Genomic DNA, 144,179 nt, shown 5'->3' on the forward strand with positions numbered 1-144,179 from the left:
ATTAAAGGAAGTGTGATTAGTTAAGGGGCTGGAATGGAACGTTTGTGTAAGAAAAGTAGATTAGCTCAAAAGATATATTAAAGGTAAATTGCATGAGCCGTCTAATGCAGTATAGAGGGATTTAATCCCCAAAGCAAGGAGTTTAACCTTAAACAAGATTGATAGATGCAGGTGAACTGAAAGGGGGGAGGCTGAAAGCCCAGTGAGTACAAACCAATCTTTGTGTGTTTCTTTCAGATTCAGTGCAAGTGAGAGACCCCACAGTGGGTGGGAGCCAACGTGGTATCTGTGGGATTGAATGAGAAGGGACACATTCAGGAGATGTGACAAATGAATGTCTGGTTAAAGGATAGGATATCAGACTTTGTGTGTCTGGGTGGCTCGACTGTGGTGATATAGTAGTAAAAAAAATATGAACATCCAAAGGAGGATTTATAGAAGGGGAAGAGTGTAATTCAGCTTTCCCAAAATAATTTTAACCCTGATGTCCAGTAAGAAGCCAAATGGCAGGACTAGAGAGATACTCTTGGTGTCTGCCTTCATAGTTAATAGGTAAACCACAAGGTGGAGACCCTTCAGATAGTGGATACAGGGGAAATGTGAATATCAGGGATACCCCACATCTTGGGATAACAAGCCAGAGAAAGAGGAGGAAGCATTGAACTTGAAGCTAGATGGATAGAGGAGCAGAAGCCGAAGCTGAAGGCTTAGGAGTGTTTTCAGAAGGGCAGAGCTCTCCCTAGAGCTACCACCATGTCCTTGGACAAAGAGGCTTTTCTGCCCTTCACTGCAAATTCAGTAGGAAAGGTCTGATCAGTCTGTCCTGCAGATTCATCCATGCCAGTGTCTTAATTGGTAAATTTGTTCTGGGGAGGATGTTAGACCCCTTTGCTCAAAGAAAGCCAAGGTCTTTCACTGTCCCTATCTTTATCAGTGCCATTACTTTGATCTCCATAAGAGGAAAGATGAGTGAGGAAAAGAAAGTATTAAATAATATAAAATGCTACAGAAAGAATAAGTAGCATGAAGATTGTTGTAAAAGAAAGAACTAAGTCTTCTGAGGAGGCTAAAAGGTCACCTGATAAGGAGTGGAAACACTGTATATTTTAGAAAAGTTGGTAATAGAAAACTGGCCATCCCCACTGTAATATCTCAGAAGCATCTGAGAATTTCTTACAGATCAACACCCGGAATTCAACCTTGGAGAGTTTAGTAACCAGTCTTTAATTTGTGTCACAAAATATGCATCCAAAATTGACCAGCCAAATGTGGTGCATCAATTTTGTTTAAGTGGAAACTAAGGAAACATTAATCAGTACTTAAGATAAAGTTTCTCTCTTTATTAATTTAGAAGTACTGTAATAATTTGAGAGGCCAAATTTTTGTCCAAAGAAAACAAACAGCTTCCTAATTGAGGAGGCACGCTGTTGTATTTTAAAAGATTGACTAAAAAGTTCTTGGGCTTGAAATTGAACTGTTTGGTGTCTCTTTCCCCCATATGTCCTATAATAATTAAAACTTCAATTCCTCTTTGAGGAACATTTAACACCATCTTTCTCACTTTCTTCAAATAATAAATGTGGCTGCCAAATCAACCATAGTCTCATAAAGCTAAAAGAAATCTCAGGATCATCAAGTCTTAAAATCAGAATAAAGGATATTACCTAAGCCAGTTTAATCAGATACACACATTTCAATCCTTTAAAAAATAACTTCAGGCTTTCAATATCTATTGGCTTTGCAATGAGCTACCAAGTCATTTATCACCATGTATGCTCATTCTTACTGTTTCTCTAACAAACTATTTCTATGCTTACAAGAAATGCACTACGCCAGGGGCAATGTCCCAGCAATTTGGGAGGCTGAGGCAGGAGAATCACAAGTTTGAAGCCAGTCTGGGCAACTTAGCAAATCTCTAAGCAAGACCCTGTCTCAAAATAAACAAATAAATGAATAAATAAATAAATAAATAAAAATAAGATAAGAAGGGTTGAGAATATAACTCAATAGTAAAGTGCCCCTGGGTTGAATCCGCAGTACCAAAAAAAAAAAAAAAAAAAAAAAAAAAGTATAATAAAAGAAACTAAATAATTTCCTAAAACACATTTTTAATATCAAATAATTGCATTCATACATACATAACTAACCACTATAACTATGCCAGTTAAAATAAGGTGTGGCTATGAGAACAGATTTCCAAAATATTAGTGCCTTTCAAACATTTTATTTTTCTCATCCAAAACTCTAAAGGTATGGGAGCGATGAATAGGGCAGCTCTGATCCCATACTTTCTTCATCTTTTGTTTCTCTTTATGAGATCTCCACTTCCAAAGCCTCCTGCTGTTCCAAGATAACTGCCTCAGATTGCAATTGCCCAAATGAATGAGGTCTCTGATATTCCACATTATAAATAACTCTGTAATGAATTCATTTACATGTATACCTTAGTTTATATCTCCCATTTTTCCTCAGAATAAATTCCTAGTGCCAAAATGTCATTCCGAAAGGATGCAACAAATCACACCTTTACAAGCAGCACACACACTACCCATTTGCCCAACAAATGCCCTTGACAAAACCGACTACATTGTTTTCTCAATTATTTGATAGGTGAAAATGTTTCTTGGTAATTCTTTAATTAAAAATGACCTTGAATAACTTTTGTGAATAGGATACGTATGTATTCTCCTATAAATTGTCCTGATATGCTGATAATTTGTTTGAAGGTAGAATGAGAAAATTATGTGAAAGCATTTTACATATTATAAGATCATCTGTAAATATTGGATGTGGTCAATGTCCAAAGAACTGTAAAAGGTTTTCTCTTTCAACTCTTTGGATGCATGTTCAGATCAATTTACATGTAACAATGCTTTGAAACTTAATATAATTTATATACTTGTATTTACATACATTTATAGGTAGAGCGTATTATTAGTCTTAGAGATATTTTTTTTAATTATTTTATTGTTGGTTGTTCAAAACGTTACATAGTTCTTATTATACCATATTTCACAGATTGATTCAAGTGGGTTATGAACTCCCATTTTTACCCCGTATACAGATTGCTGTGTCACATCAGTTACATTTCCATTGATTTACAAATTGCCTTTCTAGTGACTGATGTATTCTGCTGTCTATCCCATTCTCCACTGTCCCCTCACCCCTCCCCTCCCCTCCCCTCCCCTACTCTCTCTCCATCCCCTCTACTATAAATCGTTTCTTCCACTTATATAATTTTTCTCCTACTCCTCCTTTCCTCTTATATGTAATTGTGTATAACCCTGAGGCTCACCTTCCAGTTCCATGCAATTTCCCTTAACTCTCACTTTCCCTCCCGCCTATCATCCCTGTTTAATGTTATTCTTCTTCTCCAGCTCTTCGTCTCTACCCTGTCCTTGGTTACTCCCCTTATATCAAAGAAGACATTTGACATTTGTTTTTTAAGGATTGGCTAGCTTCACTTAGCATAATCTGCTCTAATGCCATCCATTTTCCTCCAAATTGTATGATTTTGTCATTTCTTATTGCAGAGTAATACTCCATTGTGTATAAATGCCACATTTTTTAATCCATTCATCTATTGAAGGGCTTCTAGGTTGGTTCCACAATCTTGCTATCGTGAATTGTGCTGCTATGAATTGCCTAATTTCATTTGCTTAATTGACACAGATGGAAGACAGGGGCAGGTTGGGAAGGTATGAAAGCAGTTTTTCCTGTGGTCATCACTTCACTCATGTCACTCTCCACATTGACATGGGTCTGTGCACATGGAAAATGTTTCTACTAAGGTTCAAAAAAAAAAAAAAGTCAACAACAACAAAAAAATACCACCATTAGCAGGAAGTAAAACAAGTTTGTTTTATTCTTTTTTTTATTGGTTGTTCAAAACATTACAAAGCTCTTGACATATCATATTTCATACATTAGAATCAAGTAGGTTATGAACTCCCATTTTTACCCCAAATACAGATTGCAGAATCGCATCGGTTACACATCCACATTTTTACATAATGCCCTATTAGTGACTGTTGTATTCTGCTACCTTTCCTATCCTCTACTATCCCCCCTCCCCTCCCCTCCCATCTTCTCTCTCTACCCCATCTACTGTAATTCATTTCCTTCCTTGTTTATTTTCCCATTCCCCTCACAACCTCTTATATGTAATTTTGTATAACAATGAGGGTCTCCCTCCATTTCCATGCAATTTCCCTTTTCTCTCCCTTTCCCTCCCACCTCATGTCTCTGTTTAATGTTTTTTTCAGTTATAGAAGGGCATAGTAACCTTATTCATTTCTTTATTTATTTATTTTCCCTTTTAATTTATTTTACTTTTTACACAAATGGAGCACAACTTTTCATTTCTCTGGTTGTACATGATATAGAGTCACACTGTTCATGCAATCATGCCTGTACATAGGGTAATAATTTCTGCCTCATTTCACCATCTTTCCCCTGCCACCTTGTCCCCTCCTTTTTCTCCCCTCTGCCCAATCCAAATTTTTCCATTCTTTCCTTGCCACACACTCCACCTTCATTATGGAACAGCATCCACTTAACAGAGAAAATATTTGGCTTTTTTTTTTTTTTTTTTTTGAGATTGACTTACTTCACTTAGCATGATATTCTCCAACTCCATGTATTTACCTGGAAATGCCATTTCATTCTTCTTTAAGGATGAGTAATATTCCAATGTACATCTACACCACAATTTCTTTATTCATTCATCAACTGAAGGGCATCTAGGTTGGTTCCACAGTTTAGCTGTTGTGAATTAAGCTGCTATAAACATTAAGGTGACTGACTGTATCACTGTAGTATGCTGATTTTAAGTCCTTTGGGTATAGACTGAGAAGTGGGACAGCTGGGTCAAATAATGTTTCCATTTCAGGTTTTCTTTTTTTTTTTTTTTAAAGAGAGAGTGAGAGAGGAGAGAGAGAGAGAATTTTTAATATTTATTTTTTAGTTTTCGGTGGACACAACATCTTTGTTTGTATGTGGTGCTGAGGATCCAATCCGGGCCGCACGCATGCCAGGCGAGCGCGCTACCGCTTGAGCCACATCCCCAGCCCCCCATTTCAGGTTTTCTAAGGAATCTCTATACTGCTTTCCAAAGTGGTTGCACCATTTTGCCATCCTACCAGCAATGAATCAGTGTACCTTTTGCCCCCACATCCTCACCAGCACTTATTATTGCTTGAATTCTTAATAATTGCCATTCTGATTGGAATGAGATAAACTCTTTAAGTAGTTTTGATTTGCATTTTTCTAATTGCTGGAGATACTGAAAATTTTTTTCACATACTTGTTGATCTATTGTATATCTTATTCTGTGTGATTTATTTTTTTTTAATGTGGTGCTGAGGATCAAATTCAATGCCTCACACGTGCTAGGAAGGCATTTTACCAGTAAGTCACAACCCCAGCCCTTAAAACAGGTTTTTAAAAAAGCAATGGGGGGCTGGGATGTGGCTCAAGTGGTAGCATGCTTGAGTGGCATGCGTGCGGCCAGGTTTGATCCTCAGCACCACACAAAACAAAGATGTTGTGTCTGCCGAAAACTGAAAAATAAATATTAAAAAAAATTCTCTCTCTCTCAAAAAAACAAAAAATAAAAAAAAAAAATAAAAAAGCAATGGGATTGCATTCCAAACTTTTAAAACATTTCTATTTGCTCCCTTCTTTGTAGAACCAGGGATGTTTTTCTACACATTCTCCATGCAAATTCCTTTTTTTTTTTTTTTTTGCCAAGGCTACAAACAATTCATATGATTTTATCTCTTCAATGGTTACTTCCAGCTGATTGTCTCTATGGATCAGGTAACCTACATTTACTTCAACAAAAACTAAATTCAGGGACTAGGATTGTGGCTCAGTGGTAGTGCCCTTGCCTAGCACATGTGAGGTACTGGGTTCAATCCTTAGTACCACATAAAAATCAATCAATCAATCAATAAAAGTATTTTAAAAAACTAAATTCATCAAGATTTTTATATAATTCATTGTCCTTTAAGCAAACCTATCAAATTCTAAGAGTTTGTCAAAAACAGATCCCCCCCCTTTTTTGTTTTTGTTTTTGTTTTGTTTTGTTTGTATTTGTCAATCAACATTTCAAAAGCACAGATTCATGTTAACAGGATATGTAGATTTGGGACACAAAAAAGAAGGGGCAATGGCAATATTATCATCTTACTGTGCCTTATTTACAAATTGTAATGTATTCTGGGTATGCTGGTTATTTCATAGCAGTATGCTTGTTTAAATTATATGTGATCTTAGAAGAATTGGAATTAATCTATCAGACTGATGTAATTATTATTTTTATGCCTGGTTTATTTTTTGTATTACTTGATTTGTCATGGTTGCTGGTTATCTTGTGGGCTTGGTGAGATATTAAAGAAAAAGAAATTAGTTGGGAAAAAGACATTTACTGAACAATCCTAAAACTTTATATGCTTTACAGGAAATGAAATGGACAAATGTTTCAAACAATGACTATTCTTAAATAATTCATAATTGTTTTTGTTGTTGTTGTTCCTGGAGAAGAGTCCAAGTTAATTTAGCCCATGGTGCTGAAAGTTATATACTCCTGTCTAGGGGCTATGAAGTGTTTTCTAAATGGCTTTGTAACTATGCAAGTCATAATACAATATTTGTAGTGAAGGGCTGCTCTTTATGAAGCAGAGAAAAATAAGCATAATGATTCAAGTGCCATCTATAGGAAATGTTGAAGTATGGTAAGGAAATTTGTAGTGTTGATTGATATATAATCTTTAGGTTATATTTTTTTTCTGCAAAATAATTTAAGTCTTTGGGCTTTAATTCTGAAATGACTAAAAGCTTCTTATGCAAGGTAAACCATGGATTTCAATGCTGACCTCTCATGCTATTAGTCCTAGCTTTCTCTGTAGGCAATCTAGTTTCTCTAAGTCCAACACAGAAATTGAGAGAAGCTGAATATCTGATGCATTAGTTACAATCTTTTCATGCTTCGGATGTGTTATGAGTGCTGCCATTAACAGCTGTGATTGTTGTTTGTAATTATCTCTATCTTCCTCATAGGTGGTATCTTTGCTGCTAGAGTTTCTAAGCAATCATCTGTAATGCTGACTTCTCTTAAAGCTGTGATGCTCGGGACTGAGCATCCTCCCACTTGATCCACTTACGTTAGGAAAATTCCCCACAAATGCTTAATGACTCTAAATGTCAAATGTGTATTCCCTCAAGCTGATGTCATACAATACATGAAATGGAGAAAGTTGATTATTTCCTAGATGCTTAAATAAAATAAATGTTTGATATTTAACTGAGGAAAATCTAAGTTTAGGATGACAAGTTACATCTTGACTGCATATTCTGATTGGTAGTGGCTGCCTTTGTGCTAAGGACTGTTAATCTATATTTAATCCTAACAGATGTAGGGGTTCCAGACATACACTCCCAAAATACGGCACCTTGACATAGTGCATAGTTTAAACTGAAGGAATCTGAGAAGCAACAGGTGCAGGAATGACTTTCCCTGAAGCAGGTCACAAAATCATCATGTCAGAGGTGTCCTCCTCTTACCTGGAGGAAACAGATTATCCTTATCTCTAAAGATGGAAAAATGCTGAAAGGTACCTGAGTGGACAGGCCTTGCTGATCTTCCCCAGTGTTGATACTTAGTTCAAATCCCCTTGTCCCGTCATATTTCTCCATGACTTTCCACTTTTTTATTAAACAGCATAAAAACACTTAGGTTCAGCCACTTGACACTTCATTTCCTTATGAAAGTAACTCTGTCACATAAAAGTAATGTTAAATAAATTTTATGTTTCTATCTTGTTAATCTGTCTTTTTTTTTTCCAAAATCCTAGTTGAGAACTTAGAAGAGTAGAAAAAACTGTATTCTGCCTCCCCTAGACAGAGGAGCAGTTAATTATTCATTCAGAGTCTACCAGTGTTTGAGTGGTGATTCAAACCTATTCATTTGGGGTAAGAGATTATAGACAAATCTGATTGTGATTGGGAGTATTATATTAATTGTATAATAAACTGCTTTTAAAATCCAATAGTAAGCAATGTAGTACAAACAAATGTAGTTTGACTTTAATCCTCATGGCAGGGACATTTAGCAGTAATTGAAATAGATTAAAAAGGAATCCATGCATAACTACAAAGAACCAAACCAAACAAAAACAAACAAAGCAAAACAAAACAACAAAAAAATGGAATACACACTAAAGAAGTATTTTTATTTAAGCACCTATATTTTGTCAAAATCTTTTTACAAGAAACTTTTAAAATTAATCACATAAGAAATCTTAGCAATAAGTTTTTATTCCTAAAATTAATGGTTTCTGAGACACATAGTTGGCTAGAAATGTGATGTGAACCTAAGTGAAGAAGGCATAAAAATTCAATAAACCAAGTTAGGATTCACTCGCAAATCAAGGTTCCAAGGGCTTTGGGCTACACTTCACAGACAGCTCTGTCATTTGACTCAACATAGTATCGGCTGTTCCTGCTAACAAAACACTGTTGCATCCACCTCCGGGGAATTTTCCTTGTGATAGCGTCTGTCAGAGTGACAGTGAACAAAGACAGACATTCCAGAAGTAAGATTATGTGACTGTATTTGTCCCTGTGTACTATTAAATGTACATTCAGAAAAATCTGAGTTTGGGCAAAGACTTTCTTTCATCATAAAATAACAACTAATAACATGAAAGTGCCAAGGCAACATACATCCGTCTCCTATCTCTATTCACTGGAGCTGAGTAATATTGTCAGTTGGCCTTATTGGCTTGGATTAGTTCACAAATGGGGTAACCATCCCATCTTGCTACTTTTATTGTTAAATACATTTTATGAATAATGTTTTCTTGAAAAGAGTCTTCTCCTTTACCTCCCTTCTCCTTACTTGTTTTTTCCTATTTTTTCCTCTATAATATTTGATGTGGATTCTTTTTTAATTTTAATTTTTAGTTGTAGTTGGACACAATACCTTTATTTCACTTATTTATTTTATATGTGGTGCTGAGGATTGAACCCAGGGCCTCGCACGTGCTAAGCGAGCACTCTACCGCTGAGCCACAACCCCAGCCCCTTGATGGGAATTCTTAATGGAATATATATATTTGAAATGGAGTAATGGCGAATTTTTCTATAGCTTTATCCTCATAACATTTTCAGCTGTTGAAATCCTCACAAGTGTCCCAATATGCTGAAGGAATACCCATTATTTTTTGTGGACAAAAAAATATATAATACTCTGTTGAGCATCTGGGTCATTTGGGAAAGAACAAGACACATCTGTTTTAGGGCACAGGTTTGAAAAACCAGCTTTGTACCTTTGCCAACTCCAGAATTCTGATGTTCACACAATTGAAAAGGCAGACTGTCTTTTAGTGCCAACATAGTCTTATTGGTACACCAAGAGCTCTGCTGATAGAAAAATATAATTTGGACCCTTTTACTTTATTGGGATAATACATAACAACTACGAATTCTTTGTTTAAATTGTCCAGTTCTGCCTGTAAAAGAAGATACCATTTGTTGTTGGGTATTTATCTGTGGTGTCTTGATGTTTTCAGCCTTCACCTTTTAATCATAGGACAGGCTAACAAATCAGGAGCCTCTGGTTGAAGAATTTCATGAGAGGACAAAGCAGCTGGTGTGAGACTAACCTTCTCACGGAAAACAATGAAAAACTTTAGACAAATTAGAAAAAAACAACTATTTGAAATCAATGGGAGGGAACCCAAAGCAGTCAGAAAGAGGACTGCTCTGGGTGAGACCCATATTTATATGGATTTTCCCTTTAAGGAAAAGCTCAGCAATAGAATGACAGCTAGCTAAAGCCCAAGCAGAAAGCTGCAATCTGTTGGAATAAGTGTTAGAGGAGAGAATTTAAATAAATTTGCACTATCATGTGCAAATAGGAAGTATTCATGTACTGGTCACACTAATTGGAATTCATTTCTTTAAAGATGGCTTTCCTTTTCAACAATGGCAGCATTTAAAATTATTGACAACATTCAGTTGATGAATTTGGCTAAATATGTATGAAGGTATAATTATTAGTAAATACTAAATAATTATTAGTAAATTTGTAATGTTAATAAATATTCTTCTAAAATTACTGAGAAATTATTGTCAAGAGTTGGTGGAACAAAAATTAAAACAGTAGGATTTTTAAGCTTAAAACAAGAAATTACTTTTAAGTTTTTGAAATTGTAACTTTAATAAATTGAATTATAATTATTGAAATGAAAAATAAACTTCTGGATAGTTTTTCTTTTGAGAGAGAGAGACAGAAAAGAAAGGAAAAGAAGAATCCTAATCATCAAGATTTTATACTGTCAGGGACAAGAATATGGCTATAAAAGCAAAGGGACAAGACAGGAAGTTTATAGTTGAAGCAAATGGGCAAGTCAGAGGTCAGAAGGAGCTGAAGAGCTAGAAGGAAGAAAGTAGGAAGAAGCCAAATATAGCAAACACCGGAAGGACCTTGGAGACCACTGAAGTCGCTTTTGTTTTACTCAGGAAACTTAGAAAAGACCTACAAAATGAGAGAAAATATCTACAAGCTCTGCATCTAACTAGGGCTAATGTCCAGGGGGAAAAATATGATTTAAAATTGGGTAATCAACATAAATGAAGATTTTTTCAAAAGAAGACACAGGAATGGCCAATCGATATATGAGGAAGTACAACATCAGAGATCAGCAGGGAAATGCAAATCAAAACCACAATGAAATCCCCTCACTCCAGTTAAAAGGATTATTACCAAAAAGACAAAAGAGAGCAAATGTTGGCCAGGATGTAGAGAAAAGGGAACATTTAGACAGTTACTGGGAATGTAAATTAGAAGAGATTCTATATAAAGCTATGAACAATACAGAGTTCCTCAAAATATTAAAAATAGAACCACCATATAATCCAGCAATCCCAATACTGTGTATAAATCCAAAGTAAATGAAATCCTTATGTTAAAGAGACTTCCACACTCCCGGGTTCACTGTAGCACTATTCACAAAAGTTAAGACATGGAAAAACCTAAATGTCCATCAACTGAGGAATGAATAAAGAAAATGTGGTACATACATGCAATGGAATGCATATTCAGTCATAAAAAGAACAAACTACTGTCCATTTGTAACAACATGGATGGACCTAGAGATCATTATGTTAAGTGAAAAAAACAGACACATGAAGACAAGTCCTGCATATTCTCCCTCAGATGTGGAATCTATAAAAGTTGTTCTCATAAATGTGGTTGCCAGAAGCTGCAGAGAATGGGGGCAAGAAGGGATGGGAGAGGTCTGTCAATAAGTACTAAGTTACAGTTGGGTAAGAGAAATAAGTTCTGGTGCTCTATTGTACCAAATGGTTACTACAGAAAACAGGGATGTATTGTGTATTTTAAAGGCTAGAAGAAAGGATTTTGAATGTTTACATAGAATGGAGTGATAAACATTTGGGGAGATAGACATGCTTACCTTGAGTTGAACATTATAAATGTATATTTATATAGAAACATCACATGTCCCATAAATATGTATAAATTTTATGTGCCAATTAATAAATTTAAAAATTTCATATACACATAAAAATTTTATGGGAGCGGGAGAGAGCTTGTGAATGCAGGAGGAAGGGAAAAGACATCATTGGTGTCTTCCTTTTCTCATAAGGTCACTGCTCCTATTAGATTAGGGTCCAGCTCTTATGACCACATCAACTCTAGTTACCTCCTTTATAGCTCCACCTCCAAACACAGTCACATGTTTTAACATATAAATTTTGCTGAACACAATATCTACTGAGTTCTAATATATAATCTAGATGTTTATCATTTTTAATTAATGTCACCACAATATCATTCTCTATCAATTAACCCACACAAATTTAGCTAAAGTACTCACTAGCAGAATAATTTAAAGGCTTTTTGGAAAACTACATTCCTAATTCCTAACTTCCTCTAAAAATAGTTTTTTTTTTTAAAGTAGAAGCAAAGTAATCATAACTCTAATTCATTATTTTGCTTGTATCCTAACAAAGTGCTTCTGAAGGAAAGGAGAGAGAGGCAGAGACTGGGGCAAAAGCAGAAGGAGCAGGTCAGGGATGGTTCACAGTAATTAAAGCAGAATTCTCATGGGCAGTTTTCTCAAAATAGTCATGTCTTCCTCACACTATGCATTCTAACTCTAGAGATGTGCTTTTGGGTATCTTTTGGTATTATTTAAAAACCTCCAAGATTTCTTCCATGTCTTTCCTCTATTTTCAGAAATTATACAAGTCTTTTTCTGCCAGACCCATTGATTGCCAGAGCACATCAGCTTCTACTTCTCAGTGAACATCAAGCACAGTTATTTAGAGATTTCTAGCAATTGAGGCCAAAATTTCCTTATCCTTTGAGTCTATAAACCAAATTATTTTGCAAAAAAAGAACTACTTTAAAATGTGAATCTGGTTGTATCTGACATATTGATGCCACTTAGTTTTAAAGATACTTTAAAAAGACAACTTCAATTTATTCACTGTGTGGTCATTATTAGTTTTCCATTTCTAACAAAGTCTGTTGGTTCCTTTTTAAAACAAATAAAGGATATGTAATTCTAGGAAAACAATTTAAATCAAAAGTGTACTGGCCACGTTAACATATCAAAATTATAGGTATTTGCAAAGGGGGAAAATACATAGACATATGGTGTTGACTGGAGCCTAGAGGGGAGACTATGTTCTGTTCAATATAGAAAACAGATTACAAAAATCAACACTGAGAAAATGTGCATGAATATTACAGTACACACACACACACACACACACACACACACACTCACAATTTGCAGAGCTGTTAAAATTACAGATGGCTAGCTAGTTGTTAAACTATTGATAGCTTGAAATTAACAAATATGGAGGTATTTTATTTTACAGAAATCAACAAATTCTACAAATCAGGACATGTTTTTTTAAATAATTTGTATATTTCTTTAAAAAAATTTTTTTTGATTGTTGATGGACACTTATTTTATTAATTTTTTATATGGTGCTGAGAATCAAACCCAGTACCTCATGCATATTAGGCAAGTGTTTTACCACTGAGTCACAACCCCAGCCCCCAGGACATGTTTTTCAAAGAGTTAATTGTTGAATATTTAACAGCACACCACCATATTCAATGCAACTTATCCCCATCTATGGTTTTAGATATAAATAGGCAACTATGTGAACACTAGGAATTTTTACCTTTTTCTCCACTCCCAGTTCATTCCAGTCCATCTGTATAGAACTACTGAATAATTTTGAAAAAGAAGAAAAAAAACAAATAAGCATATTAACTTGATAGGTGTCCTCATATTTTGAAGTAGCAATAAACCCCTTAGTCCTTCCACAAAGTAATGTATGCATACCATGGTATTCTATTTTCTGAAGTTTACGATTCAAGCTTCTTTGCATTGGCAGACTCCTATACATTTGTATATCAGTATTACACATAGTGCTGAGTGGTTTTTTTGACTTGGATAATTACAAAAACAGTCAGATTCTTGAGTCTTGCTCTCAGTGACAGGGGTGCCATGCATTCAAGGAAGAATTCAGGAATTTGACATTTTAGAGTATGCCAGAGGATCCTAATGCCAGTAGTTCTCAGCCTACAACTCTGAAGCATCACCATAAGGTGCTGTGCAGGTGGTGGAGTTTCTGCAGGCTTTCAGATCACCTTGCCAAAATTATTATGAACCTGCTTACTCTAAAGGGCAGCACTTGTTCAATTTCTTTATGTCCTATTTGTATCTCAATGTCCACTTCTTCTAGGAAGGCTGATCAAATAAACTGATCTTTGAATTAGTTCAGTGATTCTATACCAGCACCTTTTCTCTTTGAAATATGTATTTTACTTGCCATTTAATAGCTTCTAAGCAACAATTGCTGGTTTTCTTGGCTAGCAACCAAAGTTTTGAGTCTTATGTCTAAGCAAAAGTGGCTCTCATTGGTTTGGAACTTCCACAAATACTACTCCTGTTCAAATTCATGATTCCCAGTTTGCAAACCTTTCCTTGGAACTCTTCAGAAATATCCAAGCAGGAATCTGAATGGTCAGATAGTTGTCTGATTATTTTGGTTTGTGTTGACTATGATCTACAGTATAAATTTCTCTGTACCCTGACCAACAGTACAACAGAAGGCTTTGGATCTACTTAGAGGATTCCTTATATCTTGCCTATGGAGTAGGACAAGAATTTAAATGGCTTGCCTTTAATCTTTATTTTCTGTAGGACTAATGTATGCCCAAAACTCCTAAGATAGTGGGCAATCAAGCTAATCTCTTCTTATTTGAGTTCTGAGTCGCAATGGGGTACTGTCCTTTACCAGTATTAGACAAATACTTTTCAGAGGTAAGTTTAATTTGAATCCTTAATTCATTTACACTGAGGGATTATATGTACTAGACACCATCCTAGGCATTTCTAAAATATTTTTTTGCAAGCTATTTCCAGAATTTGTTCTTGTGGTAATATAATATTATTTCTTAATCATCATCTCTTTGTTTTCCTATACATACAGCTTTTCTGACCTTAGCAAACCCTTCCATTTCTGTCTTTAGAACCTCTTCCCTTTCCCATGCTGGCAGAGAGATAGATATTTATATGAATTACCTATAATAGAAAGGAAAAAAAAAGCCTGAGAACTGAGAAATAGAGAGAGATGGACAGACTTATGGAGAGAAAGATTTCTACTGGCAGAATTTGTAGAAGCAACCAGTTAGGAAAAGGGAGCAAAAAAAGATAGTGGGATACCATGTGGAAATGGGGAACATGTAAGACCCTGGAAATTAACTTTCTTGAAAGCTAACTCAGTGTATAATGTTTCCCTTTTAAGGAGTTACCCCTTGAATGGTCAGATAGTTGTCTGATTATTTTGGTTTGTGTTGACTATGATCTAGAATGTAAAGAGACAGCCGAGAGTGAAATCTAGCTCTGTCTATTCACGTCTCAATCTCCTACCCAGAGCAAGAATGATCAGGATCCTTAAAAGCTTCAAGAAGAGGGAATAAAGGGCTGTGAGATGCTCAGATAACATGTGAGTTTAAAATGATGTGAAGAGAAGTCCTCACCCTCTGTACCCTGACCAACAGTACAAGGCTGGAAGTGCAGCACCTTTTATAAATTGCAGAAAATCTCTCCTTGGAGTAAATAAATACACAGGGCACCAATTCTCAGAAATGAAATTGCAAAAAGTGCCTCGTCTAGACAGATAAATTACAGAAAAGGTACAAAAGTACAAATCAGAGCTGTATGGGTTGGTCTTCAGAGCATGGCCTGCATGACCATGCTCAGTAGACCAGTTATGGTGGGAATGGAACCAGGTTGAAAGTATTTATGCCTTTGTAATTGCCTAGACTGCCTTCTGTGTAACTTTTTTTCCAAGAAGACTCATTCCAAACATTACTTTAACTTACCAGACTAGGTCAGCACTACATTTCAAAAAACAAACAAACAAACAACAACAACAACAACAACAACAACAAAAACCTCTCCAATGCTTCTGCTATAATACTAATGTAAATCTATTTATTTAAAATGACCTTTTGTCTGTTTTTACATCTAAACTAAGTTCATCAAAGACAGAAATCACATCACATTGATCTCAGGGTCCTAGCACCTGGCATGCATGGTGCTTGCTATACAGTAAGACCTTAATAAATGTTTGTTTAGCTGTATATCCCTTGCAAAGCAATGGCATATTTACAAAAGCATTTGATTCTCTCTTAAACATTTCTAAAGAGAAGAGAAAACTAATGGTGCAGAGACTTAGTAGCACACAGACACTCCACTCCACCTGACAGATTCAGTGAAGAGCCTTTTTTTAATTAGGCAAGTATAAATGCAGCATTTTGAATTATTAATGCATACTGTCTCTTCTTTAACCTAAGCACATACTCAGGTAGATTCTTAAAAATAAACTCCTCCAACCTTAATCTATTTTATGAAGTCATATATTTCAGTATATAATTTGGAAATATTATGAAAGGTACTAGATAACTAGCTAACACAGTGAGTATTTTTAACACCTATATTTACAATGTACATGCCAAGTCTCTGACAATTGTTTTCTTAAATACACAAAATGCTATCATTACAACTGGTGCAATGGTATTGCAATTATGGTAACAATAGTCTTTGGATTAAATTTTTAGATTTTTAGTTTAGGAGACAATGGTCAATAAATGAAATATTTGAATAAGTTATTATCATTCATTGTTATATGGAATCTGTGTTAAGAATTCTTAATGTTAGCTTACTCTGAAACCTTAGGATCTGCTAGAGTCTATAAAGCCAGGGATGTGTAGAACCTAGGACTGTTCTGACATTTTCATAGTGTTTTCAGTTTTTGTAAGTAGTCATTTGCGTCAAAAGGTAATAAAGCATAAAAGCCGTGCTAGGGTTGCAGTGGTTTCATAAAACTGCCTCAACAATGAAATTAGTAATATACTGCAATGTTTGATAGCATGTCTTTTTCAGATGTTATCTAAATGCAACTTTCAAAACCCTGGGGAAAAAGATATTGCATTTTAATTTTACGGGTGAACTATAGTAGGTTCAGTGTATTTAATTGAAATTCCTGTGTGCTTGGTCAACATGATAGGCAACGATTACCTAAACTTAATTTTTTTAAAAACTTTGTTCTTTTTCTTCTTTATAAATTGAGGGAAGAAACAATAAAAAATTATGTGAACAAAAATTTAGCTAAAAGGATGACCATGAGAGAATAATTCATATAGGAAAAATGGAAAATATCATATGTAGGTTATGCAAATTTCGGTACAGCTATAGAATGGAATAAACTACGTATTCATAGAACAAATGTTCCAAAATATATTTATCATCTAAAAGGGATGTAGAGATTTTACTGCTGTTTAAAAGGCCAGTTTAAACATGAATATATTATAATTCTCAAAAACTGTAGTAATAAGTCTAACAGAAACAGAACAAATTTAGCTGATAGGAAGTGGGAAAATATAGATACACTTACTTTCTAATCTTTTACATTTTACAAACTGTCAGAATAGTCCTAGGTTCTACACATCCCTGGCTTTATAGACTCTATCAGATCCTAAGGTTTCAGAGTAAGCTATCATTAGCACAGAATCCAATTAATACATAATTGCCTTAAGTTTAAGTTTTCTAAATGGTATTGTTTAAAAATATTTCACTTTTATTTTAGAAGCTGTGGGTAAAATTATGCAGGAACAAATTGCATAAAAACTCCTTTTATTTAATCCCTCTCTGCAATACTACTTACTTGTGAACTCAAATCTTTTAAAATTGTGTTTGCTTCTGATGTTAGTAATTCTGCCCAAGGTAACATTGTACTGATGTGCTCATATACAAGCCTTGCTAAAGCACTGGTCATAAAGTAATAAAGAGACCAAAAGATAAAATAATAAATTGTCTGCAATCACATGTAGAAGTAGAGCTTAAAACTAGGCATGAATAAAGAATTTAGTAAAGAAGTGGGACTTGAAGTCCTGAAAGGTGTACAGTCTGAAGACAGAGGGATTTGAAGCCTGTTTAATTAAGAGGTGGGGAACCCATAAATAGCTCTGCTATTTCAGGGGCCAAACATTTCTGCCTTTCACTAAAGTAAGAAATGCCGTGATTCATTGATTCTTCTCTGGTTTGGACTAAAGGAAAAAAAAATTAGTCTTCAGAATACCAGTGACAGAGAGAAAAAAAGGGCAGAAAACATAGGAAAGGCAAATCCAGGATATAAACACATAAATACATGGAAACAAAACCCTACATCATTTGCAATTCAAGAACAAATGAATAAAACAGCTTGGCTGAAACTAAGCATTACTGTCAATCCATAGGGACCACTATAAATGGAAAGGTAAATTGGGGTTAGATTATAGAAGGCACTCACTATAAGCTAAGAGAGTAGCAGACTTTAACAAGTATGAATAATCACTGCTGAGTTTTAAGCTAGACGTTGTAGAAGTTTAAGTGGAGTAAAAAAACTAGAAACACAAAAGAAGGAGTAGAAAACAATCTCTTTTAACAGCCTTCCACATTCCAGACACGCTGCTCCTTAATTTCCCACTTGATATTTCAGCAATCCAATAAGGTCTGTATTATAATTTTCTTTATAGAGATGAGGAAATTCGTACTTAGATATTTTAAGTAATGTGGTTTTTCAAGGTAGGGAAGAACAGAGACCATCAAGAGAGCGTTCAGGAGACAGGCTTCTGCAATGGTGCAGTAAGGACTTCCCAAAGTCCATTCTTCCATTAGAGTAATGGAAACACAGTCAAAATTGTCAAAATCAACTTTTCCAGAATGCAGAAATTAATTTAAATCTTCAAAGAATTTAAGGAATGTTTTTAAAGAAAAATTCCTGAATTTTGGTAAGAATAGCTAGCTTTTGTGGTATTCTACCTTGCTCTATTCCCATTCCTCCTTCCCCAACTCTACAGTAGCCAGGAAAATTAGCAGCCTTGTAACCATGGTGACTCTGAAAACCAGTCTTCTTTCAGAAGTAACTGAAAGAAGACTGGATTGGGAATTTCTTTAAAAAACTCCATCCCTGGAGAACTGTCATTATTTTTTATGTCTTCTAGTTCCCTGGAAAATCTCCACTCACATAGTGTCTCATGACTTGACTCAAAACTCCCTGGGTAGGAAAATCTCTATCCATAGAATTTTGAACAAAAATAATTGGCCACAATTCCTCATAGGACAACTGTCTGAACTGGCAGGACCCATTGGAAAAAAGAGGAGACTGGTCAAAAAACTTAAAAGAAACTACATACCCATTAGGAGTTTTGAAGACCCCCAACATATTCCTGGGGGTCTAGAAGTCTATGTGTATGGGCAGAGAATCGCATACACCCAAAAGCACTCTTGAAAATTTTAATGCCACAACTAGCATGGCCAAATTAGCAGGTTCCAGCAAGACACTAAGGGAGATTGGAAGAAGTAAGACTCACATACGCAGATCTTGAAGATATCCAGCTGGGATGGGGCAGAGTGGTGCTCTCTGATGGAGAAGCAGGCCTAAAGAATGACACCAGCAATCTTTATTATATATGTTTCATAAATCGAATTAAAGACTATGCAAGCATTATTCTGTGTATTTATGAATGTTACAGAGTTAGCAACAGTATGCAGCATTTCCTCAGTTACATTCTATGATTGCAATGTGCAATGTTAGGAGCATTGTGCAGCTCTCAAGAAAGTCCATTGTTAAAGTTACTAATCGGTGGGCAGATTCAGGAGCAGTGGAACTGGTGAAATATTGTAGTTGTCTTAGCAAGGAAGTTCCTTCATTCCCAGGAGCTGTGTGCCTGAGAGTAAGGTCAAAGCTGATAAGACTCTAGCAACAGAGTCTCCCTATAGAGAGTATTGCCATAGCAACCAGGCATCCCACACCTTTGCACAGAAACTTTCCCAGGCACCAAGCATGCCACAGCCATGAAGTCATCAGGGACCCCAATCTCAGACATTGGTCTCCCAATCACTGTCACCACTCTCCACACTTGAACAAGTAGGAAGACTACGACAGAACTGTAAACTCTCTTAAGTGCTGAAGGAATACCCCAACACACATAAAGCTCTTTCAGAAAGAATAGAAACTTACTGATAAAAAGTAACTAAAAAGTTGGGTGTGGTGGGACATGCCTCTAATTTTAGTGGCTTGGGAGGCTGAGGCAAAAAGATCACAAGTTCAAAGCCTGCCTCGGCAACTTAATGAGGGCCTAAGCAACTTAGCAAGACCCTGTCTCAAAAATTAAAAAAATAAAATGAAAGGGCTGGGGGTTTGGTTCGGTAGTAAAGCACCCCTAGGTTCAATCCCTGATATCAAAAATAAATAAATGAATAAATATAAAAAATTAAGAAAATGTTTGTATAATCAAGCTGATTGTTAAGCCTTCTTGACAGTCACATCAATTGTTGTACATTACAGAGAATACAGGATAAGTCCAAAAGAGTCATTAAAAAATTTAAAACAATAACAAAGAGCAGTAACCACAATCCTTAGATAATGCATATGGATTTCATTTTTAATGATGCTAAATTATATTATTAAAAATGTTTACTTTTCAAAAAAAAGAATATTCAAAGAAATAGAAAAAAAAGTATGCCCAATATAGAAGAAAGAAACTAGTCAATAGAAACTGTCCATTAAAAAAATAGATGCTACGCTTACAAGAAAAAGTGTCTTGTCAGCTATTTCAAATATAATATACAAAGGAAACTGTATATAAAGAGATGCACAAAGGATTGAGAACATTGTGTCACCAAATAGGGAATATCAATAATGAGGGAGTAACTAAAGGGAACCAAACATAAATACTGAAGTTGAAAATACAATCACAGAAATGAAAATTGACTAACAGGGCTCAACATAAGATTTGAGTTGGAAAAAGGAAAAAAGAAAATAAAATCAGTCAACTTGAAGAAAAGCCAATTGATATTACTGAATCTGAGAAGAAGAAAGTAAAAATAATTGAAGAAGAACAAATAGCACCATATAGATCTGTGAGACATCATCTAACATAATGACAGACTCATAAAGGGAGTGCAAGAAGAAAAGGAGAAGAAGGCAGAAATAATATCAGAAGAAATAATGAACTATATGATAGATTGTAAAACATGTTACATTGTAAAGCAAATCTGATGAAAAGCATTAATAAAACATCCAAGAAGCTCAACAAACTCTTTTAGAATAAATTTTAAAAATCCATGCACAATAGTCCACTACCAAAAACCGAAGATAAGAGAATATTGAAAGAAGCAAGAGAGAAATTATTCTTCATCTACTAAAGATGTAAAATGAGTTAAACAACTAATTTATCAGAAACAGAGTGGGATGACATATTAAAAGTGCTAAAAGAAATATAAAATGTCAGCCAAGAATTAAGTGACAGAGAAATTAAGTATTCCTAGACAACTAGAAACTATGAAAACTGGTACTAATACACCAGCCCTATCAGAAATAATAAAGGGAATCCATAAGGTTTCAAGGTAGGTAGATGTAAATGAAGAATAAATGTATTTTTGTTTTTAACTTCCTCCTCCTACCAGACTTAGATGATAATGTCATAAAATAATAATTATAAAACTATATCAATGGATTTTCATATATAAATCAACAATACATATAACAAGAATAGCAAAACAGATTGGAGAAAGAATATATCATATTAGAGCAAAGTTTTGTATACTTGAATTAAGTTTATGTCGATCTCAACTATATTGTTTTAAGATGTTAGTTTATAAATATTCTGCTAATCACTAAGAAAATAATCAAATAACATAGTTAAAAAGTCAACAAGGAAATGACAATTTTCAACAGGAAAATACCTGTTTAACACACCCAAAAAATATTAATGGACTCAAAGAGAATCACAGGACACATAGAAAGCAAATAACAAAATAAACAATTTAAACTGTACTTTATTAGTAATTACTTTCCACATAAGAAACTAAAAAACTAGATTAACCCCAATCAAAAGGCAGAGGTTGCAAAGAATGGATAAATGCCCCACCTATATGAAATATCTATATAAAAACATTTCTTATTTTAGGCACAAATAGATTGAAATGAAATGATAAGGAAATGTATACCAGGCAAACAGTAACACAAAGAGAGGTGGTATGGATATACCACAAATAACAAAAAAACAAAATGGATTGTAGGACAAAAGAAATTGTTAGAAGCAAAGGACATTTTACAACATTAAAGGGTTAATCCATTAGGAACATACAACAATTACAAGTATACATTCATTTGAAAACACTGACCCTGGCTTGGGTTTTGGCTCAGAGGTAGAGTGCTTGCCTAGCATGAGTGAGGCACCTGCTTCAATTCTGAGCACTGCATATAAATAAATGAAAAAAATAAATGTCCATCAACAACTAAAAAAAGAAAAACAAAAACAAAACAAAAAACACTAACCCAAATTAGATGAAGCAAAACTGACAGAATTAAAGGAAGAAATACACAAATCAATAATAAAAGTGGAGATTTCAATACATGGCTTTCAAAGCATAGAATAGCTAGCAGAAGATCAGCAAGGAGATACAAAACTTTAACAACCACAAGCTCACTAGACACCTACATAACACTCCCTCAAACAGCACATTCTTCTCAAGAGCACATGGAGCGTTCTCCAGGAGGAGAGACCACATACTGACCCCTGAGCAAACCTCCATCAGTTTGGTAGGACTGAAATTTCAAAAACTATATTCTTTAGACACAGTAGAATTAAATTATAAATTAACAATGATGGCATTCAGGAAATGCTCAAATGTGTGTAAATTAAATCACAAGCACTAAATGGCTGATGGGTCAAAATGAAATCAAACAAAAATTTTATTAGAAATGAAACAAAACAAAAATATAATGCACCATGTAATGCGTCCAAAGCAATGCTTTAGGGAAAATACAAGGCTATAAACAAGAACATGTATTTATTTTTTCTCAAAGATATAGCTTAACCTTTAACCTAAAGAAATTACAAAAAGCAGTGTAACTAAACCCAAACCACACAAATGGAAAAGTATAATAAAGAGAATAGAAATAAATGAAGCAGAGAATAGAAAACATTAAAGAAAGCAGATTCAAAAGCAAGAGAAGTCAGCAGAACTGGTTAACTTTTTGTTAGTATGATCAATAAAAAAGAAAGAAAATTCTAATTACTAAAGTCTGGATGACAAAACATCACTATCAATCTTATAGAAATGAAAAGAATTATAAAGGAACACTGAGTTATATGCCAACAAATTAGATAGCTTAGCTTAAATAGATAAAGTCCTGTTAAGACAAAAATTACTAGAACTGACTCAAAAGATTATCTGCACCAACCTATAGTAAGTAAAGAATTAAATTACTAATTAAAAACTTTCCATAAAGGAAATACTATACCTGAAGGTCTCAATGGTAAATTCTACTAAATATTCAAAAAGAGAATAAATAAAACTCTTTCAAAAACTTTTCCAAGAATATGAGAAGGAAACAGTTCTCCGTTCCTTCTATGAGGCCAGTAGTATCATTATACCAAAACCAAAGACATCACACACACAAAAAAAGACACTATAAATCACTATCATTTGTGAGCATAGGCATTAAAGTCCTCAACCAAATCCAAGAACACATAAAATAGTTTTATACAGCATGATCAAGCAGGATTTACCTTAGGAATATAAGGATGGAAATCTTAACATCCTACACAAAATCAATTACTATAATACAACATAGCCATAGACTAAAAAACCACAGGATTATTTCAATCAATTCAGAATACTGCTTGACCAAGTCCATCATCCTTTCATGATAAAAGCACAGAACAAACTAAGAGTAGAAGGGGACTTACTCAACCTGATAAAGGGCATCTGTGGAAGAACCCAACACTAACTTAATGGCTAAAAGAGTAAAGAATTTCCTTTTAAGCTAGAAATAAGACAAGTACATCCATTCTAGTCATTTGAACTGGACATTGTGTTGGAGGTTGTCTCTAGGGAAATTTGGCAAGAAAATTAAATGAAATTCATTCAAATTGGAAAGGAAAAAAATCAGTCTCTACTTGCAGATGACGTGACTCCATGTTTAAAACAGTTTCTTCTTTGCAGCATAATGAAAGGTGCTGCAGGTATAGGAAATCTCTCCCGATTCTTTGCTGAATTTCACAGAGGAGTTTGTTTCCCCACCTAGAGGTCCTCTCCTTCCTTGCCATGAAGTACCTTATGGCCTCCCGCTAGCCACAGTAGATCAGAACCTTCTCATGCTTGGAATCTCAAGACTTTCTCTTCTGGAATGAGCTGGGAAAACAACAACAACAACAACAACAATCAATCAATCAATAAACAAACAAACAACAGAAACAAAAACCACTCTGCTTTTAAAAGGGCTCATGTTGGCGAGGACATGGGGAGAAATGTACACTCATACATTGCTGGTGGGGACTGCAAATGATGCAATTATTATGGAAAGCAGTGTGGAGATTCCTCAGAAAACTTGGAATGGAACCACCATTTGACTTCAGTTACCCCCTCCTTGGCTTATACTCAAAGAACTTAAAGTCAGCATACTACAGTGACACAGCCACAATTCACAATAGCTATAGTATGGAGCCAACCTAAGTGCCATTCAATAGATGAATGGATAAAGAAAATGAGATATACACAAAATGGAATATTACTAAGCTATAAAAAGAATGGATGTATGACTTGCCAGTAAATGGGTGAATCTGGAGACTATCATGCTAAGTGAAATGAGCCAATTCCCCAATGTTTTCTCTGATATGTGGATACTAATTCACAACAATGGTGGGCAGGCTAGGGAAAACAGAGGTACTTTGGATTAGGTAGAGGGGAGTGAAAGTAGAGAAGAAGGGATGAGGGGAGGAAGACTGTAGAATGAATCAGACATTATTACCCTATATGATTACATAAACAGTGAGTTTCTACATCATGTACAACCAGAAGAATGAGAAGTTATACTGCAATTATTTATGATGCATTAAAATATATTTTAACTGTCATGTGTAACTAATTAGAACAAATTTTAAAAAATAAAATAAATTCTAAAAAAGAGCTCATGTAATTAGATCAGCCCAATAAGACAATTTCCCTGTTTATGGGTCAACTTATTTGAAACTAAATTTGAAAAATCCCTTCATAGCAGTACTTAAATTAGTGTTTCTCTGAAAAACTGGGAAAAGGGATATATGCAGCCAGGGCCAGGAAATTGGGAAAAGGGACATCTTGGAATTCTTCCTGGCATATTAGCTTTCAACATGGGGAGAAATGTACACTCATACATTGCTGGTGGGGACTGCAAATGGTGCAATTATTATGGAAAGCAGTGTGGAGATTCCTCAGAAAACTTGGAATGGAACCACCATTTGACTTCAGTTACCCCCTCCTTGGCTTATACTCAAAGAACTTAAAGTCAGCATACTACAGTGACACAGCCACAATTCACAATAGCTATAGTATGGAGCCAACCTAAGTGCCATTCAATAGATGAATGGATAAAGAAAATGAGATATACACAAAATGGAATATTACTAAGCTATAAAAAGAATGGATGTATGACTTGCCAGTAAATGGGTGAATCTGGAGACTATCATGCTAAGTGAAATGAGCCAATTCCCCAATGTTTTCTCTGATATGTGGATACTAATTCACAACAATGGTGGGCAGGCTAGGGAAAACAGAGGTACTTTGGATTAGGTAGAGGGGAGTGAAAGTAGAGAAGAAGGGATGAGGGGAGGAAGACTGTAGAATGAATCAGACATTATTACCCTATATGATTACATAAACAGTGAGTTTCTACATCATGTACAACCAGAAGAATGAGAAGTTATACTGCAATTATTTATGATGCATTAAAATATATTTTAACTGTCATGTGTAACTAATTAGAACAAATTTTAAAAAATAAAATAAATTCTAAAAAAGAGCTCATGTAATTAGATCAGCCCAATAAGACAATTTCCCTGTTTATGGGTCAACTTATTTGAAACTAAATTTGAAAAATCCCTTCATAGCAGTACTTAAATTAGTGTTTCTCTGAAAAACTGGGAAAAGGGATATATGCAGCCAGGGCCAGGAAATTGGGAAAAGGGACATCTTGGAATTCTTCCTGGCATATTAGCTTTCAACAGTCAGAGACACATGTATAAGAAAATTTTTTGCATGACAGCAGAGACAATGAATGCCAAAATACAGGGTATTGTAGTTTTTCTTTGCATTGTACATTCAAAGACTGATCATTGGTACAGTGGAGTGTGCGTGTTACTAGGGTATAATATGAGTAGACAGTGGCTAGACCACACCATGAAAAGGAAGATAGTAAGTGAGGCTGCACAGACAGGTAGAGTCCAATGCTTTTTGCTTCATTAAAGAAATTAAGCTTTATTCCACAGACTTCAGGAAGCAAGAACATTTCCTTGTACACAGATTACTCTAATAAGCATAAGAAAAATGGGCTCTGGAGCCCAACTGCTTGGGTTTACATCTTGCTCTGTTCACTGTTAGCTCTGTAATCTGGGACAAGTTATTTAATCTCCCTCTGCTTCAATTATCCCATCTGTAAAATTCAAATAATACAGCTACTTACTTTATGGGATCGTCTTGGGGAATAAAAGAGTTAACACCTGTAAAGCACTAGAAGAGAGGCAACAGGTAATAAGTACTACTTAAGGATTTGCCAATATGGTCATTGTTGAAATTGAGGACATCTTTAAAAAGCTATTTAAATAATGAAAGAGGATGAAAGCAATGGCAGTAACAACTTGGACACTTAGAACAAATTGAGAAATATTAGGTAGTAAATTGGACTTAACTTTGATATGGGGATGATGCAAAAGCAATTTGAGAATGACTCCTAGGATTTCTGGTTTAAATGAATGGGTAGATGATGTTTCTATAAGCCAAGGCAAAAAAGAAAAGAACCATTTCTGTGGTGAGGCTGGTTGGGTATGGATGGTCCCTTTGGGCAGTCAGATACATGTTTGAAAATAAGAGTCCAAAATCCAGAAATGCAGATTCAGGAGTGATTTCCATTTAAATGATAGATAAATGAAATGATCTAGGAAGAACTGATAAAGAGAAAAGAACAACAGATCAGTTACTGAAACCTGTCAAGAATTAAAGTTATGGCAGAAGATGAAAAACATTCAAATTATACAAAGAACCAGTAGTCAGCGATTTAAAGGAACATTAGGAGAATATCACAATATCTAAGAGAATAAGTAATTTTAAAAGCATGTAGACAATATAATCAAAAGCTGAAAATATGGACCGAATAGTGTCCATTGGTTTTAAAGTTAATGCTATGATAACATTAGGGTTCCCAGTGATAATAGGAACATGGATGAGGCAGTAGCCAGGCTACTGTGGTTGGCAGAGTCCAGGGGGGAAAAAAAAAGTCCTCATATGCTAGAAGGAAGTTCAAAAGGTGAGTAATTTGTCTGCCCAGTGTAGCTTGTCTAGTAAGTAAATTATCTAGCATGTAGCACTTAAAATTCTCCACAATTATAGTTCAAAGCATTTCTCTAACAACATAGTTAGCATTAACTTCATGTGAAACATAAACTACCTATGATTCAAAGCTCCAAATGCATCTCAAGAATTTCTGGATTGTCTTTAACTCCAAGAAGATTCCAAGTTTGGAGGGCTATTCCCCTGAGCCAAAACAGCTGACATTTGTTGAGCAGTTTATCAACTTGGTATGGGTTATGTTGTTCTCATGCATTAGTTCAGTTAACCCTCACATAGCTCAGCAATCAAGAAACATTATTGTCTTTATTTTACAGTAGATGAACTTTCAGTTTAGAAAGGTTAATGAAATTGCCTGGGGATACAACTAGGGATACAACTAAGGAGTGGGGGTGCCCAGATTGAAATATAGTCACAGTCTGTATACTATGGTATGTTCACTCCAGATTTTCTTCCACATGCACACAACCTGAATGAAAAGTTTGGTTAAGGAAACAGATGGTGATAATCAAAGGGGATGAGGTTTCAGTTATACAAGATAAGTAATTTCTGGAGATCTTCTATACAGCATAATGACTGTAGCCAACAATATGCTATCATATACTTAAAATTTGCTGGAGGGTATATCCTAATAAACACATTAGAAATTAACTCAAATGCTTAAGGACCCAGGAGTTTGACTACTTATCAAGGGAATAACTCAACTCTATGACTTTCTCTTTTTCCTTCTTGATTTTGCCTTCAAGCCATGGCAGAACATATCATCACCACTTAAACTAAAGATAAATCAGAAAACAGGAAATGTGAACTTAAAATAAGAAAGTCAGCCTTAAGTAAACGAAAGAATCAGTGAACTCTGGGATCTGCCCCTCTGCTCCATTCTCCTTCACTTCCGTGCTTACATGAATGGGCAGATGGCATCCCTCATTCCCCACTGTTCCACTCACCACAGCTCATCAAACCCTGGCCCTGACATCCTATTCATTCCACAATCAAAATACATAGAAAATTACATCAGATGTTTCCATAGGTTCTTACACATTTCAAGAATATTTCATTCTGCTTTCTTTTTTCTTAAACTTTGCCCATGTATTGAATAACTGATGCTATTTAATATCTTGCCCTCTTGCCCTACTGAGGAGTATCTTCTGATCCTTACCTGAAGTCTAAGAGATCTTCGCAGATGTTTACAATTTTTTTCTTTTTCATATTTTCTGGTTAAATATCTATGCCTCTTCAATAAAATGATAGCACAGTTTATGTTATTTACTGATCAAAAGGTCATCTTTCATATAATAACCTCTAATTACAAATACTGCCACATAAAGGAGGGAGTGTGTTTCTTTGTTTATACCACTGCCAGAATAAGCAAGTTTAAAAATGAGTCTTCCAGAGATACTTTAAAGAAAAACAACACAAAAACCCCAATCGTGGGGACTCCAAATACTGTGGCAGCCTGGTTGGAGCTATTTTTGACTAGACAGACCTCTTGACATCCCTCAAATTATACCACTGATGTTGCCTCCCACTCTGTTTATAAGTAGGACCATCCTAGTTCAAACTAATTCAATACCATTTCTTATTAATGGGTCTGGAAGATTCCTAAGGAGGAATGTGTAGACTAGGGTAAGGAAACACTTTTCTCTCAATCCTCAATACTATTCATAGAATCAATTAAGGACACCCTGGACATGAAACCCAATCTTAGTTATAGAGTTTTTCTCTTTAATATCTTTAACTTTTACTTTTAAAATAATTTTTTAAAACTGGAAATATATTTTGCCAAGTGTGTGTCACATGCCAGGCACTAAAGACAAAGCAGTGAACAAAAGGTATTTAGTTCCTACCCTAGGGTAGCTTAATTTCTATCAAAAGAGATGGATGTCAAATAAATTTTTAAAAAATTGCTCTAAAGACATTCTGGATGCTTAGGGAGCATATGAAGTAAAACTGAAGCTATATTTTTTAAGGGGCAAAATTAGATGTTATGTACTTCCAAATCTGCAATAGTTTCCATAGTTTATCATTCCTCATTGAAAAATACCAAAAGAAAATAAATGGAAGTGAAAATTAACTTAATTGAATGCCTTTGCTGGTTTATGTTTATCTGTAACTACTCTTATAATTACTAAAAATGGTCGGAACTTGGTAGGTAGCAATCTTATATATCTCAAGTATAATAGTTTAATTCAGTTTAGAATATAATTTTATAGAGATTGAAATTCACAAATGGCAAGTTTTTAGTGTTTTGATATATCAAGTGGGTAGATTATTCCCAAAAGGTATTTCTTGAGTACTGGTAAAAACAAAAGTGATTCTACCTCTTTTGGTCTATGTACTGGTAAACACTTCTTACTAGGAGAGAATCAAAGGATGTCTCTGAGAAAAACCAACACAAATTTATCTGGCAAGGTAATTAGGATTCTAAACTGACTGCCTCATTTTAAGTTTTCCAAGCATCAAAGAATCACAGGTACAAACCTTTCCTTGAAAAGACATGTGTTTTATTGAACAGTAGGATGCAATGACCTCTGTAGACACTGACTTACCAATAAACAACACACACATACAAACATTTATTTCAGTCATCCATAATATCTGCAACACATAACAAACTGAATAAAGCAAAAAACTCCATAATTGCTCATGCATATTCTGATACAGAAACATAATAACTTACAGCATTTTAAGATGAGACTATTTTATTGATCAATTGTTGCTGCCCAATCCCTAGTTTAGGATAAAATCTGCTTCTATTTTGAAATTAAAAGCAACAAATACCTTAACCAAACAATCATCCCATCAAAGTAACAAATATGGATTTTATCAAATTACTCTCTTTCTAGAGGTCAAATAAAATAAAGCAAAGAAAGAAAAATACAGCCATGCATCAATTATAATTCTTATTCTTTGATAATATCACTATACATGAAGATTATAGGTCTTAAAATTAAGTGTTTTATTATTTAAGAGCATTCTTCTTTTTTTCTATAAACCCTAAGAAAAAAAGATCTTTTGACAGCCAGAACTTTGAAGAATCAGTGTGACAAAATATGCTTCAAGCTCAATTACTAAAAAAGAAAAGAAAAAGAAATAGAAAAAAAAATTGGTGGTGGAAAGAAGTCATTTTCATAGTTAAGTTTTAAAAGGGTGATCATAATATGACATACATATTTTACATAGAAATGAAAATAACACTGTGAGCCTTAAAATCACTTTAAATAATTCATGATTTTAATAGCAAAATTCCAAAATAGAGAATACCACCACCATGAATAAAGATTAAAAGAAGATTAATTATTGAATATCAGTAGCAATGAAGTTGCCTTCCTGACAGACTACTGAGCACAAGGTTTTACCCTACCAAAGAGTCGACATATAACTCCTAATCCACTGAAATACTTTACCTCAAACTTTATATACCATCTTTCTTTCTCTCGAACTATATAGAAATTAAGAACTACATTAGAACACATTTTGAACCAAATCATCATATATTAAACACTCCCAAATTTGTGCTTCTTTAGGTTTCCTAAGTGGTTCCTAAGACTGCAAATGTTCATTTCGCATGGATCTCATGGGAACTCACTGCTACCTTTTTAAATTACCTGGCAGCATTAAAAATGAAAACTCAATAAAGTAGTGAACACATTTTCGGTTTTTAAAAATATACTCCAGTTGAGGGAGGTATTGTCTGAAGTCTGTGTTCACTACTACTCTAATAACAGCACTTGAGTAATAAGAAATACTCAAATAACTCTAAGTCTAGTATTCACAAGAAAGTCCACAAAGTGATCAAACCATAATACAAAAGTTTCAAGTATATTTTTTGCTCTACAAATATTTGCCTATTACTTTATGAGTCTAGATTTACAAGAATGGAGCACAGTAACTATGAAATGGGAGTACAAAATTCCATTTAGCAGAGACCTGTTTATTTAAGAAAGTTTCATGCATAGTAATTGAGGTAGTCAAAAAAAAAAAAATGTCTCAAGAGTCTAGTGAACAACTATATTCAATCAGCTTGATCCTAAAGTGTCTACTCCTTCCAAACAACTTTATTAATTCAAAGAGTGAAGAATGTCACTCTGGGAACAAGTATAGTAAAGCTGTTGAGATTTTAACCTATAGATCACAAAATCAAATGCACAGCTCAGGTTTTTTTGAGCTCAACTGTCTAGGAAGCCTTGTCAAAAAAGTTTTTGATGAAGACAGTGTTACATTCAGAATTATGGCAGAATGGAATAACATTACAAGTGTGTGGATGTAGACCCCTGACAAGAGGAAGAAGTTCTGGAAGGCAACCAGGACACTATTTTAAAAGAGAAGGGTTCAAATAAGAATAAAATATGAAAAATAAAATATAAAAAGTATTCCTAATATAAAAGGAGACAGGTATGAAAAACAATAAATGAATTCAGTTGAGTCAAAGTATATTCTTCTTTTTTTATTGAACATAAACCCCAAAACTCAAAATCACTTTCCATTTTTTTCTACTAACATACCCACTCTGGATTTCACATGATTCAATTCAATAAACTTTGCCCCTACATGTTTAAAACACTGTGCTTGAGGTTGGGTGGGAGGCAGCACTAAAAGGTGTTAGAATGAATTAGCACTGTATTTGTAAGATAATAAAGCATTTAGTTAGATCATTTTAGCTTATTTTTAATTCTAAAAATTTTATACATGTATTTAAATGTTGTTAGAAGGGAGATGAGGCGAGCTTAGACTGGAGGGCATTAAGAAGGAAAAACTTCTGGGAGATCCCCAGACTCTGAAGTTACTAACAACTGCTTCAAAGCATGAGCTGAGAGTTAAGTTATTTCAACTTTGCATAACTTCAGTATTTTCATGTTCCTAAATTACTTGCCTTTCAGCTTAAAAGAAGACACAACAGTAGGCATTTGCATTAGCAAGCACTATCTAGCTCACTTAAGTCAGAATTATGAAGAAGTATTGTGTCTTCTACAGTGGGGCTAACAGTAATTGGGCACAAATGGAAAAACACTTTCTCTTTTTTTTTTCTTCTTTGGTTGATAGTCTTTCTTCCAGTTTATGCTTTGGTACCTTAATTTAACCATATGTTGAAACAACTAGATTGTGGTCAGGGATTTCCTATTTCCTGTAGAATCAATTGGTTAGGCTAGTCTGTGAAAGCAAGTATTAAAGGTAAATGCATGTAAGGCTATTTCCACATGCACTGTTCAAAGTACTCCTTTCAAAATCCTTTGACTTTATCAGTACATAAAATAAGTGAGCTTTTGATGACCTTAATGGAAAGGAAAAAAAGGGAATATAAACTATATATCTATATTTATCTATGGATATTTATATATACATATATAGAGATATCTATATTTACTTACATATAGATATCTATATCTACATCTACATTTATATATGGATAAAGATAACCTTAACTTTTCTTTAAAACATAACAATTCCCTTCCTAAAATTCAGACATAAGAAGATGATTAATTGTATATTTATGAAAATATTAGGAATCATTAGATTGTAACTACCAAGTTTTCATACACATGTGTAACATTTCAAAAATATTCAGATGTTTATTCGAAAATACTTACATGAAATTTTAGCAAGAGGTATGTTGTCTAAGTATTTATATTAATATTCTCTTCTGGTAGACTATTCCTAAACTTGGTACTCTATTAATCTCTCTTTTGAAATTTGCCTTCTCAGACTTCTGATACAGTATATTCCTGTCTTTCACTCTATCTCCATGAGAATTCTAGACTATTTTCTTTCACTTACAAATAATCAAAGCCAGATACTTCAAGCTTTCCTGAGTAGTGTTGCCCTGTGCCAACCTTGATGCATTAGCTAATTCACCCATTTCACCCTAAGAAAGACTAGATATAAATCACTCCAGCCCAATTAGACTTAACAACCTTTTCTCTGAAAGTTATAAGAAAAAAGAGCAGAAAGCAAATATAGAGGGGAATACATTTACTAATAGAAATGACTGGTTTAAATTTAAAAGAACTATATAAATGCAAGTGAAAAAAATCAATATTCAGGTGACTGATATTGTAATTCTGAGATAATAACACTATTTTGTCACTAACCACAATCTAGTTTCTTATAAGAGGCAAATATTTTATCTTAGTTGATTATGATTTATGTAATCACTCATCAGCCAAGCTTAGAAGAAAAATATGTATTATGTTTCTTTTAATTATATGAGATCAATAACAATGATAAAATGATTAATCAACCTTTGATGATTTATTATTTATGCCATTGGCTATTAGATGCAAAACTCTCTCTGAAGTAGCTTATTCAATAACTACCTTTTCTCATTTATTTTTGTTTTCTCTTCCAGCTACAAAGAATCTTATCATTTCAACAATAGCAGTAAACATTTTGGGGGGGGGGGTAATATCAGGGATTTAATTCAGGGCCACTCACCATAAGCTACATCTGCAGCCCTATTTTGTATTTTATTTAGAGACAGGATCTCACTGAGTTGCTTAGTGCCTCACTTTTAAGGTGGCTGGCTTTCAACTCATAAGCCTCTTGCCTCAGCCTCTGGAGCCACTGAGATTATAGGAGTGCACCACTGTACCTAGCCAATAAACATTTTTTTTTTTTTGATCAGCTATGTGCTAGACATTGAAGGTGCAAAAATATAATATCTGCCTTCAGAGAGCTTATGGTGCGCCTGCTGAAAAAACTAAATACATGAAAACAGAAATGTAAGTCCTAGGCAGTATAAAAGGAGCAAATTGGTGCTTTCAATCATAATACTGACTATTAAGATGATCAAAGCATGGCAAAGGAAATAGCATTGAACCCGGGCCTTATTACATACAAAATGAACAGAATCCCGTTAATAGTGAAATAAACAATTCATTGAAAAATAATAAAGGAAGAGTTTGGGCATTCTGGGCAGAAGAAATGTATTGAGAGAACAATAAATAAAGGTAATGAAACCAAAACCAATCTAACATGAGAACATACAGGCACTTCCTTCTTAGGAGTCAAGGATATTCATCACTCCGTATGATATTCTTTTGGCCTTACCAGCTTCTGGAACAGCTCTGCTTTTAACATTTGAACAATTTATAGCCTAATTATTTAGTTTGCCCTTTGAAGAGTCAGTCTGCAGGACACTTTCTGAGAATGAGCACAAAAAGTAAGCCCTTGAAAAGTTATCTCCCCCATTGCATTAAAAGCAAAATAACCTTTTATCAAATGCTTTGTAACCATTTAGAATATTGGATTTGTATTTTAATCATTGAGTTCAACCAGGATATAGCCAGTGGGAAGGACTTAATTACAAACGGTGTCTTTCACATGGCTATGTCGCAATCCCAAGAGGTGCTTTAATGAAGTTCTGAGCCCTCAGACAGGAAAGGTCAAATGGCTTTCCTCCCCCTGGTACTCAAAGTGCACATAGCTGCACCTTTATCTTAGCAGATGGTCAACCAGGTATAATATTAGCCTGAGGCAAAAATTCCAGGAAACTAGAGTTCACAGGGAAGCAATTCTTTGGAATTCAGTGGATAATAGAGCAGCCTGTTTCAAAGATTGAAGAGGGGATAAATTTAGATAATCCCCATTTGAGTATAAATATATATTTTATCAGAAATATAATATACCAGGAGGAATACCTTGCTTGGGAATTTATTACATATGGAAGATTGATGATATTTTAGTTTGATATTTTTTAAATGTTGAAAAAGTTCTTTCTATGCTCATATTGTGCACGTATTTAAATTTGTAAAAGGTGCCTTTTGGGCACTTAAAAAGTTTAATATTTTTTTGATTCATTCTAATTGTACAAATTGTCTTAATTATAGCAAAAGAATAAGAAGTTACATTTTATAACACTCATTTGACTTTTCTTATTATTAAAATATTTTTGTGTTACACTAAACAAGATCTTCCCTAAGTGTATTTATTGTTCTCTTTTTGAACTGTGTGTGTAGATTAACTTTTACAGAATTGGCTTTGATTTTCAACTTTGATTTTTAGGGTTTTGTATTTCTAGCACTAGACCATTAGTCAGGTAATTAAAGTAGAATCTGACAAGAATCCTAAGCATAAATATTGTAAAAAGTAATATAGAAATTTTTATTTTTTCTTGAAATTAAAAAAAAGGTGGCCTCCTGACCTTCACAAAATTGAAAACAAAACCATCAAGCAAAACAAAACAAAATTAAAAATACAATGAAAGATATGAGTTTCCACACAAATTATTAATGTCCGTAATTAGCAGGAATCTTTAAATACAAAATATTTTTTTCAATATGTTTTATTTTTTGAGAAGACATTTAGATCTTTAATTTTTTATAATTTACACCATTGTAAAATATTAAAAATCATGAAAATAGATATGCATTTTTTTTGCTTATTTGTTTTTAATTGTTTTACTATAGCTTCTTATAGTACCTGTGCCCTGATGCAAAATTCTAATGCCTAATCAAAGTAAAGTACACCTCTAAGAAGTTACTTGGCTGAACGTTAAGTGAACACAAAAATCTTTTTTAAAAGATATTTAATTCTAAGGTAAATTTTAAATAATTAGCAAATCTTCTGAACCCAGAAGTAAATGGAAAGTACATAATGTCAATTAAACTAAGCTTCAATAACACTTAAAAGCACACACTATAGACAAGAAAACTATTTGTGATTAAAGCACTTGGAATCTTTCAGCAGAAACTAGTTAATTACACAACTGAGAAGAGGAAGTTGGAAGTAGAGGTGGGGAGGGATTGACAGGATGACTTGTCAAAAGTAGCAGAGGTAAGAAGCTGTCATTATTTCTGGAAGCCTAACTGAATTGTTGGGGTTACACCTGAAATTGAAAAAAAAAATTCTAGTAACATACTATGGTGTGACTAATTTGGCAAACATTGTCTTATATGGCTAATCAAGAATTTCAAGGAGAATGCAATGGATTCTCTTCAGGCTGTAAGAGAACACAGCAAGCACAAGATAAGGGAATGCATGTCCTCCATGAAACAGCTGATCTCATTTACTTCCCATGCAACTGCCAGAAGTTAGGTTTTTAGCTAGAGAAAGAAGATCAGTGTTTAAACTGTCTTTATGTAATTTCTGAGCCATACACCACCAGCCTCACCACTTTAGTGGTGCTTTAATATAAAAATTGTAGTATATTTAAAACTAATTCCTTTATATTCTTTAAAACGTTCACCATCCTAGACATTTTCAAGAAAAAATATAAAAACACTTCACAGTTGAAAAGTACAGATGTATCTGATTTTGATTGTCAGTTACTGTGGAGGCCTCAATAGTCACTATGTTAACAGAATTGCAAAACCCTTAACCTGTTTCCTCTATGATGAAAAAGGAAGGGGGGAAAAAGAAAATAAATGAAAAAGGAAACGGAAAGGAGTTAGGCCCAGTTTTTGAAATTTTCAGAAAAGTGTTGAATTTCCTGATTGAAGGACTAGAGTTATGCTCCAGTGTAACTATTTTCATCTAATGGGGGATGTGTTTGGCTAGTCTTTGATCCAAAATAAGAAAAGGAAAAGAAAGGTAAAAAAAAAAAAAAATTCCAATAATCACGTGTTAATTTCTCAAGGATCCAATGACCTGGTTTCTCTTCAGATCGTATAAATCTTTCGCCTTTTACCAATGACCTGGAGCCAAGAACCGCTCGGATACTTCTGAGAAAGGCGGGAAGAAGCTTTTTCTTTTTTACCTCTTCTTTTCCCGCCTCTCCCCAGAGGCCATGAGGAAGCAGTGACCGCTGCAGTTTAGGCTTTATCTATCTCTAAGACAATAGCGCCGCTCTCCGCCACCGGGACGGCTCAGATCTGGATCGCCTGCCCACCACGAGCTCATTTACCCACCAGTGTCCACTGACCACGGTCCCTCCAACCCCGCCTTCCTAGCTTTTCTGCCCACTAGTCCCCGGTCCCATAAGACCCTTTGTGCCATGGGTCCTCTTCCCCACTCTGGCCCCAGTCTGAGTCGCCGCAGTGCGAAGGAGCCCGCAGTCTATCCGCGCCTCCCCTCCGCCTGCGGGGCAGACCCCCGGGCGAGGCGGAGCAGCCCTGGATGCTTCCCAGCGCACTGCGCCCGCAGCGCGCTGCACCCCAGACTCTCAGGCTGGCCGCCTGTGTCTCGCCTTCTCCCTGGCTCGGGCCTCTCGGGCTTGTTTGCTTGTCCTCAAACCCCGGGCCAGACCCGCTCCCTCCTCCCGGCTGCTTCAACAGCCGTTTGCTTCCTGCGGTGTGTTTCTTTTTTTCCCTTTCCTAGGCTCCATCAAAGGTTGCTCTGTTATTGAAATATGAAGCCATTTCCTCTCCAAAACCCTTGGTTACTCAAGGCGGGAATCAATGGACCTGTATACTCTCCCTCAAGTTATAAATAAATGTCTATTTGTCCAGGAGGCGTTTCTTTCGTGTCCCGGCATCTTCCCTAGTGGTTATTTAGGGGTGTGTGTGTGTGTGTGTGTGTGTGTGTGTGTGTGTGTAAGCGCGCGCGCTTGCGCGCCCTGTCCCCATCTGGTTCTAATCCTGAGTATGGATCCATAACCCAACTCCACCCATCCCGTCTCCTCTTGCATTCCTCACTCTATAAATAAATCCAGGTTCTTTGGGCACTGTCATTTAGGGATACAATAGCAGTTGTTTGTTAACAGAAATTTAAAACCAATATTGATACTGAGTCCATCAAACAAAAAAAAAAAAATATGCTACAGGCGATTTGGCAAAAGTTTAGAAAGTTAAGGAAGTTTTATGTGCTGTTATCACAGTTGTCTATTTGTTAAGGAAGAACCTCTTCTACCATTGGATCTTCTGTTTAAGCAGGGACTATAAAAACAAGGCGATAAGTGTGTGGGGGGTCTGTCTCACCCAGCTGCCTCACAGACCATTCCACAGACCCTTCCTCCATCCCCTCTGGACAGATCAAGGAATGAAGTGTTCGTGTGGGTGGGGTCTTGTGGTTGAGATCGCCGCTTTTCCTTAACCCCAGAGAGGGATGGTCTGGGATCTGAGCAGAGGGGAAAGTCATCTAAGAGGCTGCTGTTTTACAAGGTCTGGGCACAGAATTGCCCCTCCCTTCCTCCCTGAAGTTTGCATGAAGTGCACGTTAGGCTGTAATTAGGGGATCTGGGAGGAGAACTTTCCTGGTGACGCTTTGCTTTTCTTCTGCTCTTGGTGAGAAAAAGTGCCTCCTTCTTCCCAGGATCAGGACCTCTGCCATCCAGCGCCACAAAGAGACATTCTGCACACACACGCGGGCGCGCGCGCACACCCACCCACACACACACTCGCCCAGAGACAAACTTAAGGTGAGGAGAAAGAGCGCTAGCTTCACTTGATCTCCAGCTTCCAACTTAAGTGGGACTTGAGGGCATCTGAACCTCTGGATTTCAGGACAAGGTAAAACTTCCAAAATATATGTATATTTTTTTTTTCCTTTTTCGGGCATACCTTGGTGCCTTTAAGATTTCAGAGAGCAATGCATATGTAATGTATACATATATCCAATGAATTTTATTATTTTCTTCAGTTTTCATTTTAGTGTAATGACACCCCAACTTTTTTAAGCTTCATATTATCAGATAAGATCCTGTTGTAACAAACAGGAATCAATCTGGAAGTGGGGAAAATTAACTCTAGTTTTTCTAGCTTTTGATAGTGCTACTATAAAGCTGGTAGGCTCATGGTTTCCAAGTAGTGACTTTTCCATCTGTATTTCAGTAAGCATTTTTATAGCACCTGAGATGAGAAAAGGATGGTATAGGCTGAAGGAAGAGTGGAGGCATGGAAATGCCCATACCAGATTTATGAGTTTTGTTGTAGGGACTATATAGATTGATGAAAATTGGAAAGATATTTTAATCATAATAATACCTGTTAGATTAATAATTTTTTAAAATTTTATCATCTTTGGTCTAGTCTTCTCCAGCTAATTATAAAATGAAGACCAGAGAGTCATGATGTATTTTATACATACAGCAATGTTGCTAGGTAATTTCTATATGCCAAAATTTTTAAAATCATAGTTATTAAGATTATTTTAAAATTTACTTAGAGGAATTATTTATGTTGAGGTTATTCACCATTGAAGATAAACCTGAAGGTTTTGGGGATTAGTTGTATTTGTTTTCTTCCATTGAATATGACTTGTGTTAAAAATAAGATTATTTGTTATTTTGAAAATAAGTTATTTTATTTTCATTTATCACTGGAAAAATACACACAGTGGCCAGTACATTTGGGAATTTTTAGGGTGGAAAGTGTTCCTGTACATGTTCCAGTGTGATGTCATGAAATCAAATATACTGGCTGGGCTTTTGGATGCTAGAGGTTCTTAAAAAATAAAGTCTGTATATTAATTTCTAAGGAAATGTAATGGCTATTCATTGCAAATGTAGTTTCTGGTAAGCATTTCAATTTGGTTATTTCAGTGTCCTAAATTAGCAGTAATTTTACACACAGTGACTTCAATATTTTAATGGAATCTCAAAATGGGTATATTGTCTACCAAAAATATATCATTGTAGTTCTCTCTGGATAACTTCTAAGGAGATAGTTCTTAATCCTTACATCCGTTTTTAAACTTCAGTTTCATTTATGTGTATGAGTGAAAGAAAATTTCCCTTTCATTCAATGATATGGAATGTCTGTCAAAGGAATACTGGACATTTAAGCTTTATTATTTAGTCACTTTTTGATATCTATTATTAAAATTGTGTTTCAGCTGGGTAAACCAGTTATCTTTTTGATGACCTCTCGGTTAAATTAGAAATAGCTTAGAAAAACTAGATAAGAAGTAATTTCACTTAGAGCTAATTAAATGATTAGCAAAAAACCAACAACCTCAAGAGACCCCTGGTCCACAGAAGGAATGTACCCAAGAGACCAGTATTAAAAACAGAAGTTCCCAGTAGGCCCTGGCTTTCAAAAAGATACAAGACAGGGGGAAACATCATGTTCTTATAAAGGGAGCCATTTATTTTCTACAAGGCCCTGTCTCTCAGAGGAATGACTGACATTATAATTTAGAAGTACTGAAGTAACTTTCACAGAGAAGAATCAACGTGTTATATCCCTAGTGGTTTCACTTCATTTTCCTTCTTTGGGAACAAGTAACACATCCAGGATAAACACATTCAGAGCTAAGTAGAAAGATACTTTATTAGTAGGCAGTCTACTGAACAGTCATGCCTTTCACCATTGGAGGTGTGAAAGAGTAGCCATTTCTGAGCTCATGAAGGTAGCACTGCACTTCATCTTTGTAAAGATGAACAAGAATCATATTCAGAAAATTACTCCCTTCTTCAGAAAATACTAGTTTTCATTTCCTTTTGCCCCATGTACATTTTATTTTCTAGACTATCTTTTTAAGAGAAATGGTATCCCACCAATTAAAATTCCAACAAAATGTATGGCAAATTTGAGAATAACTTTCATATTAGAGTCTTTTGTTGCTTCTAATTAATTTTCCAACATTCTGTAGTCATTATTAGTAACCATAGTACTTAGTCTATGTCATTTAAATGTACTTAGCCTGTCATTTAAAGCTAACAAAATGTTATTGGGCCAAGTAGGGAGCAGTGGAGACCTGAATATATTTGGGATTTTAATCAATAGTGTTTAAGGAAGATTAAAGGAAACAGCTGGTTAAACAAATATTAGGTGTAGAGAGGATGGGATGGTATAAATTAATAATGCAGCTCTTTATTTACACTGTGAATAGGAGGGTTTGTCATGGTGGAACATGTGAAGCACAGTCCCTGTTCGCCACCTAGTGGATGAGTCAAAGAAGTCTCTTTCACCAGCAAAAACTTCTGAAACTCCTTTGGTTGACATTATTGAACATTAACTAAATGTCAGATATTGGGGTATGTGCTCAGAGTACTAGCTAAGGTTAGCATACAGATATTAGTAAATTTTGTTACATATTATTTATATTTTTCACCAAATGGAAAACTACAATAGTGAAAATTGCTTTTAGATAATGAAGGATATTTTATAAAATATTGTTCTAAACACTAATAATTGACATGCAGGACAACTTCATCTATATTTATTCATAAGCATTTATATTTATTTATTTATTTTGGTGGGGGGTACTGGGGATTGAACTCAGGAGCACTCGGTCACTAAGCCACATCCCCAGCCCTATTTTGTATTTTATTTAGAGACAGGGTCTCAAATAATTGCTTCGTCGTGCCTCGCTTTTGCTGAGACTGACATTGAATTCATGATCCTCCTACCTCAGCCTCCCAAGCCACTGAGATTATAGGCTTGTGCCACTGCACCCAGCTACTCATAAGCATTTTTAAAGCAAGAAACTTGTTTTCATTAGATTAACATAACAGAAAAAAAAAATCCTAGACAAGAACATCCATATGGAAAACCAGCATTTGAAACATTAGGATATCACACAAGATTAATTTATCTAAGTTTTGCACTGTTTTCAAAAACTTTTCTCTAGGAGATATATGAATTATTACTTCAATTGGCTTCTTGCAAGATATATGACTTAATGGCAACAGTGTTCAGCATATCAGCATTAATCAAGACAAGTTGTGAAATTCAGATCAGAAGGTAAAATGCTTCAGAAGGGAAAAAATACGAATTTGTTACTTGCTAATCTTTTGAGATGCAATACATAAATAGAGTTAGGCCAGCTGTTGTGGAATAGAAAATTCCTGTTTAGGGAAATTGTCGTTTTCTGCATGGCAGTGAGACCTCCACAGTGTACAAAGGAGAGCTGCTCATTAAGTCCTTTTGCATGAATGCCACAAAATATGACTCATTCTGATCCGAGGTGATGACTGGAATCAACAGCATTCCTTCTGCAAAACAAAGCACAACATCTTAACCCAACAGGTCATTATCCACCAAGAAAAAAAAAATCTGTAATTTATCTTATTTAGAATGAATCAGATACTCATTCTAGGAGAAAGCTAGTGAGAGATTGCCTAAAAGACAGAGGTCTTGTAATTTGAAGTTTAGTCATGGATTGGAAAATTGTGTTACAAGAAGTTTTAATGGTTTCTAATGCCTTAATGGTACTAGACAAAGACAAACTCTACAAGAGACAACAGCCACACCCACTGAACTGGTCTGAAGCAATCAGAGTCTGTTATACTATAATTCTGTGTCATTAGCTTTACCCACTTATGATGACACAGGAGGAGATGGATGGATTCTTAGCTAAGTTTCTCAAAGAAATTCAGGATGTGTTTTAAATACCAGATATTGCTGGATTATTTTGAGTATCTAGTCATTCTTTTATAGTTTAAGAGGGGTGGTATTTGAATGTAGATAATCCTAGAAGACCAGATAATTATTTACAAAACAAAACCAGAAACTATCAGAGTAAAAATAATTTGGAATAAAGGGTGATTATCAGTCTTGTCAGGATAACAGAAATTTCCCTTGTGTCAAACCCAAACATCAAAAGAGAACAAAATTTACTTGATTAGTTTCAATAAATTTCAATTACTTTAAGATAAAATTGAAATTAAATAATATTTTAATTTTCACTAAGTTTTATGGACTATTGGTTCAGTCCATACAATGTGACTTTTTCTCATTTTGACTCTGAATTTTGGGAGATCTTCTCAGTCTTTCATTCATTTGTTCACTTTTTTTTCATTCAACAAAATTGTATTGAACACCAGCTATTTCCCAGGTACTGTGCTACCACTATGTGGTGGACCCTGCTTTTCACTTTGTAAAAGGAAAAATCTGGTATAAAATAATCAGAAAGTCAAAATTAATGATAATGAACCTAAAACACTGCAAGATCTGAAAGTATAATTTGAGTAGGAGAAAAAAACAAAAGTTCTAGCCTCATAGTTTTAGGATTAAGATATTTTTGAGCTGGTATCTTTAAGAATTCATTTTCCTTGTTTGCCATCTCCTGGAAGAATGAGTAAGAACTTTTGATTTTGGTTGTGTGGGCACAAACAAGCCTAGGTGGGCACTCTGATGCTCCAGAGCCCCAAGAAGGCTAGAGTTCCAATAATGTCTGCTTAAAGAGGAAAAGCAAAAATGCATTTTGTGTACAATAGTTCTTCACCCATTTGCAACTAAAAGATAATCTGAGCAAGAATGATTTACTGCTTAGCATTTGCACCAGGGAGGCACCATGCTAGGTGTTTTATAGTAATTTGTTCAAAGAGTTCACAAACTAGAGGAGGAGACAGATGAGCACACATAATGAATTACTAGTAAAATTTGCCAAATAGGTGAAACTTGACTTTCTAGTCTTCTGGGTCTCCTTCCTTAGCACTTATCCAAACTTTCCAAATGCTTCTACCTCATAAACTGAGACTCTTGTCCTGCTCTCCTGCTCTTCAAGCCCAAGGATCTGATACTTCTCCTGTTTATTGATTTCTTGATTACATTTAAATGTGAATGAGTTTTACTCATACATTTACATTACAAGCCTTTTATCTCTTAAAGTAAATATTCTGTTTTCTGTAAAAAAGAATTTAAAACATCTAGAGGCCTTCCCACTCTTACACTGAAAAGTATAATTAAGTGTAGTTTTGTCCTCCATGGTCTTCAGTCTCTCAGATATCCACACTCCCTATGTGAAGACACAGGATTCCCTCAAGGCTTATTTACAGGATAGACAAAAACCATGTCTCCTGTTAGCCACTGGCTCCTTTGATCAGAACCTGATCAACCTGCCCTTTTAAACACCCCTCTGTGACTTAATCAGACAAATCTCCCTGCTTTCACCCTTAGAATCATTCAAACCATTTCCTGTTTGAACATTCCTGTTTATTTCAACATAACAAATGCTAGGGATCTTCTCAGCCCTTCATTAAGAGCTTCAGTTGTGGCCCCTGGATAGGTAGAGAATCCATGGCTTCTTGCATCCCCGTTTGGGGTTCTCATGCATCCAAAATATCCAGCCTTCGTGGGAGGCAGAAGGGAGAATGCACACATTTGGTGGAAAAACTCTTCAAAGTCAAGGAGCTGGAGGAATACAGCGATATGTATAGGAAAAGCACAGGAATTATTCTTGCTGTTGAAAATTTGAGTCAAAGCCAACATCTTTTAAAATATACATGCTCAGTTATCTAAGTGCAATTGGTTTCAGAGAGCTTTCAGCATTGATGCTGATTATAGACCTTGGAAAACTAAATTTGCAGGGGAAAAAAAATCCTAAAATCTACTTTGGCTTTATAAAGTAACACTAATCAAAATCATTCCTTCTCATTTTTTGTTTAATTAACGTGGCATAATGATCATCATGTTTTATTAGGTATTTTAAATTAATATATGTAAGTTTTTAAAATTATATACCATTGGATTATGTCACCTTAATCTGGTGATCCTGTAAGATGCTTTTCTGGTCCTATAATTTAAGTATGTGCTTACCACTTCTCAGATTGCTAGAACTAGTGACCTTGATTTGGAGACACATTTTTTTTTCTCTGTCTTTTCTTCACCTAGAGGAGAGGGATCATTAGCTTGCCTAATTCACCTCTCTGGCACTTGCAAATTACATTCAGTAGGTGTTCTATAAATGCTTACTGCTGTTTCTGTCAATGCCCAGTAATTTGCAGAACATGGGGCTTCAGGGGCTCTTAGACTCCTATCCCCAGTGCCATTGCCTGGCTCCTGTTCTGTTTCCTTATGAATCTTCTTTCTGACCATCAAGAATGCTATTCATAAGGTGCTCCCAGATTTAAGAAATGATTGTAGTATTAAATTAAAAATGTAACTAAGATTAACTGAGAATGTCAATAAATTTCTAAATGTAAGAAAAGCAAGCCTGGAGCGAAGAAATCTGTTCAGAGACATTTGCAACCACGTGGGTAGGATCTACCAAGGTTGCAGTAATTGGATGTGGAGGAGAAGTCTAGGATGATGTAAAAGTTTTAAGGATGGATAATCACATGAATAGGAATGCAAATAACTAAGAGTGGGAATGTAAGAAGAACAAAAGTCTCAGGGAGGAAATGATGAGTAAAGTTAATGAAATACCTCTGAGACAGCTAAGAACCCACATGAGTTCCGTGTATATGTCTCAAATACATTGGGGAAGTAAAGGCTAAAAATAAAGATCTGGAATCGGTGGCATTAAAATGGTAGTTAGAAATCATCTAGAAGAGAGAAGAGGTCATACCAGAACAAGAAAAGTAGAAACAGTTGACCAAAACCTGAAACCCAGGGCAAAATTAGTAAGAATGAGTTTGGCCATTATTTTTAATATCATCATTAACTCTATTTTTGTCAATTACAAATGTTCACTGAGTTGCATAACAGAAATCTTTTGCTCATCCTTGTATTTCACAGTTCTTGTGAGTCTTCTGCATATAGAAAACGCCAGGCATGTTTGTTGAATTAAATGAAATTAAAATGGCATTTCTGAGCCTTGGTACTCTAATGACAGATTTTCATAATGATAGCCCAGAGTAAGAACCTGGGTAGTTATTTATTCAATTTTGTCCAATACTGAGCTAGCTTTAAATATATGTTACTGCATGTTTTGTTTAAAAATCAGTAATCAATGTGTGGCATAGATGGTAATTCACCAGAGTATTTGATTAACCATAACCCATGTTGTTTCGCTTAACATGTAAAGGAGCTGGCCACAGAATGAATCCTAGTTCAAATCCATTTATAATTCTTTTCCTAGTTCCTTGATCTTCAAGACTTCTAAATCTTAGGTTAGATTTAAAGTATGTAATCTTGGATTCTCTGGTCTTCTCAGCAGGTTGCATTTTTTCTTTCTAGCTCTCTTACTCCCCAATAGTGTGATAAAACAAAATGGATGCTAGAATAATTTTCAATGTAAATGTGTCCCCATATTGCATGGGACATACTTTTACTAAATAAAAATTTCTTGCTTTTCTAATGCTCAAAATTAACTAGGTGGCTAAATCTGGCAAACCTACCTCCCGTTGAAGTTATTATAACTGGAATATGAAGACTAAGAATTTCTCCATGAGACTTCTGAACACTCCCCTTATAAAAGTCAATGAATGAAGTTATAAAATTTATTAATTTTTAAATTTTTTAGTGCTGCTGGGGGTCAAATCCAGGGCCTTGTGCATGCTAAGCAGGTGCTGATCACAGTGCTACAAACCTTATGCTACTAAATTCATATTTACTAGTAAGATAAATATATTAAAATTATCTTAATAAAATTATTTAACTAAAATATTGTAATCAAGATGAAAAATTAATAGAACATTTATAACTATGGCATTATATACTCCACATATAGCTTTTCTGAAAATTCCATAAATGTACATTAGTGAAGATGTTTTCCATTTTTCAAGTTGACAATAATGATAGGACAGAATGATTATTTTTAATTGAAAAATCATAATTCATAAAAATATATAGTGGACAACAGGTATAAACTGTCAAATATTCTAACTGCAGAACATCAGAAAGGACTTTTTTGTTAATTATATTATATTGTAACTTTGCTGCCACCTTGTGATACTTTGAAGTATTACTCAATATAATAAATCCATTTTGAACTTCCGGATTGATCACTTGATATATATTAAAATTATCTCATGTGATAAATGTTTTTTTTTAAATTTTACCCCCAAATGCCATATACTTTAATATCAAGAAAGTATCATCAAGTATGTAGTGCAAATATTGTCTGAGTGAATTTTTCTACAAATTAGTAGACAGTTTTTCAGATAATCACTAAATTACGTTATTCAGTACCATTTGAATTTGTCTTTAAAGGATGAATTTTGTTGTATCTGCAAATTTACTTGAACTCTCAATCTGAAATTGCCATAAGCTTTATGAATGCAATGTTTCTGAAATTGAATTCATTATCTTCTATGGACCACGCCTATGCCTGTTTATGCCATCTCTCTTTTATCAAGACAAGGGCAACATTGAAGGTAAAAAAGGATACCTTATTAATTGTACCAACAAAACAAGTATAAGCAAATCTGTCCCAAGAAAACTGCTCACTTATAGATAAGTTAAGAATCATCATAATCTCAGTCACTAAAACTAGAAAATTTGAACTTCTCAACTAGTTGGTCAACAAACTGACTTGAAATCTGTCTCAGACTTACTACATTCTTCCTACCTATTCATTCCTGGTCATCTTCACTTCTTTCTCCATTGTTCATCATGGTCACAAACATTCTCAATGTCCTTGTTCTTGTCTTCTGTGATGGAATCTGCCAGACAAACTTCTTTTTCATGATGAATCTGTCCATTTTCTCCACCTTACTTCAGTCTACCATGAACTTCTAGGAAAACCTCACAACTTCACAACACTCTGAAGAGAGGGACATATTCACGGTATCTGATGGTACTTAGCTAACTTATGACATCAGCTGGATATTTAATGCTATATGACAGTTCTACTGTATTTCTGAAATATTTTAGCACTAGAGACTCCCGGTAGCAAATGTTCAAGTCTTCCTAATATTGAAAAGATAAGTCGTCTATAAGGAACTGTCTCACTTCTGTGACACCAAACTGAGAACTGGACTGTACTCCCACATACTCATTTTACTTTTGTCATAATAATATTTAAAAATCTCTTTAGAGTCTCAAGCAGATTTTGATTTCTGAGTTCTGGATCCCATTTCTTCTAGTCTTCTCAGAGAATTTTCTTTTTCTTTTTTTTTTTGTATCTTCATCTTCTTTACTTTGTTTATTTCTACCTATTAGCATTTTATCATGGTTAAATATTTTCTTTGTTTATTTTAAAAATATGAAACTTCCTCTAATCTCATTGTATTCTTTCTACCAATCTTTCTTCCTTCCCATCGGATGCAAATGTATTAATCCATTTTAATCCACCTGAGGGTGGGTACCTTATAGGCAAAGAGGTTTATTTGGCTCACAGTTCTGGAGGTTCTGGTGTTGGCTTCTGTTCAGCTCTGGTAAAGGCCTCATGGTGGATGGCATGGTGTGGTGTAGTGTACTCAGAAGAGATCATATGGTAAGACAGAAAGCCAGAGAAGAATTCAGGGTCAAGGCTTGCTCTTTTATAACAACTTGGTCTCACAGGAGAACTAGTTCTATAAGACCAGCATTAATCTCTCTCAAGGGTGATGCCTCTATGAGTTAACCATTTCCCCAATAGGTCCACTCTTTTTTTTTTTTTTTTTTTGGTACCCGGGATTGAACTTAGGGGCACTTGACCACTGAGCTACATCCTCAGCCCTAATTTGTATTTTATTTAGAGACAGGGTCTCACTGAGTTGTTTAGCACCTTGCTTTTGCTGAGGCTGGCTTTGAACTAGTGATCCTCCTGCCGCAGCCTTCTGAGTCACTAGGATTGAAAGTGTATGCTACTGCACCCAGCCTAGGTCCACTCTTAAAGGTTCTACCACGTCTCAACATCCCCACACTGTGGAGCAAACTTCTAGCATATTAACACTTGAGGACATACTGGAACCATAGCACCACACTTCATGAATTGCCTGTGTGTTTACTCCCATGCTCTCCTCAACTCACTTAATGTAGTTTCATCTTTGGTTAAAACGTTTCTCACTGCTGTCACCAATGACTGTTTTTCATGGTGGCATTTAGTACTGATGACCGAGTACCCTTCCCAGTAATCTCTACCTTGGACTTTCTGACACCACATGCCTAGATTTCCAGACTCTTTTGGTTACTCCATTTCAGACTCCTTTCCTGGCTTTTAAAGACAAATCTGCCTGTTTCTTAGCTATCTTCATTCCAACAGTCTCTGCCCAAGACACTTCACTCTCTACACTTTCTCCCTGTGCACTGTCATTGGCTCCTGTGAATTAGATCACTTTCACTTATATGTTGATGACATCCAGATCTTTGTACCTATGTAGACTTATCTCCTGAGCATCCTAAATACCTTCACTATTAGATCTCGTAAATATCTTCAACTCTATAATTTGCTCATGACCTTTTTCCTTTCTCATGAGTTAGAACCTCCCTCAATTTTATCTTCTTTAGTAAATGGCACCATTTTGTCTGCAGTTTCCAAGAGCAGAAACATGAAGGTCATCCTGTGGATTCTACCTCATAAATAGCTTCTCAATATAACCAACCTTTTTCGTCTCTATGAGCATAAATCCTGCCCCTCAACAACATCCTCTTTGGGCTGAAATTCTGTAAGCCTTACCCATTGGGCTGTCTCTAGTCTTGTTCTTTTCTAATGTATTTCATCACACCCAAACTGGAACAGTCTTTCTAAAGGGGGAAAATGGAAATATATCCCCACTCACAGCTCTTGATGCCTTTCCATTGCTATGGAAATTAGATCCAATTTATTTAATACAGTTTGCAAGGTTCTTATTGACCTGGCTTGAGGTTGCCTTTCTAGCCTTATCTAAAATCACATACCAGCTAACAGGGTTAAATGACTACAAAAGACAAGATAATAAAACTAAAAAGAGAAATAGATTCAAAGGAGCTCTACCTATCACAAGTCTCAGGTAAAAAGCCTTAAGTGATTAATGTGCTTTTAAAATTAGATGCTAAGTGTTTTAGTCAGCTTTTTCACTTCTGTGACTGAAAGACCTGAACAATACAGTTGTAGAGGAGGAAAACCATAATAGTAGGATGCAGAATTTTAACAAAGAACTAAAAACAGCAGCAACAACAAAATGCTTCTACAGAAAATTCCAGAACTGAAAAAAAATATAACAAGCAAAACAAAGAACTCAAAGCTAAAGAATTTGAGTAAGGGTTAGACACATTCAAGAGATGATTAGTAACCTGGAATATAGACCAGAAAAAATAGCTAGATTCAAAACTAAGAATGAATGATGAAGGATACCAAGCAGGGGCTATAAAGTACAGGTGAGCTGGGTGCCCTGGCACACACTTGTAATCCCAGTAGTTTGAGAGGCTGAGGCAGGAGGAAGGATCGCCATTTCAAAGCCATCCTCAGAAAAAGCGAGGCACTAAGCAACTCAGTTAGATCCTTTTTCTAAATAAAATACAAAACAGGGCTGAAGATGTGGCTCAGTGGTCGAGTGCCCCTAAGTTCAATGATGGGTTGACACCCCCCCACCCCAAAACCAATAAAGCACATGTGGGATGTAGAAATAGAACATAAGCATCTCAAAAGGAAAAACAGCATTATTTCTTTTAGAAATAATGATGCATTAATACCCAGTAAGTCAGAGATTGAAGAACACTAGAATGTTAAAACAGAATAAATACCAAACAATAAAATACCCACACCCTGGCATGCTAACAACAGAAAAGAGACAAGGTTAAAGTTTTCCAGAAACAAAAGAATCTAGACACACCAACGGGTAGCAAAACTAGCTAGTTGAAAATTTTGCCTTACTTCCTACTTTAGAAAATGCCAAAACTCAGTGGGTTGGATCTGGATGTGGATGTATGTCTGTAATGTGAGCAATTCAGGAGGCTGAGGCAGGAGCAGTACAAGTTAGAGGCCAGTCTTGGAAACTTAAACCTTGCCTCAAAATAAAAATTTAAAAAGAAAAGACTGGACACATAGTATGTGGCTCAGTGGTACAGTGTCCCTGGGTTAAATGCTCAGTACCATTAAAAAAAAAAAGTATGTGTTCGCTTGATTACAATCTAGGTAGCTCTTAGCTGCTTGGTCTGCTTTCATAGAAAAGGAAAATCCTCATGGCAAAGTCTTTAAGCCTAGAGAGACATCACTGTGCCTGTAGGCATATCCCTGAGATGAGTTTTAGTGGTGATTCAGTGATTCCATTTTTGCAATCTGTTTGCAGAGGCGTGAAGTTCTATGGCTACTTAAACAAAATTCCAGAAACAGCTTGGGATGTTTATATCCATCTTTATCAATATCTTTTATTTTAAATCACAAAAGAGGAAAAAATATAATGATCAAGAAGTGTGTGATTTCTGCAGGATATTTGATGATGTTATGCCCGTTTAAATCACTGCCTTTCATTGACTGAAAGGGAGTGGCTTAAACCACTTATATTGTAAGACTAAATTTTCTTGGAATACTTTATCTTCTCCTCCAAAATATTCATGCAGCCCTACTCTTCTAATTCTGTTCTCACTCACTTCTCTCCTTTGCCAATTTGTTTCTCCTGCCTGAAACAGGGCTCAGGCCAGGTTCATTAATACAATGCTTCCTCCACACAACCTTACATTGTTCTGCTTGCTGGAATTAATCATGTCTTCCTTCATTCTTTCAATATTTTTTTGTACTACCATCACTTCTTGCACTTTTCTACACATTGTTATGTAATTAATTGTTGAAACATCTCTCTTTATTAATTTATATTATCCTTATTAGTAAGTTGTTTTATACATCTTTATGTCCTTTGGAGTTCTAAGGTGAACGGTTAGATTTGGAATCAGAGTTCAAAGGGCCTAATCTGTTCCAACATCCCACCCACTATAAGAATCCTCTGCAATTGAAAGATGTTTGTTGATCTTCTTCAACACCTGTGGTAGCAGAAAACACTTAAGTATTTTACAAGACAATTCATTTCACTTTTAAATGACTTATCAAGAAGTTCTTCCTGACTTTGTGCAAAATTGTCTTCCTTAATTTCATCCAGTTGTTTTAGTTTTGCCATGTGAAGCTATATGTAATGAGTCTAGCATCCTCTCCATGTTTGGGCAATTTATTTCTAAATGCAAAATGTTATTTTTTTTCTGCAAAAATTTGTTATTTCGGACACATAGTTCCATGCTCTGAAGATCATTTTATGATTCATGAGCAGGATTTGAGCACTGAAACTCTAAAACTGAAAGGAAAATCCTCATTTATCTTAACATGACTTGAAAGCAAACTTCTTGACTGATGGTGCTAACAGAATTATAGAAATGAATAAGGTAATATCCTTGTTACTGGAAAGGTCTCCTTTTATTCAACACATAGCTATTTACCAAAGAAATAGAAGATAAATGTCAATTATGAGTTGAGAACCTTTACTTTGGAAACAGAAGGTATTGATCATTTATACTTATTTATTATAGCTTTATTTCATTACATAATGTTAGTATTTCAAATTAATCATCAAACTAAAATGTAAAAAGCATTGCACTATCATTCAATATCTATATCCTTAAACTGATAGGTCATGTAAAAATTGAAACATAGTTTAATCTAATAGTCATTACTTTGGTAATGCATTAATTGCTCAAAAGTAAGATAAAAATAATTTGAAGAGTTTCAGAACTACACATTAAAGGAAAATATCAATTTACTATAATTATTAGAAATCAAAATGTGATCTTTTTTTCAATTGATTTTCAAATAATGTTATTGTATTTTTATACCTTTCTTTTATTTATTTATTTTTATGTGGTGCTGAGGATCCAATGCAGTGCCTCACACATGCTAGGCAAGAGCTCTACCACTGAGCCACAACTGCAGCACCCATAGTATGATCTTAATTTACATTACTATACATTATTTTCACAAATATGCATTTCCTCTCTATCCATTCTCTCTTGCAGCCACTAGGATGACAATATTCTTGCTAAGAATGAGAGGTGAACAGAAGGTTACCCTTGTATAATAATCAGATTCTGAATAGCAATGAATGCTGCCTAGATTAGTAGCTACCACCACAAACTGATGAATAAGACAAGAGTCCTTCAGGGATGAGGCATCATAATACTTGGTTTACAGTGCTTTCCACTTTAAAGATCTTGATATCAGTGCAGTGTAGTAGTATATAAATGTAGTTTTAAATAAAACAATTTCTATCTACCAAAAGGAGGCATTATCTTAAAGTAGAAACACAATTTGACTCAGGTTCTTACTATTGTCAACATTTTAAATTGTTAATTAAGCCTGTTATGAAAAACTATGCAGCAGGATTGATTTAATATGAAGTATATAAAAGATCAATTCTTTCCTTGTTTATTCACTTCATTTATGTTAACAAAATGTTTCCATGAATCACCTTTCAGAGTATAAATGAACAGGACCAGAAATTTTGAGTGGACAGTAAAAACATGTTTCATTATCTGTGTCCTGAAATAGAGTTGAAAAGTGCCTGAGTGTTTGTAAAAAGCGCCTCACAGCATGTTGACTGTGAAGCTTAGATATTAAGATAATTTGCATTATGTGTTATGCTTATGAACCTTTGATTAAAGAAGATTGTTCAGAAACAGACCAACCTTCTACCCAGCCCACAGGGATTCTGTTAGAAGTAAAACTTGGGCATCCTGGACCTAGATCATTTACAATCTGAGCTCTAGATTTGCTCAAGGACACCAGAGAAGTATTGAGCTTGCCATTAGTCTCATTTGGTAAATTTTTCATCTCATGCATTACAATATTCGCCTCTAAATATTTTATGTAGGTCTTTTGTTACTGTCTTTTCCGTGCTTCTATTTAACATATTCAGTAAATCTTCTAGGTTCTTGAACATTAGTAATATAGAAATAATAGCATTTTAATGTTCTTATCTACTATTTCTATCATCTGTACAACTTCTGGATCAGTCCATTCATTAATTTTTCTCTTCATATTTAAAAAATTTTTTTCTTGATGTTTTGCATGCCTAGTAGCTTTCTGCCAGTTGCCATAAATTTGTGATTTTTACCTTATTTAATGTTAAATCCTTTTTATTTCTACAGATATCACTGTGCATAGGTCAGAAGAATAATTAAGATACTTAGAAATAGTTTGCTTCTTTCAGGTCATTCTCTTAAAGCTATATGAGGTGATAAAAGAGCTGGATTTAGTTTAGTATTACTTTTTATACTACTCCTAAAAAGATTCTTCTTAAGACCTACTAATCCAATGCTCCAAGAATTATAAGTTTTCCCCACTGCATATTGGAAACAGTTCTAATCCTTTAGGATGACTCTTTTCTGGGGTTGGATAGATTCTTCACAAAAGTGTTGATCAGTCCCTAGTTGAGTATTGCAGGACAACCTGTGCATATATCCAGAGTTCTGCCTTTGTGCCATTCTTTTCTCCTCTAATCCCCATTCTTCTACCCTGTGATGTCTAGCAGGCTTTGACTTCCAGAACTCCTGTCCTCATCTACTCAACTCAGGTTGTCGGCCAGGAAGGTTGATTCACCTTCCTGCATTTCCTGCATTTCATAGAAACTTTGTTTAGACAATGATCTTGGGGCTTATCTCATTCGACTCGTGTTAATTAGAAGTTACTATCTTCTTTGCCTGATGTTCAGTATCTTCCGTGATTTTTTTTTCTGTATTTTGTGGCTTTTCTGTTTGGTTATTTTAAATAGTATAGTGAATCCTGCCACTCTTACTCCATCTTGATCAGAAGTCCTGGATGGTTTTGCTTCTGTGGTTTTACTTTTCTTTATTTTTCTAGTTTCTCCAAAGTAGTACACACATACATATAAAACTTGTGATAATAAAATTATGTGACATCTTAATAAAATGGGATGGGTAGTACTTAGGGACTATATCAGTAATTAATCATATTAACATGCCTGAAGATCAATACAGTTCTATGAATATTTTTCAACTATATTATCAACCTCCGTCTTGTGCATCTGAAAACAAATCAGAGGCACACAATGTCACAATTTAGGAAATAAAAATAGACATTTTTTGAAAGCAAGGAAATGCAACTTTTTAAATATATAAAACCCACATTAACATACTTAAAATGTTACAATGAAACCCACGAAAATATCATTTACATGGTTCTAAATATAAATCAACTCAAATGTTGCAAACTCTAGATTTTAATGTGTTCCTCAAAGCTCTTTTCCTAAAATCTTTCAGTCCCTAATTACAAATAGTTTTCCCATGACCCAATAGCTGATGAGAATTCCATGACTTAAATGGTCCACTTTGAATAACATCTTCCACTTTCCCCCAAATAAATTCATTACACTACTAAAAGCCTGTTTCTACATCTGTAATTTTGACTTTTATGATCTCCTTGGGTGGCTCATTTTTTCCTGGAGTTTCCAAAGCTTCAATTAAAAAAAAAAAAGTCTATGTGAGAGATGTATCAGATTCTCAACATTTTTTTCCTACTTTGGTTGTTAAAGGCACAAAAAGAGAAGACCATTTTCAGAATGTAAGATTGTCTTTTCCATTATATCCAGCACAAACAGATAGGACAGAGTATAGTGCCAGGAATGTGTCCCATGCAGTCCTTCTACTTAAGTAAGCTGAAGATTGCTGACTCAATTAATTAAAACTTCTGGGTGGTTTAAAAAAGAGAGAGAGAGAGAGAGAGAGAGAGAGAGAGAGAGAGAGAGAGAGAGAGAGAGAAAGAGGGAGGGGGAGGGAGGGGGAAGGAAGGAAGGAAGGGAGGGAGGAGAAAGATAAAATAGCTCTTTGAAGAAAGCAGTGGATCAATACTACTGTAAGTATAAAATTAGTTCTTTAGCCTTAAAGCTAAGAAATAATAACAACTCTGTGATTTTTGATCATATAATGCTCATCTTTGACTTTTAAGAGGGAAACTATCAATTTAATGAAAAAAAAATTATTGGTGCATCCTAACTATACAAAATAGTGGATTGCATTGTGGTATATTCATACATTCATATGACATAATCTGATCAATTCCACTCCCTAATAGGTCTCCTTCCCCTCCCTTCTTCCCTTCCCCTTTACCATAGTGGTCTCCCCTCTGCTTTCATGGCATTCTCTTTATTTCTTTTTATTCCCACTAGCTTTCCCATTTGAGAAAACATATAATACTTGTCTTTCTGAATGAAGATACTTTTGCTTAACATGATACTCTCTAGTTTCATCCATTTTCCTGCATATAACATAATTTTGTTCCTCCTTACGACCAAATTAAACACCATTGTGCAATATGCCATATTTTTTTATCCATTCATCTTTTGACATACAAGTAGGCTGATTCCATAATGTGGCTATTGTGATAACAAGGATACTTACTAGTGTATCTATAATGCATGCTGAATTTAATTCTTTGGATGAATGCCAAGGAATAGATAACTGGATCATATGGTAGTTGAATTTGTCATTTCTTGAGGAACCTTCATACTGTGATGCATGTGGCTGTACCTATTTACAATTCCACTAACATTTCATAAGAGTTCCTTTTCACTTGTATCCTGACCAGCATTTACTACTATTTGTATTCTTTTTTTTTTTTAAAGAGAGAGTGATAGAGGAGAGAGAGAGAGAGAATTTTTAATATTTATTTTTTAGTTCTCGGCGGACACAACATCTTTGTTGGTATGTGGTGCTGAGGATCGAACCCGGGCCGCACACATGCCAGGCAAGCACGCTACCGCTTGAGCCACATCCCCAGCCCCCACTATTTGTATTCTTGATGATTGCCATTCTGACTGGGGTGAAATGGAATCTCAGTGTAATTTTAATTTCCATTTCCCTGACGGCTAAATGTTTTCACATGATTGTTGACCATTTGTAATTCTTTTTTTTAAGTTTAAGTTCATTTTATCTGCCCATTTATTGAATGGGTTATTTGTTTTGAGAGTTTTTTAGTTCTTTCTATATTATGGATATTAACCCTCTCTCAGAAAAGTAGATGGCACAGATTTTCTCCCATTATTTTCTATTGTTTCCTTTGGTACATAGAAGATTTTTAACTCAATGCCATTCATTTTTTTTTTTTATCTTGATGGCATTCAGTTTTCTAGTCTGGCTGTTATTTCCTGAGATGTAAAAGTCCTATTCAGGAAGTCATTGTGTTCGTATGTTGCAATGTTTCCTGTAGGTTTTCTTCTTGCAGTTGCAAAGAATCTGCCCTTATATCTAGATCTTTGGTCCATTTTGAATTGACTTTTGCACAAGGTAAGAGACAATAATCTAGTTTTATTTTTTTACACATAGATATCCTGTTTCTCCAGCACCATTTGTTTAAAAGACTTTTTTTGCTTCAATGTATATTTTCGGCACCTTTGACAAAAATCAGATGACTCTTGTGTAAATTAATCTCTGTCCTTTATTCTATTCCATCAGTCAACTCTGTTTTACGCCAGTTCCATGGTATGTTGGTTCCTATAGCTCTAGAGTATAATTTGAAATTAGGTATTGTGCTTGCCCCTAGCATTGTTCTTTTAACTAAGAATTGCTTAGGTTATTCTGGGTCTCTTGTTTTGCCATAGGAATTGTGGGATTGTTACTTCAAATTTAGTGAGGAATATCATTGGTAATTTAATGAGGATTGCATTGAATCTGTATATTGCTTTTAGTAGTATGGCCATTTTAACAGTATTGATTCTCCCCATCTGTGATGAGATGGCCATTTAATCTTCTGAAGTCTTTCTTCTTCTATTTCTCCCCTTTTCCTCCCATTTTTTTTTCCAGTTTTCTAGTCTGGCTGTTATTTCCTGAGATGTAAAAGTCCTATTCAGGAAGTCATTGTGTTCATATGTTGCAATGTTTTTGCATTGGGGATTAAACCCAGAAGTGATTTGCCACAGAGCCACATGCCAGTCCTTTTTATTTTTTATTTCGAGGTAGGGTTTTGCTAAGTCACTAAGGGCCTTATTTAGTTGCTCAGACTGACCTTGAACTTGCAATCTCCCTGTGTTCAATTCCCAGCAACACTATGTTACAGTGACAGCCTGAAAGCAAACCATTTACTGACATGAAAACTCTTTGAAAAAGTTCTCTACACACTTCACTGACCAGAGAAGAAAACAGGAGAGCCTGAAAAAGCAGACAAGAAAAAAACGTAAAATTAATATATAGAACATACAGAGAAAAAAGACAAGAAAAAAGCAAAAGAAGAAGAAAAGTGGGGGGTAGAAAGAAGATAGGAGTACAAATGAGAAGAGAAAGACAAAACAGAAAGGGAGAATATACTAATAAGGAAGGAGAAAAAAAGATAGAACAGATCCAGTTAATGAATTTTTAAAAGGGAGAAGGAAGAGAGACAGAAACTGAGAAAAATAAGAAAGGTAAAATCAACTGGGGAAGTATATAAATGAGAAATAATGAATACATCACTTTAGAAAAGAAAAATATATAAAGCTGTAAAAATATGCAAAAACAAACAAATGATGAGGAAAACTGAAATAACCCAACTCAATAGACAATATAAGCAAAATCGAAGGCAAGCATTAAGAAGAATAAAACTCCTCCTTGTGATTTTTAAGGTGGAGGGACTTCTTTGCAGAGCTTCAAGTTTTGGAATATGTCAGGTTTTGGTGATATGGATGATGTTCAAGCCTCAATGCTGTGTGTCTCTGTGTATGTCTGCGTGTAGAGTCCTTGACTGATTCAATGTACACTTCTCTTGGGTGGAGCAGTACCATAGCCAGCCTCCTGCTTGTGCAGAGGTGATACTGCCAACAGTTCTTGGCCTGGTGGGCAGAATTCTCCCTGGCGGGTGAGGATGTCATACATGTGTGAGAGAGAGTGTGTGTGGTGTGTATGCATGTGGGTGTGTGTGCACACACATCTGAGAAGATTTCAGTGAACAGGGAAATTTGTGCTCCCATATACCAGTATGCACCCTGCCCAATTGCACGCCTGCTTCTAGTTGCAATTAGACCTCTTGCAGCCATCTCACTGTGTATATTATTAAATGGCTGGCCATTTCCCCCAAGACTGTATCTACTACTATTTCCAGAGAAGAGGAAAATAAAGATGCAAGAATTTGTCTTTCTCAAATCTGTAAGCTTAAGTCAACCTTCACAAAATGGTTTTCTGCTACAGCTCATTGAAGGGAAATACTTCTTGCTCCTGAGCCTACTATGCAGTTTCTGTCAGCAGTCTTATTTTCTCTTCTACTGCTGCCTACAAGGCAATTTTTCCACCCTTTCCTTTCTCTCCTCCTGTCATCCCTTCCCCCCTGTTCTGCACCAGAAGTACCTGGGCAGGTTTAGAACCAATTAACTTCTTCTCACTCTGTTCCAGTAATCAGAATCTCTGCTCTGAGTCTCTCCAAGTTTCTGTTAAACATTGAAACTCATGGTAGCCCTTAGTCAGCCATCTCATCATGTAGATGTTCTGGTCTTTCCAATTCCAAACTGAGAAGAAGTTGAAACTCAGAGCCTGATTTTACCCTGCCATCTTTAGCTCCTTGTTGGAGGGAAAAAAAAAATTCTAAAGGTGTACATATTTGGACTTAGTGTTAATCAGATTTAGTTAGAAGTGTGTGTGTGTGTGTATGTTTATTCAGCTTCACATTATTACAACAAATACCTGAAGAAATGAACTTATAAAGACAAAAGTATGATTCAGCTCATGGATCTAGAAGTTCAAGTCCAAGATTGGATAGTCTAAATACTTTAGGCCTCTAAAGAGGGCATTAGATGGCAATGGTAGTGAATGCCTGTCAGATCAAACTATTCACATCATGATCCAAGAAGCTGAGGGAGACAGAATGGACTAGTATCCTACAATCATCTTCTAGGACAAGTGCCCATTGACCTAAGGATATCTCACTAGTCCTCACCTTCTAAAGGTCCATAGTACCTTTCAATACTACCTCACTGGGGACCAAACCTTTAACACATGGACCTTTGGGTGACAATATACAAACCATAACAGTAAACAACTTGGTTTGTTTTCTTTTATATTTAAATACCTGCACACACATGCTGCCTTCTATATTAAAATCGCTGTAGAATTGTGGGTGTGTCTTGGTGGTCAAGTGCATGTTTAACATTAATAAGGCCATGTGTTCAAAAGCCAGCACCATAATAATAATAATAATAATAATAATAATAAAAGAAAGTCAGAATATAATAAATTAAAAATATCTGGAAATAGGTAGTAAATTTAAAGCACTCTCCATTTCTGAGAAAACTGGCCATTACTTAGTCTAGTCTGCATGTTTGATTTCACTTTCAAGTCTGAAATCACTCTTAGGTGTTCCTTTGATATTATCTTCCCATTTGTAGCTTGCTAAAGTTATCAAAGTTAATTTCATGTGTGCTTCATTTCCTTCAAGAGACACCCTTTTTCCTTTTACTCTTCTCTTTGGGTGATAGAAAAAAAATATATATTACAGTTGTGAAATCATTTATTGCTCTAAAAAAATCCTTTCAGCAGCTATTCATTCAAGGGAAATGTAGGAGAAAGTGTCAATATTAGTAATCTTTACTACTTACATGTCATAACTGTAATTTCATGACTACATGGGCTATATATATGTAACTGTTTGATAAGGAAAACAGTCACAATTTATGTGTTCAGAAAGTTCAATTTTGTTGTTGGTTCATCTATTGGCCCTAATGTTCCACATCTACCCTCCCAAATAAGAAGGATAGTAAAATTAATTTTTTCATGTAAAAAAGAATCTCCTACAAACAACGGTCTAATCACTGGAATCAGCTGAACAAATTTAAATAAGGTAGACTACACACCTACTGTAGAATTTGAAAATCCTTCAGGCAAGCTTGTTTTAAATGGAACTTTTGTCTGTGTAAACACAATGTCTGTTCAAAAAATTGTACTTAAGCTTCAACATAGAATACTGAATTTACGTTCTCCATGGTGCTGCTCAGCTTCAGATATGGGCCAAATGGGCATAAGTTGGCAAATGAATATTGCATGAACTTCAGCTTAGTTTTCTTTCTTTATTGTTTTGTTAGAGGGACTATTTGTAGTTATCTCTCACTGTACATAAGCAGAAGGTGATAGAAAAAGTCTAATTACTCTGTGCACCATTTCCCTGAATGCCTTATTTTTTAGAGTTATAGTTTCCTCAGTCTATATTAATGTCTTTCATTTAAACAGGCTTTCCTAAAATACCCACTCTCAAAATAAAGGGGGAAAAAGACTTAAAACTGCATTTGGCAAATACTAACCCAGGAAATTATCCAAAATCATGGGTGCCCACAAAAGAGGTCAACATCCATTTGCTATTCATGTGCAGTTAATTATTGGAGAGAATTTAATTTGGCAATTATGCTAGAATTTTGAAGCCCCTCCAATTTACAGTTGAGAATGAGCTCTTCTTGAAGTGGGGACCATGCCAGAGAGCTCGTGCCAGATCCATTGTGGGTATTGAATAGGTTAGCTTGTGAGGGGAACTAAGTAGAAGCTGGTGGGGGCTGTGGTACTGAGGAGGAAGGGTGAAGCCTGACAACTAGAAGTTGGCTCTCAGGATGGAGGTGTGATGCTGTGATCAGGGATGACTCCTTGGACAGCGTAGTTCTCCTGCTGCTTATGAAACATAAACCTTTTAGTCAAATGCATTATTAGATCAGTAAGAGATTATTAGATAACTAGACTCAAAGGAAGTGTTAGTTTTGATGGGAGAGTGTCAGAAAGGAGCTAACACTTGGGTTAAGACAGCAGGACTGAGAAAACAGGCTGCAAATGTGCCTAGAATGAGAACGTAGAATGAGTACCCAGAATGTCCCAGACACGAGAGTGTTCTAAAGAGAGAAAGTCAAAGAAGCTTGGAGAGAAGGAAAGGATGGGTAGAACAAATGTATTTCACCTGACATGGACCATTTTATAACACAGAAAGTCTTATCAACCCTATGTTTATTTTTTAAGAGAAAGAGAGACAGAGAATTTTTAATATTTATTTTTTAGTTTTTGGTGGACACAACATCTTTATTTTATTTTTATGTGGTGCTGAGGATCGAACCCAGTGCCCGCACATGCCAGGCAAACGTGCTACCACTTGAGCCACATCCCCAGCCCTCAACCCTATGTTTATATCTTGAGAAAATCATGGTAGTAAAAACATCCTTTTGATGTTTCCATAGAAGAACAATTACTGGGAATTTTCCATACATGTATTTGCAAATTTTAAATATTTTATCTCTAAAGAGCCAAAAACAAGAGTTAACCAATTCTCTTCATGCTTTCTCTCTCTCTCATTTTTCTTTCTATTATATAAAGGAATAAGACATGCCAAAACATTAAAATTGGTGGATATAACTTGCAAAATAATTATGATTATATTTTCCAGCTAATAAAACAATGTGGGCATTGCTCTGATCCTTATCAAACAGTTGCATGACAATTGGCAAAGCTGAGTATGTAATCATGTTAGCAGGACTCCAAGTGCCAACTTGGAATTTAAAGAAGTCATTCCTGGTTTGGATTTCATAATTGTAAAAGATATTTGGGGGTATGGACTGCATTTTATGTGTTTGTTTTAAAAATATTGTCGAATGAATACCTTGTGTGGACGCCAACAAGTAGCTATTTATTCTGTTTGTGCATACAGCCAAACAAAAATAAATGTTCTTGCTAAGAGGGGTTATTTTGAAAATACCTTCTTACACTGTCACCAGAAAATGCAAACCATGGTCAAGAGATTCCTAAATAGTAGGACATGCCTGTAATCCCAGTGATTTAGGAGACTCAGGAAGATCACAAGTTCAAGGCCATTCTCAGCAACTTAGCAAGACTCTGTCTCAAAATAAAAAAAAAATAAATGCAAAAAGGACTGGAGAGGTAGTTCAGTGGCAAAGTGCCCCTGGGTTCAAACCTTACTCTCTATGAGGAATGGCAGATGCAATCCTTAGGCCATTAACTACTGATAAAGAGAATATTTGCCATTTTGTGCAGATTTTGAAAATTGATTTTTATTAGACCTGCATTGATGATAATGATGCAGATGAAGTAATATTCTTTTTTTGTTTTCCTATGGTTTTTTTTTCCTTATAACCACCAGATGCCCTGTTGTTGTTGTACACAATTCAGAATTTTAAGTTAATTTCCTATTGCTTTACATTCCAGAATGCCTATCACCTTAATATTCAGTTAACTTCACCTGTTCACTCTTCTTGTGTTTCTTTTTAACAATAGCATTTTTACAGAAGGAAATTTTTCCCTTGAAATTCAGGAATGAAAAAAGAAAAAAAAAAAAAAAAGAAAAGAAACAACACACCCTTCCAGATGCAGAGGAAATGAACCTTATCTTGCTTTTGAACTCCCTGAAATTGAAATGACCTTCTTTTGTTTACTGTCACTGCATCCCACCTGCTGTGCTCTCTACTCCCACCTCATGCCCTGGCAGGGTAGACTTAGAGAACTTTCCTACATTCACTTGCTGACTACCTCCAAAATGGTGATCAGGGGGCTGAGTGGAAGGCATCTGCTGTATGTGCTTATATTGAATTGGATTTGCTACAATTTTCATCAGCAGTAGCATAAATGAAGAGGTGGTGTGATTTCTTCAGCATTCGCTCACTGCTAGAATTTACCATTTGAAGTCCAGTGACATTAAGCCTTTCTTACTCAGTTGGTGCTATTACTAATATGAATCAGTAATAATTCATATTACTAATATGAATTATAATATAATAAAAGTATGTGGGTTTCACCATCTTTGTCTCTGGTGAGCCAAGGGAGGTCTCCATGTGCCTAGCAGGAAAGGATAAGCAGAGTTCAGAAAGCTCCATGGGAAATGATCAATCATATTTGATGAGCTGGTCTTATTCCCTCTTCTACCTTTTCACCAGTAGCAACAGCTGCTTCTTTTTGTCCCCTGTCATAACTTTTGCTTTCTGTAACAGAGGTCAAATAATATGCAGGGAGTAAATTGTAAGGCACAATCCTTAAGTAAATTTTAAATTAGCACATAGAAGGAATTGAGATAGGTAATTTAGTCTCAAGTTTTGTCCTTTCCTTTCCTTTTTTTTTTTCTTCTTTGTGACATTTTTCTATCCCTAATTTTTGTTTCAAGTCAGTCATTGGTGGTAGTTCAATTTAAAACAATCTATCAGCGTAGAGAAATGAGATAAGGGATGCTAGTAGAAAATCAATCCACTCACACTAAGACTTTGATGGTCTGTACAGTATTTCTTTTCTATCAGGGTAAGAATATTCTGTCAACCTGGGCTGAGGATTGTCAGAGAAGGTGAAAAAGTGGACAATCAGCGTGAGAGACCATGTTAATGTCTTACAAACTCATATGCTTTGTTCTTCTCCTACAAATGGACTTTAAGAACTTTTGTGGAAATATTTGCAGGAAAGTGTAGTCATATGCTCTTGGCCTAAAAAGGCCTTTTGCTATCAAAATAGGTCATGCTTTTCACAAAAGCAGCAAACCTTGGAAGATTTGCTTATGACAGGTTAAGACATTAACTGTCCCAAAGGGGTCATGCCAATGAACACACACACATACACACACACAAAAGGAATAACTAAGTTACACCAGTAACTATTTATAATTAATGCAATTAACTCCAGTTAACCCTCACATCTAGCTGTGTTTACAACTATATAAATGCCAATCTCCTTTGTTCATTGACATTGAAAACTCAGTAGATGCTAGGCATACTAAGGCTAATAAAATAGAGTCCCTGTCTTGGTAGTTTATACTTTTTAAACATCAGCATTGAATTAGTTTTTGTTGCTTTGTTAATAGTTTGAAAATGATGAGATTATTTTTTTGTATTTCTTTGTATTGTGATCATTTGTTTAAAAAGTAATTTGGGATGTGTGTGTGTGTGTGTGTGTGTGTGTGTGTGTGTGTTTGCATGGTAAGTCTGATATCTACACATCTACACTATGTGGATATGCAGGTCAGGTGTTGTGCAACATTGGGGTGCACTTTTTTTTCATGTGGTATATAGTACAAACCCAGCAGAGCCATCCATGGCACCCTGAGCTTCTACTGCATGCCAGAAGATGCTGAACACAGTTTCTATCTTCTGGAAGCTTGCATTGTGGCAGTTATGTATGCAGACAATGGACTGTATCTATCAAACCCCATTAAATATTCCTGGAACTTTAAAGTGTGTGGCTTGACAGTCTTTTGATATAATCCAATATGAAAGTGTATTAAATTTTTGATGTGTTTCATGATGTACTGATCATTACATTAAATATAACAATACTTGTTAATCTGGCCTACTGATGAGTGAATGAGAACCCAGTAACTGAATGTTAACATATTACATTTGGAAGTGTGGTATACATGTCTCTTTCTTTGTAAACAGAGCATATATGACACGATTAAGAAACTTCCTCTGTGTATTATGTTCAAACCCAGTTAGGTGTTCATAACCAGCAGTGGTGCTGGAACTTTGTTTAGAACATCTGCTTGCATTGGGAAAAACTGATATTAGCATGGTGTGGAAGGCTTTCTCCATGCCCTACCTGCCAGTCCAGACAGAGGACTAGTCAGTCATGATCATCCCACTGTCCAGTCATACTGAGCTACAGGCAGTCACACCAGCATCCAGGCTCTCTCACAGCTCATTTTCCTTGTAAGTGACATTTTCAGAAGCAGTGGTATCCATTCCCACCTCTCCATCTGCTTGTCCTCCAGATCCATCTTCTTCATGAAACCATTCCTATCCCTGTCAGGCTGAGTTAGGTGCCCACGGAGGCTACTGCTTTGCACAGTTCCAGGGGAGCATCATTCCCGTTGTATGCAGGTGTCTTCGTTTTCCAGTAGTATCCTGCATCTACCTCTATGCACCCTGTTCTGTTAGCATTCTGTGGTTTTATTGCTTCACAATTGCTCTAGAGAGTTGAGAGCTGATGCTGAGTTTTATTTCTACTTGTCTGGTATAAAAATGTTGGTCAATTGATAATTATTTGAATTTGGCTTCACATGGCACAGAGCATAATTTAGAAGCTTGAGATATGTGACTGCAATTCATCTGCCTGGATCTACACAAATTATTCAAATAGCCTATGTAGCAAGTTTTCTCTATTGTGATGTATATTGCTCCAGTCATTTCTCTCATTTCCTGTGGCCATGCTGCTGATCTTCTTGCTCGGGTATCTATTAACACCAAAACCACTGCTCTTTCTCCTCTTTCTAGTTATTGCCTTTGCCCCCAACTTCTTTTCCTCCTCATCCTTACCTTTTTCCTTCTCTTTTTGGTCCCCCTCCTCTTCTCTTCCTTGTTCTTTTGTTCTTCTTTGCTTGTATCTGAGCAGTAGAGGCTTTGCTTTTTAATAAATACCTACTAAGAGTATGCTTTTTTAGAAGTCAACCTCTGAAATAACTTCTTACCTTATATTTTCCATGATATTTTTATCACTAGTATCGCTCATTCATCTCAGTATGGTGTGAACCAAAAAGTATTTTCAAGTATGCAGTTTTATCAGCCTCTGAGGTTAATGACTGACAGCTGTGCATGTGAGGTTTCTCTGCAATTTGGGGCAGCAGTTCATTGTTGACAAGCAGTCTTACCATTTTTCTTGGCTTCCATGTACTGTGTTCTCAGGATTACATTTCATTATCTAGATATAAATGTATCTCTGTACTTTCTAAAACTAACAAAGTATAAGAGATTATCCAAAGGTCATTACTATGCTATGCAAATAATCCTCAATAGTCATTTGTTCAGCATTGATGAGAATTTGGGTCTTTTATATAATAATCATGGAATGATCTTTGTTTTCTGTGAAAATTATGGAAGTGAAAAGCTTAGGTTTTTGTGACTTCTCTTTCTTTTTACTTCATTAGCACCTTCCCATGGACTCAGTCACATCTACACAGCTCTCACTAGTATGGAAGTGAGACTTTCCATAATATTTCACATATCATGTTCCAATTTGAAATGGAAAAAAATATTGGGGAACTATGTAATGATAACTCTAATGGTGGGAATTTGGAGCCAAGTTGAGAGGGAGGATCTATGAGAGGGCTGGGGCTGATAATTTTGTAACATTGAGAATACTGAAAAACCTTCCTGGTATACCTAATTTCCACACTTCTTGAGATAATGCTATCCTTCTTTTTATGTATCATACTCATAGTGATTATTTGGCTGAGTTGATGACAAGCCTAAACACACACACACACACACACACACACACACACACACACACACATTTTAAATGCCATTTTTGTTTGTAAAAGCTACAGATTGTGCAGATTTTTTCAGTCTAGTTAGTTCTGATGAAGCTTCACTGACTTTAAAGTTGGTTAAGTGATTTTGTTTTCACATGAACAAGTTTCTTAAATAAGATAGTTGTAAATGAGTATAATTTAATTTTAAAAACACTTTTTAAGATCACTGTAATTTAAAAACCTATGAATTTTTAAATTGATGAATTCATATCTTACATCATAAAAATACCTAGCCATCATTATTTACAAAGCTGGAGAATGATGTATTTTCTGGGTTTTATGTTGTGCAGACACAGATTTTTGGGCTGCAACAGACTTTGTTTCTTATAAACTAATGAATTGAATTCTGATGAGAACTATGCTTTGTCATAGGATGTCAAAGTAAATCTGCTTCATGTCTTCCGAAGATATCTTAAAAGTGACAGCCCAAATTGGGGGAGATTCCTCAACAGGACAGAAGAGATTTGTTTCTGATACTGAAAATCATTACTTTAATACATTTTTGTTTTTATGATGATTTAGTGTAATCAAAGAATCAAAGATCATAAAGTCCTTAGCTATATTTACAAAAAATCAGAACTGACATATTTTAAATCTTACTACAACCTCTCAGAATTTAGTCACTGTTCAAAATATGAGTTGCCTAATTTGTTGTGTCAACTAGTTCTAAGTTAGGTGTGGTATGCAGTGGTGAGCTTAGTGTTGGATTTTACACCATGTGGAAAGCTGTGGCATCTGGGATGGCACCAAAGCTGTCTCGAAGATGATTCACAGTTGCATTTTTAGATCCAGTGTTAATGTAATGTTTAATTGACAGCTGTTGAAATTTTGAGGTTTTAAAGAGATGCTAAAATTTTAAATGAGATGGAGTCTTAAAATATTGTTTCCCTAGCCCAGTTAGAAACACTTTCAAAAGTAATTTGGTTGAAAGTGAGGTTATGATAAATATTCTATTCATATGAACCTTGCTTCTAAATATTTTACTTTACAAAATTTATTTCAAATCATAAAATTCATAACTAAGAGATTTATTTTCATTTGGCTGTGTCCATATGTGCTAGAGTCTAAACTCATTTTCACATAACCTACATTTGAATAAACCTAAAACTTCTCATATTTGTACATTACAGTGTGAAGGGCAGTTAGGTTCCATGTTTTGAAAGTGATGTAGAAAATAACTAAAAATGGATGCTGCTTAATTTCATTTGCTTTCTTTATTTTGGATTTTCATTTGATGGGTAACAATGAGAAGGCATTGTTATAATTCAAGTTCTTTATAATTCCTAGAATATTCCTTTAAAGTATTTCAGAAAATAAGTGTTTGTTATACATATTGTTGATTAAAAGTGTCCTTCCAACTTCTTTAAAATCCTTCTAAGTTCTACTTAAATTATAGTTCATTGGAGAGAAGACATATCTACTTGTGTATGGTTTTTACTTTAGTGACAAGATCCTTGTCAGTATTCAAAAATCATGTACTGTTACTAAACATAAATTATTTGATTTTATATGTTAAGAAAAAATATTGTACAGAATAATTTTCTCTCATTCAATATAATGCATTTTTACTGATACTACTGAGACTTTTGATGATGGAATCAAGAACGAAGGAATCTATACAGCAATGACTTTCCTGTGTAGTCATGCCTAACAAGCATATCTTTTAAAGATTATGCTTATTCACTCTTGAGAGATTTTTTTTCCAAGAAATGCTATATTGGAAGTGGCAGCTGATTTAGCAGTCTCTCAAGAATTGTTCAGAAGGCAATTTGATTTTGATGGTTTTCTTGCTATTTAAAGGTAGAATACAAAGTTTTCCTCTGCATCCTATAAAGGATTCATTTGTCATGACATCACTGTGTCATATTCATACTGATTGTTGTCCAATTTTTAATGTTCTATGGTAAAATTTGAGTTCTTAGGGCAATAATTATTGAATAAGTTCCCCAAAAATGAACAAAGGGAGAGATAAGAAGTTTATTTACTCTATCACCAGCATTATCAAAACATATTTTAACATGTTTTTATTGACTCTACCAACAACCATCTGGTAGAGAAACAGAGTACTAATTATGGAAGAAGGCATGCCCTCTGAACACTTAGAAATCTCACATAATTGAAAAATTTCAGGTAGAGTGTAAGAACATCTGCAGATAATATTTAAGCTGATGTCACAGAAAAATGCTGCAGCCATTATAGCAATTTCTTTTTATATGCTAAGACTTTGAGACCCTAAGTTTCCTTGTTCATCTATCATACCAATTTTTTTCTCCAACAGACTGTGAACTATTCACCAGACCTTGACAATATTGAGAACAAATCTAGAATTTCCTCTGCCTGACCTGGGAGGCAAGTCTTGCTAACTACTCATGTAAATGTATAGGAAAAAGACATTTTAAATGGAAATATCAGGGTGAATTGATTATTTCCCTGTTCACATGCCATCTCACCCTTGTGGTGTAATAAATAATGACATGCAAAAGTCACTTAGAACATGCAGTGACAATTAAGTCCATTTCTTTCCTTCTTGTCACTATCCAGCTACCTCTATTGACAGCTACCCATCCACTGGTATTATCCCATTTGAAAAGATTCCTGGTTAAAGAAGACACACTACATCACTGAGTAAACATATATTACTCTCTGTCCTCCTTTTGTAGTAAAGAAATGAGTCAAATAAGAGATAAGATAAACATGTAATTTTATGTTTTTATGTCTGTAAATTACATCTCCAACCTCAAGGTAAACTGAGGTTTAGAGAAAAAAATCTGTCTTAAGCTGTTGCATACAAATAGAATTTGAATGATATGTTCAGGACTTTTAGGAATCACTTTAGGGAAAAAATGAGGGTTTAATATAGTTTATAACATAGGTATCAAAATCATGTATTTTGATATGTATTTCTTTATTTATGTATTTCTTTATTTATTCAGCAAAATTCAGAGTTTCAGTTATTCAGAAATAAGAAAAATTGTCCTTGTGCTTATTAATATGTGTATATAGTGCTTTCTTCATATTCCTTAGATATTCAATAAAAAGCTGTAGATTTGAGCACTATAAACACCAAATATAATTTGTGCTTTTATTAGGGCATGTTTTCTATATTTATTTTAGAAAATCAATAAAAATCAAATAAACACTTGCCAAATACATTAAAAAAATGATTACAGAAAAATCTAACTCGTAGCTCCTGAACTGTTTAAAGTAGGTTCTGATTTGCCAAAGAGCAGCTGGAGCAAATGCACTTTAAGTGAAGGGTTGCTGAGTTTGCCCAAACTCTCAATATTTTCTAAGAGAGAACTAGCATAAAAGCCAGCCAAAAACAATAAGTAAATTGAGCTGCTTCTTAAACGAAGATTATTGATATCATTACTTTAAAATCCTATAAATTTATTGTTGAAAAGGACAGTCCTAGCATTCCTTGTAAGAAGAACGGATAGCCTGATATCTCCAATAAGAAAAATAAATTAAGCAATGATAACAACAACTAATGTAAGGCTTTGACACCAACTCTACCAATTGACCAACAAAAACTTGGCCCTGAAGCAGTTGAATGACTTCTTCCAAGCCATACAACAAGAAAGTTGCAGACCAAGTAATGAAACTAAATTTTGCCTTTTCTTCTTTACACCTACGATATCTCCCCATATCCCTGAGATAGCCCACACATGTTACTGTTTTCCCCAAGTGGTTTTAAAAAGTTTTCCTGTTTACTCTGTGCCATGACTTGGATGATAAATAATACTAAGGCCTTCTTAACCATCAGACAATTTAGCGAACATTCAAAATGTAGGGGAAAGAGAAGAGATGAAATGAAGAATAGATGGGTAAGAGACAGAAGAAATAAATGGAGAAATGGAAACATAAAAGAAAAATAAGATGGATAGAAGTTGGAAAATTTAGGGGGTATTTTAGGCTGATTTCAAAATATGATTCAGATTCAGTATACCGGGAATGATGCCCAAGAATGTACATGTCTGACAAGTTCGTAGGTGGTGGTGGTGGTGCTGCTGCTGCTCCAGGTACCACACTAATTTTATTCCTCAGCTCAATTAGAATAATGGACTTACAGGGGCACTCACCTGCCTCTGAGATGGAGACAGCTGCTGTTTTCTTTTTTGCAAACATTTATCCATGTAATTTGATCACATTTGAGGTAGGCCATGCTAGCTTGATAAAAACAGTGGTGTAATTTTTTACTTTTTCAAGAACACTTCTCAACCTAAGGGGAATTTGTCATTACTCCTATTTTGTAGGTAGAGAAATTGAGACCTGAAGTACACTTCACATTTTCTCCCCTCAGAGCTCTGACTTTTTCCAGTCCTCCACACTGACAAAGAGCATATTAAGCATATCAAGGGCAAGGAAGCAAGAGAGTGACCATGGCCAGACTGGAGGGGCTCTTTGTCAAGGTCTGAGGCTGGACAGCCAGCTCAGGACCCCAGGAAAGCTGATTTCACTTCTGGGGGTTTCATGCAGCTGTGCAACGTGGCAGGGAAATTGTTGTGTTCACCTTGAAGCTTACACACACTCTCCTGGAGGACATCTGTCATTGCATAATTGAGCAAAGCTTTTTGTTTGTTTGTTCATCTGTTTGGCTTCTCTCTTGAGTTTTGGGTGTACTCCAAGCAGTTCCTCATTCTCTGCCACTGTATGTAGTACATCCTGAGGCTTAGGAAAATCTATTATTAACCTATCAACACTAGCAATTGTCTCTCTTTACATTGAAGAATCCAAATGCATCACTAATCTGAGTCCATTAGCCTGTGTTCTGACTTCTAGATTTCTCCCTACAAATCCAAAAGAAAACAAAATCAACAGCCCCCAACAGAGCAATTGAGAAGCCAGTATATTGTTACCTCTTTGGGAAGAAGGGGAAGACAGTGAAGATTAAAAAAAAAAAAAACCCTACAATCTCAAAGTCTAATATATAGAATTCCATGGAACAAAGGTTATTTTAACAGCTAAAAGGAAAAAGAGTTACTTCAGGAAAAAAAAAAAGAACAATGTTTTTGAATTGAGTTTAATTTAACCTAATGAAAATGCTCTCACGATCCCTATTTTATTTTTTTATTTTGTTTCACTGCAATATTCACCAGCATTTGAAAAGCACTGATCTTCCTTCTTCTCCCTCTAATTAGGTAAGACTTAAGTGATATTATAGAGAAAAAAAAGTCAATCTATTTTAAAATAATTCTGTAGAACAAAATGGTTTCTTTTTTCTTTCAATTTTCAACAACTTTTGTATTGATCCTCATAATTTTTTAACCAAATCTCACAACATAAATTGATGGTGTATTATTTTATTATGTCCCTGGTGAAGGCAAATGTAAATTTTCAATCTCCTTCGTAGAGATTAATGTTTAAACAGTATGAATACACCTCGATACAGGCTCCTGTATTACTTTTAACCGTTTCTCCCAGGTACAATTTCTACTCAGCCCTCCTCTGTGCACACAGGCACAGTTCTGGTTGGGTAGCACATAGTGAGAAAAGCATTCAGATTTCATCTCAAACCTCCCATGGATAATAGGACTATGACCCGAACCCAACAAGAGAGGGCCCCCGGGAGCCACTCCAGCTTGCATGAAGAGCCTCAGAAGAGTTTTGATGTGACACTCATGAGGAGAAAGTTAATAGTATTCCATGGGGCACACAGGGCACCAATATGGTGGTGAGTGTGCAATCCTTAGGATCAGAAGACATGGACTCCCACCTCCTCCCTGCTCATGCTGGGTATTTCTCCACTCTGAGATTCCATTTCCAGAACTATAAAATGTTTATTACAATATGCTTACCTCAATTGAGTTATTCTGAAAAATAACAATTAAGTAGATGAGGCTTCAAGGACAGTGCCCAGCATGTGATTGCACCTCAGAAAACATATAGTGTTGCTCTTGGCCAGAGAAAATAGAATGCATTCCTTCCACTTGGTTTTATTTCCCTGTAACCTAATGTAAGAATTTTTAAATAGGTCCCTAAGCAATGTCAGTTAAGCACTTTAGAATTAGACTTTTGGTATTGGTATATCTGTATATCAAACTGTTAGACTTTTGGTAGGATATCTTGCTTCTAAAATAGTGGTTTGATTATCACCAAAGTCCAAGGGCAAAATTACATTCTTATCATCTGTCTTTGAGCATAGACATTTCAATTTGGGCTCATTTTTAAGATGGGTGTATCTCCATGGCAGCAAGACTTTATAGACTATAAAAAGAGACCATCAAATATGTGAGTTTCAGGTAAACGAACAGTGCTAATTCAAGGACTGGTAATAAGCTGATTGTTTTAAAGTACCCCTAATTTTCTAAATTTTACTTATATCAAGAACTGAAATTTTTTTATTCAACATATCTAGATAGCCAGAGGAGACATGATCACAAAATGCAAATAAGCAGGACTCAGATGGATTCACTCACATGATCACCTATGTTTGAGCTGTCCTTCTCTGTAGGAGACCATCAAAAGGCCCCTGGCATATTCCATGTCCTCAAGGGCCTCCGTCTGATGTACAGCATCTTCTGTTATACATGCAGTTTGCTCAAATACCCAGAGATTTTGTTCCTGAAGTTTGCTTTGTTAGTTTCCTCTCTGTTGATGGGGCAGTTGCTGTGCTGCCAGGGCAAAAAAAAAGACAATGTCCACTTTCGCCTCCTTGGGTTGCATTAATGTTAGTGAAGGATGCCTAAAAATGTTCATTACATATGCCTCCATATTAATCACCAATCACTACAGATGTGCAATATCCTTGGATTTTTCAGATGGTGTTGGTGGTAGTATATGTGTGTCTGTGTGTATATCATACACATGAGCCATCAGGGCAGTGTTCATGGCACCAGGCACCAGGGAAGTAACAAACGAGTCAGGGAACAATAATGACAAGAAAAGTGCCACATGGCTGACTTTTTATATGTAAGTAAGTCTTTTTTTAAAAGAAAGTTTATATTCACATATAACAGAAATCAAAGTTTTAAAGACATAATAGTTTTAAGATTAAAATCCTGAATAAAAAAGGCACCAACAACAAAATAACAAATTAAGCGTCCTTCAGAAAAAATAAGCACACTTCAAAGTAGGTGTTGCTTTTACATAAAAGCAAATCTAAACCTTGCCCTTAATAGATATATGACCTTCAGTAAGATAACTATCAAGAAATGGAAATGATTGTCTCATAATATTCTTATAATGGCATGAGCCATTATATGCAAAATGCTTAAGACTTGACAAATAATAGACATCCAATAAAAGGAAACAGTCTGTGATTATTATCTTCTAGCCCCTTCGACCAAACACACACTATTCTCATGATGTTTGTATTTCAGATTTGGGTACACAGCCCAAATACCTCAACTCAGGGGAATAAACTTTTATTGGTTTATGTTTGGGTACTGTGGTATGGAATTAAAGGAAACATAGATTTGAATGTAATTTCTTTTAGGCAAAAATGAATGAGGGTCTTAGGATGTAATTCACTGTGGAGTGATTTCCTAGGATACTTGAGGCCCTGGGTTTAATCTCCATCATTGAGAAAAAAGCAAAAAGAATGTAAGTGAAGGTAGTTGCAGTTGTCAGATGCACAATTCTACCATATGTGTACAACTTCTCACAAAGGAAGCTACAGTTGACCAGAGTGATATAAAAATTAATCTAGAACATTCCCTGCCTTTATTCACTTGGACCCCTCACCTGGAATGTCTCCTGTTTTCACCTGTTAAAACTGTATGCTCCTTTTGTACACCCTCTCACAACACAGTCTCTCTCTCTCCTTTTCTGATTCCTGGGACAATGGAAGAGCACATCTCACTTCTGGGGCTGTTTGCCCACTGTTTCAAGTTTGTGAATATGATGAACCAAATTATATTACAATTCCAAAAGTCACTTTTGTTGTATTTGTACACCCAAAGCACATTTCTGGACTGAAAATAGGTAATATTTGTTAATTGCAATCCTAAGGACAAAAAGTCAATGGCTACAAAAAAATCATCATTTTACAAAAATACTCAGAGGAACAAGCAAGTGAACATCTGAAAATAAGATGAGTAGATAAGATAGAGTTTTGAAGGCAACACACTTGCCTTCCTGGACAGATAAGGTACATAATCTGCTCATCCGCCATCTTCTTGGGGTGACATAATGAAGAAAAAGAATTACAGCAACATGAAAGACTGAGTCCATGAGCATCAGAGCCATGCTGCTTTGCTGGCAATGTGGGGGTGGAGGTTGCAGAAAAGCACATTTTCAGTCCCAAGAGGGACTCAGGGAGTGCTGTAAGGGCATTAGGCTCTGAGGACAGCTTGCTTGCAAGGACCTCCAGGAACAGACTCAGAGCTCTTTAATAAGTATTCCAGGGAGTCCAGGCTTTCCTGGAAAAAAAAAAAACCAAATTATTGTGAGAAGCCAGTCCTGTGCAATTTCAGTTTTAAAAATAGCCAGTATTGTTAAGGCTGCTGTGTGCATGAGAGGAAAAGAAAGACCTTGTTAATATTTGCCTCAGCTTTCTACATTATAACAGAAAAGCTACACTGAAATTCTTACTTGGCAAATATCTCGAAGGTCGTGAGGTTTCTATTGCTTGGAATTATTTCTGATCCTTCCAATGACAAAGTTGTAGGGGAATAAGGGATTTGTCTTTTTTTTAATCAAGTCAGTCTTTGGATAAAGGACAGGCAAGTGATGGCTCTGCCTCTTTCACTTAGGACCAGAGTTGTCCCTCCCTGTCTGTTTCAGCTCTTTATTTGCCTAATTGCTCTCTGAGCCTGGGAGAGATGTTCCCTGCAGCTGAGGCTCTGCTGACTGCAGAGACCCTACCTGGCACTCTAAGTTGGTGCGTCAGCATTTTAGGTTGGAATGAATGAAAAATCAATCAGGATGACTGCAGTGGTAGCATACACAACTCTAACCTAATTTGTCCATAATTTTCAACTATTCACCATAGACCCAAGCAGTGTTTAAGATGGTAAGTGAATCTGAAACAAATGAGCTGCTTCTGCTTAATCAGTTTTTTTTTTTTTGTCCTCTTTTCTATTTAGAACAAGTAAATATAACCTGCTTAGGAAGCCACATGTAAAATGAATGTCGATGTCAATTTTCATGGAAATATTCTTTATTGGCTCTTTTTAAGATTTGGTTCCTAATTAGATTGGGTGATAAATATTCATATATAGATGTATCTGATTACTGTTTTATTAACTTATACTCTAAATTCAGAGGGTTAAATGACTTAAGTCTATACATGTCCTTGGCACATCTTTTTGTAACTTGCTCTAACTATGTCAAAACTATAGTTTTAAATTTCTAGATTTACAATTCTGCAAAGATAGAGTTAAACACTATTTGGACTCTGGCTGCCTAGGGGGAACTGGAATTTTTCAAAGCTGCCTTCTTCAGCTCTCAAAGACAGCTACAGTAACTTTCTGAACAGATTGGGTTAAATATTTTTACAGACCCATTCTATGATGATAAGGCGGTAATAAGTTGTGCAGTGCAACACTCCAAAGGGTTCCAAATCTCACCAGCCTCTTTTTATGTGATGCTCTCACAGTGAGGAAGATCCTTTGGGCTACAAAGATGAAGAGTCTACTTCTTCTGGTGCTGATTTCAATCTGCTGGGCTGATCACCATTCGGACAACTATACTCTGGATCATAACAGAGTTATCCACATCCAAGGTAAGATAACACAGGTTCTCCTATGAAAGTTAAGTTAATTTCATGTTATTTACAGTTAAAAGCTAGGGTAGTGCTTCTTAATCTTAGTTCTGCTGCACTGACTTTTCCTTTCCCTTTCTGTTAATTGGTGAACAACATTGAGCTGGGCTTTTGAATGCTATTGCATTACAGAAGAGTTAAGACTTGGGGACAATTAAAGTTGAACTGCTTAAGAATGTCAAACTGCAGTGGGTTGATATAATCAACTTCACAGCTTTTAGTGCAATTGCTATCTTCAAGTGGAATGGGAGGCATGAAGTTCATTTAAATGCAAGGTGGAGGGAAGACATAGGAAGTGAAGCTTGGGATGTAAGGTCATTCTGATACAGTAACTATTTAATCTTTAAGAGAAACAATGTAAATAATGTGAAAATCAAAGAAGCTCTGGTTCAGTAAAAAGTAGCTTACCCTATTACAGTCTCTTTCACTGAAGCTTTAGTTTGCATAGACCCATATATTGGTCCTGCATGTTTCTGTTGAGCTCAGCTAAATCCTCAGCCTCAGAGCTGTAGTAAGATTGGTGGCTGCAGTACAATGCAGCTCTTTCCTCATTCCCAGCTTCAGATGAGGGACATCCTGCATTAAGAAAGCTCAGAGACTTATGCAATAAGAAGACAGTTCTAGGAGCGGTAGCTTCTTTCCTGTCCTTGTATGCTGAATAATTAAAATAAGAATTACAGAATTTAATTGTTTAAACATAGGATGACATTAATTTTAGATAAACTCAGTTTGGGGACCAGAAGCATTATAAGTTTGCTAAGAGACATAAATACCAAGTTACATCTTCAAGGTCAAAAGTATAGTCTCAGAAAATTGTACTCGCTATTGAAAAGTATGACTTCATGAAGGTCAAATGACAGTGTAAATCTAACTAGAAGTATTTTCCTGTGCTTATTATGAGTACCAAAATAGAATTTCAAATTTGTATATGTATAGTTGTTTTAGACCCATATCTTTCAGTTTTGTTTTCTTTCTATAATTTTGTTTTTCAGAATTGAACCATGAAAAAAATTATATAATTATAAATTTTACTCTGCAAGCTGCTGACTCAGCTAATTCATACACACACACACACACACACACACACACACACACACACACACACCCCAAAGCAATTTCTCAAAGACTATAAGATTCCTGTACATTGTTGATGAGATTACCGATGAAAAATAATATTCTTTTAGCTTCTAGTCACAGAATTCAATCAGCTAAAATGATAATGCATAATCATTAATATTGGCAGCTTTAAATCCAATGTAAAATAAACTTTATATTTGCATAACTGTGAATTCAAATTATTAGTAGATACCTAAGTTATATTATAAACTCCATACAAACCATTTAATCTACATTGTATCCAGTGTGTGAAAATATTCTATTTAAAAATATACTAATATTTTTAAAATGGCATCTATGAGACAAATTAAAATTCCATCAGCAGGGAAAACTTCTGCTGGTCTTCTCATTCCCATCTACTCCTTGAAATTTACTGCAAAGGGGTTTCTGACCCAAAGCATCAGAATTATCCAGATGATTTGCATACACTGTTCAGGTTTTCTCCAAAAGCCTTGATAGTCCACTTCATTTTAATTGTAAATTCATATTCTTAGAAAGTGTAGGCTTGCCTTGGAGGTTTGCTCAGAGCTTTCAAGTGATAGAACTGCAAAGCCTATATTTGCTTGTGGAAATTAGTTCTGAAATGTTGCTTGGGTCAGGATTATAAGGTTATATCCATATGTCAGGATTCATTTTGAATTTGCTTCAAATACCTGTTTTTATTACTTTTTCCCAATAATTTTTCCCTTTACTACAGTATTCAAATTGAAGTTTCAAATTCTCTAGTTCTTCAGAGAAGCGATATGCCATAATTTCATTTGTCTTTATACCACAAAAGTAAACAAAAGAGTAAAGCACAGTAGGAAAATCAATAAGCAAATAACCTTCATTACTTTCTTGAAGTACTAGATTATTTTCTCATATTTAATTAATCAAACATGGAATTAAGAAAACTGAAGAATTTTCAATCCAATAATTTAATTATTCATCGGAATCTCAAATTCCTGAATTGTGCTGATAAGCAGTATGATCTTCTCTGAGGGGAAGAAAAATGTTCAAAATTCACATTACTGTAAAAACACCTTTTCTTTTTTTCATTTTTTTCATTAAATTTCATTTTTTTTACTCTAACTTCCTTGGGCCTTCCTAAATAATAATGTAGGAATAATGCACATCCGTGACTAACTTGGTACAAATTCGCAGTGTTTTAATAATACATTCTTGAATCTCATGCATAAGAGTTACCTAATTACTTCTCTCAAGCCTGTCTCACAGTAGGATATTCTATAGAGATGGAGGCACACAAATGTTTAATCTGGTTTTAGAAAGAAAAATAGAAAAAAAGATATCAGATAGTCAGAAAAGAAAATGACAAGAACAGAACACTGGGCAGTGTTTCTAATGAAAAACACTTTTCTGAAATGAAAAAACAAAATCTTCTAGTTTCAATGGAGGAAGGTTTACTTTAGATAAAATTTTATGTGTTAATTCTCTTTGGTTTTTTATTGAATTCATTTGGTTACACAAGAAAACAAACCTCACTTATCCACAGAGTCTACTAATAAAAATGTGCTAATATCTTATTAGCTTGAGGAGTGGGGGTACATCTCAGTGGTAGAGCATTTACCTACCATGCAGAAGGTCCTGGGTATCATCCCCAGCACCAAAAAAAAAAAAAAAAACAAACTATTAGTTTGTGTATCATATATGTCCTCCATGTCAAAGGTCCAATGGTCATGATGTTCTCAAATTCTTCTACACGAAGAGGGATTCCTGGTAATACTGTCTCTATAACATTCTCAAATGGATTATATTCCTCATATCATGATAGGTCCAGTCAATCTTTAATTCATTTGAAACTTAAGATCATTAGGAAGAATTTTACATAAAGTACAATATCAGAAGAACAGTATTTTAAGTGTTTGGATCAGGTCCAACAATTCTTTGGATAGAATTTTGATTGCTAGTAGAATTTCAGAGATGATGAATATATTTTCTAAAATACAACTTTTAAGAAAATATTTACAGACAGCAAAGATATTTTATGACCTTTGCCACAGGCTAAATAATTATAATTATACTGAGCACATACATCTGCTTGACGTTACCAAGGTCATAATGTCCATGTTTCCCACATCTAGTGTTCAAGCACAGGTCTTTGATGATAAGTTCAAGAGTCTTTGTCTACTGCTACTTTCTAGCTTAAACTCCAGAAAATTTACTTAACCTCTAAAGTCTAAGTTACCTCACCAATACAATGACCTAATCACTGTTTATTCCATACAGTTTTGTGAGAATTAAATGAGATAATATATGCAAAATTGCTTGGCACAGGTCTAGCACAGAGCAAGCTCCCAGCAGAGGATAGCTATTATCATTATGTTTATTTCTTTCACATTGTCATGGAAAACAGACTTCCAAAATAGAAAAAGGATTATGAATATTCATGAAAAACATTTTTATGTCTTTCAAAATACATTTGTTGGCAGAACCATATCATCACTTTGGTTCTGATAAACACTACATGAGTTGCCTTCTTTCTCTAATTTCACAATTTAAATTTCCCCAACTTGATGCAATCACTTTCCTTGTAGAAACTGAAGCTTTCCAAATGTGTGTAATATTTTTCCTTAATGTAATTAATATGTGAACACAGAGAAACTAGATTTTTATAGAAGGAAATCTCAGAACTAAAAACTGTTTCCATATATTATTATCACTTTTCTCAAAACAATTATTTTTTTTAAAAAGTATTGTCAGAAGTTCACCTGTATGGGTAGAAAAAACCAATGTGTATCAAGAAGCAGGTAGAAGTGGACATACTTCCTCTGTGTGTCCCAGACCCACCCCTGCTCGCTTCGCTTCACACCTGTTACTCTTTGCTAACAGGCCTCCCTCCTTCACCATTCTGCTGGTCATCTTTGTCACACTCTGGCTGTATAGCAGCGCTTGGCATGCAGTGGGTGCTTAATATATGCTCATTGACTGAACATATGAATGAGAGAATGTTATGAGACACTCCCAAATCACAGCTGTCATAATAAGGATTTCTTAAATGCGTTGACATACCTTAGCAGCACCTCATACATCCTGTAGGCTTAATGAATATCAACTACATAATTGCAATTATTCTCTATTGTTGTCATAAACTAAATGTAGTTCATAGGATTTAAGTACTTTACAGGACTTCAGAACATCTATGTCAGTCTCCCATTGAATAAATGAAGAAATCAAGACCCAGGAATTTGATACTGCTTGTCGTAGGTTACAAGGCAGAGGAAGTGCAGTATCTCTTAGGTAATTCCCTCAGTTTCTTCAAATTTGGGCTGATTTCTCACTTTTTTAATGAAGCTGCCCTGACGAGTACAATGTTTCCTCTTGGATTCCCCAGTCTCTTTCATTCTGTTTTCCCTTTTTCTCTGTAGCATTGGCTAAATACTTATTTTTATCTAAGTGATATCTGTCAAAGATATGTGGTAGTTCCACTGGGCAGGGATCCTTTTCTGAAATATCCAGTCCCTGAAACCAGTACCTGCCACATACTATATGATCCATATTTTTGTTGAATATATCCCATTATTTTACCATAATCAAGTTCTAGTTCAGTTGTTCAAAATCTGAGGGTAACCCTTCCAATTTGTGAAATGAGAGCAGTTAATGAGAAGAGGATTATGAGTTTGAGTACCAATTTTGTTTGATCGTATATGTAACTCCCACACTGATGGTAGTCCTCTGCAGTCCATGACAGTCCACCAAGGCAGAATGCCTTCCTAGTGTGTGTATGTAGGTTTGAAGAGTATTGGATTTATATTTGGTTACTGCAATGCTATCTTGTTCCTTATGTAATATCTGAAGAAATGGAATCTGGTGGTGCAGAATGGCTCAACAATATGAAATGAGTTTAATAATGTATGTTCATGAACTACCTTCTGCCAAAGTTTAATGGGAGAGCTGGAAAAGTGTTATACGTTTAATTTTCTCTCTGCCTCCTAAAACTCACTTGAAATCTCTGAGTCAGTTACTTAATTTTAAATGAATTCACTTTTGCCTTTTTAAGGTATCATATGTTATTTTCGGCCATAAAGGCAAAATCCACAAATATCAAGAAAAATATGGACACAAATATTTTCTAAATCACATTTAGATAAATATGTACACTGTTAATAATTTTATCTAAAAACTAGCAGCCATCAAATATCACAGAATTTCATTATGGGATTATAAAAATTAGCAACATCGTCCATATTAGATGACTAATTCTGAAAATTTTAAAAGTTTACATTAGGTGAGAAATGATAAGAACCTAACATTAAGCACTGGCTTGCCATTTGATCAAACTAAGAACATCACTATATTAATATAGTAAATGAGCCCAAAAGAAAAAAAAGAAAAATGTTTCCATAAATATACACATGCATATAGAAAAATGTCCATGTAATATGCACATATCTATGTACTCATAACAACTCATTTATTTAAAAAAATAGAGTAAGCATCTACTATGAACAGATTTTAGAATTTAATGATGGGCCAAATTCATGGTCTCTGGCTTCATCAAGCTTATAGTCTAGTGAGAGAGATAGACATTACTATGATTATAGAACTATTGGCTATGAAATACAGACAATGGTCCAACATTGCTGTGAATACAGACCTACTGACTATAACAAATATGAGTTTTCATACCAACTGTGCTACTGTCAATGTATATTTGCTAGCTCATATCTAGTTGCCTTTGCATTTGTGAATACTTTTGGAAAGATCTACTTACAGAGGCATCTGTTCAACATTGGCTTCTTTTGTGCAAAAACACTGGGCTGTGCTTTGTAGAAGGACAAACCTCTTCATCAAGGCTTACTGACAACACTGTCTGGACAACAGATGTGAGGAGAAATAATAAAGTAAGGGTTAAATAAAGGTGGAAATAAAGAGAAAAGAGTGCTTACAAACAAAAAGATCTTACTGTTTAGAACCCTGTACCTATGCTCATGAAATTTTTTATATTTAGAATATCTCACAATATTTTTAATATAGAATGTTGAATTCTAGGTTATTCTGCAAACTATACAATTTTATATTTCCAGGCATAAAAACCTACATTTAATTGTCTTTTCAAGTAGCATCAAACTCATGCTCCATAGCTATTGCTTTCTCTGTTCTATCATGGATGAGGAAATTGTCAAACTATGCAAGAATCCAATTACCATTTGGAAACACCTCAAAAAAAAACAGAAAAAAAATCAAAACAACAAAACACTCAACAGTGAAGCCTTTCCCTTTGGTTGCAGCTCTACAGATCTAATGCTTGCTTAGCTAAAGCACCCACCAATAGCTTTGTGACTTTATGTTAAAATAGTTTCAACATGCTATTGTTTTATTTTACCTGACATCAGAAAAAAAAAAATGATTTCTATATTGGTTCAGCTTTTTATTTTATAAGTAAATTAGGAAATTACCATCTTATTAGAGTCATTCAAAATACAAGAATCTATCAAAATCCTTGGAAAGTAAAATATTTAATCAAGACATTATCAAAATAATAGTATCTAAGGAAAAATGAAATCTTTGTTATAGGAACATTTTTATTTCAGAATGACAACTCAGAAACATAAGAAATCTAATAGTTCTACAAAATTACATTGAAATTACATTGCACATTTTTGTATTGCCACTATACAATAGCACACACTTATGTGACCTCCAGAATGGTTGTCATGTAGTCACTACAATGGTGGCCATTTGGCCCCTGGCTTAATTAAACATGTATATTGCTTGTCTTTGTTTAGTCAGTGACTAATCACTTTATGTATAAACTCTGAGTAGTGTGCCATTATGCCCTTGAGTATTGTGTTGTGAAGTGTGTTGAACAGAGTTAAAAAGAATTCACCCTACCTTTCCCAAATATGGTCCACTCAAAAGGGACACAGATGTTATAGATAAAAAGAACACACATTCAGAAAGGCCATGATCCATTGTGTAAAAAACGGAAATCTTAGGACAGGAAGCATTCTACTGCTGTCCAGCATGCAGATTAGGTGAAGAGGATGGCAAAGACACAGAGTCTTTTTCTGAACAGCAATTGAAAGATTAAATTAAACACACTGTTGAAAACATGTCCTTGAAGTGAGGCAATTTTTGCTTCTAGAGATTCTGTTTGTAATGGCACTTGCTTTGTCTCCTTGATTGTTTTTTCCTGGAAAGCAGTGGAAACTATATTTCTCTATTCACCTTTGAGTTACTGAATGGCAGAGAATTAACAAGTGAAAGATGTGTGAAGATATATATGTCCTTGTAGATTACAATATATTACATAAACCTCTTTTTTCTTGTTATGTGACTATATTTGTCAGGATGGTTTTATGATTATGACTAGTAATGTCGATAACAAAAATAATGAATGCTTTCACAAATCTGTTTTCCTTTTTGTTTTTGCTTGTTTTCAGCATAGATAAATTTTAAAGTTTTCTTCCCTGGTATTAAATGCATTATAAGCAATGACTTTTTACTCTCTTTTTAACAGTGTTATAAATTACGCTGACGGGTTTTTAATCTCCAAGAATCTGCATATTATTGTTTTTCTGTCCTCTGCTTGTTTTGTCTCTCTCCATGCAGTCCTTAACAAATGGTCTTAATTAGTTTAAAATACTGCAAAGCTAATTAAAGGGTTGATGTTTCATATATATATTTCCATGCAAACAGAATACTTTGTTTTAAAAAACACATAGTCAGTTTTTCGATTTTGGGGTTTTTGTGGGGGGAGGAGTACTGGGATTGAACTCAGGGGCACTCAACCACTGAGCCACATTGCCAACCTATTTCGTAGTGTTTTTTAGTCTCCCTGAGTTGCTTAGCGCCTCATCATTTCTGAGGCTGGCCTTGATCCTCTTATCTCAGCCCCTCACACCACCAGGTTTGCAGGCGTACACCACCTTGCCCAGCAAAGGAAGTTTTTTAACAGAGTGCCCACAACATGGTCAAATCAAAATGTGCTCAAAAACCAAGCTCTTTAAACTCTAGCTCCCTCTTTTATAACAGATTATTTGCCCCAACTATTAAAACTGAATAAATAAATAAAAACATCAATAGTAGATACAAAAGCGGTTTAAAGGAAAAAGTGGTTTTGAGAGAGAGCACCCAAGAACACTGGGGTGAACTCCATTAGGGAAGAGTCAGGGAAGGATTCACTAGGAAGGGAAGATCAGCTGAGACCTGAATATTAAACCAGAAATGCTCACATCAAAAATCGAAGGCAGAGCATTTCAGGTAGAAAGAGTAAAAACTATGAATTCTCTGTAATGGTGTTTAAAGCTGGAATGAAGCCTGGCAGTGAGAGGTGTGGTTTAAGATGAGATTGGAAGAGTAGGCAGAAGCAGACCGTTTCATTTTATATGTGGTACAGAGTGCAAAGTTCAGATAAATGCATTTGTAAATAGTGGGAATGTTTGAGGAAAGGAGTGACATAATATGATTTTAAATTATAAAAGACCATGAAAATAGTGGATTACAGTGTACAAAGATGAGTATTGATGTAGTTCAGATGAGAAATCATGGTGGCATGAACCAGGATGGTAGCAATGGAAATGATGCAATTGTTTTATAAAATGGAGGTGATGATGTGGTACTTACTAACAGATTGGATGTAGAAGGAACCAGTCATTTCTTAAATACAGCATCTAGATTTTTGGATTGAGCAAATGGCTGGACAATGGAAGCATAAACTAAATTAAATGAAGACTGGAAGAAGTATAGGTTTGGGCAAGGAAGGAATGGACTTAAAGATTTGACCTCCAATAACCAACCACCAAAAGCTAGAAGGTTACTTTTTTTTTCTTCTTTTCTTTTTTTTTTTTTTTTTACTAAGGAAAAAGTACAATTCTAGAACATTTTGAAATTATCAACACATAAGAGACATTTATAGGCTAGCTGATACAGTTTTCCACTGATGCTGTATCACTTATAAAAACTTACAATTTTATAAATTATAAGAAAATACAAAGACCCGCTATTCCTTAACCCCTGTTCTGTTTAGTACAGAATCAGTGGGGACTGTGTCTGCTGGCCCTGTGAGATGGTGCATGTGCTCAGCAATGGATGCAGTCCTCTTCACCCTACTGTTCTGGTGCCCGTAGGGCCCCTTCATTTCCCCAACACTTGCCTAGACTGAGCGGTTGTGTTTGAGTTGTCTCTTGTTTTGTTAGCACTCTACTTAATTAACAGCTGACCCCTTATGGCTTATAGATTCATGATGGCTTACTAAATAAAAAATCAAAAGTTTCCTCTTTATTCTCTTTTGACTCAAAGATTGACTCAGTGCTGGTATTGCCTTGATGTCTTTCACATTAAGCCTTATCAGTACAATAAATAGCTGTGCCCTCTTTGAATTCCTATTTGACCTCACACTTCACCACAGAGTAAGTGGAAGCAAGTGGGGTTGAGCTCCATCCTTTACCACACATTTTCAATAATTAGTGAGTATGTGAATAACTACAGCCGAATGAAAAAGAATGACTCATGCTTAGATTTGAGTTTCTTTATAATTTTTGATAGAGACTCTATTAGAGTCAGAATCCAGGAAAGTATGTTTATCTGAAGGATGTTATTTAACATGTTAGTGAAATATTCAAATTTTAGTTTCTTTTGTGTCTCTTAATATTCCCACAATAACCTGATTTAGTATTTTCCCTTCAATCTAAAGTAATAAGAATTAAATACTAATTCTTATGAATCTTTGAGAACATGAATGCATTTAAATTCTAAAAATTATTAGCCAGAGAACACAATTCTAAGTTGACAAATATACTAAAAGCATCTCATGAAAAAATAGTAATACAATTATATTGACATTTAGAGTCACTTACCCTGGGTGATGCACCATGGAAAGTATGTTGCCTGGGATATCTCATCTAGCCCTCACCACAGGTTAAGATGACTGGCCCCAGGCACATGGTGATTGGGAAGTAAAGCTGATATTCACGTGTGGGCACTTTAGCTCTTGAGCTCCAAACCCACACAGAAAACAGATTGTCCCCATCTAAACTGCCCTCCCACACACACTTTGGGTACATTTTGAGTGAATCAATGGGTAAAAATGACCTACATTTGCTCCCATTAAATTTATGTAAGTACATTTCAGAAGAAACAAATCACTGTGAAAAGAAAGTTTGCTCTTGGTTCTTACTAGAAACTTGTTCCACACACTACCATGGTGATTTTCAATAGGAGGAAGAACAGCAAGGTAGGGTGGTGGCTGTAAATACACACATTCTACCCAAAGAAAGATTGTCTGGAAGCACCTTCCCCCAGGAAATTGAGGGGGACAGGAATAGGAATTGGATTACAGAAACAGAGACAGACATAACCATAGAGAAGAGAAAGAGAAATAGAGATTTTTTTTTTTTTAAAAAGGCTTCTAATGTGTTTGTTCTAAAATGCATTGTGCCAGTCCTATTAAAAACCACTGCAGTAGGAGTGTCTTCAAGAGCTGATACGATATGAATTTCTAGGAACAAATACTTTCTAGGAACTGTCCTCGGGAGGGCACAGTAAAGAAGAAAATGTAAAAGATAGAAACTGCTTTGTTTACTGGACCCACTTTGGATATTCAGTAGGTATTTGTTAGTAAGGATGAACATTGTTGGGTACCCATTGCTGGCCAGATATTCTGATATGTTCTTAGTGTGAATTACCTCATTAGACCCACAGGAGAATCCTGGAAAGAAGATGTCTTAATTAAATTTTTCTGATGAGGAAGTTGAGGCACAGAAAGGATTAAGTCCATATGTTTAACTAATTCTCTCTAACTGTTACGAAGTGGAAAAACAATTCAAAGCCCACAAAAACACTCTGGCAGCAAAACACAGCTAAACTGCTCCTGCACACTTTACTTCTTCCTGGTATAAAAAGATGTAGTAAAGGGAATTAAGAAGAGACAGGACATTTTTCAGGATATTAACAGAATTTTAGGCAGTCGTGTCAGAACTACAATTTTTATACTGTGCTCAGTTGAACCCTTAGAGCTCACTGGGGCCTCCTGATTCCCATTTCAAGTAAAGAGGCTCACCTTTATCTGCTTTATATGGCAAAGCTTTGCCTAAGATGCCCTTTGAAGAAAAAAAAGATTCCACTGTCCCTCAAAGTTTTTTCTTTAAATATTGCCATAAATAAACCTTGGGGCTCCAAATAGTGAAGGTCTGTGTCTTTACTTTGTATGGTTGGCTATGACATTAACATAATAAATGTTTCTGATCTGCATCACACAAAACAATTCTATATTTTGGTGGTGGGCAGTTTCCCATGGCAGAATCAATTTAGCCAGAAGGCAACGGAGGAAGATGAACTTAAGCCATACCTAAGAGAATGCTCCGTAGCACATCACATCAGATAGCGCGGGTCTCAACAGGAAGAATACATGCCATTTGAGGAGATTGTAAAAATACAATTCCAGGCAATTTGTTTTAACTGAAGATTGGCAAGAAAGAGTAGGGTACAAAGAGGTGACGGTGGTAAGAGAGATTAGAGGGGGTATACAGAGGTGTTTCTCAAGGAAGAGGGGTAAAATGGCTGGTAGGAGTATCATCACGGAGCCCGGAGCCTGTGAGATCAAACAGTAGTGTCACAGATGGTGAAAAACAGCAGCAATAACTTTCCATCTTAGAGCAATCTTAATTTATTCTGTTTCAGCATTGGTTTTTTTCTTTATGACTCAAAGCTTCACCATAGTCTATATCCTGTGCAACATCATTTAAAGGAATAGGGAAAGTGAGATAAAACTTTGGTGCTTTAAAGGCATGTTTAAAGATACCATTTTGATTAACTGAACAATAAGCCTTCTGCAAAAATACAATCCTTTAATTACAACAATATACTACAGTCATGGCTTCTAGCTTCCTGTGTGTCTCCCTGGAGATAATCTAAAAAGGGCTTTTTGTTTATTGATTCAAATTTCTTCAATTTTTAAAATTCATTTTCACACCATTTTATTTAGTCTGTGCATACATAATACACTCACGAGGTACAAAATTATCAAAACATGAAAGTATGCACAGTAAAAAATCTCCCATACATTCCTCTATCCAGACTTCCACTTCACCTTCCCATAGGTTACCAACACTGATAGTTACTGGTAAATCCTTTCATGTATAATTTATGGGGGAACCACATATAATCTTTTGGATTTACAAAAGGGTAAGAAGCAGACATGTACTTGTGTGTCTGCAAGCCAAAATTTGAATTCCAGATGAAAGCAAAGGTGGGACAGGGATAAATTCAAGATTTCAATCTCTTATCAAGTAGATGAGGGCATAGGACAAGAATGAGGTCAGATCATTTCTCTACTGCCCTCTTCTAGAGAAGAGGCTCAAAATTCTTTGCATTCAAGAATTAGCTGGGAAGGAAGCTAATGCTTTGTCTCTCACATGTGAAAAGTAACCAGTGCTCTGAAAGGACAGCAAAGGGAGAAGGGACAGGGCACATGTAAAGGTTTCCAATGTAAGCCAGCACAGATGAGCACTTCTGACTCCAGATGAGCCGTCTCAGGAACAATTCAATTCATTCCTGTCTGAAGAAAACAAAAATAATTATGAAGAGTTAAAGGAGTAAGGCACTCTTTAATTTTTTCCTAAATTATGTATTCTATGCAAATATAATATGTAAATTGCAATGAGATATAAAATGTCTAAATTATGTAATCTACTTAAATATTAAAAGGCTTAACTATTTTTATGAACTGTATTCATTTTAGAGCTAAAATGTGGTCGAAAGCAAGCTCAGGAATCCATGTCAGCCACCATAACTCAGTACACACTCTATGCAGCACTAGTACACTTTATTCACAGACTGCATGCCAGGCACTGTTGTCATGCTGTAAAAACAATGTAAACTGGATAGAGAGATTGCTTTCAATAGATTCAGGTAAGCCTAGTGATAAGGATTCCAGTTGATCCTGCTTACTCATCCCCTAGCCAGCTTTGGCTACTCTAAGGAAAGTAACAGCTTCCAAAGTGTTAGTCTTACACATCCAAACTTAACGAAACAATAACAAATGTCACAAAAATAAGGAAGTATTTTTTAAAACCTTGTGCAAGTTTTTTCAAATGACTCATCATAGAGCTTACAATTTAGTTAATGGATATGAGTTTGTAATGTTAAGAGAGAAATTAGCTTAGACTGGGAATAAGAAAAAGTTTGAGAAAGAGACAGTGGTGATGATCATACCACATGGTTAAAGTAATTAATGGCACCAAATTGCATACCAACTATGGTTAAAGTGGTGTATATTTACAGATGTGTGTACACATACATACACACACACAAAAAAATATATTTTTAAAAAAAGTTAAGTGATGTGGTCTTTTTTTTTGGAGGGTGAGATATATTTTAATGCCTGTATTTAGCATTTTATTTAGCCTGTTTGAATAAGTTCCCAGGTATTTTCTTTTTAACTAGCCTAAGAAATCCAATCTGGATTTCTATTTTTTTTATACCCCAGTGGTCAAAGTAACCAACATCAAGACTCATTATCTTGCACAATCCATAATTCATTACAAAAAGGCAAACTTTGATCCACACTACCTCCTCCTTTTCTGTCACCTGAATTCCTTTGTGTAGCAACTGACAAAAACAATTCCACTTTTAATAGAACTGAGAACTACAGGTAATGGTTTCATAAGCATTTTGTTAAAATTGTTTTCTGCAAAAACTTTTTAAAGGCTTAATTTAAAATACAGAGCAAGTACAAAGATCAGTTAAGTTTGGCCATACCATTGCTTTCATTATTTGGTAAAACTAAATGATATCCTCTGGCTTTCACAGCAGAATTTGTAAAATAAATAAAGAGGCCTCAGTTCAGTGAGTCCCCATCAGTGTTCTCACCATGCCCTGCTGTTTTCCCTGGAGACAACTCTGGGCTTTGAAGGGCATCAAATCTTTCAAGTCCCTGTCATTGACCCTCACTAATAAAAGCAAGGAATTTTTTACTTAAAAGTTATATTTAAAAATTCAATACCCACTGGACATCTTTAATTTCCCCAATTAGCCTTATATATTAAATAAGCAGCCTTGCTCAAAGGCACAATCACCAGGGTCTTCAGCCCTATGCTTAAGTGTGTTTCAGCACTGAAAGACAAAGGAAAATGAACACAGTTTATTTATTCTTTCCTTAAAAAAAAGAAAGAAAGAAAGAAAAAAGAAATACTCATGCTACCAATCAAGGTTTATTTTTATATTTTACATTTTAATTGCTGCCAACTGCCCTGTAGACCAAACAGTTTTGATTTAAGCATGAATTTCAAACTGATCCAGATTTTTAAACCCAACGATCAGATCCAAGACCCTCCCTAGGCAACACTGTGCAGTTCGTTATCAACATTCTTGGTCCCTTATTTTGCTGACTTTGTAGTTTCCCTCTCTCCTTCCCAACTCAGTTTGTTTCCTGGCTGATCCCCCTGATCACAAACTGTGACACAGAACCTGATAACACTAGTAAGCCCCAAGTTTTCAGGAGGTGGACTTGTCAAAGCTGAGCTGTGGTAGGACCCTCAGTAGAACCCAGAGAGTCCCTGACTCAGCGGCCAGTGCTCATTTTCCACAGCCTGTTCTGAAACAAGCCACCTCCAGCAGGGCTCATGCTGTATAATGGTAGCCTGATCTTCTGAAAACAAGCACATGAACAACATTACTCTCAATGTCGTGTTGGGGATTTAGGTTAATGAACCTCAAGGGCTCTAAATGTCACTAAATGTGTTACACACCATTCTTAGGATTCTTTGAATTTCAGCTAGGAACTTCTGGCATGTATTACCTCAACTCCTCCCTAAAGAAATAAGAATGCTAGGATTGTATACATTCTGGTAACCTTGCTAGAAAAATGATTTTGTGTCAAGTCAGGAGATTTTGGTGTCTGATCAATACTCACTAGTGTACCATGTTAAGTAATCCTTCACTCACAGTGCTAGAGTAGAAGAAAATCATCTGGGGTATATACTCCTAAAACCCTATGAAAAAATTCACAAGTTAACCACAGAGGGAAAAGCATTAGAAGTCTCAGCCTCAGGGCTGGGGATGTGGCTCAAGCGGTAGGGCGCTCGCCTGGCATGCGTGTGGCCCGGGTTCGATCCTCAGCACCACATACCAACAAAAGATGTTGTGTCCGCCGAGAACTAAAAAATAAATATTAAAAATTCTCTCACTCTCCTCTCTCACTCTCTCTAAAAAAAAAAAAATAGTCTCAGCCTCTTTGTACAGGAGTTTTGATCTTTACTCTAGCTCTTTAATTTGTGAAACATTCAGACTTTGTATTCATTGTGGAATAGTTTATGATTACACTAAACCACACAAATTTCCAAGTCTCCTATATAACACAGGTGGCCTTTTATGTATTTATTTTCACTCCATATGGTTTAAAAGTTTATACTTAAGTGAAACTATGGAAGGCTAATATATGCAAAATTATGCTTAGTGATGAGCAGTATCATATCAGAGACATAGTAACTAAAAGCTGTGAAATAGGAACAGTTAGCAGTTAGTACACACTTGCTTTTCGTGAGCCATTGTTCTAAGTGCTTTATGAGAATTAGACCCACTACATATGGTAGGTCTTACCAAATATAACTCACTTATGAGGAAATTAGAGCTGAACTTGCACAACTTGCCAAAGACTAAAGAGGTAGCAAATTGAGGAATTGAGGTTAACCTTACCTAAGGTCTATATTATATGAAAGCCCTTGTTCCTCACATCCTAACATGGGAAGGCCGAGTTTTCCAGTGTTCCCCAAGACACTGGGTAGGAAACCTATAGCCCTCAGGCATTACTGAGCAAACCAAGTCAATAGCACCTTTTTCTCTTCCCAGATAGAAGACTAGAGATGTTTAGATAGAAATGGTATGCAGTCATTGGGGAGATTGTGTGTGTGAGGGGGGATTCCAGGAAAGATAGAGTGAAAAGAGATTTATCTTTATCTTTTAAGGTTCTCTTGCCCTAAATAAGGAGTTATAGAATGGAATACAAAGGACATGCCTAATCATCTGGATTTATGATTTATTTTGACTAAATACTAAATAAAGTCATTATTTTCTTGTTTCATTATTTATTGAAAGTGAGAGCATTGATGGCTTATAAAACTTGTTTTTGACAATTGGGAAACACTTGAAAATTAAATGATATTCTCATTTTAAATTCTGAGTGTCATATGATAAAAATAGCAAAGCAACATCTGTTTTGCAGACATTTTATCTTAAATTCAGTATCCTATGTACGAATGCCACTAAATAACTGAGGTGTTAAAATCTGTCTCAAGGTGAATGGTTACTCTTCCTTGTGATTTGTACATCTTAAATGACTCATGGGGAAAGATTATTCAATACCTATCAATATTCAATATCTCATGTTGCAGTGGCTTTAAAGCTGCATTGCCGTTCTGAAAGCTATGGACAAAAGGTGTGTTCAGGAGTGGTTGCATTGCTTTCTCATTTTTAAATCTTGCACATCCTCAAGAGACCTTGTCAAGGTGAAAAGAACATTGTGCTACCCAGGGGAAACCCCAGTGAAAGCCAAGATCTGAGAATAACAGCTGGCTCTCTTTAAAAAATAATAACAATAACATACAACAAAGAAAAAACAAATAGCAGCCCCTACTGACTTGGCGGACTTGGAATATTGTGGTGCTCTTTGGAAAGTGGTAGAGTCCTTGGAGGAGGGAGAAAGAAGACAAAGGGCAAGGAAAGAAAAGGAAGAAGTGATAAGAAAACCATAAAACAAGGCATAGTAGAAAGGAAAAAGAAGGAATACAATGACATTTAAAGAGAGTAAAGCAGCAAATAATTTTTTGGTTAATCAGAAAAACAAGTATAACTTAGGGTACACTTTTAACACTCAAATTTTGAAGAATATATTTCAAAATCAGTAGTTTGATAACAGCATTCATTAAAAGTACCTTTGTGAGTCTATTTTGGGTAGAAATGAAATATAAACACATTGTCTGAAATGCTTCAGAATAGCATATCACAGATGCACGTTTAAAGAGAAGTGAGGATATTTTGAATTCTTTGGCCAGAGCCAAACAATAAAAGTAAATCAGAATGCTTTTTAGTTTTTTCTATAAATATAATATGGACTTAACTGTAGTAGAATGTCCAGGTGAGATTACCTGACCTTGGAATTTTGGGGTTTATATTAATGAAAATATCTTGAAACTCTGTCACTTCTCTTGAACTTGTTTCTATATTTCCAAAATTTAAATAAAGGAAAATGGAACCAGAAATATAAATAGAATTTATAATGAAATAAATCCTCAAACTTTGGATGACTATGGAGTCTTAAATCCAATATTTTTAAAAAATTATACTGTACATCTTCCTCTTTTTTAGTGATTTAAAAGACATGACTACCTTATAGATACCTTCTAAATTTTACAGATAACCTTTTGATCTGGTTCAAAAAAGATTACATTCATTTGCTGGTAAATGGGTAGCACTGGAGAACATTATGCTGAGTGAAATAAACCAGACTCAAAAATTCAGGGGTCAAATATTTTGCTTCCTATGTGTAACCTGGAGAAAAACAAAAGGGGGTGGGGCATTTTGTGAAAATGGAAGGAAAAAAGGTGGAATAGAGGAGATGAAAGGGGAGAAAGGAGAAATGGGAAAGGGGAGGAACTGCAGAATGAAATTGACTTAATTATGTTATATGCATGTATAAATATATAAAAATGAAGTCCACTTTTATGTATAAACATTTGTATCAATTTTAAAAAACAATAAATAAAAGAAAAACAGAAGAGTAGAAGAAGAGGACCAAGGAGAGAGAGAAGATGATGGAAATGGGAAGTAATAGGGACTGAAATGGAGTAAATTTTGTTATATGCATTTATAAGTCAGAATGAACTGTACTTTTATGCATAAATATAATGCACTAATAAAAATTAAAAGATTATATAGAGAGATAATCATCAAAGCTATTTTTGTCAGATATCCTATAATGTAGCACATTTCATTATACAAAACAAGTGAGAAAAAACATTTAATGGTTACTTTCTTTCTTTCTTTTTTCCTTCTTTTCTTTTTGTTTTTTAACCATAGCAGAAAATGGCCCCCGTCTACTCGTGGAAGCAGAACAAGCCAAGGTGTTCTCACACAGAGGTGGCAACGTTACACTGCCATGTAAATTTTATCGAGACCCTACAGCATTTGGCTCAGGAATCCACAAAATCCGAATTAAGTGGACCAAGCTAACTTCAGATTACCTCAAGGAGGTGGATGTTTTTGTTTCTATGGGATACCACAAGAAAACCTATGGAGGCTACCAGGGTAGAGTGTTTCTGAAAGGTGACAGTGACAATGACGCTTCTCTGGTGATCACCCATCTCACCCTGGAGGATTACGGGAGATACAAGTGCGAGGTGATTGAAGGGTTAGAAGACGATACTGCTGTGGTAGCCCTAGACTTACAAGGTAGGTGTCTACAAAGCATGTTGAACTTAGAAATAAATAGTAATTCATCACTACCGTGTTTTCATTAGGAGTAATGTGTAGTGGTTACCATAGTAATAGTGTGAGAAACCAAAACTCCGTGCCCAGCATATTTTTTTCTATTCTTCTGTATTTTGCAATCTGCCTACAATTTCAGCCTTCGTATTTGAAATGCACACACAGTGCTTATGCACAAAATTGAAGCTATTTGCATCTAGGAGAAACACAGTAGAACTGAATTAATAATTTTTGGAAATTGCCTTATGCTATTCAAAATTTAAATCCCATTATACGGTTATTGAGAAACTCGAATTGGATTCTTTTTTATTGTGCTTCTAAAATTATCTCAGTTTCAAAATAATGGCAATTTTTGTAAAGGACATCCACACTAAAATACATGTACTTATATTCTGTACAGTGACTGAGAAAAACTTAATTTAACATAAGAGTAACCTCTAATTTATTTAAATATTCTTGTAAAGAAATAATTTTTTTAATAGCCCTGGGTCTCTTAGACATTGAATACCAATTGATTAAGCCATTTTGGAGAGGAATTCCATTTCCTGAACATGTAATACATTCAGTAGATTCAAAGGCTAACATATGTGCTAAGCTCTATAGATGAAAATTGCCCTTCCCTTCCTTGTCTCCTTTCTGCACAATATCTGGGGGAAATTTTTCCTTTGTTTCTTATGTTATCTCAAGCCATCTTACTTTTCCTGAATTTCTGCAATATTTTACATTAAGGAATGAATTTTGGCTGTGTTGATACAATAATTTCCTTCTATAAAACTATAGGTATGGGGCTGTGGCTCAGCGATAGTGCACTTGCCTGGCATGTGTGAGGCACTGGATTCAATTCTCAGTACCACATATAAATAAAGATCTATCAACAACTAAAAAATAAAACTAAAAATTATTTTTAAAAACTATATGTATGAATTTGCTAGAATCTCCTTTCAGCTCCTAGGATAGATTTGTGGCTTTTGAAATATTACCCATCTGGTCACTGAAGATTTGTCCTTCTGAATCCCATAAGCCCATAGAATTCCACAGAATTCCATCACATGTTAGGAGACTTATTAGCTTTATATGTCTCATAATTGCACAATGCTGTAAAGCATAGTTCTGTGAACTTTTCTGATCTTTCTTTGTTCCAGTTCTTGGTTCCTGACGGCAGGCAGCTTTGTACTTCCAGGTTTCGTTTTGGTACCAGTGGTTGAAATCAGGGATGCTTAACCCCAGAGCCACATCCCCAGCCCTTTTAAAATTCATTATTATTATTATTTTTAATTTTGAGAAAATCTTGCTGAGTTCCTTACAATCTTGCTAAGGCTGGCTTTGAGCTTGGGATCCTCCTGCCTCAGCCTCCCAAGCCCCTGGGATTAGAGGTGTGTGCCACCGCGCCCAACTGTACTTCCAGTTTTTATTGATTTACACTCATACCCATGAACACTGACATCATTCAGGATAGAAGAAGTAATTGTCTTAGAGAAGACAGTCACTTAATATTCAGAACTTATTTGCTTTATCAAAGGACCCTTGACAAGCTAATAAATGATAGCCATAATATTTGTCTTTTCTGCTTTCAACCTGTTACACATATAATTTGCTGCCTCTTGATTGTCTGTTCCATACTATGTAGAGACTTTCCTCAGGTTATTGACCAAAATTCTACAAATTTTATTCTTATGAATTCGATCTTATTCTTGTGCCTATCATTGTACTTTTTGATATTTCATTTGAAGTACAAATCTTTATAGAGTATAGAATTTTGATAGGATAATCTTCTTATCATTACCAATTAACCACATTGCTACAAACAGCATGCCACAAAGAATAAGCTATATATATATGACAAGAAGAGTCACTAGAGATACAGTTAAATAAGGGTTACAGAATTTATTTCAACAATCAATAAATACAATAAACAATATTAAAAACAAGAGGTTTGCTCTTCTAATCTTTCATTGTATAAATATTCTTTTTTATTTATTTGTTCTTTCTAGATATATATGACAGTAGTGTATTTTGACATATTATGCATACATAGAATAAGTATAACTTGTTCCAATTAGGATCCCATTATTGTGATTGTATATGAGGTGGAGTTACTTGGTCATGTATTCATATATAAAGATAGGAAAAATATGCCTGATTCATTCTACTGTCTTTTCTATTCCCATCCCCTCTCCCTATGGGAAGATTAGAAGTCCATTGTATTAATATTCTATTAGTGAAAATAGGGCCAGGCATATAAACATATAGTCTTGGAACATTCAGAAACAGAAAATTACTTCAGATATGTGCATAGTGCTTCTAGGCACTATAAGAGGCACTAAGGGGGATACAATTATTTATACTACATGGCCTCTGTCCTTTATATTCCCAGAAATATTTACTTTATGAAAACAAATTTTATGAATATTAGAACAGGAAAACCCTTCATCTGCCTAACAAATTTTATTTGCCAACAAAGAGGATAGAATCAAATGGGCTGTGTGATTATGAATCTTAAAGACTGTATCCTCAAAATATACTTCAACTGACTAAGCTCTTCATATTATTTACTATTATTGTTTCCCATGTGATGTGTCATCTTATTAATCCCATTTGCAGTGATATATACCAGCCTTTCATATAAAATAAAAGAACTTTGATTATAGTCTGACATAATAACAAAGGATAAATGAGTCAAATATGGCTTGGAAAAAAGTCCTAAACCCTTATTTCCTACCCATGAAAGTTTAACATTTCTTATTTTTATAACACTTCATGAAAGCAACCATGAACCTCATAATTCAGCTGTAGGAATTGCACATTTTTCCATATATAAGAAGAATTCTGAAATTAAGATTGTTGAATTATTAACCACTTGGAAATAAAATTAAGTAAATATGCAGAATATACATTTAAAAACTTAAAGCACAGAAACTTATATTGTTTTACTTGGAACTTGTTTTTTTCCAGCATCATCAAACATTACTTAAAATTTGTTAAATAAAAGTTTTAAATTGATACAATAGTAAGTTTACATTTTATGCTATTGTTGAAAATTACTAAAATTTTAACATGAGGTTTCACTTTAGGAAATGATTGTAGGGAACCATATGAAATTTGAAAACTACTCAAAGAAAAATATATTACACTGGATTTGGAACTTAATCATATTTCAGTAACATTCAATAGTTAGTCAAGGAGAAATTACTAAAAAAAAAAAAAAGTTCCCCTAATTTCTATAAGAATCCACCATAGTACACTACAGTGGATTTAAACCTGAAGGGTTTTCCTGTTCTTTAAAATTATTATAAAATAAAAATATCCCATTTTTCCACTGCTTCAGTCTTTAGCCATTTGGGGAAAGGAAGGCAACCCAAACCATTTCTTTCTTCAGGTTGAAATACTTTTGAGATTTTTGTCACTTGAACTCTAGCTTCCAAAGACATCACTACTAGATAAATGGAATATATTCCTTTCCTGCACATTCCTGGTGCTGCTGAGGAGAGAAGACAGTAGTCATGAGGGGCAGAAGCAAAGAAGTTCTTTCCAGGCATTCACTGGGTTCTTAGCTGGGAGCCTGGGCAAAGACCTTCTTAGATAGAGCCTTCTCCAGGTTCTCTCTCCCCCTTGCCACAGCAGGAGTCAGTGGCAACCAAGAGAGTCTTTTCCTTCTTCCTCTGGCTCCCATCCAGCTTATAGATCCCTCAGCCAAGAACCTGAGAAAGCAAAATGAAATCAGGAAGCTTTCTTGGATATCTGCCTCCTGTGGTCAGTGCCAGCTGGACTGTTCTAGTGGGACAAACATGTCCTACAGAGTCCTTCAGGATTTAGACTTTATTTTCGGCTACAAAATTTCTTTTTGTAGTCTTCCAGGACAATTTATAAAAGAAAATATTTCCTGTGTACTGGTTGTGCTGTCCATGAATTGTACATCATATTCAATAGGGTCCACGGTCTTGGAATGTAGTATATGTGACATAACCCACCAAATTTACTCAGTTGCACAAGCTTATGCTTTTTGTATGCTAAATACAAATCACTTTTAATCACTTTAGAAACATAATCACTCTGAATTAATTATTTCATTAACTATGGGAGAGATACTCTGACACAGAAATGCTTTTGAAAACCATGTATCTTCCCAGACAAAGTCAAATGCTGAGTAATACCATATTCAGTCGTTAAGGAATTTTATTCTTTTTTAAAAATATTTTATTTTTCAGTTTTCGATGGACACAACATCTTTATTTTATTTGTACATGGTGCTGAGGATCGAACCCAGCACCCCGTGCATGCCAGGCGAGCGTGTTACTGCTTGAGCCACATCCCCAACCCAGGAATTTTATTCTTTAATATTTAATTTCTTAAGTAAGATGAAGATGTTAAAAGATGCCTATGCTGTGCCTGTATCATATAGGACAAGTTTAGGGAAGCTTTTTTAAAAAAAAATCTACCCATAGTAAAATTGTTTTTTAAACCTTATTTTCAGTTTGCATTATGTAAATCCGTATTTTTTTTTTAATTAAAGCTCCCATTTTAGTTGTACCTTTCAAGGACAGTAAAACAATAACATTAAAGGCTACATTAAAAGTTGAAACAGATAAAAGAGCCACAGTGCTTAATGGGGGAATACTTCCTTGTACAAAATTATCTTATTAATATGAAATAAGACCATTAATTAGATTTTTGTCAGATATGCAATTCCCTTTAGATGTTCTCTAAATTAGAATCCCACTAAGTTGTCTGCAAGTTTTCAGGACCACGTATGTGCATCTGTATATATATGTGTGTGTATATATCTGTATAGTCATGAGAGAACAGGAGCACTATTATATGATAATATATGATATATGTGAACACACAGACATATATGTAATGTACACACACATTTGAATCATTTAGCATGTTTTTTATACATTTCAAAGACTAGGTAAAACTTATCACTAATTCCAAGAATAATGACTAAGAATAACATTGTAAATTTTAATAAATACCCTATCTCCAAGCACTCTATTTCTTGCTACTCTTGCTGTTTAATATTGGATTTTCCCTAGATGGAAAGAGTCCAGTAGTTACTTGTTACAGGGTTAGTAACCAGTACAGTGCTTATGGAGGACTATTGGGACTGCAGACAAATCATTTTTAGAAAGGAGGGTTTTAAGGCATGAATCAAATTCTTAGCAAAGCAGCCAATCCCTCCATTATCAAATCATGAGATCCTCAGGCCTGAGAGGTTGTTTGAAGGAGAAAGGAACTATGGGCAGCTGTTGCAATTAACCCAAACTACCTCTTCTGATGGAGATTCTAGTATTTTTGTCATCAGTGAAGTGATTTTGCTCAGGTTTTTTTTTTTTTTTTTTTTGTGTGTGTGTGTGTGTGTGTGTGTGTGTGTGTGGCGCGCGCGTACGCACGAGCGCTACTAATGACCTCCTGCATTCTCTTTTGCATAGGTGTGGTATTCCCTTACTTTCCACGACTGGGGCGCTACAATCTCAATTTTCATGAAGCGCAACAGGCTTGTTTGGACCAGGATGCTGTGATTGCCTCCTTCGACCAGCTCTATGATGCCTGGCGGGGCGGGCTGGACTGGTGTAATGCCGGCTGGCTCAGCGATGGGTCTGTGCAATACCCCATCACAAAACCTAGAGAGCCCTGTGGGGGCCAGAACACAGTGCCCGGCGTCAGGAACTATGGGTTCTGGGATAAAGATAAAAGCAGATATGATGTTTTCTGTTTTACATCCAACTTCAATGGTAAGATATGAACTTCACTGCCTTCTTTCCTACCCCAGAGATCAAGCTGCATTATAATACTACATTTGGCTATTAAAGTATTACCTCCTTAAAAAAATAAAAACTTTGAAGTATTGATTTAGTTTGAAAAGATATTAAGAGTTCTTGAAAAATATCCACATAAGTCAAGCAAAAAATGCATATTTCCAATACTCCTAGGTTTTAGTGTCCAATTTTTATTATGAAATATTTGAAACTATCACATGGTATGGGGGTCCTTTCTTATTGCCACAGGTAATGCTGCCACTGTGCATCCTCCATGGATATGGTTCTCTCCATTGAAAAAAAGAGAGCTTCTGTATCACACGTGTTCTCCCCTTCTCAATTATAATATGATGATCAGCAAAGCCCAGGATGAAGGGGAACAAGCAAAAAAAATAAGGATGAAATTGGAAGCAAAAGCCAAAAAAAGTTTGCATCCATTTTAATGACACATCTGTTACATTCATCCAATCCCAGCCCTTCTCTTGCCCCATCCAGAACCTGCTACATAGTTTGTAAGGCCCAGTGCAAAACGAAAATGTTGGCCCTTTGTTAAAAATGATTGAGAATTTTAAGATGGTGACTGCAGAGCACTAACCCTAGCATGGGGCCCAAGGGATTGCTCAGGTAACATACCCATGAAGGAAGTCCTGGTCTCATCATTTTATGTTTTAGGTTCCCATTGATACTTTGAGGAAAACAGAATGAATGAAGGTCAACAAACTTTCTCTGCAAATAGCCAAATAGTACATATTTTTGGCTTTGATGACCATTTATTCCCTGTTGCATCTGTTCAACAGAGCTTATTATATTGTAGCACAAAAACAGCCACACACAATACTGAGTAGATGCACGGCTGTATTCCAGCAAGCTTCACTTACAAAAACATTTAAGAGGCCAGATTTGACTTGTGCACTGTGGTTTGCTGACCTCTGGTATAGATGACAGAACTAACTAATTAATGTTCCTGTGGTCTCTACTTTTTTTTTTCCAAATTACATCCCCTCAGTCTAGAAAGAACTAGTATGTATCAATTTATACTTCAATAACCTGTATTTAATGAAGGTCAGGGGGACATCAATCAAAATGTAATCAAACAAAAGAAGGTGATTATTTTCCAATTGAAACTGAGATGACAGAGAAGTTTCTCAGTGTGTTTTTATGTATATTTAATACATACCAACAATATCTCAGTAATTAACACTATGCAAGAAATGGTTAAAGACTAACTTGTCTTCCTTATGAAATTGAGAAATGGCAAAGTGTCAGGGCTCAAAAGAAGGAAGCTGAATAAAATCAATGAATTCATCTTCTTTACTAGTCAGGGAACACAGACTGGGTTTACATTCTGAGTATGTATTATTTGTGGCAAGTGACTTCCTGTATTTTATGCATTTTCATACTGTAGTCTTTGAAGGAGAATAATGTCTTATTGATACCTGTAATGAAAAGAACTTGAGGGCTTTTGATTTTCTCAAATGGACTTTTTATGTCAGGAATGTTTTTTGATCCTTTCACATTCAAATTTCGCCTCTCCAGAAACTTGTACTGGGGTTCAGTCTTGCTACTGCTAGAATTTAAATAGCCCTTGCTTTTAACATGGGATTCTGTCCTCTCTAATGCCACAGAAGGGCCCTTTTAGTCACTAATTAGCTAAGAGAAATTGCATCTGTCATCTCCCTTTTCTTTTTAAAGCTATAAAGAGCATATCTGAACACACATTAAGGGACAAGGAGAAAGATGAATTTAATGGAGAGTGACCCAGGGATATTACATTCAATTGACAATCCTAACATTCCAGAAACATCACAAATATTGCTTTACAACTCCCTTCATTGAGAAGCACTTCTGTTTTTTTCTCCCTCCATTTCATGTGGCTCCATTGCAGACAAGCCCATTGATCTGTCTCTCTCCTTCCTCCACAGGCCGTTTTTACTATCTGATCCACCCCACCAAGCTAACCTACGATGAAGCTGTGCAAGCTTGTCTCAATGATGGTGCTCAGATTGCCAAAGTGGGTCAGATATTTGCTGCCTGGAAACTTCTCGGCTATGACCGCTGCGATGCTGGCTGGTTGGCAGATGGTAGCGTTCGCTACCCTATCTCTAGACCAAGAAGGCGCTGCAGTCCCACTGAGGCGGCAGTGCGCTTCGTGGGCTTCCCAGATAAAAAGCATAAGCTGTATGGTGTCTACTGCTTCAGAGCATACAACTGAGTGTGCACCTAGAGCGCATCTGTTTTAAAGTCATTAAGAACATGTGAAAGGTTTTTTTTTTTTTTCCAGTATGAACTCATGCAAGTTACCAAAACTGTGACAACCCTTTTTTACTTACTGTAAAGAGTCATTTTCATAAAAACCAATTCATGAATTTGTTTTTGTAAAGCTATCATTCAATATATATTATAAATTAATATAATTTTAAGGGAAGCTCTACAATAAGGAGGCTTATGAGCCAAAATGTTTAAGCTACATCATCCCAACAAAGTATCCTTTCATGAGCGGAGCATGCAATAGCTTGAAAAGTGCTAGGATTAAATTAAAGAATGTAAAGCTACTCAGAACAGCAGCTTCCATAAGCACAAGTTTTACACATTTCTACAATTTTGAAATGCACTATGATGAAAAAAATTAGAGCAACAGATTTGAAATACAGACTTCTTTACATAAATTGAGATTCTGAGAGGTTGCACAAAACTTAGTTTCACAAGGGAACAATCTACTCTTTTCTAAAAGTTAATATTTCAATTCTCCAGTATTTTACTCTAAAAATTTTGCCTTTTTGACCAAAAAGAATTCATATGGATTCAAATGCATAGTAATAAGCACAGTTAAAACTCCCTAATAACCCCATTTATATGTAGTATGAGACTCAAATAAGCAAATGATATTTAACCATTAAGAAACTCCTACTTTCTTCTAATTAAATTACACATGTCTCAGAAGAATTGTTTTATCTTTTGAGTAGCTTTACTGAGTTATATTTAAACTCTAAGGGCCCTTTGCTAAGCAGCATTTAGCATCTACTCAGGGCAGTTACATAGATAAACTGCTGGACAGAAAAATTATAAAATTAGCTGCTTGATTTTGTGTTAGCCTATGAAACATTATTATCCTATAAAAATAACTTTATTTAATATTTCTTTCTTATTTACATTACATGAAAAAAGTTAAATCATAGAAGGAATTAATAACTGTATACTTGCCTAACCAAGAAACAAAGACCAAACTTTCAAAATTCTTATTATCTCTATTGAATATACACAGCAAATCCTACATGGTGCCTACTTTTGGGGGAAAAAGTCAACAATATAGTTCTAAACCTTCACCCGAATAGAAAACAAAGTCAGTGTCTCTTTCTTTGCTGGTCATCATTGGGCATAAGTGAAATGCTAAAGCTGTCATCCAACAGTTTACATTAAAATCTTCAGGTCTTTAAATGAAAAGTTAAGTCCAACTTCAGAAAAACAACTTTCCATATCAACAGCTCCAATCTTAAATATAGCTCTCTTTTCCTATATTTTTGTGACATGTTGAGACCCCACAGGGACCAATATTTGTATTCAAATTACATTTCATGGTTTCCCATTGTTTTGCAATGAGTTCTAATAAATGGGATTTAGTATAATAATCCAAGTATGACATAGCTGGAATGCTTTCATGAATGTTTTTATGTAGATTTTTCTCCCATGAACGTGAGTAAATAAATCTGTTTCCTGAATTGATTGTGGTTGCATTTAAAGCTCTGTAATAATTCTAATAAATTTACTCTATAAATATAGAGTTATGTGTGTGGAAGGTATAAAACAATTGGAAGTCCATGAAACCATAACTATATTCATATATTATCTAGACAAAATATTGTAAATAAAAATAGATCCTTTCTTTCATCAGAAGCATATTTGAAAATTTCAGATGCTTTAATAATAAAGGATAGCAATGTATGCATGCACATATTTAAGTTAGTTTGGATATGCAAATTATGCAAAACTTTAAATCCAAAGAGATTCTGAGGTTTAATTCAAACATTGCTGGTATAAATAGAACTCATATTTCTAAAGTACAGATAGATGCCTGAGTGGTCTAGAATAAGATGAATATATTTTTTAAAGAGGGGACTATTTCCAAAGGAGCAACTCCAACACCTTAAGCATGAGGGTTAGCTTACTGGGAAAAAGCTCATACTTGAACAATTATTACCTATATTACAAAAATCTTATTAGAAATGTTAAGTGGGAAAACTTTCTATTGAAGCAAGTATGTAGTCCTCAGTTATTGTTGCAGAATTTGCCTTTATAATGTTGAGCATAGCAGCATTTCTTAACTTTTGAATACTTATAAGTATAGGAATTGGTGCTGATCAAAATCTCTATAGTGACCGTTAACTGATTAAAACCTCTACAAATTGCCCACCATTCCCCCATGCTCAGAAAACAAAACAATCTTAACAGAACAAACACTGCTGAGCAGAATTTTAAATTGTTTATTTTACCCAAAGCAAATCTTCACTCCCCTTGGACTCCTAATTGAATAAGGGGTCTTTTTAATGTTCTCATTTTGTTATTTTGTCCATCAGATATATATTTTCCTACTTAATTACCCAAGGTATCTCACTGAGAATGTTTGAGAAAGAAAAGTATCTCCTAGTACAATACCTAAAATAAAGGTGGTATAACAAGCACTAGTTCAGAAATTACTTTTTAAGACTATAATTCCAAAAGTATCAGGAAAATGAGATGGAAGGCTGGGTTACAAAATCTTGTTTCCATCATTTTATCTATAATTAGCTCTTGTGATCTATATAAGGAGCAAAATATATTTACAAATTTCACTGAAACACACTTGAAATCCAAATAAAAAGAAGTAATTCATACACAAACACAGTACTAAGATTAAAAACAAGTTGTCACATTAACACTGGAAGCCATCTTTGAATGACTGCTGCCGTATTTTATCACAGTAATTTTTAGCTAACGACGGCATTTGTAAACTTAAACTTTCTCTCATAGAAAGGGGGCTGGTACCTATTAAAGTTTTGTTTTATGCAATACTATAGTGGCTTGTTATTTTGGCAATTAGAAGTAGACTCAATGGAGCTTCCAGTTTGGTTGCTGGCAGCCATACTGGCTTTCTTGATTTCAGTACTCCAAAGAATATGGTGGTCTTATGGAGTAGCTGACCACTAAAGAGGGGAGGATTAAAAGGGGATCAGTTATCAGTTTGTAGTATAGAATGCACCAAGAAAGATCAATGGACAACTGACATAGTTGTGTTGAAAAATTAACTGTATCATAGCTCTCTACTGCCAGAACAGCAATGGTGTACAACAAAAGAAATGAATAATACAAAAATCATCAAGTCACAAAGAAAACCGGTATTTAAAGGCATTTAATACCTACTAGTGCAAATTCGAAGAGAAGAAACAATCTGTATTTAAAAAATGTTTTCATTTTCTGTAAGATAAAATGAACTGGCAAACAAACATTAAAAGTCAATTTTGTGTTACTGCAGTATCTTTTGATTCTTCTGAGTTGTAGAACCAGCTATTTTGCTTTGTGTCAAACTCTGTAAATGCATTATTTCAAGAAAAAAATCTATCCTTGCTATGATGTTTTTGAGTTTGAATTGTAAACATGTAGCTGTTTGTATTTCCTAGTATTTTTGCAAGGTTAAAAAAGGAATATATATATATATATAGATATATATATATATATATAGATATAGATATAGATAGATAGATAGATAGATAGATACACACATATACATATATATGTGTGTGTGTGTGTATATCTATATATACATATATATGTGTGTATCTATATATCTATATATATATATATAGATAGATAGATATATATATTTGCAAGGTTAAAAAAGGAATACACACACACAAATAATCAGTAGTACTCTCTTTTTAATTTTCTCTTTTATACTGCTCACCAGGTGAGCAATTCCAGAAATTTGTGGTATGTTGATTAAATTAATATAGCTGACATATCTTATGACATCATTCATGAGTATTCAGTTAAAAGAAAGAGATTTGGTAAAGTCTTTTTTCTCTAGTATAGAACAGCAAGGAATATGTTTTCTTGTATTTTCATCCCTACTTTGAATTTTCAACAGGAAAAGTAGTTTCTGGATTTTCCTGGTATGTAGAATAGACTCTTGGGCACAAGAATCTTGCTGGAGCAATGATTTGCATGAAAACACTCCTTAATGAGTCTGAGTTCTTGACATTCAAACAAACAAACAAAAAATGTTTTTCAAAAGTTTCCCCATACTTACTAGGAGTACACTATACATGCTTGGAGAAGAACACATCCCAAAGGTAATGTGAATTAAAACTTATTTTAGGGTTTGTGTTCTCACACAGTGCTCACTTTGCAGCCACTTCCATGTATAATTGCAGCCTGGTCATAGGAAGACTTGTTTTATAGTTATATTGAAGAGTCTTATGAACTTTCGTGATGCTTAAGTAAAAGCATCACGAAATAAACTGTTCAGACATGAAGAAGCCCTTAGTTCCCTACCCAGTGACAAGGCTTAAAACTAAAACTATTCTTCAGTAGAATGAACACTGTCCTTGATGACCCCATGTGTAAAAGGAAAAGATTGTTGGGGAGCAGGAGAAAGAACATAAACTATGAAGAAACTGACACAATATTTCTTTTCATATCTTGGCTCCTTGGGCCTTTTATGTAGGATTATTTAAAGGTCTTTGCTTCTTTGTAGGTGGTATATTCAGGGCCCTAAAAACAGGTTGCATGCCCAATATTAGGAAGAAAACACACTGCACACACTTCTTTTTCCACTAAAAAGCAAATCAAGTTTATTCATTTTCTTTGTGTTTCTTTTAGGCCAGTAAACTTCTGTCACATCCATAGCCACTTACCATCTGAGACATTTTGGGTCAGCCCAGGGTGAAATTCCATGTCTTTTATGAATCAAGCAATTTTCCTTCTCAGTTTAACTATTACTCTCTTGTTCACTGAGGTTGTCTGGCATCTGATTCCTCTGCTAGTAAAAGTTGACTCTGCTATTGCAGGATGAGCTCTTATCTATTTGGGAAAGTATCCCCAAGATAGACAGAAAGCTCAGATTCTCCACTATACCTAATAATGAAACTATTCACTCTAATTAGAAACACAAGATTCCTGGAAGATAATAGAGTTCTAAGAATATTGTATTCCAATATTTTTCTTTCTAAGGATCTTCATCCTGCTTGCAATATCTGTTTGATTTTTATTTTTTGCCTTTAAAAAATTGTCCCTTTGATTTTGATCAATGCAAATTCCACCTGCCAAAAATCACACATAGGTAAGGAGCAGAAAAAGATAAAAAGCAATTGAGTTTGAGGTTTTAGAAATTTTGGAACGCTTTTCTTTGAAGATGCTGAGAATCTTGCATGTGAATCTAAACACAGAGCTGCAGAACAACTCATTTATTAGTCTGATAAATAAACATATTTGCATGGAATGATTGGTAAAGCCCATTGAAAGATAAATAATGTCTTTTGTGATTCTTCCTTACTCTTTGGGAAGATGCTTCCTCCTGTGATGAGAGGCACATTTCAAATGACTGAGAAGTGAATCCTATTTTTCTAGTAGAAAGAATACTATTAAAAACCATTCATTCAGTTTAGAGTTCATGAAAGTCCAGTAATCTGTTAAATTGGCCTGTTCAGCATAGTGGAGTCACCTGGGTAGCCTTAGAAAAACACTGAAGCCAGAGTCCCTTCCCAAGATTATTGTCAGGGCAGTGCTTGGACAGCAGAGTTTTTTAACCACTTCACTTCCACGCTGACTAGCATGCCCATTGATGCTAATGAGCCATCAGAGTAGTCAAGGTCTTTAACAGGCAGGGTCTTAGCAAATTTAGGCAATGGGAACCAAAGCCATTTCATTGATACATGATTAGGCTGATATTTGTAGCTCACAATGTAACATTCTTTTTAAAATTATGAAGGTAGTTTGGACTTGATCTAACTTTGAATATATTTAAAACATAAATATAATTACTTTGATTTGTTCTTCCTCTTCAGGAGATAGTTGATGTTATATTAGGGAATATGTGTCTAATAAGCTATTTATCTGTCTGTACTATTATCATCAGTAACTCTTTCTGTAAAAACTATTTTAAACCATTCACATATCATCTCAACATCAAACCATACGGTGAAAATTACAAATGTTTAAAGGATAAAACAATAAAATATTTAAAGGATAAAACAATAAAATATTCTGGGCATAAAAATTTGAACTCCACATTGAGGTCAAAGTCTTCTGATATTCCAATTACATCTCAGAAAAAAAAGAACTATATTCCTGTTCACTGTGAACTCTACATTACGAACGTAGGATCTTGGACCAAAAACAGTCAACACAAAGTAGAGGAGAGGAGAGAATTAAGGCAACCAAACAAAGCAAAACCAAACTAAACAAAATAACCTAAGAGAAAGAGATCAAAGAGAAAAATTCTTTCTTTGTCCTCAGTGAGGGTATATTGTTTGATAAATCAGCTTACCAAGCACCAGACACACTGTCTATTTTAAAAACTCTAGCATCACATGTTAAAATAGACAAATACTATTATTTTACAAAAGCATATTTATTTTATGACATCATTTACATTGAAAACATGTGTTCCTTATAACTTGTGAAAAATGCTGAAATGTTTATGATCTGCAGGCACACTGCTATGTAGAGTTAGTTTCTCAGAGCCTAGAGACTAGAACCATAATGCCATAGTTCGAATTTAGTTCTGGCAGATATTCTTTCTGTACAATCATTTAATAGTGGTTGGCCTTGCTTTCTCCATCTAAAAGTAGAACTATTAATATTAATGATATCATTACTGCTTGCCTCATAGAATAATAAAATTTGAATGAGTTAATATAGTTTGGTAACAGCTAACACAATATACCACATTGTGTTAAGTATTTTACTTGTAAATTTAGGTGGATTAAATAAATTGCTTATGTAAAATACACAATACAATGTGATACATACCTTCCTTTTTAAATTGAGGAAATGAAGGCTCAGAAAAGTTAAATGACTAGAGGAAGGTCAAGGTTATTGTTAGTAGCGAGTAAAGATCTAAATCAAGTGTAAGTTTCAAGGAATTGCCCTCTACATCACTGCATCGTAATTAACTCATGTAAAACCAAAATTCAAAAATCAGGCTGTTAAATTTTGTTTCATAATATGTAATGTTAAAAGTGTTATATATTTGTACAGCTACAGAATTCGGCAGGTCAGATCCAATAGACAATAAATATATTCTCTTATACAAGATAATATTTATTTTAGTAATAATATGGAAACAAGAGCAAAAGCTAAAATGATAGGTGAGAGAGAAAGAGAAGAAAATACATCACTAAATTGGGGGAAACACCAACACTTGAAGTCATGTAGCTTTGGAGTCCTGGGGCAGCTTTTCAGGGTCCCTACTGGGAAGTCCTGGGCAGGGCATCTTCTCCATGGGTGAGACTCCAAAGTCATTCCCAGCAGGGCTCCCTGAATACAAGTTAGAACCAACAGAACTCTGTTCTAACAACTTGCATGACCTAGTGATCTCCTCATGAATGCTTCATTCCCCAAGGACTGGCCAGATCCCTGAAGGGAGGGAGTGATAACCCTGAGATAAGTGAAGGACTGAGTTCTTGTGAGTGAGCCAAACCCACCAAGAAGTCAGATTTCTTTAGATGTTCCATCAAGTATGTATGAAGGTCATGGAAGGCACTTGGACAGGGGAGATCTTTATGATTTTCTTTAGACTTTTACTATGTCATATTTTCTATTATGTATATGAATATGTCACAGTTTTTTTTTAAAAAGTAGCCCATTATAGACTTTAAACACTTATAAATTATTCAATCAATTCTATAAAATATAACTTGTGTAAACCATTAAAATAACTATAAATGATGTTCCTAATTTACCTGTAGATTAAGTAGAACTGTTTGAATCCACTGAAACTTATCCAGGTGAAAGATATGAACAATTCACTGACACACTAGATTGAAATGTTGGTCTAACCCACTAGGAGAGGGAGCCTAAGCACCCCCTTAGCCTCTTTCTAGATTCCTTAATTCTTTGACTTTCCCAGATAGCACAGAGCAGGGAGCATAGGGCCTGGCATTTGAACCAGGGAATGAGGGCCTGCCCCTTTCTAACCCAGCTTTAGACTGCACCAGGAGAGATGGGTGGCTAAAGACCATAGGACTGTCCTACCACAAAAGAAAAAGTAATGAGCAAAAGAAAGAGTAATGTTCTAGATTGTACCTTTTCTCCAGGGAAGAACAATTGTGAATCCTAAAGAAAGGTATGATGATCAATTATATGATCAGATTGCAAAGATAAATATTAATTAGAAAGGTGCACTACTAATACCACAGTACTTATCAAAAAATATGGAGAGCTGCTGAAATATGACAAATTCGTTGATAACTGGCTCCATTTAAAGGGTTGGGAGGAAGTTTAAGTATCGGGGTTTTGCAAATGAGGACATACTTTGAAAACTTGGACATACTTGAGCCAGTGTGCAATATAACATAGCCAAGAGACTGATGCTTTATGCTCTAGAAAGTCTAAGAAATTTAGAAAGGAGAAATTTCTCTATGATCCTTGTCTATAGAAATGCCCTCATCTTACTGATTAAAACCACTTCACAAGTCAGCTCTGACATGTAATATAAATAACTCCTCTAACTTCACTTAGGATAATGTGAATATAAGAAAACACTGAAATATAATTAAAATTGCTCCTTTATATAACCATTTAATGGATTTTTAACATATACAACCCTTAAGAAGCTCCAAAATTTAATGGGAACAGAGATGCAGTATTGATATGAGCCTCTGTATTATTCCCTCTTGATGCGAATAATAAAAAATGGCAACTCACCAAAATATGTGTTGTCTTTATGATCTTAACTATGTACAATAAGTTAAGTATTATGTCTGGAGAGGAACACATCAATGTATTAATGGGGTTCGTCTTTTTTTCTTCTACTTCTAAAATTCCCATAGAAAAGATATGCTATTTAACAGATGAATGTGCCTCAATATTGGTACATTCTCATTAGGGACTGAATATTTCCCAAAAATTTGGGAAAATATTCCACTCCAGATTTAATTCTATAAACACTTCTCTACTACATCATTTTCTATTCCAGTTCTGCTACAGTAAAGCCACCCTGAGTCTTGGGGAGGACCGGAATACTTTTCGTGTATCTTAATAAATGGCCTGAATATTTTGGGTAAAATGATTCTTTACTGTAATGGACTGTCTCAACTTTCAGGATACTTAACATCTCTCACTTATTCTGCAGCTCCTTGACAATGATTACTCCTTTTCAATTATTTTAACAACTCAAACACATCTAAGCTATTTCCTTACATTCTCAAGAGAAGCAAAGCACTTTTTTTGAACAACTGTCTGAGCTTACTGTTACAAGATGGTCTGATAAAAGGGTATTAAAGAAGATATTATGCTCCCCCAATAGATCTTTGTTTTATCTGCTATGACATGGTCACCCCAAGTTCCTGCCATAATGTGCCCCACAGCTGGTGAGGACCACCCCTAAGAGGCTCATTCAAAGTTGGTCTTCTTCAGGAAGTGCCCAGATATTTTAGCCAGCTCTAGTGTCTTCTTAGCTCCAGTCCCTTTAAAAGTGCCAGAGATTAGGAGGAAAACTAGTGCATCTGAGCACTTACTGCATTGGTTAAGATTAGTAACTGATTAAATAAGTTGATGTGTGAGTGCTTTCTAGAGTGCCTAACACCACAGTAAAGGTTTGGTCAATGTTATATTCATCATCAATCAGCAATCATCATCATCATCTCACTACCACCTGCATATCTGTGATTTTCTTTGTAATCATGACATATCAGAAAGCACTTTTTTTAACATAGCCTCAAGCCTTTTAACATATACTATATACTACATAAAGCAAGTTATTCCCCCTTCAGTGTGGTGATAATCAACTTAAAACCTTAATAGTTCCTGCCAAACAATCAAGCTATTGGGTTACTTGCGTTTCTACTAGTCATAAAGATTCTGTCCCTGACAATGTAATTTTCAAAATGCTTACCAAATTCTTCATAAATACACATTTTATAAACATTGATGGAGTTGTAAAATCAAGTGCAATGTATTTGTATCATACTTGTTCCTTTGGAAATTTTCTACATTGGCTAGACAATTTGGAGTGCCTTAAAATACAAGACCAATGATATTTACATCAAAAATATTTTCTTCCTAGCTTAGCTCATCTTCCTATAGCAAATGAAACTTTTATCCATTGATTTAACATCCTCTGTCTAGGATTCAAAATTAGAGTCAATATCTCAAATTTGCTCAATGTCAGTCACCTGCTTGAGAAGTTTCAGATATCTTTAAATGACAGTTCAAGAACACAGCATGAGGCCTGTGTTGTTCTAGGCTGCAGTCCCTTGGTGAAAGTAGATGCAGTTCTGGTAGTCAAGAAAGTAGGAAATGTTCTTATTAATGATTATAATATGGTCTAAATTTTGTGTTTGCTAAGCTATTGTAAGCTGAAGATTAACAACATTCTGACCCAGGACTGTTCACTTATGTTCTGATACATGGCGATATAGGAACACTGCAAGTTTCTTCAGATTGAACACTGTATACTGTTCACTACTTCCTGACCTTTCCAGAAGTACATGGGCTGCTGAGGATCCTCAGTGGACCTGCAACTTGATAGTTGGGAGAATGAAAATCATTGCACTAATGAAAAATTAGCTGTTACTTTAGAGTCTCTGAACTTGTCTAAACAACACCTTGAGTTTCATTTACTGATCCTCTTTCCCTGGAAACTGACAAATGAGAAACCACACATACAATGGATTTTGTTTTGTTTTATTCTGACTAACAGCAGAGCAGACTTTTTGGATTAATTTAAAATACATCTTACAGGTATAGTTTAATTTGGAAACAGAGCTTTTAATCAAGTATTAACGAGTGTTTGTATCCTTTTTATTTTCTCTAAGGAAATGAAAATATCATGGAACATAAGGCTCAGAATAGAACTATTCATTAGTCCTTGCTAAGTATCTGTGCATAGTCTGGGTTAGCACATTTTATGTCCCAATTTAAAAGTCATTCAAGTTCAAAATCTTTTCAGTTGCAAATATGTTCAGGATCCCTGGGGAGTTTATGACTGAACCAGATGGCTGGTAAATATGTGGAGTTCCACCTAATCTAACTTTTTATCTTAAAATAATTGAGTTTCTCCTCTTCAAGTAGCCTTCAATGGAAAACAAATTGTGTAAGAAGAAAATGTTATTGATGCTCATTCATGGTTTATTGAGTGATTTAGTATGAGTCAATCTTGGTAAATATGGGAAGAAATTGGGGCCATAAGATAAAGTTCCAAGCCTGCCAGTGATCCCTATCATGCTAAATAAACATTGTTGAATGAGAATACATGGAGCTTGACCCAGAGGAATTCGTGAGAGCCCATGAATTTTTAAAGTAGACCAACTTCCAGATTTGACTGAAATGTTTTCTGATTAGTGTAGCCAGACCATGTTATGCATTTCAGCAGTTCACAAACTATTTCCTGCCACTTCCCATATAACAAACCATATAGAGGTTCATGATGTGGTAAAATATCAGTTTGTGTCTTTCCTCCCAATTATGGAATCTGTGCATTCACACCCTGAGGGTTTTCTCTCTCCCCAGGTGCTCCAGGACAGATACACACCACCCAGGAAGACACTGAAGAATAAAGCTCAGATAACAGCTTTTCAAGTGCCCTGTCATCTAACATGAGGTTGAGAGTTTCAAATCCATGTGTGCAAAAGGGGATTACCATTCCCCAGAAATAGAAAAATGATGCAGTGGGTGAGAGAATAGAGAACAAGGAACTGCATATGAACATGAGAGTGGTTGAGAGACTCAAAAAGACTCTGCCAGGGGTTCCCATCAGTGCCAGGTAGAGATTTGGTCACAAAGAGGTACAGAGTTCATGGTCTGAAAGAATCACCAGTCACCAGCACTTATCCCACTACTTTTCTATCCCCACTCATTGCTTATACCCCAAAGCTCTGTCTATCTCCCCACCTGATCTATCCAGAATGGGGAGACGTATGTACCTTACAGGAGGGAAAGTCGTTTCTCTGAACAACTAAGGACTATACAGATTTGGAGAAGTGAGTGAGCACATGTATTTCTTTTACTCTTTCTCATCATACATGTGTAGTTAAAAACAAATAACAATCACATACTAACCACATACACCCCCCAAAAAATAACTCAGAATATGATGGATACAACTGTTATCTGATTATCTGCAAATGATATGCAACCTGAAATTTTTAGAATACAGGACAAGTTTGGTTTTGTTTTCCTTTATGAATTAGTCAAATGAAATTCAATTTCATAAACATGTGTTGATCTCCTATCACACATTAAATGCTAAGGACAAAAGATGTAAACCAGGTACAGAACAGAAAACCATAGCCGCCAACTGTAGCTATCACTCAATATTCACTGGTGACTAGAAACTTAACACTGCTTCAAAAAAAAAAAAAAAAATACAATGCCTCTAAATGGTTATGGCCACCAGAAACAATCAAAGAATCAGAAAAAATATGACTTCCACCATACTTTCACCTTTTGAATTTCTTCAGTGGAACCTGAATATCATATAGCAAAAATCCATGGAAAGGAAATCTTGGAAATGAACTATTAAAAAAATCTTTCTAGGTTCAGCTATAGAATAAGGGACCTAGATGAAGATCAAAATTAATATTGAGTGCCAATCCATCATAGCCAAAGCAGACTTTCCTATTGACTACTAGACATACATGTATATTTTTCTACCCCTATATAAACTTCTGAACAATTAGGATCAACAGCATGCTCCTGCCAATATCATGCAAAAAATTGCACTGATTACTATGGGACTTCCCTCCATTCCCCTTTCTTTTATTGGTCAAAATTGACCCTACAAGGTACTAACTCCCCCACAGCTCTAGGTGGTGCTGCTCAGCCCCCTGTGCAGCCACTAGAAGTTAGAGCTCATGCTCCCAAGCATGTTGTTTCCTGGTAGTTCAGACATAGTGGGAAAAGCTTCTGGTTGGCCCTTATCCAAAGGAGGGTGAAAAAGCAGGCAGAAGTTGAGATTGAAACAGTGGCAGTGATTACCAGAGCTTTCCATTGAGCAAATAATTGGAATAAGTGGAAGGAGAGTAAAGTGAGGGAAAAAAGGAGAGAAAAGTGTATAGACTGGATTCAGTATTTATTCCAGTGAGAGTGTGTGGCTTTTACCTCCATAATGGTACCAGATTGCTAACTGGTTCTGCCAGATTATGTATCCATATCAGAGGTTAGGTATTAGTCTTCACTGTTGACTAATTTATATCCATGATGTTGTCAGTCAGACTAGGATTTGTCCATATTGTTAAGCCCATGTATAATGTGCATTCATGCCACAATCTCTCTTTGTTTAACACCATCAGGCAACAGAATAGTGTGAGGTGGGCTAATTAACCTGAATTGATTGGGTCTAGTCTCTGATCCTTTAGACATAATTGTAGCCACTGTCCATAAATCAGTGTATATTCACGTCTAGTTCTACCACCTTTCAGGCAAAATGAACACCAGATAGATAAATGGCTTGAATTTTTACCTACCAGAAGTTCACTAACTTTTATTTTTACTTGCAGTTGAGGGCCACTCTTGCATGAAACTACAATGTTATTATGATCCACTTCTATCTTTTCCTGACACAATAATCTATAAAACAGACATAAATATTTTCTTCCTTAGTAAATTGATCATGAATGTTATGCAAGAGAATGGATGCGCTGAATGGCCGAGCCATCAACTTATATAAATTCTTCATGCTTTTGGGACCTACCCAAGCCCAATCTCTTATACCCCTTCCATTTGATGTTGATTTAATCCAAATTTGTGATTTGTTGACTCAGAAAATTCAAGGTTCATGAAGAGCATCTCAGGTCACTTAGATACTCCATATCCACAAGTCATGTGCTCGTTCTTTACCAGGACTCTCAAGGTTGACTGCTTTATGTATTTCTTTTTTTAGGTGTAGATGGACACAACACAATGCCTTTATTTTCATGTTGTGCTGAGGATCGAAACGGGGTCCCGCCCATGCTAGGTGGGCACTCTATGACTGAGCTACAAGTATTTCTTAATAAGTGAATTGGAGCAAAGCACCCAAATCCTTTCTTAACAATAAGGAGTCTAAGGTGCAAGACCTCATATTCCACTTTGGAAAGACCAACTTTTCGGCTGGGCCGCTGACTCTCAGAGCCGGGACAGCCGGGAGCAATAGAAGCGGGGTCACTTGTCCTCGCGCCCGGGCTCCAGGCCATCGCCTCGGCTCGAGGAGAGATGCGGCCTCGTTGCCCCAACGTTCTCCCTGTCCAGTCCCTGGAAGGCTCCAGCGAGGAAGGACGCCCGGGATGACTAGAGCGAGGATGAGGGGGAGGTCGGGAACGCGGCTTAAGTAGGTACCTGAGCATCGAGGAGGCCCCTCCTCCCTCGCCTCGCCCGGGTGGGGAACAGTCCCCTCACTTCCTCACTTCCGGTCCTGGTTGCAGCAAGAGGAGACGACCTCCTCTATTTTGTTGGAACTGCTGGGGGAAACTGGAGCCCATTCAGAACCGAACCCCATGGGACTGGGAAACTTGTCCACGAGCAGCCCCGACTGGACTCTGGTTCGGCGGAGGGAACGGCTACCCCTTTCGTAGTATGAGTCCGCGTGGCCATGATGGGCCATCATGACCAGGGGGAGACCCGGACGCCGCTGCCCACTTCCATCAGCCAAGATGGAGGGAGCTGTGGACTCCCCCGAGCGGCGCTTCTTCCCGCCAGAAGGACCAACCTGTCCAGGGGCGTCTTTCAGTGTCGCGGGCGCGGAAACCAGGGCGTTGGCCCTCCCACAACTCTACCATTGCCTAGTCCTCAAGGATTGATGGAGGCCGCACTCAAACGCCTGCTCCATCGCTTCTCCGCCCACTGAGACCCCTGCGGAGAGACCCGGGCCACCTCCGCCAGGGTCCAATTGTTCTTCCTCTACGCCTAACGCGAAGACGTCATGTTGTGGATTTCCAAGACTCCATGTAAAGATGAAAATGATGACTCTGGCCCTGGCGGTTCTTGGTGGGACTACAACTGATGGCGTTAGGTTGGAATGAATTTGGTGAAATACCAAGTTGCTGTGTAATGTCTGGAAATAGGATTTAAAAAACAAAACAAACAACAACAAACAAACAACAACAAAAAAAAACAAGAAACATTGTTTCCCTCTTATAATCCCCTCGAAGGTATGATAAAGACTCTGGCTTATTCAATGACAGTCATACACAAACCACTTAATACATGCTTGTTCATGGATTATTAGCAAGAGTGCAGGGTAAGCCTTCGTATGTTGCTTGATGCTGTATTTCTTGGATGTTCTCGGGAGAATGTCAGCATTTTTTTTAAGTCTTCAATTAATGGTTGGAAAAATGTACTAAATGTGTGTATTAAAGGAAAGGGCAAAATTTTAATGACTATTAAGCATTTGTAGGTACAAAGCCAGATATATAATGAATTTACAGAGAAAAACTCCATAAAGTCTGCCAGAGATTTTAAATCTTAGGCTTAGTAGCCACAAGTCATGTATTTTCTGAAGTCTTATTTTTGTTGAAGTTCTCTATTCAAAGATTAAAAGTTGATAAAATTTGTTTTCCCTGATAATGACAAGTTTAGAAATGGCAACTGTCACCTCAGTATGCTGCCAGGAAGTTGCCTTAGTTTTTCTAGTGCTGTAACAGAATATTACAGTTTCGGATGGTGAATTATAAACTATAGAAGTTCATTTAGCTAATGGTTCTGTAGGCTGTGAAGTCCAAGATCATGGTGCTCCATCTGGTGAAGGTTTTATGACTATCACAACTGCTTAAGAAAGGACAGGAACAAAAGCACACACCAGCTGGGCATGGTGGCCCACATCTGTAATACCAGTGACTGGGAGGCTGAGGCAAGAGGATTGCAAGTTCAAGGCCAGCCTGGGTAACTTAGTGAGACCCTTTCTCAAAATAAAAATAATTGGGGGGATGGGGTTGTGGCTCAGTTGTCCAGTATGTGAACTACATTTTGCTCTCCAGAGAAGACTGGCATTTACATTCTATTTGTGTTAATTATCATGCTGTCATAGTCTCTTATGTTCTCTCAGCCTCACTTCCTATTTCATAATATAGAATACTAAAGGATGTTGGGGGGGAAAAAAGACCAATTTTTCATTCCCAGGCCACTTGACTATTACAAAACTTCATTGCAAGGGCAGGATTCTGAACTCTTGTGAAATTATTTTTTACCCACTGCTATTTCTAACCAAAGGGTCTAGAATGTCCCTTACATTTCAGTTCACCATAAATGTCAACAATATCCAAAGGAGATGCTCTGTGTTATGGTGGGACAATGAATATCTCAGTGGACTATTATGACATAGACTCAGACTGTTGGATACAACTCTGATGTACAGCAATGAAGCTATGCATTTGTTGTCAAATGAAAGTGAACTGCTCTGGGAAGCATCTATTAAAATGAGGTGGTACCAGAGATTTCATACTTGGTAAATGCTTATCAGTTGCAGAGTTCTGTTGGTTTATTCCAATGAAGAAAGTACCTTTGGAATATCAGCTTCATCTGTAATCTTTTTTATTAAGCTTCTGATACTGAATTATTATTTATCAAGAATGATCTTTTGAGTTTTCCAAGCTACAGATAAGTTAAATAGGAATATGGAAAGAATCACCATAACTGTACCTCTCATACCTGTAATTTTCTTGGGAAGTTGAAGTTGGTGTGTTTTCTGCCTTTACATACCCATATAACAAATCTATTTTAATTCTTAGATATTGTGGTTTTCCACCATTTGACTCAGAAATTCTGACACTTCTTTTTGACTTAGTGTGGATCATTATTTTGGAAATATTCCCCAGGTCCTTGTCAGGGTATGAAATCTTGTATCACAAAAGTATTTCCATGTTGAAAATCTGTCTACTATTCAACTTCATGTTCTATGTTCCTGATCCAACACCAGAATAATCCATTATCCCGCATCCATCCATCATCCCCCAACTCCTGCGTGTACATATTAGCTAAGTCTTACAGCTTCTTTAAGACACCTTGTCTTTCTTCCCTTAATAAACACAGCACTTTCCTAGCAAGGATGCATTGTAACTCAGCTCTAGTAATTGTCCTGACTTCCAATTTCAGAGAGAGAGATAAATCTCAAGTGGGGTACTTATTATCTTTCAAGGTCTATGTATTGTCTACAAAGGGGCAGAGGACTAACACAAGTGAGAGTGGATAATTTCTGTAGGCTCAGAGGTTTCAGAGATTAAAAGTACTTTAGTCCATCAAACTCAAGACTCAGACTCTCTCTGATTTCCCTGTGGCAACTCAGACCTTGGTATACAGACGTGGAAGAAATGAAATGTCAATAACCCTTCTCTGTAGCTTGGCTACTCTTCTAACTAAATCCCGAGCCTTAAACCTTAGGTGTTTTTTCCCCCTGCCTTGCAGTTACAGAAAGTGAGAGTCTCTTTATATACTTCCAAAGATATCTTGACCCTCAAATTTTCTTTGGCTTTCTCTAATGCCTTAGTGGTCCCCAGAAACAGCCATCTCTTTCCATAGCCCTTATACTACTTCTCCCTGAATCTCTAAAGCATCTTCTGTATCCACCAGTGTATCCCTTCACCAAAATCCATCACAATATCAGAGGCTGTTCATACAGTACTTAGAAGTAGTGATGAAATTCTCACTGCCAGCAGTGCCAAATGATCCAGCTCCAATATCCTATTTTAAAGTCAGATTCTGTAGATTACTCTTGGCACAAACTATCTTAGATCTGATTCTCTTGGAAACAACCCTAAGATGTGAATTTCTATGGAAAGAACTTTTTGAACTGTGCTTTCAGAAATAACATTTGTGAGAGAGCAATAGAAGTAAACTTGAGCAGAAAGAGAAGTTGAACTACAAAGCACTTGCAATCAACCTTCAGTCCACACTGTAGGGACTCTGGAGCCAGGATCTTCCTGAATTGAAGGAAGGTAGCACGGTCTTTGTGTCTCTGAACTGACCAGTCTTTGGATGCAGGCTGCTTTACAGAGAAGTGGTTTCAACAGAGGTCAACTACTATTGAGAAATTCATATGTGAGATTTTAGCAACCAATATTTCCAGCAGCTGGGAGAATGAATGCCTTCTAAAATCATTTACTTTCTTCTTGTGTTTAGGATCACGTGCATCATCCTCATACATATCTCCTTGTGATTTTTTATTTTAAAATTATAGATTCATAGCAAGTTGCAAACCTAAATTAAAAGAAATTGCAAACATAGTACAAAGAGATTTCATGTACCTTCACCAGTTTCTACCAATGTTTACATCTTATAAAAACCTAAAGCAACATAACATTTAGAATTGACATTGGTACGATCTGTGTACATAGTTCTATATCATTTTGCCATGTGTGTAGGTTTGCATACTGATCGTCACAATTAAGATACACAACTATGTCCCTTTCATAGTCTTTACTCCCAAGATCATCCCCAATTTCCAGCAACTCCTAATCTGTTTTCCCCATAATTTGGTTATTTTGAGAATGTCATATAAATGTAAATATACAGTAAGAGATTTTTTAGAAACTATTTTTATTGTGGTATAACACAGATAACATAAAATTAAGTGAGAAGTTTAGTGATACTAATGTGTGACCATTCCACCATCTACCTCCAGAACTCTTCATTTTGTAAAACTGGAATTCTACAAAATTAAACAATAACTGCTCCCTTTTCCCTCCATCTAGCACCTGGTAACTACCATTCTACTTCTGTGTCTATGATTTTGACTACTGTAAATACCTCATTTTAATGGAATCACACAGTATTTGTCTTTTTATGACTGGCTGTCTTAGTCCATGTTATGCTACTATAATAGAATAACTCAGACTGAGTAATTTATTTTTTAAAAAAACAGAATTGTATTTTTTTTCACAGTTCTGCAGTTTGGGAAGCCCAAGTCAAGGTAGTGGCAGGTGTGTCTAGTTAAGGCCTGGTTTCCCCTTCTAAGATGGTTTGAATGCTGCATCCTCCATATAAGAGGAATGCTTATCCTCCTGTGGCAGAAGACTGGAGGGGGCAATCCAATTTCCAAATGACTTTCTATTACACTGGTAATTTGTTCATGAGGAGAAGCATTCACATGAGTTTTAGAGGAAACTAATCCAGACCACAGCACTGGCTTATTTCACTTAATATAATGTTCTTGAGGTTCATCCATATTGCACCATAAGTCTATGTGTCCTTCCTTTTAAGTCAGAATAACTTTCAACATGTGGATACACTAGATTTTGCTTATCCACTCATCTGTCAATGGATACTTAGGTTTCTTCTGTTTTAGCTATTGTGAATAATACACTGCAAATGAACATGCATGCAAAAACATCCCTTTAAGATGCTGATTTCAATTGCGATGGAATTATATACCCAGAGGTAAGACTGCTGGATCACACAGTAGCTCTCCTTTTAATTTTTTAAGGATTTGCCATACTATTTTCCAGAGCAGCTATAGCATTTTATATTTTTAATATTAGTGCACGAGTGTTCCAATTTCCCCACATTTTTGCCAATATTTGTTATTTCTGTTTCTTTAATAATAGTCATTTTAATGAGTGTGAAGTGACACTCAGTTTATGATTGCATAAATTGTAAAGATCTTGTAAATCTTTTGTAATTATTCTGAAATCACAATTTTTATTTGTCCCCCTGGGGTTTGGTGGGGCTTGAATCTACTTGTAGATTTGCATGGAGGAGAAAAAGTTATATCTTTATCCACCCCAAGGGTTGTGGCTAACACATCTGAAATACAAGAGAGACTTGCACAATTACTTTGTTTAATCCAAATTATATATGATATAAGACTTTCAAAAACAAAGACGCTGAAACTCCCAAAACTGTATTTTTATGCTTATATTTGATGAAGAATAAACATTCATACAGAAGTATAACTGGGCCAAAAGGGTTTTGATTTAATGATGATAAATTGGGGAAACATATAAAGCCTGGCTTTTTTGATCTAGTTTGTCTCAGATTCCTCTTGCATTCCTTCCCTCCAGGTATAAGGCAAGACACCTGTCATTAGAAAGGGTTGGGGAGAAGGTCAGAGAGTCCTTGCTGCTTATGCAGTTTTCTCAGTTTCCTTCAAATTAAAACATTGTGCCAAAATGATACCTTTGTGGCTGTTTTTCTGAACCCCATTATTTGGAAATAATGAGAGTTAGAAAGGGTAGGTCAGCACCCCCCTTTTCAGCATAAACATCTCAGATGAGGTCATTTCAGGTTACCAGGCGAGCAGGACCAGTTTTGTCAGCCAAGCAGGGAGGTGCCATTGCTGCTGGCAAGGAGGTCCTGTGGGGACTAGGTCTGGGATACTCAGCATCCTTCAAATTGATATAAATGTTCCTTTCCAATCCTCACAATTTTCCTGCTTCTCAGTCATAGAAAAAGATGCAATGAAACCATAAATTCAACCTCTGTAATTAGCAGCAACTCCCAGTTCTTATTTTAGCTGTGACATCTCTGAGGTTATCAAGAATAAACAAGTATTTTAAGATAGTCCTGATTCTCTGACCATGCCTTGAGCCAAAAATTAATTTTTTTTTTAATTTGAAGCCCTGCAGAGCACTGAGAAGCAGCCAACCCTGTGCCACTATTTTTTTTGTTATAAGGAATTCTGTACCATGACCACAACAACATCCAAGGAGCAATCTGCACCATCACTGTTCATCAAAAATATCATTTCCAATAAAATCACAATGTTAATTTACTTTGTTAAATCTTTACAAAGGCTAAATATGACTGGTTTTCCAGAATCTGAAGCACATTAGGCATGACAGTGCAATATTTTAAGTTTTTAATAGCTGTTTTTGTGTATGCCCTTCAAACAACATCTAAAACTATACAATCATGCTAATAGCTTCATGGAATGCTAACTACTTTAAAGCAAATAAGCATGTGAAGTAAACAATGTCCGTATAAACATTGAAGAGGAATTTGATTTTTTTTTCATGTGTACATAATTTAAAGTGTTGCAAGCAGGGACATTCCATGAAATTACAAAGTAAATTCTAAACCTTTAGTATTGACCAAAACCTCAAGATCTTCTAACACTGTGACTAAGTGAAATACTAAAGAAATGGGATTATAGTTTGCAAAAATAGATAGAAACAAACATGTTCAAACAACTCAAGATTAGGCTAAAAGGGAATAAAGAATAAGAAATAACTTGATACACATCAAATGCATTGATATAATCACATTTTAAAATATGACTATTTGAATATTTTTATGCATTAGATTCACATAATCTTTACGTAAAAAGTGTTTAGACACTGGGTGCTACATCAGCTGCCTAACTGATTCTTTTGAACTAACGCTGATAGAATCCTTTTCTTTAGGAGAAAAGCATTTCTAATCACATGATTAGAGTTATTTTAACACATGACGCAATAGCTTTGCTAATCATAAATTTGTTGGGGGAGGATGGTAATACTTCTTTTAAATTTGTTCTAATTAGTTATATGTGACAGTAGAATGCATTTTGACACATTATATATAAATGGAGTATAAATTTTTTATTCTTCTGGCTGTACATGACGTAAAATTACACCAGTCAGGTAATCATATATATACATAGAATGGTAATGTCAGATTCATTAGTAGAATGAGTTAGATGGTAATATTTTAAAATATATACTATCCTATAGGGTTTATGTTGGTTGGTTGATTCATTTGGTTTAGTGGTAGCTACCTATCACTAACTACCTACTCAACCCTTTTTTTTTTAAATTTTTGTTTGTTTTAAGACAGGGTCTCACTAAGTTGCTGAGTCTAGCCTCAAATTTATGATGCTCCTGCCTCAGCCTCCCAAGTAGCTAGGATTACAGGTATGTGCTACCATGCTCAGCTATCCTACAGTTTTATGTAACTACATTTACCCAGAATTTTGAAAAACAGTATTTCTATATAACACAATTCCTAAATAAAAGCTTTTACTTCATATTTAAACAAGAGAAATAGTTGTATGGAATTGCTAACTGTTAAAGTTTATGGACCCAAGTTTTTAGCTAACAAAGTATATGTAAGGGATATTTAAAACTTCAAATATCAACAAGGTAGAGTCCCAGCATCCAAAGTGCTTGCATGTGTGTAATACTAGGCACTACACCACTAAACTATATCCTCAGCCCTGTTTATTTATTTATTTGTTTGTTTGTTTTTATTTGAGGAGTTAAGGTTTTACTAAATTGCTCAGGATGACCTGGAACTTGGAATCCTCCTGCTTCAGCCTCTAAAACTGCTGGTGTGCACCATCACACCTAACCACGGTGAACTGATTTTGACAATATGTAGAATTGGACTAACAAATTGCTTTCTAAGTAATGCAACTGTATCTTGCAATTTTAAAGGGGGGATGAAAATACTTTAAACCAAAGTCTACTTCAGGCTTTGGTAGGAGTAAAGTAACTTCCAGACGAACGATCCCTTTAAAACCCTTCCTCTGTGTCTGATAAATCCTATGCACTGTAATATCCTATGAACCATCATCATATATTCTCCTACTTTTCCAGACCCTGGAATATCTTTTCTTTTTATTTTTAAAATGTTTTTTATAGTTGTAGATGGACAGCATGCCTTTATTTTATTTATTTTTTTATGTGGTGCTGAGGATCGAACCCAGTGCCTCACACATGCTAGGCAAGTGCTCCACCACTGAGCTACAGGCCCAGCCCAGATCCTGTGGTTTCTTGATTTAAGCCTATTCATCAGAAACATGCTTAGACAAAACCATCAAAGGTAAAAATTGAAAAAAAAAAGGAACTTTGTCAACATGAAAGATAATCAGTGGGCATTGCTTGATGGAGAAAACTAAAACTAAACGAAACACAACAGCCTATGTAATTTTTTTTAATTTTTATCATGGAAAAGAAGTTCTTTAACATCCATTTGCCAAGAAAAATCTTTCCATAATCACTCTTCTCACTAAAATAAACCAATTTCATTATCTCAGTGCATCCTAAAAAATACCTCAGTTTTACAAACTGAAACAATGTTTCAAATATGGCCCCTTTATCAGTGATGACAGCCTTGATTAGACCATTTTTTTTTTTTGCAATAGTATCCCCAGGTCTGATATATATATTAAATTAAGAGCCCATTTAAAAACTTAACTTGACTGCTAGACTGCTTCAAAGAAGCATCAGGCTAAGAATTCAAGCATGTTTCTTTCATAGAAAATTATAGCATACAAACAACGTACAAATTTTTAGTTTTACATTCTTTGGTCTATAGACTCTGTCACCAGTACTATGTTTCCTCAATGAAAATACCATGTAGCCTTGTTTATCAGGGCAATAAAAAGATATGCTCAAAATAAAATGGTACTACCATGTTATTTATTAAAATGCTAAGGAATTATGTGGGAGTCACCTTTTCAGAAACAGTCATTTTATATTTGACCTTTTTCAATAAATAGTAGGATTTCATTTGGAATAATTGCATGATCTAAACCAGGTACACTCTGCATAATGCTCTTCATAATCCCTAAGAATCTTCTTAATAAATAAGCTGAAAGGTCCAGTTTAAATAAACAAACTAAGAAGTGTTTAATGGTCAGTATTCCTGAGGCATTTTATAATGCTCATAGAACTAAATAATGTATATAGCAAATTTGGCTTCTTTCCACTCTGATAGATTCAAGTTCTTTGTCATGACCAGAGGGACTTCTACCCATCTCCAATTTACTATTGGACCTGCATTTCCAGGACTCACAATTTCACCTATTTCAAAATGGTCTCTCTCTACTCACTTTCTGCCTTCTCATCTCCTACCACCTTGGAACTTCTTGGCAACTGAGCAGTATGGTACCTGAAGTATTTTTTCTCTGGAGAAGCATGTATGGAAAAATAATGTCATGCGTGTGTGTGCGTGCGCGCGCGCACACACACACACACACACTGTCATGGTTAAGATAACAGGTATCCCTCAAAAATTCATGCATGAGACAATGCAAGAATGTTCAGGGGTAAAAGAATTCAATTATAGGAGTTGTAACTTGATTAGTGGATTAACTCACTGATATGGATTAACTGGGCACTAACTATAGATAGGTAAGTAATGGCTGGAGAAGATAGGTCACTGGGGTGTTATTTTTTTGTTTATATTTTGTCCCTGGTGAGCAGAGCTATCTCTCTATTCCTGGTTGTCATGTTCTTAGCTGCTTTCCTCCACCTTGCCCTTCCACCAATATAGTTTGCTTCACCTCTGTCCCAGAGCTATGGAGTCCACCTACCAGTGAACCAAACCTCTGAAACTGTGAACTAAGATAAACTTTTCATCTTTTGTATTGTTCTAGTCAGTTTTTTTTTCTTTTTCTTTTCTTTTCTTTTGTCTTTTTTTTTTTTTGGTAACATTGCCACAGCAACACAAAAGCTGACTAAAATACATGCCCATATATATCCTTATATGATTTGACCTGAAATCTCAAGTTTTTTAATTGGGATCATTTGCCTGACACCAGTCTACCCTTTCATCCCAGGTCACAGAATACCTGCGTTCATGTCAGGCCCCCCAAATACCCAAACTAATGGTTGCTCCTATTTCTGCCAAGAATGTGCTTTCCCACCTCTTCTCCCAATAAACCAACCCCTAAGGCCTTAAAGACATATTTGAATAACACCAGACCAATAGGTTTGCCAGGATTTTCCAAACAGATTTGAAATCCTTCATCTATCCTTCCCATAGCTCTTTATATGTGAAACTTTTCATTGATATTGTTGTTTTGAACATAGCTGCCTTCCTGTTATATGATAAGTTCCTGAATAGCAAGAGTCATACATACTTCTCTTTTGTATCAAGTTTGAAAACATCATCTCAATTGAAATTCCTACAGTATAGGTACTTGTCTGGAAGATAATCTTCCTAGAGTAATAAAAAAAAGAAAAGAAAAGAAAATCTGCTCTGAAATCTAAAATGCTTACATAGAATAATTAATGTACAAGGACAATATAAATACAATGAGACAAATAGGAAGAAAACAGGAATAAATGCAATTCAGATGAATCATTGAAGTCCTAGAAAATATGACTAATTTGGAGATTTTGTTGATACATATAATTCTTTTCCCAGAAAATATGTCTGCTGATACGCACAAATGTATACACACACATGCACACACCCCCCACACACCTTTTAAAATAGTTTTAATTGCATTTCAGCCATGAATTCTAAGTAGAAAGCATTTGTGCCAATATTCTCAGACTGCAGATGAAGAACATTGAGCTTTTGCAAATAGTATGGAAAAAAACAGAACCCTGCAATCCAACAAGCAAAGAGTAAGCTTTAGGAAAAGTTAAGGGAACCCATGGAAAAGACAGTGATGCTTCTTAAAAAGCTTTTGCCTGGTGTTTTGTTTATTTGCTTCAGTTCTATTTTAAATTGTATCTATCTTATAATCACACTAGCTGTTGAAATAGTGTGGTTTTGTTGTCATTGTTTCTTTATGAAACAGAAAGATTCAACTGATTAAGGCCTCTACCCTTTTCACCTGTGAAGACAGGAGCTGGGGCTGAGGAGCACTGTGTTTCCAGGGGAAAGGTGTATGATTTAGGGAGGTAGGAGAGGAAGAGGGCAGTGGCCTGGAAAGAAGAGAGACAGTAAGCTTCCTTTCATTGCTTGAAGTCAAATCTGGAAAAGTTTGCAACCTTCAAATTCTGTTAAAACAAATAGGATTGAGTAGAAGCAAGCCAACAAGATGCCATATGAAAGATAAAAGAAAAAAACGTAATGAAATGCTAAAAATGTTAAAATTATATGAAAAGGCTAGCATAAGAAATTACTATTTAGGGAAAATATGACATGTTTGCAGTTAGAAACAAAAATATGCTGTGTCTGCTGTCAACAGGAACCACTGCAAAGAGAAGAATGCTTTGATTCCAGTCACTAATTCAGCAAACCCCAGAGAATTCTATTTGGTCCTGGCTAGTTTACCAGGACCCATAATTTTTCCTGAGGCTCCATGATTTTTTTAACTTTTCCAGCAACACAAAATATAATAGGACATAGAGGGAATTAGATACACATGATTTTACTGAATCCTCACATCCACTCCACAAGACATGTGCTTTTCTTTCTTTTTTAAAAAAAAAATTGTTCTAATTAGGTATACTTGATAGAAGAATGCATTTTGAGAGAATAAAATTATGGCATTTGCAAGTAAATGGATGGAGTTGGAGAATATCATGCTAAGAGAAATAAGACATGTGCTTTTCCTGTCCTGGTCTGCAGATGGGAAAAAAAAAAGGGGGGCATTAAGAAAGGGTATTTTCAACATAGAGAACAATTAAAAGGTCTGCACTCATAGGTCATATAGTAAATCTCAGCACATTTCAAAGCACTGGTATCATACGTGTCTTTATTATGAGACTACAGTGAAATTAACAACTTAAATGCAAGTAGGAACTAAAGTATTTTTTTAAAGAAAGTGCTTTTTCTACATCAAACCGTTGATAAATGAAAAGAAAAGAAGAGGGGATTTGTTGATCAATCCAAACTCACATCCTGCAAAAGCAGGAAGGTCTCTATTTGTGGTCTTAGGAATTGCAAGTTGGGAAACAGATTCAGATAGCTATACTTCAGGGTTCCAAGGAAGGCTGGGAAGGTGAGAACTTATTCTGAGCAAACAGTATTGATTTATTACAAGGCAGTAAAAATTCTTTGATGGGAAAACTTCTGTTGGAGTTGAGAACAGAAGCTATGTGAACAATAATAAAAGGTCAACAAAAGGATGACATACATTATTAGTAAGAATGGCTGTAGGACAAGAGTCCAATAACCTCTTGGTATGCGTCTCGAGTTTTAGGCAAAATGCACTTAGCCATCTGGATGCCTGCAGAAGGTAACTGAGTTCACATTCCCAGGCAGCAGCTGGAACCTGCCTGGGTCCCTCTCCCTGGATGGCCGCTCAGCTCCATTATTGAAAGGTGCTTTTGGTGTCTCTTTGATCATGTCTTTCTTTCTATTTTTCACCGATTTCTTCATCCAACCCTCACTAATCTGGAAGGAGTTTCTAACTTGAACTGTTTCACTAGTTTAAGTGAAATGTGGGATTTGGAGTGCAGAGTGATTTTGTTAACACGGTGGCAAAGAAAACAGTCCAGCAAACAACAGAAATGACAAAGCAACTCAGACTCTGTTTGAGTGAGCCTTCTTAAAATCCTATTTCTCCTACACCTATTTTCTTCCCAACCTCTAGCTGCTCTGGTTCTTTCTCACCCTGACCACCCTAATAACCTCCATTCTCAGACCTACTCATCCTCTCTTGTTTTGTGCTTCTCCTTCTCTTCTCTTGTCCAAATTTCTCACCTCTCTCCTGATTTTGAATCACAAAATATAACTATGGATGACATTGGTGAGGATAAGAGAAAATGTCACTCCTGAATGGAACATCATCTGACATCTGTGAGAATAAGATAAATATGTCACTCTGCCAATGTCTTGGCTGGGCACAAGATCACAAGCCACTCACAGCTTTGTAGATTCAAACAGCAATTCTTTATTCCCGAACTCACACCGGCCTCTACACACGTTCTGGGGAAATCCAAGTTCTGCTGCCACCCAATTCACCTACTCCACGAGGCTTTTTTCCCAAAGTACTTTCTGAATCTCCCGAGAACTCAACGGGAGCTCAGGCAGCAGGAACGCCCTATTTCCAACAGCAATAATCTTCAACCTCCAACTTCCCTAAAACCCATATTGTCTTAAACCGGGAAACCAGGAACGCCCTAAACCCAAGGACCAGGATACTTCCTCAAACCTGATCAGCTCTAAACCCGGATCCGCCCTGGTCCTTGAGCAAGGTCACCTTACATGCAATGTCAACAGCGGAATTCCAAGGCAAGTCCATTTAACATGGGGTACACTCGCAAGGAAATTTCGATGCGTCATTCCTACTTGGCAATGGCCCTCAGCATCACTCCTGGACAGTTTGGATTTAATATCTTTTTTTTTATTTTACTTTTTTTATTGGTTGTTCACAACATTACAAAGCTCTTGACATATCATATTTCATACATTAGATTGAAGTGGGTTATGAACCCCCAATTTTACCCCAAATGCAGATTGCAGAATCACGTCGGTTACACATCCACAATTTTACATAATGCCCTATTAGTAATTGTTGTATTCTGCTACCTTTCCTATCCCCTACTATCCCCCCTCCCTTCCCCTCCCATCTTCTCTCTCTACCCCATCTACTGTAATTCATTTCTCTCCTTGTTTATTTTCCCATTCCCCTCACAACCTCTTATATGTAATTTTGTATAGCAATGAGGTTCTCCCTTCATTTCCATGTAATTTCCCTTTCCTCTCCCTTTCCCTCCCATCTCATGTCTCTGTTTAATGTTAATCTTTTCTTCCTGCTCTTCCTCCCTGCTCTGTTCATAATAGCATCTTCAACAAATGGTGTTGGGAAAACTGGAAATCCCTATGCAACAAAATGAAACTGAATCCCTTTCTCTCGCCATGCACAAAAGTTAACTCAAAATGGATCAAGGAGCTTGATATCAAATCAGAGACTCTGCGTCTGATAGAAGAAAAAGTTGGCTCTGATCTACATATTGTGGGGTCGGGCTGCAAATTCCTCAATAGGACACCCATAGCACAAGAGTTAATAACAAGAATCAACAAATGGGACTTACTTAAACTAAAAAGTTTTTTCTCAGCAAGAGAAACAATAAGAGAGGTAAATAGGGAGCCTACATCCTGGGAACAAATTTTTACTCCTCACACTTCAGATAGAGCCCTAATATCCAGAGTATACAAAGAACTCAAAAAATTAGGCAATAAGATAACAAATAACCCAATCAACAAATGGGCCAAGGACCTGAACAGACACTTCTCAGAGGAGGATATACAATCAATCAACAAGTACATGAAAAAATGTTCACCATCTCTAGCAGTCAGAGAAATGCAAATCAAAACCACCCTAAGATACCATCTCACTCCAGTAAGATTGGCAGCCACTATGAAGTCAAACAACAACAAGTGCTGGCGAAGATGTGGAGAAAAGGGTACACTTGTTCATTGTTGGTGGGACTGCAAATTGGTGCGGCCAATTTGGAAAGCAGTTTGGAGATTCCTGGGAAAGATGGGAATGGAACCACCATTTGACCCTGCTATTGCCCTTCTCAGACTATTCCCTGAAGACCTTAAAAGAGCATGCTACAGGGATACTGCCACATTGATGTTCATAGCAGCACAATTCACAATAGCTAGACTGTGGAACCAACCCAGATGCCCTTCAATAGATGAATGGATAAAAAAAAATGTGGCATCTATACACAATGGAGTACTATGCAGCAATAAAAAATGACAAAATCATAGAATTTGCAGGGAAATGGATGGCACTGGATTTAATATCTATATAGAATACTAGAAGACAATCAGGTTTGAGGAGATCTTTGCCTGCTGAGTTCTGCAATGTGGCTTGATAAGCTGAGTCTGTTCTGATGCTCAGACACAGGTCCCCTTGCACCAGGTACTTCTGGTAAGATTTGTCATGCAGATTTAAGTAGATTGCTTTCTCTGTTGATTAAGTCTTTAGAAATTTAGTCATCTTTCTTGTTCTGGTGCAGGGAGAGAGACAATCTTATAAATAGATATTTCCTTTAAAAATGTAGATTTCTCTAGCAAAAGGGTAACTTTTCAGAGTGTCTCCTGAATCTATAGTTTCTTCACATAATCAACTCAAAATAACCCTGTGCCAAAGAGGCATATTTGGGGTAATATATTCTTGGCTCTGACAGTCATATTTTGGAGAGGTTTGTCCTGTATTGCATCACCAGGAAGACTGCAGTTTGGATTTAATATCTATATAGAATACTAGAAGACCATCAGGTTTGAGGAGATCTTAATGACATCAATTTAGAACACTGGTTAAGTTTTAGAACTGAAAGACTCTATTATTCCCTTACTGACTTGCTATTCTCACATACAGATGAAGAACTGAATTACAATCCTTCATTTGTACAACTAAATATTGTTGGTATTTATTCTGAGCCAGGGGATCCTACAGAGATGAAGAGTGACTGGCAAAGACCACCCATACTAAGTGAGACCTGAAGAACTTGTACTAGGGAAGTAAACAGAGCCCTAGTTAAGGTCTATACTGATTCATAGCATGCCAAGGAAGAAGAGAATATGTTACAGGGCTAGAAGAAGGTAGTATTCCTCATGAAAGGGAGGAATATTTGTCACTGTCATGGTTTAAAATTGCAAATGCATGATGTTAATAAAGAAGAAGCTTACTTTTTGTCAGTATCATTTTTGTCTTTAAATTCTCCACAGGCAGTGAGCCCTCTTATTGCCTTTCCCCAGAGCCAGATACTCTTCTTCGTGCCCTTCTTCTCCCAAAAAGAGGCTGACATTTTTTTCTGAGGAAACTAAAGGAAAAGAAAATGTAGCAGGGCTAGTGACATTTAAATTAGATTTTTGCAAAGAATTAAGAGTTTGCTTAATTATCTGGAATTAGACTATTATAAAATATCAATTTCTTACTGGGTTTTGGATTCCATTGTTTTATGTGTAGTGACACTATTTGTTCACATTTAACAACCAGTTTTTCCTTCAGTCATACCAGCTAAGAGGCACCATTGCTCTTTTTGAATAACGTCAATCAATCATTTTCTCACCTGGGAATACCCAGTTTTGTTTTAAGAAGGAGAAGGAACCCTGAAGGTCACCCTGACCTTCTGTCTTTCCTTGAGTACTGATGCAGTTTGGGTTCTATGAGGAGCTGACCCTGAGGCAGAGGTAAGTGTGGAGAGTGCTTATGAGGGAGTGCCTATGGAAAAGAGAATAGGATAAGCACAGGGGCAAGGTGAGTCGTGATGTATGCCTTACAATCAGCCTGTCTTAGTTTACTTTGGCTGCTATAACAAAAACTTTGGCTGGGTAGTCTATAATCAATAGAAACTGACTGCTCATCATTCTAAAGGCTAAGAAGTGTAAGAACAAGGCACCAGCAGATTTGACGACTGCTAATGGCATCTTCTTTCTATGTCCTCAGATGGCAAAAGGGCAAATCAGCTCCCTGGGGTTCCTTTCATAAGGGCACTAATTCCATCTAAGAGAGCAAATCCCTTGGGATCAAATCACCTTCTATAGGTCCCACCTCTTAATTCTATCACATGTGGATTGCATTTCAACATATGATTTCAGGGGGACACAAACATTTAAATCACAGCATTCTACCTCTGGTTTTCCCCCAATCTCATACCTTTCTCACAATAAAATGCATTCCTTTCATCCCAATAGCCTCCAAAGCCTTAACTTGCTCCAGTATCAATGCAAAAATCTGAAGTCCAGAATTCCATCTGAATATTATCTAAATCAGATCTGAGACTTCATCCTGAGGCAAGTTCCTGTCCAGCTATGAACAGGCAAAATCAAACAAGTTTTGTGCTTCCAAAATATAATGATAGGAGAGGAATAGGGCAGACTTTTCTATGTCAGAAAAGAAATATGAAAGAAGAAAGGGGTGATAGTTTCCAGTTAACTTTCAAACTCAACAAGGAGGACAGTATTATATCTTGAAACTGGAAAAAAATCTTTGTTTCAATTTTCCACCTCTCAGACACACTGGTGGGGCAGGGGATTGGAACCCAAGATTTTGGATGGCCCTGCTCCTGTGGCTTTTCTAGGGGCAGCCCATGCTACTACTCTCATGGGTTTTGATTTGGGGGCTATTGCTCTGCTAGGTTGCAGTTGCTCTCTGGTGTCTTTACTGACATGAAACTTTGAGGATGATCTTGCTGTAGCTCCACCAGACGTAGTGTGGAGTCTCTGCAATGGCTCTACTAGCCACTGTCCTAATGGGGCTAGCCTATAGAAGTCCTGCTCCTGATGCAGGATATTGCCTGTGCCCTGAGACTCGCCAAAGAATCCTCTTGGTCTGGGGATAACCATGCTCCCATAAGCTCATGTAGTCTATGCACTGGTGGAGATGGCACTGCACATATGCAGCCAAGCTTTGCTGCCTGTGAATCTAGAGCCTGTGGCATGAGCCATACCTGCAATGTCCGAGGAGTTCTGTGCCAGCAGAGATATGAAGCAGCATAGGGCAGCAAGTGCAAAGACGGCTATTGTGACAACCTTCTGTTCTTCAGGATTTGGCACTTTGGGCCTGTGATGGTGGTGACAGAACCAATGATCTCTGAACTGCTTTCAGCTCATTCTTCCAGGATGAAAGAAATCTGGCTTCCTCATATCCATACTAATATCCTTATTAAAGCATGGCTTGGCCACACCCTTGGTCTGTCCTGAGTATGGATTTTTATTCTTTACAGCATGGTCTGGCTGAGAAAGCTCCTCTGATTACAAATACCATCTTTAAATTTGTTTCTCCCTTCTCATATTTTATAAGAAACAACCAAGAGAAGCCATATTTATCCAAACATTCTGCTTAGATATTTCTGTTGTCAAATATTATATTTTATCACTCAGAAGCTCCACTATCCACAAATAATCCATATATGAAAACAATTTGGCCATGTTCTTTGCCACTTTATAACAAACAAGATGACCTTCCCTTCAGTTTTCAATAACGTGTTTCTCATTTTCATCATCTGAATGGCTTTCACCAGCCAGATTTCTACCATATTCTATCTTGGACCACTTAGGTAATCTCTAAGAAGACTGAGACTTTCTTTATAGCTCTTCTCTTTTTCAATGCCCTCACCAGAATTGCTCTTAGGTATTCATGGAAATGTAGACGTTTTTAGCCCACACCTGAAATTCTCCCAGCCTCTATCCACTATGTGGTTCCCAACTGTTTCCACATTTTTTGCTATTGCTAACAACCCACTTCTGATACCAATTTCTAATTTAATCTAACTTGATCTTCTTTACTGAAACACCATGGACTATAATTTATAAGCAACAGAAATTTTATTGCTCACAGTTCTGGAGACCAAGAAATTCAAAATCAAAATATCAGACAATTCAATGTCTGGTAAGGGTTCTCTGATTTCATACAACTCATCTTCCTGTGGGGTCTTTAGATGGCAGAAGGCCAAATAAGCTCTTTGAGTCTCTTTTATAATGTCACTAATTCCATTCATGAGGGTGAAGGCCTTATGACTTAGTTTTATCTTGCAGCCCTTGTCTCTTAATACTCTCTCTTTGGGGGTTAAGTTTCAACATATGAATTTGTGGGGACACAAACATTCAGGCTCAGCTGATCCCTGCGGGGCGGGGGGGGGGAGTCTTGAAGTTCAAAGTGTGCTTCAGAGTTGTCCCGCATTGTACTAAAATAACTGTCAGTCAGTCATTGGATATGGGCAACCCCAGGACTGATGCATCTTTGGGCAACTTGGAACACCAGCAGCACAGGCCCCCCCACCCCAAGGAATGTAGCCCAAGGCTGTCTTCTAAATTTTCACAGCTGGCCATCCTCAAAGGGTTATCTGGGTTATCTGGTTAGCAAATTTTCATATCAAACACACATATCTCTCTGTCATGGAAAAGATGCTCTGTTGTTTTGGCCATTACCTAACTTCTTTGGGTTCTCAGTACCCAAAGAATCTACCTTGTAGCCTCAGGGTGGTTCTGCTTCCTTTAGAATTCTCCAGCCAAGGAGAGTACTGATCTCCACAAGCTCTTTTCCCACTTGTAGGCACCAAACAGATGACTATCATGATGTGCAGCTGACTCTGGAGCATATCCTGTCTGTTGATTTTGCTAATGCTGAGGAACTCAAACCTTTCTACCTTTTGCCTCTGTCACCATTCTAGAGAAAAGAAACATTTCCTTTCATTGATCCATATTTTTTACTTTTTCAGCATTTGTCTCCATAAGAATAGCAAATTTCTATTTGAGGATAGTGTTACATGCATTAATATGGGACAATTTGTTCCAGAATATTTGTATACAAATTTTATTCTCACAAAGACTACTCAAACATTCTTTGCAACAGGTTTATATAGAAATTTTTAAATAATTTGAGGCAAATGGAGGACTATGGTAAGGATGGAAAAGCTTGCATTTATTTGGTAGGATCAGTTTTTTTAGGTAGAGAGTTCTCCTTTTTGTTTTTATTTCATTGGGCTATTTAACCAGAAGAATGTTGAAAAGGTAAAGTCCCACCCCGGGATCTATACAAAATAGTAAATTTTGTAAGGCAAACCCAGAAACCCAAATTTAATATATATCTACATTCTCTTGGCAAAAACTGGTACACTAAGAAATTGTTTCCCTGGGGAGAGCTAAAATGCTATTTATTACCTAATTTATGATTCTGTTTATGATGGTGTTTCCCTCTACTTTCTTTGATGGCTTCTCCAATGACAGCGACTGAGAAGCAGAGATGATAAGGATAATAATCTTGCCTGGGAGGCATCTTTGGACATGAGTGTAGACATTGAGGGTTATCAGACACAGGAGTTATCAGACTAAGACTTTAAGGATCAGAAAATTTTCCTTCTAAAAGTATGTCAAAATATACAAACAAAACTGCTAATTTTATATTTTCCAATATGAATGTTTTAATAAAAACTTCCACCTGCTAATATTATTATTTCATGAGATAAAGGACATTTAAAGATTGATGCTAAACATAAACCATTTTAAAAGATCTGTTTTTCATGGTTAATATTTTTAGCGACAGGAAAACTTACCACATATTCCTATGTTTCTGATTCCAAAATAGACCAGATTTTTTTTTTCTGGCTCCTTTCACTAATCCCTCTAGGAAGACAGGAATTGTTGTTCTTGTTAGCTGTTAATTTCCTAGGACCTAGCACAGTGCCTCACATGTGGTAGCTATGAGTAAATATTTTTAGCAATACTAAAAACAATATCATAGTTTTTCACTGACATATATCAGTATAGGGGCCACTAATCAAAATAATGAACATAATCCATAGTGTAGGGATTCCACAGCCTTATTTCAATCACTTTATCTTATCTCTCCCTTATCCTACATTGCCAGCATTTAGAGTAAATCTCCTCATTTCCATTTTGGAGTCCTTGTTATAAGTAAGGATGAAGAAGCTATAAGGCCTCCTGAGCTCTTGCTGTCAGAATGGACTACAGATATTAACATACTGTCACTAGTGTGACACTGGAGTTAGCACATCACCATCCCTTCTTACAGGAGGAACTGCAGGGGAGCAGGGCAGAACATCACCTCATTTGTGACACCTAGCGGCTTAGCATCTGTATGACAACTCTTTAGTCAGAAGGAAAATCCTCTGGCCAAGTCAATAGTGTATCTACCTAGGTTTCATCAACTCTTAAAAACACCACTTGAGCACACCTCTTTTCCCAGAGGAGTGGCATTTTAGTATAAAAGCAAGGCAAATTAAATATAAGGTATTTTCCTATCTGCACAGTAATCATCTGGATACAGAAAAGCACAAAAGTCAAAGGGTACTAAAGCTTGAAAATCATGCTCAAGGAAGAACAGAAAACCTAGACCTCACCATCAGGCTATTATTCTTTGTTTCACAAAAGAAAGAAAATTAGGAAGCACACATCCTTCATAGTAACATCTTGCTTAGCAGTGGGAGATCACATCCAGAATCAATCTTTAGACTAAAGAACTGGTGACTTTCTGGATGCTGATCCCTTAGGAAAGAATTTGGAAATCAACTCAGTCTTAAATAATTTCTGCAACAACATTGACTTGACTAGTCACCATTCTATTTATGCTTTTGCTGAAAGGAGACAGTCCAACTTTGCATACATTATTTCATTAAATTAGTCCTCACAACAACTCTAGGTGTCTGTTAATTCCCTTATTTTGCCAAGTGAAAGTAAAAAGTCTCAGCGACACTAAGTATTACTTGCTCTAATGTTTATAGCTATAGAGTCACACTGTTGGCATTTAAGTCCATGTTTCTTTGGTTTCAATTGTCTATTTTTCTTTTAAAAAAATCCCCAGAAAGAAGTATATCAAAACATTTGAAATGCTAAAATAAGTATATCTCCTTGCCTATCATATTTATTAATTAATTAACTAATTTTCATTAATGAACAAATATTCTGTGTATTCTCTAAGAGTATTCTCCTCCTTCCTTGCCCTTCTCTCCGGTAGCAAATATTCTGGTTTCAGTGGCTCAGGGGAAGGATATGACACAGCAGAAAACTGAAAAAGCTATCAAACATTGGAATTTTGTGTTCCAAAAGTTTAAGTTATGAAATTAGAGGATTCCAGGTTTAAATGGACAGCATAGATAGAGATCAAACAGGGTCTGGGAAACTGGGTCTAATTACTTTTCCATGACTTCAGAGATAAAGATAACAAAAAAGACAGGTGGTTCTTGGGGGGAAAAAAGGCCCTGAAGCCTTCTTCCTGGGGAGAGCTCTGGTGACAAAGAAACATGAAATGCCCACTGCCTGCAGCTAGGTGGACAGAAGAATGCTGAGAATCCCAGACCCTGCCATAGGCAGGAAACTTCTGGAGACATCAGATCTGTAGAAGCCATGGGGACAGAAATAAGGAATTTCCCCAGACACTCAGGTTAGACAAATGGGGACACGCTGTAGCTTAGACATGGTCTTGGGAGGAAGAAGAAGGAGAGTAGATCTGAGTTGATTGAATTTAATTGTTTATCTCCTTTGAAGAACTGAATCAGAAAATAAACATTTTATTGAATTAGAGGAAAATAAAGTAATATTTAATAGCCATTTTGTATTAGTTCTCTAGGACTGCCATAACCACAGACTTGAAACAAGAGCAAGATAATCTCTCATGAACTGAGGGCTGAAAGTGTGGAATGGAGCTGTAGCTGGGGTTATGCTCTCTCCAAAGGCTCTAGAGGAGAATCCTTCATCCCTTCCCAATTTCTGTAATTTCACAAATTATAAATGCCTAGGTTTGTAGCTGTGTCACTCCACTCTCTGTCTCCAACTTCACGTGTACTTCTATGTGGAATATCTTTGTGTCTTTCCCTCTTCTCATAGAATTCTATTCATTGGATTTAATATAATGAACATAACCTAGTCTGTAATCTAACATGAACTTATCTTAACATTACATCTGGAAAAACCCTATTTCCATTCCAGACCATGCTCACAGGTGTCAGGGATGAGGACTTGAACATATTTTGGGGGAAACACCATTCAACTTACTAAACAACTGAATCTGTGGTCTCAGATTCATACCTGCTATACACATGAAGTTGGTATGAAAAAGGTGGCAAGGTTCATGGTTAAGAGCATTGGTGTCAGGAGGGCTGCTGTCCTGGGTAAATGCTAAGTGACTGTGAAACCTCCAGCAAGGCAATTATCTTCCAATAACCTCAAAGTCCTCTCCTTTATGGTAAATGGAAAGCTGTCTACAATACTTACTGGCACTGACACTCAACTGGCTCTAAGTGGAGGAGTAGATGAAGTCCCATCCATCCCAAACAGTGTGACTTAACAATATCACAAGATTTTGACAATCTAAAAACATACAACCTGGCTACCTTGTGATTTTCTTTCTTTCTTCTTTGCCTGCTCTTCTCACCATTAGAGTCAAAAAATGCTAAATGATAAATGGGCAAATATATATCATCTGGAGATCAATTCAAGAATAATCTGGATTCTGGATAACAAGCAATTATATTGATGACAAGATTCAGTCATGAAATTCTCAAACCACAGATATTTGCTTTTGTGGGGGTTAAATTTCCTGGTTGCCAAGATAAACCAAGATATAATTCATAGGAGAGAATACTAAACAAGTAACTAAAGTTTAGATTCTACATAATTTTTGGTGATAATATGAAATGCATTCTAGAAGTAAAGCAGTGACAGAATTAAGCCAAAAGCCAAGGAACAAAGGCCTGCCCAGTCCCCACTCTTCATCTCCAGAGACAAATGGTGAACTATTGAAATGAACTGGGCCCAGCCTGCACCAGAGAGCAACACAAATTTTTCACACATTTACTAGCTGTGTGGCTTAAAGCAGGTTATCTTCTGTAGACCGCAGGTATAATGAGATGATTTTTTTAACCTCCTATTCAGAGTAGTTGTGAAAATTAAAGGAGATGATGCAAGGTCAAGTGCCCTGTAGAACATCCAGTGCAATAAAAGTGCCCAGTGTTTGTTACTGTGGTCCTGTTAAGCTACAGTACTCAGCATTGCAAAAACAAGGGCGATGAAGATAAAGAAGGTCACTTAGGGTCAGTGAGTGCTATGTTGTGTCTAGAAGTTCTGAAGTAAGTTTGTAAAACATAAGCATATCATTTTATTTGATCATTTCTGTAGAAACTCATTGATGAAAATGTATTGCTCTTTTTAATAGGTATTTCAATTTTAACATATTTAATAGACTAGATGAATCTGAATTTTTCAGTTAGCCACAACTAACAAAAAAGACATAAGATTTCAATATGTGAATGGCATAAATTGATAGCCCATTCAGTTCATACAAATTTCACAAATTATAAATGCAATTTTACAAGATGGTAACTAAACCTCACAGAATCTACCCCATAGCTTACCACTCTAACTCTTTAATTTTTAAAATTTCTATAAATAATTTAAAAATTGATTGTAAACATCTAAACACAGCATACAGAGCATAAATTGATCTTTATTTTGCTGACGTTTATTTTTCCTACAAATATCTATCACTAAGCTCAAGTACAGTGAATTCAGAATTCACATCTCATACCCTTAAATAAAATAATGAAAAAAAAAAAAGGACTCCAGAACTATGGAAAGGGCCCAGGGCAGAGCACAAATGTAAGATCATCATCAAAGATATGAATTCTCATAAAGTTGAAAGTCTGATCAAAAAGTGAGCTACTGAAATTTGGTGTATTGAAACCAGAGTGGTGAGTCAGGGGTTATTCTCAAGTGTTTAGCAAGAGTTATGAGGGTTGGGGGGATGATGTCCTTTGTCAAAATGAGGAAGTTGGAAAATAGATGAGTGCAGAGATCAGCACAGAGCACAAAAATAGCTCAATGCTATGCATATTAAGTTTGGAAATTCTTGTAAGTCACCCAAGCAGCAATCTGAAATAGGCCATTAGATATAATGTGTGTAGCTAAGAAAGGAGACCCAGAGTGGAAATAAGAATTTGAAAGTTTTCATAAAATTGTGGCCATGTGATCCTCTGAGGAATCATCCCAAAAAGGGGATGTAGAGTAAGGAGAAAAGAGCATCTAAGGCTCCTATAGGAGAGCCTATGTAACTCCAGGGTTAAAGGTTGAGTACAGGACAGCTAAGTCAGAAAAGAGTCTGAGGAAGAATAGCCACAGAGGTGGAAGGAAAACCAAGAGTGTATGTATGGCATAAAAGCATGAGACAAGAAGTGGTCATCTTTATTGAAATTTGCTGAGATAGAGTAGGATAAGAACTGATTGAGAACCCATTGGATTTGCATCACAGAAGTCACTATAAACCTTATAAAGAGCAGCTTAATGGAGTAAAAGGTTGGAAATTACATTATAGTAAATTGAAGGGCAAAGGGAACCAGTTCTGATCATGACAGAACATCTTCTAGTGCATTAGTGAGAAATGGATAAAGCATCCAGAACAATTGTTTGACACTGGAGAACAAGCAATACAGATTCCGTAATCTTTGAGAGAAGGGAAGTGCAGAAGGTTAGCTCCACATTTCTCCTCATTTTTTCCCTACAGTGATTTTCTGTATTCAGGCAGCTGGAAATAGAACACAAGTAGAAAGTCTTGCAAAAAGGAGTAGTCAGATATTAGAGTTTGAAGGTAAGACTTCAGAGTCAAATTTCTCCAGAAAGAGAGACTCAGAAAGAAGCCCAAAGAACTATACCCATATTCTCCATGAGTTGTTGGAATTCCTGTGCATCACTGGACAATACTTAAAACTGCACAGGAGCCTGGAGAGATTCCATAAGACTCAGAGCAACTACAAAGCTGAAAAAAAAAATGATCACAGATTTCAGCAGCAACCAGTACTGAGTAACCATTAAGCTCCAACAAAGTAGAGAGGCACCAGCATAGGTCACAAAATTTCAGTTGAGATCAGATGAGGTATGCACTAGAAGGAGGGGCTACCCCCAAAGACTAAAGACTGCATAATAAGGTAAAATAAGTGAAAAAATGTATAGTCTAGGCCTTGAAAAGCCTAAAATTACATGTGGATAAGATTGACTTTCCTACCAGAAGACAAACTCTCTTTAAAAGAAATCAACTAGAGGGGCTGGGGTTGTGGCTCAGTGGTAGAGTACTTGCCTAGCATGTGTGAGGCACTGGATTTCATCCTCAGCACCACATAAAATTAAATAAATAAAATAAAGGTGTTGTGTCCATCTACAACTTGAAAAAAGTAAAAAATAAATAAATCAACTAGAGTCTTACATTTCTTTAAATCTACAGCATCTAAACTTAAGAGGCATGCTAATCGTTTAGGATACGTTAGGTTCACAAATAAACAAGGCAGGGGAAGATCCACAGAGATTTGGGTATTAGAAATTTGGTCAAATAGTAGAAAAAAAATGAGAATTAAGCTGAAGTTTGGAATATAAAAAAGATCAAGAAAAAATTCTTTTCCTTTTTAGGAAAAATATATCCTCAAATCATTATCTCCTCTCTATTTTGTAGTATACTTTTTATGGTGTCTATTTTTATTATTGTGTCTCCCGTCCACTAGAACTTAGGCTCCTGAGGGCAGGAATTAAAGGAATTTTACTTTTGCTTACCAGTGTTTCCAAAATACCTAGAAGATTGATTGACAATAATTCCTAATTATTATATATTTATATGTTTGTTGATCAAATAAGTGTACATTCACATTTGTTACAGTGTCTCAGAAATATTTTAGGACAATTTATACCTATCATTTTAAGATTCATCCATATAAGCTTGAAGAAGAAAATCTTTCTTCTCTTCCTCCCTTTTTGAAACCCTCCATCCTTTACCTCCCAAGTGAATAAAATAAATCTTTAAGAGATTTCTGGAAAATGAAATTTTTGCAAGTGGAGACTTTTAAGTGTTCCATTAATCAAAACACTTCAGCAAAATTTTAATCCAAGTTAGTACTCAAAATCTAAACACTCTGTCAGGCCATAAGAGTTAATCCAGTAACTTTTAATATTCTATTTACATCTAAAACTCAAGTTCTGCTAAAATGAATTTGCTATTTGATAGTCCCCATCTGTATTAGAACTGGTTGTTCAGACTAAATTAGTTTTTCCCTTTCCAGGGTATCATTATATTCTCCATGACTTATTGCTACAAATATAATAAAAATATATTAAGAATATCCATACACAACTTCTTGGCTTCAGATTAGGTCTGAATGCAGAATTGGCATCACATTTCAGAATAATTAGCAAGAGAAAAAAAAGGCTTTTTCAAAGTTGATACTGTGTTTCCCTTTCATTACATAAAAGATTAAGTAACAATGAGTTTTCTAAGCTATAATAAAATCAACCATTTTCAGCATTGTAACTGATGAGGAAAATTGTTTTTTTCACAATGAAAATAGAAAGTATACT

General features: G+C 35.7%; 1 protein-coding gene across 1 annotated transcript; it reads left to right on the forward strand.

Moving 5' to 3' along the window:
• The first annotated feature begins 38,260 nt into the window (after nt 1–38,260).
• On the forward strand, nt 38,261–102,891 carry HAPLN1 (hyaluronan and proteoglycan link protein 1). Its single transcript, XM_081308336.1, has 5 exons — nt 38,261–38,377; nt 76,144–76,269; nt 94,438–94,809; nt 100,278–100,580; nt 102,527–102,891. Exons 2-5 carry the CDS (start codon nt 76,170–76,172, stop codon nt 102,814–102,816), a joined length of 1,065 nt encoding a protein of 354 aa, XP_081164462.1. The 5' UTR covers nt 38,261–38,377; nt 76,144–76,169; the 3' UTR covers nt 102,817–102,891.
• Nucleotides 102,892–144,179: the final 41,288 nt, after the last annotated feature.

The sequence above is a fragment of the Spermophilus citellus genome (assembly GCF_964194105.1).
Source record: "Spermophilus citellus genome assembly, chromosome: 1".
NCBI lineage: Eukaryota > Metazoa > Chordata > Mammalia > Rodentia > Sciuridae > Spermophilus > Spermophilus citellus.

What these genes read in the sequence shown, in the direction of transcription:
- HAPLN1 (XM_081308336.1), top strand. Translation starts at nt 76,170, where the DNA reads ATGAAGAGTCTACTTCTTCTGGTGCTGATTTCAATCTGCTGGGCTGAT. An exon ending in CAGAGTTATCCACATCCAAG is followed by an intron (nt 76,270 to 94,437) that starts GTAAGATAACAC and finishes TTTTAACCATAG; the next exon opens with CAGAAAATGGCCCCCGTCTA. An exon ending in GGTAGCCCTAGACTTACAAG is followed by an intron (nt 94,810 to 100,277) that starts GTAGGTGTCTAC and finishes TCTTTTGCATAG; the next exon opens with GTGTGGTATTCCCTTACTTT.